Genomic DNA, 143,700 nt, shown 5'->3' on the forward strand with positions numbered 1-143,700 from the left:
TCTCTCTTTTTTTTTTTGGCTTTTTGGGTCACATCTGGCAATGCACAGGGGTTACTCCTGGTCCTGCACTCAGGAATTACCCCTGGTGGTGCTCAGGGGACCATATGAGATGCTGGGAATCGAACCCGGGTCAGCCGCGTGCAAGGCAAACGCCCGTGCTATTGCTCCAGCCCCCACGCTGACCCTTTCACTGCCGACTCGGGAGGGTGCCCCCGAGTCAGCAGCCCGGAGGGGGAGGAAAGGCAGATGGGTTTCAATCCCGATGTGCCCGTGAATATCATGTGGCGTGACTGCAATGCTCACAAGGACACCTGCTAGGTGAGTCTTCGTGTTACCCTAAGCTTAGCTTTGGCCAAGGGTCTCCGTGAGCACCTGCTTAATGATTCAAAGCTCGGCAGCCTGGTCGCCAATTCCCAGCTCTGAGACGGGGCTGGGCGCTTTCTCTCTGAGCCCCAGTGCCTTTTGGGACCTAAGCCCCTCTGGCTGGTAGCCAGTCCGAATCCCCCTTACTAGGAAGTCCTTTGGTCCTGCCCTTCCCCTCCCCCAGGGTAGTTTTCTGGAAACTCGCTCTTCTCTGCCTCCGCCCCTTCCCTTGGAACTCCCATGGCCTGCTCAAACCCAGCGGCTCATTGTGAAATCAGGCACTGCCTCCGTCTTGCCCACAGAACTGCAGATGGAAAATATTAACGGTTCTCGCCACTCAGGACTGACACGGGAGGCTCCTTAGCTGTTAGCTGTCAGGGAGAGGAACACCCGTTTTGCATCTGCGTGAGTAATTGTTTCCTCCGCTATCCAGAGAGACGTGGATTTGTAGCTCAGACACATTTCCAGGAGCAGCTGCTGCAGAAAAGCCACTTGTGGGACCCCTGACTCCTGCCCACTCCTCTGCCCGCACCCCTCCCCCTTGGAACTGGTCAGAAGAGAAGCAGGGACGGGGGAGCACTGGGATGGGAGGATGGGGATGAGGGTCCCAGAACATGCTTGGACCAAGAAGAGGCTGAGCCCGGCGAGTTGGGGGGAGGGCAGCAAAGCTCATGGCCCCTCCTATGCCCCTGAACCCCCAGATCTTCCTCAGTCCCTCCCCACCTGCCCCTGCCACCAACTGCCTCCCCGCTGCTCTCTGGCTTCTGCTGTGCATGCTGAGAGCTCAGCCCTCACGCATGCAGCAACCAGCACATGCAGCAACCAGCCCATGTCTGGGATCCCCAGAGGCCCCCTCAACCTTCCTCAGCTACTCCAAGGCCCCGGCCTGGAGTCTTGACCTTCTGGACCCAGTCCACATCCTCATCTCACCTGGTCTCAGCCTTTCTGGTCCTCAGACATCCCCTCATCCTGCTCTTGGGACCTCCCCTGGCATCTGTCCCTGTCCTGAGTTCACCCAGCACCCCTCTCCAGGGGCCCATCCTGAGCAGGACCTCACCTGGCCCAGGCCCCGGGCCTCAGCTGCTTGTTCGTTACTGATTTGCTCAGTGTACTTACTAGCCGGGATGGAGCGATAGCACAGTGGTAGGGCGTTTGCCTTGCGCGCAGCCTGCCCAGCCTAGCTGGGTTAGATTCCTCCGCCCCTCCTGGAGAGCCTGGCAAGCTACTGAGTATCTCGCCTGTACGGCAAAGCCTGGCAAGCTACCCATGGCGTATTCGATGTGGCAAACACAGTAACAACAAGTCTCAAAATGGAGACGTTACTGGGCCCGCTCGAGCAAATCGACGAACAACAGGAGGACAGTGCTACTTACTAGCCAGGCTGGAGTGATATAGCACAGCGGTAGGGCATTTGCCTTGCGAGTGACCGTCCTGGCCGAGCCAGGTTCGATTCCTCCGCCCCTTTCAGAGAGCCCGGCAAGTTACCAAGCCTGGCAAGCTACCCGTGACATATTCAATATGCCAAATGCAGTAACAATAAGTCTCAAAATGGAGACGTTACTGGGCCCGCTCGAGCAAATCAATGAACAATGATGGGAGGGATAGAGCAGCAGCAACAATATTTTTGTGGGTTTGTTTGGGGGTCACACCCAGCCGTACTCAGGACTCCTGGAGGGGCTGAGGGAACCATCTAGAATTCTTTTATTGATTTTTTTTTTTTTTGCAGCTGTGAATGATCCCGTTTAGTCTTCAGTCCAAACAGCCTCATCAAGCAGAGGACACGAAGGGAGTTTGGCCCCTGGGGACACCCAGAATATCCCAGAGAGGCCACAGGTGACAACCTCAAGGGTGGGGACTGTGGGGTGAGGCTGGGTGCTGCGTGCTAGGTGCCAACTCCTGAGTGCTGAGTGCCTCGGGGGTCAGTCATAGCGCACCTGAGCACCTGCATGCCCTCCCCGGCCAGTGGCCTCCCTCCGGGGCCTTCAGGAGTCGGTCAGGTACAGCCACACCCTCAGCAGAGCTGCCGTTCCCCTCTGCAGTGCTGCTCAAGTGTTGGCCCACACCCTCTCCAGCCCCTCGTGGTGCTTATCCAGCCCAGCCTTGAGGCTGAGGAAGATCTCGTGGAACTTGAACCGCTCCCTCTCGGCCGCGTCCTGTAGCTGCTGCATCCTCAACTTCACCTTCTGCACCTCCAGCATGTTGCTCGTCTGGTACTGACAGCACGTCCTTAGCTTCTTCTGCACCTTCTTACAGTCCTCGATGACCACGCACTCACACAGCTTTGTGTCCTCGTGTTTCTTGCTGATCCCGAGCTAGGCGGCCTCCAGCTTCTCCTTCTTGGCCACCAGCAGCCGCCGAAGCAAGTTCTCCTCTGCCTTCGGCTTCTTCAGGGCCAACTCGGCCATCTCGAGCTGCTACTCCGGGCTCAGGTTCTCCTTGGAGGTCCGGGCTGGCCTGTCCAGGCTGCCCACCAGCTCCTACCCTTCCTCTGATACAGCACCACCTCCAGCTGGTACGAGGGCAGCCCCTCCACCGAGTCCCAGGACACGTCGAACCTGTCTAGAACCTCCTGCCGGGAGGCCTTGAGCTTCTTGGACCAGGTCCTTCATCTGCTCCTTGAAGTTCTTCAGCTTCTCCCTAGAATCAACCCTCTTGGTTTTCAGACTGTTCTGCAGCTCTTTTGAGGATGCCAGCAAGAGCTTCAGCTCAGTCAGGGGCTAGGTTTTCTTCGAAATGTATTTCTTTGTGGGATTTTTTTTTTTTTGGGTCATACCTGGCGATGCTTAGGGTTTACTCCCCCTGCCTTTGCACTCAGGAATGACTCCTGGCGGTGCTCAGGGAACCATATGGGATGCTGGGAGTAGAACCCGGGTCAGCCACATGCAAGGCAAACACCCTACCTGCTATGCTCCAGCCCCCGAAATGTATTTCTTCTGCTCATTGCTCTCCAGCAGTTTTCGGCTGGAATTGACTCAGTGTCTGCTGCAGCACCTGGGTATTATCCAACGGCTGCTGGCACTCTGCTCGTTGGAGGGAACCGAGTCCAGTCACTCCAGCCTCAGCTGCCCACCTGGTGGGCGCTATTCAGCTGACTCCTCTTGTCCGCGGAAGATATATATATATATATATATATTTTAAATTTTTATTAGTGAAATATCATGAGGTACAGTTGTAGACTTACAAATTTTTGTGCTTGGGTTTCAGTTATACAATGATCCAGTACCCATCCCTCCACCAGTGCCCATTCTCCATCATTTACATTGTTTAAAAAAATTTTTGTTAGTGAAATACCATGAGGTACAGTTGTAGACTTACACATTTTTGTGCTTGGGTTTTTATTATACAATGATCGAGTACCTATCCCTCCACCAGTGCCCATTTTCCACCACCACAGGTCCCAGTATCCCTCCCACCCCCTATCCCTCCATCCCACCCTGCCTCTGTGGCAGGGTATTCCCTTTTGTTCTCTCTCTCCTTTTGGGTGTTGTGGTTTCGGGAACTCCATGTGGGTCCCTCAGCAGGCCTCTAGGAAGTGGATGAGGTTGATGAGGCCACTAAGGAACTGGCTGGTCCACTTGGCTTTTGGGTGCGAAATATCCGCTATCTCAAAGTCACTGACCTCACAGATGCATGTGAAGGAGGTCAGGTGTAGGAATAAGTTGCTGACCGGCAGGAAGCCCTCCGTACTCTGTGGGTGCGCCACCTCTGCTCTGGCCGAATCTCACACACCATCTTCCACACTCACATGGAGATGTTGTGTAAGACCTTGGGTTTGGGGGTTTGGATACAGATCTGTCTTTTTTGTTTTGTTTTGTTTTGTTTTTGGGTCACACCCGGCGATGCACAGGAGTTACTCCTGGTTCATGCACTCAGGAATTACTCCTGTCGGTGCTCGGGGGACCGTGTGGGATGCTGGAAATCGAACCTAGGTTGGCTGCATGCAAGGCAAACGCCCTACCTGCTGTGCTATTGCTCCAGCCCCTGGATACAAATCTGTCTTGAGGAGGCTTTGCCCATCAGCTCCTGTTAGGATGTGAATCAGAAACTCATCCACGTTCTATACAGGGAAGAAAAACGTCTTCATCGCCTCGGGCTGGTGCACTCCCCTATCCCTCCTGTCCCCTATGCTAGTCTCTTGGCGCTCCATCTCGCCGCCTTCCTGCCTTCATCTCCCATCTAGAGTTCTGAGATCAAATCTGGTTGACTATTTGCAAAGCAAGTACCCTCCCTACTGGACTAACTCTCTGGCCCCAGAAGCGAGGTTTGAAGGTGCTCTGAGCAGGCATGATGCGTGGCTGCCTTGGCTGAGAAGTCTGTCTTGGAAATGTCGGCTGGTTGGCATGGACTCCTGGAACGGGCTCAGCTCTGGCACAGGTGGGCTTCCCACCCAACCTGTTACACCGGAAGTTGCTTGCCGAAGTTCACATGGCCAAAGAGTAACAGGGTCGAGATTTGGGCTCTGGAGGATCAACTGCCATCCTCTGCTGGCTCTCCATGTGGAAACATGGCAATGGGGAGACATGCTGGTGACTGAGGGGACCAGGAGATAGCTGCATAAACAGTGGTGGTGGCGGTAACGTGTGTAGGGGGAGATGCTTTCAGCACTGGCATGGGCCAACTCCATTGGTGTGAGGGATCTCTAGGCAAGCACAACGGATCATCAGGCATTTTAACTCTGACTCCTGGCTCTGCACCCTGGAATTAGTCCTGGCAGAGCCTGGGGGACCTTGTGGGATGTCAGATCAGCCACCAAGGTAAACGCCCTCCCCACTGTACTATCGCCCCAGCCCTGACGTTCTGCTTTCTATCTGTTCACCAACAGCTTTAGTACTGGGGTGCTGTAGAAGGGCCTGGGCTTTGGAATCAGACTCATTTGGATTTAGGGTGCCCCCTCTGTGCTGAGTCCCGGCTCTGCTCACGCCAGCCTTGGGTTAGATGCCTGTTCTTTGCAAAGACGCAATTTCTGCATCCGTAGATGAAGGCCGCCACTAGACTTCAGGGAATGACCCACTTAAAAAGCCAATTGTCTCCTTCTGATGGGTTAAATGAAAGCACATTTGAAACCACAGCCCCACGAGGGCAACGAAGGAAGCTGCAGACGCAGGTGGAGCCCTACGCATGCGCGTATGCCAGGTTGCCCCCCCCCGGGGGGGGGGGCGTGGGCAAGCACACTTGCGCTTGCGTGAGAGCAACAAGCTAGGAACGGCTGCAACCCGGGAGAGCTTGCCTGTCCAGTGGGGGCTGGTCAGTTCACGTGCCCCTCTTCCACCATTTGGGACTCTGACTTGGCCTATTTCACAGCGGCCTTCGGGTGAGACCTGAATTTAGGAACCCTGAACCACTCCCCAGACTCCCCGTGCTCAGGGCAGAGGGTAGGAACTGAACTCAGCTGGGGTGGGGGTGAGGAGAGGCGTCCCTGGAAGTCTCCTAGTGAAGATCTGAGCCTTGCGTAGGTGGTGTTTCTCTTGCAACATTCAAGGGAAATTCTGAGCACTTTTTTTTCTTTTTGGGTCACACCCGGTAATGCACAGGGGTCACTCCTGGCGCATGCACTCAGGAATTACTCCTGGCGGTGCTTGGGGGACCATATGGGATGCTGGGAATTTGAACCCAGGTGGGCCGCGTGCAAGGGAAACACCCTCCCAGCTGTGCTATCGCTCCAGCCCAATTAGGAGTACTCTTAATACTCATCACTCCGACATTCCCATCTCTCTTCTGCGTGCATGGGACTTCAGGAAAGCCGAGGCAGTCTCTACTAGGTGGTTTTGTTTGTTGGTTTTGGCACCACAGCCAGTGAGGCTCGGGTTACACCTAGCTCTGCACTCGGGAATTACTTTGGCGGTATTTGGGGGACCATATGGGAAGCGGGGGATCAAACCTGGGTCGACGGCATGCAAGGCGAGCGCCCTACGTTCTGTACTAGTGCTCCAGTCTCTCTGCAAGTTTTGCTGAAATTGTGTGTGTAGGTGGGTGGGGAGGGGGCAAGGGTACTGGCGGGAGAGGAGGGGTGGAGGGGAGGAACTAACCTGGCTTCATCGCGCAAGGGGTCTGACAAGTAAAGGAGACACTAGTCAGAGCTAGCCCCTTCCTTTCTTCCTTCCCGCAATGGCTTGCCTGCATCTCCCTTTCTGGGAATGGATTTGGATTTTCCAGTGGATCATTCCCCTTACTTGTCCATGTGGGAGACGCCTTCCTATACCTTGGAAGCAACACCTCATGATTTCCCAGAGCAGGTGAGCTAGTATTCGCTCACTTGGGTCAATGCGGTTGAGTATTTGCGTAGCCTTTTTGTTTTGGCCCCGCCCTCAGGCTTCCCTGGCCACTCTCTGGCCTGGCTCCGCCCTAAGTCCCGCCCAGCGACATCTAGCCACGCCCATGGACTTACAAGCCCCGCCCAGGGCTGCTCTTCCTCAGCACCAGGGCGGCTCTACATGCACCCGAGAAGCCGGGGACAGGGCTGGGGGCCTCCAAGGGCCTTGGAGCCTATCCCACAGTGACTCTGGTCCCAGGACCCTGGCATCGAGGATGAGAAAGGCCGGATTTGGGTGACCGTGATGCTACAGCCGGCCGCACTGCTGCAGATTCCCTGAAGCTCTCCCAAGGATCCCTCGCGTGTGTTCTGCGGCCCTGGACCCCGTGGTGGGAGATGCTATGCGCATGCGCACCTGCATGGCCCGCACATCCCTTGCTGGGTGGGGAGAGAGGCGGGGGTTGATATTGTTGTTCTTTTGGTTTGTTCTTGTTCTTGGTCCAAATTTACAGCACCGGGGATCGAACCTGGGTCTGCTGCATATAAGGCAAGCATCTTGCCCGCCAGACTGTCTTGTCCAGCTCCAGGATGGCTTTTTTTTCTCGCCACTTGAAAGTGGCTTCTGAGTTCAGCCATGTCTTTGTGGCTCCTGGGCACAGGTGCCCTTCCTGTGGGGGCCTCCTCTGTGCGCTTCCCAATGGGAGATGATGTGGGCCCCTCTGGTAGGACAAGGTGGACAGCCGTTCACCCTGCACCAGTGCATGCTAGGAGGACTTCATGGTGGGGCTCTTGCTCCGATGGGCACTGCAGGATGCATAGGAGTTCTCAGCAATCAGACAGGAGTGGGCTAGCCCAAAAGAAGGTTTTGCAAGTGGACCACAAATGTAAAAAGGACTTTGGTTTTCAGGTTTTTATGGCTTCCAGTGGGCAACAATGTAAAAAGGACTTAGGTTTTTCTGGATTTGTCTCATTTTTGTTTTTAAATGCAAACAGGGATGTTGTTTCTCCGTGGGCAGGGAGCAGCCAGGAATCTCACCCCCTGAATGGCTTGGGGGGTGTTTGACTTAAGACCCCATCTCAGAGGCTGATTCCCCATAGGCAGGTCCAGTGGGGGATTTTTGGTTCTTTATGCTCTAATGCCCCAGCGTATCCCAAAGGTGCACAGGTGCAGATCTCCTAAAGGGGGCTCCACACGGCATGCAACTAGGGTAGGACTGGGGGCCGCTGTAGGGAAGGGTGAGAAACATTGTTCTAAAGCACCACAGGTAATAGTGAAAATTACTCAGGGTGGCAACAGCTGCTCATACTCGGGGTTTAGAAACAAAATCTGCCTTCTTCCGCAGGTTTTTTTAAATCCCACACCCCTCCCATCAACCAGCTTTGCTCAGGGCTTACTCCTGACTTGGGGATCACTCCTGGTAGGGCTGTGTGGTGCCAAAAATCAAACTCAGGTCAGCCACATGCAAGACAAGTGTCCTAGCACTCTGGCTCTTAATATTTTGCACCTGCAAACTAGATGAGGGCTAGGCTGGAAACAAAAACCAAAGTAGACAGTACTTTATTAAATCCAATGTTATAAAATTACAGTTTTTAGCTGATGTAACATCTGTTTTGACTGGGGAGTGGGGGAACATTTGGTGGGCCCAGGTGGAAACTCAAGCTCATTATGCTGTCCTAGACAGACCACAGAGGGCCAGCCTGCATCCAGGGAGTACCACTGCGACATGAGACATCAGACACAGATCAAACCTCAGGGACATTTCCTAGCAATCTTCAGCTAGGTTATCCAGAAAAGTGTTAGGTGTGGATACTGAATGTCATTCCCTAGATCAAAATAAAGTGTGCAAAATTTTTTGGTAGAATGATTTTTGTAAGTTTTAAAATGTTCTGGGAAATTGGGGCTGGAGTGAGAGTCCAGTGGGTAAGGCACTTGCCTTACACGTGGCCCATCCAGGATCAAACCTGTAAGGCACGTGCCATGTAAGGCAAGTGCCTAACCTTACATGTGGCCCACCCAGGTTTGATCCTGGCATCCCAGAAGTAATTCCATTCCAGGCAGTGCTCAGGGGACCATATGGGATGCCGGGGATTGAACCCGGGTCGACCAAGTACCAGACAAACGTCCTCCCCGCTGTACTATTGCCCAGACCATAGAAAAAGTTTTTAAAGATGATAGGAAAGGGGGCTGGAGTGGTAGTACAGCGGGTAGGGCATTTGCCTTGCATGCAGCTGACCCTGGTTCGATCCCCGGCATCCCATATGGTCCCCCGAGCACCGCCAGGAGTAATTCCTGAATGCAGAGCCAGGAGGAACTCCTGAGCATCACTGGGTATGCCCCCTCCCCCCCAAAAAAAATCACAAGAAAAGATAAAAAAAAAGATGGTTGGAAGGTGAGAAGATACTGTGTTGGCCAGACTGTGGCTCTTTTCCAGGGTAAATTGGGGAGAGTCAGATCATCTCAGACCCAGACTTAGCCCAGAAATGTTGGTGCCAAGGCACCAGGTCTGGTGCCCCCAGAGCCCTGGCTGGTTAAGGAGCAGCACGCCTGCCCCCTGGCCCTCAGGGAGTCCCGCAGCCCAGAGAAACCGTGTACTTGTGTCAGGTGTTCATCTGCCTCAAGGATCCCAGGGCCTCCATTCCTCACAACATAGCTGCGCTGCCACAGATGTGGCACTGCACCCTGGGAAGAGGTACATCTGGTTACTGAGTCCAGGTGCTGGGAGATACTGGTCCATGGCCAGGCAAGTGCACATGTCCCTGGGGTAGGTGGCATATAATACTCGCCGTGCAGAGTGGGCTGGGGGGGACCTTCCTTGTGCACGGGGCTGAGCCAGCCCCTCTCCTCCAGGCAGACCTCAGGGAGCAGCTGGTTCTGGCCTTGGTGATGGATGACTAGTGACAGTGACTGGCTGGCATGGCTGCAGGAAGACGGTGCTGGTCTCATTCCCTCCTGCCGCACCTGGAGTTTCTCCCACAGCCTCCCACCCTGGGATGGGCTTTCACCAAATCCAAATAAATCATCGTTCTAACCAATGCAGTCTTCGTATTAGTTTTTCCATTTCACAGATGGGAACATTGAGGCTCCCAGGGCTCAGGGATTCCCTAAAGTGATCCCGCAGTGATCAAGCCCCGATCCAGGGAGCTGAGGTTGGGTGGGGCCCTGCCGAGTTTCTGGAGTGCCACAAATCCAAGCAACAGTAGGGGTGTCCAGGGTCCCCCACCTAGACCCCAGAGGCCTCTGTGGACACCCTCGACCTATGAGCCCAGCCCCTCTGCTGGGTCCTGCTGGGACTGATGCGGGTTTCTGGCTGGCTCGCTTGCTGACCGCTGTCCCCTCTGGGTCCCGGGGTGTCCTACAGAACTTCAGGGAGGATGAGCCCATGTGCTCTTCCACTGGGGGGCCTGGTGTGGCCTGTGGGGGCAGAAGGGGCAGGAGGCAGCCTGTCCACCCTGCTGCCCACTTCCCAGAGCCAAGAGTCTCAGCCTAGCTTTGTTCTGCACCCGGGGGCCTTCCCGGGGCCACTGTCTGTGCGGGCCACACCCCACTCCTGTGAATGTGGCTTTGCTCCTTTGTGCCCTTCTCGTTCATCATTCGAGATGTCATCGGGATGTTCATCTTTCACCATGTCCCAAACCTCCTCTGCCTTGGGTCCAGCCCTCCCCGTCTTGCCAGCTGCATGCTGTTGGGGTCTGGAGCAGTTCACGAGTCACCCTCTGAGGGAGCCACCTCTGGACGGGGCTATGGTGCCCAGTGCGTGGTTCCTTTGCCTGAAGTGGGTCCAGTCCGGAGCCTCAGCTTCCCCATCTGCTCCTGGGACATGAGGGAGGATGGGTGGGGGGGCTTCTCCCATGTGGATGTGAAGCTGGACGTGGCGATGCCCTCCCGGGACTGGTGGGTTCGACTCTGTGCTCCTCACTGGCCTGGAGGCAGCTTTGCGTGCTGTGGTCATAGCCCCATAGAGGCCCTGGGGGCTCGGGGCGGATTCGGAGAGCCTCTGCATGGACTCCTGTGTCGGGAAGGAAGTGGCACTGGTGCCTCTGGTGGGGACTTTCCCAGGAAAGTGGGGCAGACCCCCCCAGAATGGGGAGAAGCAGCAGGACCGCACCCCTGGATTTACGCCGCCTCCCCTCAGGGACTGGCCATGAGTCTAGAGAGACAGAAGCCAGGGGAGAGGGAGAAGATGTTGAATTTGTCCAGGTGATGGAAGATGGGGCAGGGGGAGGCAGACAGAACAAGAGAATAATCCACAAAATAAGAGAATAACGCCCACAGGGCCATAGGAGGATGACAGAGATGGAAGCTGGGGGTGCCCAATGCAAGTGTCAGTGGCGTTTGAAAAACCTGAACATGTGACGTGGAAGGCAGAAATCAGGCCTGAAATCTGTAGTTTGGAGGCATAGGGGCATCCCAGGGAGAGTTGTTCTGGGTTCAGCATTTCTCACCTTCCCCAACTGTGGCTCCTTCCAGCCCTGTTTCCTTCCTGTGCTCTCACCTCTGTCCCGATGCACTTTTCTTTTTTTTCTTGCTGGAGCGATAGCATAGCGGGTAGGGCGTTCGCCTTACAAGCGGCCAACATGGCCGACCCGGGTTCGATTCCTCCGCCCCTCTCGGAGAGCCCGGCAAGCTACCGAGAGTATTCGATATGCCAGACACAGTAACAACAAAGTCTCCAATGGAGACGTTACTGGGCCCATTCGAGCAAATTGACGATCAACGGGAGGGCCTTTACCTTACCTTTACCTTTACCTTTTGGGGGGGGGTCACACCTGGAGACACACAGGAGTTACTCCTGGATTTGCACTCAAGAATTACTCCTGGGGGGCTGGAGCGATAGTGTGTAGGGCGTTTGCCTTGCACACGGCCGACCTGGGTTCGATTCCCAGCATCCCATATGGTCCCGTGAGTGCAGAGCCAGGAGTAACCCCTATGCATCGCCAGGTGTGAGCCAAAAACCAAAAAAAAGAATTACTCCTGGCAATGCTCGGAGGACCATGTGGGATGCTGGGAATCGAACCTGGGTCAGCCACGTGCAAGGCAAACGCCCTACCTGCAGTATTACCACTCCAGCCCCACAATGCACTTTTCATCTGTGACCCCCCCTTGGAAGATCCTGGGGTCGTAGGGGCCCATATGCTGAGAAGCCTGCTGTGGAATAAGCCATCCTGAGACCCTTTGGTTGAAGTTCAGGGCTCCAAAGACAAAGGGGTGATCCCGTGAGCACCTCCAGCCCCGCACCCACAGTCTGGGGGTAGAAGGCCCAGAGGACCCAGTGGGATTCAGAGCAGAGCTTGGTGGTCTTGAACACAGTGGCAGGTCCCTCAGGGAAGGAGAACACAGTTGGTTAATATCCAGAAAAACCACCCAGACAGGCAAGAGAAGTTTCACATCAAGGGTACGTGGGCCCAAGAGGTGACTGATCAGGAATGGGAAGGTCATGAGAAACAGGAGCTTGGGTATGTAGGTGCAAAGTTCTGGAAGCTTCTGGATCAGCAGCTTTCTTGATCACAGTTGTGGTCACCTGCTTGTGTTGGTGAGATTAGAAGATCCAAGGATTTCTGCTTTTTGCAGTGGTATGTTGTTTTTGTCTTTAAAGTTGGATGGAGGGTAGGGCACTTGCTTTGTATGCAACCAACCAAGTTCCACCCTCCGGTATCACATATGCTTCCCTGAGCATTGCCAGGCGTATCCCCTGAACATCACTGGGTGTGGCCCCAAAACAACCAAAAATAGATGGAGAAAATTGAGTTGGCCTAGGAAATCAGCCTGCATTTTGGGGGTGGGGGGGTGTGAGGGGCGGGGAGGATTTTGCTCTTTTAAGCACAGGAGAAACATTTTAAATATAAATGTTTGGACATTAGGAACAAGAGCAGAGGGAGGTGGAGACAGTTTAAGTAAGGGTTCAGAAAGTATCATCGAAAGTTCAAGAAACAGAGCTTGAAACATTCGTTTATTATTTATTTTTAGACTTTTTGGATCACACCAGGTGATGCTCAGGGGTTACTCCTGGCGGTGCTTCGTTGGGGGACCACATGGGATGCTGGGGATTGAACCCGGATTGGCTGTGTGCGAGGCAAATGTCCTACCTCCAGTACTATTGCTTCGGCCCCAACTTGGAACGTATTTAAAGGGAAAAGGAATTACTGCTAGAAGAAATAAAATCCTTGGGGCTGGAGCAATAGCACAGTGGGTAGGACGTTTGCCTTGCACGCGGCCAACCCAGGTTTGATTCCCCGCATCCCATATGGTCCCCCAAGCACTGCCAGGAGTGATTCCTGAGTGCAAAGCCAGGAGTAACCCCTGAGCATTGCTGGGTGTGACCCAAAAAGAAAAAGAAAAAAAGAAATAAAATCCTTACTGAAACCAGCCTACTGAAACTGAGTAAGAAAGGGATGTGTCTCCAAAAATGGGGCAATGAAATGAACAGAAACTTTCTCAAAGAAGAAATCCGAATGGCAAAAAAGCACATGAGAAAATGCTCTACATCATTAATCATCTGGGAGATGCAGATCAAAACCACAATGAGATACCATCTCACACCTCAGAGACTGGCCCACATTCAAAAGAGCAAAAGCAACCGATGCTGGCGTGGATGTGGCGAGAAAGGGACACTCCTTCACTGTTGGTGGGAATGTCCACTGGTTCAGCCCTTCTGGAAAACAGTATGGACGATTCTCAAAAAATTAGAAATTGAGCTCCCATTTGACCCAGCAATACCACTCCTGGGAATATATCCCAGAGAGGCAAAAATGTATAGTCGAAGTGACATCTGCACTTGTTTGTTCATTGCAGCCCTCTTTACAATAGCCAGAAACTGGAAGAAACCTGAATGCCCAAGAACAGATGACTGGTTAAAGAAACTTTGGTACATCTACACAATGGAGTACTATGTAGCTCTTAGAAAAGATGAAGTCATGAAATTTACATACAAGTGGTACAACATGGAAAGTATCATGTTAAGTGAAATGAGTCAGTAAGAGAGGGATAGACATAGAAAGATTGCATTCATCTGGGGGATATAAAGGAACAAAGTATGAGATTAATACCCAAGAATAGCTGAGATCAGCACCAGGAGGATTACTCCGTAACTTAGAGGCCAGCCGAGTATCCTAGAGGAAAGGGCAGTTCAGATAGAGAAGGGAGCACCAAATAAAGGGTGTTTGGAGGATCCTCCCAGGAGGGGAGATGCATGTCGAAAGTAGACTATGGACTGAACATGTTTGCCACTCAATGCCTCTTTTGCAGACCACAACACCCAAAAGGAGAGAGAGAACACAGGGGATTGCCCTGCCACAGAGGCAGGGGGGGATGGGGGGGGATGGGGGTGGGGGGATATTATCCATGGTGGTGGAAAATGGGCACTGGTGGAGGGATGGGTATCTGATCATTGTATAATCGAAACCCTAGCACAAAAAATTGTAAATCTACAACTGTAAAAAAAAAAAAAAGAAAGAAACAAAAAAAAATTAAAAAAAAATTTAGTAGCACTCGGATGGGGGAGATGGGGGGTGGGAGGGGTACTGGGATCCGTGGTGGTGGGAAATGGGTACTGGTGGAGGGATGGGCACTTGATCATTGTATAATTGAAAAAAAAAAAGGGATGTGTCAAGAATAGCCGAGATAAATACCAGGAGGTTTACTCCATGGCTTGGAGGCCAGCTTTACACTCTAGGGGTAAAGGCAGCCCAGATGTAGAAGGAAGCACTAAATGGGGGGGGTATTGGGAGCATCCCCGAGGATGGGAGAAGCATGCTGAAAGTAGACTCTAGACCGAACATGATTGCCACTCGATGCCTCTTTTTCAGGCCACAGCACCCAAAGTGGGAGAGAGAACAAAAGGGAGTGCCATGCCACAGAGGCAGGGTAGGATGGGGGGATGAGGGGGTGGGAGGGATACTGGGATCCGTGGTGGTGGGAAATGGGCACTGGTGGAGGGATGGGTACTTGATCATTGAATAACTGAAACCCAAGCACAAAAATTTGTAAGTCTACAATTGTACCTCATGGTGTTTCACTAATAAAACAATTTTTTTTTAAAAGAAAGGGGTGTGTGTGTGGGGGGGGGGTGGTAAACAGAGTATTATTTCATCTTTCGCAGGAGAATTGAAAAATAAAGTTATTATATAAGGTTCAAATTATAATACACACCTTGCATGGGAATATAGTGAAAACATTCATGACCCAACATATATTGAACACCCAAGAGAATTCAGGAAGTTGAATGGTTCTGAATTTCACATACAGAATCCGATTTCTATATAGACATATGATGGCAAAAAAGAAAAACGGAAGTGACAGTTAAAATTCCAGCTGGGAAAGTAGACTACAGACCAAACATGATTGCCACCCAATGCCTCTCTTGCAGACCACAAAACCCAAAGGGAGAGAGAGAGAACAAAAGGGAATGCCCTGCCACAGAGGCAGGGTGGGATGGAGGGGATGAGGGGTGGGTTGGATACTGGGACCCGTGGTGGTGGAAAATGGGCACTGGTGGAGGGATGGAATGGGCACTGGTGGAGGGATTGATCATTGTACAACAGAAACCCAAGCACAAAAATTTGTAAGTCTACAACTGTACCTCATGGTCTTTCACTAATAAAAAAAATAAAAGAAAATAAAAGAAAAAAAAAGATAGATACTCTGACTTAGAACAAGTCCAAAAAATAAATAAATAAATAAAATAAAATCCCAGCTGGTGCTCGGTGGAAGGCACGCAGGCTTGGCAAACAGGATGCCCCAGTTTGATCCCTAATATCGTGCAGTCTCTCGAGAACTGATGGAACAATCCTGAGCACTGAGCCAGGTGTGGCCCCGCCCCCCTCCAATTCCTCCCCCCCCCCCCCCCATACACCACATAGACTAAAACACAGCAAGTGTTTGTTCAGTAAATGGCTAACAACGTCTGTTTGCAGGTTGTTTGGAGCTACGTGAATTGGGCGGTTCAGTTCTGCCTCATTTTCCCACCTGTCCAGTGGGGACAGTGATAGCGAGGGCAGCTATCATGTAGGGATGAGGGAGCTGAATGCTGGTTGGGCTCTCAGCAACTGCACAGGGGATTGGTAAAGTCGACAGGAGCCCTAAATGCTGGGCTTTCCCCAGGACAGGCTCAGGCCTAGAATTCAGGCTTTAAGGAGAGGTGGAAACACACCGGCCACTTGTGGATACGGTCCCAGTGGCATTTCCACGTTCCGGCAAAGGACAGATTAGCCAGGATATACAACTGGCTCATCATTTGGGGAAAACAAACAAACCATCTCGGGGTTAGCTCGCTTCCTCATTGCTCATGAAATATTTTGCTTCCTATTTTCTCACGAAAATAAACTCCAGATGGATCCATGACTAGCATAAAAGAAATGACAAAACACAAGAAGAGAACCCCGAGGAACATGCCTAATGGGAGGGCAGAGAAGCCCTTTCTCAGAAAAGCACAAAACCCGAATCCACAGGGGCAAGGCAATAAACGCGATTGCATCAAAAAGAAAAAAAGAATCGCAGAACCAACTAACCAACTGGGGAATACAAAGCGACTTACCCAGAATTAAGAGCCGGTGTGTCGGGGCTAATGGCTGTTTTCTGCATCTGGAGGCCCCTGACAATGGTCTCCTTGCTTTGTTAAATGCTCCTTATCCTGCGCCTCTGCCAAGTCCTCATCTTCCTTGTCATTTGCCAGTACAGAAATCAATGGACACCAGATCCGGTTGAAGTAAGGCGCCTTCTTAGTATTATTATTGTGTTTTGTTTTTTGGGGGGTGTCACACTTGGCGATGCTCAGGGGTTACTCCTGGCTCTGTACTCAGGAATTACTCCTGGCGATCCTCGAGGGACCCTATGGGATCACACTTGATCACTTGACTTCCCGTTAATCGTCAATTTGCTCGAGCGAGCTCCAGTAACGTCTCCATTTGTCCCTGTCGCGTGCTAGTGTAGCCCAATGGCATCTGTTCGTTCTAGGAACACGAAGAGCCTCAAACCGATCATTCATGGTCTTGATGAAGAAGTCTGACCATCTGGTAGGTGGGCGGCCACACGGTCTTTTGACATCCCGTGGAACCCAGTCGGTAATGGCTCTAGTCCAGCGGTCGTCTCTAAATCTCATTACGTGACCAGCCCATCTGATTTTTGACGCCTTGGCAAACGAGACAGCGTCCCTGATTCTTGACTCCGGATTCTTTCTCTCATTTGAGTGAACCGTGATATTCCAAGCATAGCTCTTTCAATTCCTCTTTGGGAGACCCGAATAGCGTTCTCATCCTGTTTCCGTAGGGCCCAGGTCTCTGAGGTGTATGTTAATGCAGGAAGAACAGTGGAATCAAAGAGATGTGCCGGGAGCCAGAGGTTCTTCGTCCTCTTAGCTATTTCTTCGATGACCCAGTAATTACCCTATGGGATGCCAGGGATCAAATACAGGCTGTCCACATATAAGGCAAACGCCCTCCCTGCTACACTCAGCCTTCCTAGTTTTAGCCCTGATCAGAACCTATTGCTAGGCAAAAGAATCATCAATCACACATGAATCAATCATGCATGAATGAATCTCAGAGGCTGATGGGTCCCTTGAAGTCCCAATGGGGAACCCGGCAAAAATCAGAGAGCCGCTCAGCAGAAACCGAAGTTCCTCCTGAAAGCTGCCTTCTCTGGGTCCATTGCCCCCCAGCCTTTTCTCAAACTTGGGGTTCCTTTCCTCCTCTCACCTGCTCTTTCCTGAGAACGGAGGGCAGGGGGGAATTTCACCTGCGGGTTCCACCTTCCGTCACTCAAATCTTAGGCTTCTCTGCAGTCTTTGTGCTGATACTTTTGTTTGTTGCTTTGGTTTGGGCGGGGGGCCTTCCAGACAGTTCCTGGGGGGCACTCCCAGGGGTGATGAATGGGATTAGCAGTTCAGTGCTGGGGTCAGGCCCTGCAGTGATGGGGATCCCCAATCATGCTGGAGGGGTCACGTTGTATTGGGATCGAACACGTCTTGCATACATCTGGCCCCTGTACTGTCTACCAGGCCTGCTACACTTCTTGGGGAGGCCCTCGACCCTAACATGCACAGCAGTTAGCCACACTGCTGGCGGAGACCAACCTGTTCCAGCCCCGACTGCCCTAGGCCTGATCTCAGCTCTGGGAATTGGGGGTCTGGCCCTGTTCTCAGTCTCCTGAGTCAGACATTCCAGCCATTTCTTCCTTTCTACAGCTGTGGACTGGCCAATTTAGGGCCATCTGGGCCCTCTGAACTAGTGTGCCAGTGTGTGTGTGAGTGTGAGTGTGTGTGTGTGTGTGTGTGTGTGTGTATGTGTGTGGTGTGCCGCCTCTCACATCTGTGTCCTGATCCTACATTACTGCTAAGTTAAAGAGTCCCTGAGGGGCTGGAGCAATAGCACAGCGGGTAGGGTGCTTGCCTTGCCCGTGGCCAACCCGGGTTCGATTCCCAGCATCCCATATGGTCCCCTGAGCACCGCCAGGGGTAATTTCTGAGTGCAGAGGCCGGGAGTAACCCCTGTGCATCGCCAGGTGTGACCCCAAAAGGCGAAAAGGCCGTTAGGGGAAGCTTCAGCCCTGCCCCAGTTCTGTGGGGGCCCTCCCTTCCCTTCCTTTCCTGTCATTGGTGGCTTCGGGGCTACCTAAGCCAACAGTGGCTCTCGGACTCACTCATCCTGACCCTTGGGCTCCGTTCTTGGCCCCTGGCACACACTCTCTCTGCCTGTCACAGGGTAGACCCTTCACAACTGCTGATGTCCTGACGTCCTGGCTGAGCTCAGAACCCCCCTCCACCCCCCACTGCTGTCTCTGTCTGTCTGTCCATCCTCACACAATCCTGCAGGTGATTAATAACGGTCCACCCCCAGCATCTGCCTCCACCACACCCACCTCATAGCCCCTCCCCCATCCCTACCACACCCACTTCTGCTCCCCCTCCCAGTATCCCCAGAAGGTTCTAGAAGCATCTGAGTCTAGCACTAGGAACAGCCCCTGGGCACTTACAGGTGTGGTCAAACATTCTCCATTCGCCCTCCCTCCGCCCCTACACCTGCAAAACAATATTTCCTTTCCAGAAAAAGGTCTAGAATGAAACCCTCACCCTCACAAACACAAGTGGTGGCTAGTCCTTCAGGGATGGGCTCCGGGTCCAGGGGATGGTCACGAGGGTCTTGAGCCCGAGAGGTGGTACTAGGGCTTAAGGCACCTACCTCGCTGCCCTCCATGCAATCGCTGGCACTGTATATAGTCCCCCGGAACACCAGCAGGGGTCGCTCCTGAGCAGTGTCAGGAGCAGACCCCCCTCCCCCTTCCTCTTCCCTCCCATACCCACCCCTCCACGCATGCACACAAGGGAAAAAGGAAAAAGGAAGTCCTTGGGGAGAGAGGACAGGGGTTAAGACACTCGCCTGGTGTGCAGCTGGAGCTCATTTGATCCCCGGCACTGCATATGGTCCCCCTAGCACTGCTAGGAGTGATCCCTGAGCACTGTCGGTATGACCCCAAAACCAAAAAAAAAAAAAAAAACGGGGATCCGGGCGAGAGCAATAGTCCAGCGGGTAGAATGTTTTACCTTGCATGCAGCTGCCTGGGGTTGGGTCCCCAGCATCTCATGGTCCCCCCGGGAACACTGGGAATAATTCCTAAGTGCAGAGCCAGGAGTAACCCGGGAGTGTCGCTGGGTGTGACACAAAAAGCCAAAAAAGAAAAAGGGGAGTAATAGCACAGCTAGGGCGTTTGCCTTGCACGTGGCTGACCTGGGTTCGATTCCTCCACCCCTCTTGGAGAGCCGGGCAAGCTATGGAGAGTATCGTGCCCACAGGGTAGAGCCTGGCGTATTCGATATGACAAAAACAGTAACAACAAGTTTCACAACAGAGACGTTACTGGTGCCCACTCGAGCAAATCGATGAACAGTGGGAGGACAGTGCTACAATGCTACAGTTGCTTTATAGTGGGAGCCACATCTCAGTGTTTGGAGCCCCCCAGGGCTATATCCTGAGGCGCTCAGGGGACCAGGCAAGCCCGGATCTGACTCACGAGAGCTGGGCATGCGCGCTGTCTCCCCAGCCTCCGTTTTATTTTCTAATAAAGAAAGTGTGCTTATGTCTCACTTATGCCATTAAGCTTGAGATTAAGAAACTGGAAATAGCCTTCCTGTCCAAACACCAGCAACCCGCGGGGTCCTGCGCCCGGCACCTTCCTGTGCTTGGGGTCTTGCCCGTTTCCACAGCCGGGACCGGATCTGCCGTATACGTGGTCTTGAGTATACAAATTAGGTTTTCTACATATACAGCTCCCCCTCTGGCACTGATGCTTACAGACTTCTGTTAGAGTCCAGAAAGCTTCAGATAGGTGCTCTTAGACCCTGGACAGAGGCTGGCCGGCTCCTCCCAAGGTCCTTCTCAGGTTCTGGCTCTCCCTGCCTGCCCATTCTGCAGTGTAGGGGTACTCAGGGATGACTCCTGGCTCTGTGCTCAGACATCACTCCTCGTGGGGCTCCGGAGACCACAAATGGTGCCTCGGGTCGAACCCTGGTCAAGTGTCCTACCTGCTGACTCTCGCTCCAGCCCCGCTGAGTCCAAAAGTTTTTATCCCAGCCAGTGGAACCAGCTCCCTACCCTGCATTCAGACTTGGGGACACCTACAGCCCCACCACCCCACACCCCCATGCTCCTGGACTTGCAGGCAAGCTTGGGGGAAAAGTGGGGTGCACCCCAGAATTCAGGCAGCTCCTGGCCACACCAGGATCTCAACTAACACAAAGTGAGGGGCACCATAGGTAGACAGAGATTTATTATCTGGGACACGGGAGGGGCTGGGGAGATGTGCCCCCTCCCCCCGCCGGACTTTACTGGGGGGTGGTTTTCAGACTCCACAGAGCAACCACATTTGTGTCAAGTTTTACCTTTCAACTCCAGGGTGCTGCCACAACCTGAAGCAAACAGCAAACAGCCAAGCTGTTCGACCAATAACTCAGCCAAACTCCAGCTAATTAGCCCTGACTGTGTCACGGTTTTAAGGGAGCCTTTCCGTCCTGTCTGTCATTGGAACCAGTGGTTCTGCGGTTCCCAGAACCTCCTCTCTGGGCTTGGGCTCACTTTTTTTCTGCTTGAATCAGCGAACAGGACCAACACCCCTCAAAGCATCTTATGGTTCCCCCTTATTAAAAGTAAGATAATCGGGGCCAGAGCAACAATAGGACAGCAGGGAGGGTATTTGCCTTACATGCGGCCAACCTGGATTTAATCCCCGGCGTCCCATAGGGTCCCCTGAGCAGCGCCAGGAGTGATTCCTGAGTGCAGAGCCAGGAGTTGGCCCTGATCATCGCCAGATGTGACCCAAAAAGCCCTCCCCCCCAAAATTAAAATGATCTTAGAAACTTTATCTCCCCCTCCCTCCCCAGAGAATGCTGTTACTACTCTCCACTCAATGCAGAACACACTGAGGAGTGAGCAGAACTATGAGTTGACCTGCTGTGTGCCGGACAGACAGACACCCCGTCAGCTGAGTTCTGTCCAAAGCCACGTTGGGGGGGGGGTAGGTTTCATGCACCTCCATGACCACAGGTGGCGTCACAGAGGCGGTGAGGAGGGCTCCCTGCCCTGAGGGTCAGAGGCAGTGCACTGGGGGTCCCGACAGCGTCTTCTCCATGGCTGCACGGTTAAGACTGGGGCACAGAGCTCAGGGCTGTGACCCACCAGCTTTGGAACGAGACGAGGTACAGGGATGTGTGAGTCCCTGTCTCCCCTCCTGGGCTTGGGGGCTCTTTCTTGCAGGGAAGGCTGCTTTCTGTCCAGGCTGCCTTGCTTCCTGCCTCTGGCTTTTGCTTCCCCTGGTAGACTCAGTTTCCCTCTGCAGTCCTGAGTTCCTCCTGGATCCACGTTTCCCGCTGGAGGGACTGTCCGTACAGACGCCCTCTCTGCCTTCTTCCTGCTCCACACAGACCCTCTCGAAGCAGCTGGGCTAGGAAGAAAAGGAAGCCTGCTGCGAAAGAAAATCAAAGATCCATCATTGGGGCTGGAGCGATAGCACAGCGGGTAGGGCGTTTGCCTTGCACGCGGCCAACCCGGGTTCGATTCCCAGCATCCCATATGGTCCCCTGAGCACCGCCAGGAGTAATTCCTGAGTGCATGAGCCAGGAGTAACCCCTGTGCATCACCAGGTGTGACCCAAAAAGCAAAAAAAAAAAAAAAAGACAAGAGACATAGAAGACACACACATATACAGAGAGAGCCAGAGAGCCAGAGGCACATAAAGACAGACACACACACAGAGAGAGAGAGAGAGAGAGAGAGAGAGAGAGAGAGAGAGAGAGAGAGAGAGAGAGAGAGATACAGCCCTGACTGAGATGTGGGCAGCTGCAGGAGGCAGAATGGGGAATGCACCCTCCCCCGCCTTTGCTAATTTGGTTTTATAGGTTTTTTTCCAAACTGCCCACACTAGGGACTTTCTCTGCAAAGGAGTTTGTTGCTAGGGTGTTGCCAAGGAGACCAGTGTGGAAGCTGGTGGCCGTCTTTCATGCTCTCCGCACAGCCTCTGTTCCTGCAGCTTCTCTCAGGGGTCCAACCTGAGCCATTTCCTTCCTTCCAACCTGGGCCATTTCCTTCCTTCCTGCAGCTCCAGGGCTTTCCAGCCTTCATGCTTTGGGGCTATTTTAAGTGGGAGACTAAGTGTTTTCTTTAACCCACTTCTAGGCTTTATGGCTTCAGGAGAGAGAAATGCTTTATCTTCCCGGTTGCAAAGCAAATCACTTTGCATCATAAAGAGCATCCGAGTTCCTGGGGTGATGGGTTCCCAGGGCGGAGGGAGAGAGCAGTATTCTCCACCCACAGGATCTGTACCTGTTTAGGATCTGGAAACCATGTGGTGCCAGGAAGTGGACGTGGGTGGGCCCCGTGCTGGGCATGTGCCTTACTGCCTACTAGATCCTGGAACTAACAGATAGTTTCATAAAGCCTATTCCCCAAAGACATTGGTAGAATGGTAACCACTGAGTGGAAACACTCAAGCCATGGTTCTCTGGGAAGCCTGAACAGCCATTGCACACATATTAAGTAGCAGAATCAACACAATCTCTATCAAAATTCTAGCTGACTTTGGAAAAAATTGGTGAGACGAACCTGAGACATAGAGGGAGACTCAAGGGACCCAGGAAAATGAAAACGGACTTAAATAAAAATCACTTGATCACCCTTGATCACTTGACATCACGTTACTCATCGATTTGCTCGAGCAGGCACCAGTAACATCTCCATTCGTCCCTGTCGCGTGCTAGTGTAGCCCAATGGCGTCTGCTCGTTCTAGGAACATGAAGAGCCTCAAACCAATTGTTCAGGGTCTTGACGAAGAAGTCTGACCATCTCATAGGTGGGCGGCCACACTTCGTGGCCACGCGACACATCATAAGACACTTAATACCCATCTTGCTGGTTTGCAGCACCATGTTTGATAGGGTTCCAATATGGTTTGAACCATGGGAACACCTGCAAGGGCGATTAGAGGCCACCCTAAAGGCCTCTATCCCTCGCGGAGAGCATGGCAAGCTATCTGTGGTGTACTCAATATGCCAAAACCAGTAATCACAATGGGTCTCATTCCCCTGACCCTGAAAGAGCTACCAATACGGCAGCGTTAAGAAGGATGAGAAAGGAGAGGCTGATAAAATCTCAAGGCCGAACTAGGCTGTTAAAACGTAGAAAGACAAAAATGACTATCTAAATTAAAATAAAGGGGAATAAGCCGTACTTCTCAATTTCAAAAGTTACCACAAAAATATAGCTATCAAGTCCTGTGTTATTGACCTAAGTACCTATGTTGACATCAAATGGAAGACAATGAGAATCTATGCATTAACCCTTTTATAGTTTAGATTTTTAATGAGACCCCTAGCACTGTAGCACTGTCCTCCCATTGTTCATCGATTTGCTCAAGCAGACCCAGTAACATCTCCATCGTGAGACTTGTTGTTACTGTGTTTGGCATATGGAATACATCACAGGAAGCTTGCCAGGCTTTGCTGTGCGGGCGAGATACTCTTGGTAGCTTGCCGGGCTCTCCAAGAGGGTGGAGGAGTTGAACCCAGGTCAGCCGGGTCAGCCGAGTGCAAGGCAAACACCCTATCCGCTGTAGTATCGCTCCAGCCCACTAAAAAAATTTAAATGGGAAAGAATAGGCTTTTTTTTTTTTTAAATCTTTTTGGTCTTGGGGTCATGTGATGCTCAGGGCTTACTTCTGGCTCTGTGCTCAGGAATCACAACTGACCATGCTCAGGGGACCATGTGAACAAACCCAGGTTGGCCGCATGCAAGGCAAGTATCTTACCTGCTGTACTATCACTCCATGTCAGTCTTTTCCACAAATGGTGCCGGGAAAACTAGCTGTGCACATATGCCCGACTTCCCACCACACACAGAAACCTCAACACAGCAGCAACCTGGGCCATCGGTGTTTCGACTATTAAAGAAGCCAGTGCAAGAATCTTATGCTTTAAAAGATACATGCAGAGGCTGGGGACATGGAACATAGGCGCACTGGTGGTGGGACTGGTGTTGAAATATTATACGCCAAAAATTCAACTATCAATAACTTGATAAATCCTGGCTCTTTCAATTAAAATAAAAAAAATAAATAAAATATACAACCAGGAGTTGGGAGATAGCCCAGAGGGCTAGAGCATATGCCTGGCGTCCATGTAACACCCCTGGTTTGATTCCCAAGATTATGAGGCCTCTTGGGAACTATCAGGTATAGGCCTCGTGGCTCTCAGCAACACGGTTCCAAAGCAAATTAAAAAAAAAAGTATACAATCAAGTAGAAAACAACATACAGATGGGGAGAAATGCAAATCATTTCTTATAAGGAAGTTTAATGCAGAATAGTTATAAATGAAACTCATAATATGATACACTGTTGCACTGTACTCCCTGTCGTTCATCAATTTGCTTGAGCAGGCCAGTAACGTCTCCATTGTGAGACTTGTTACTATGTTTGGCATATCAAATGCCGCCAAGGGGAGCTTGCCAGGCTTTGCCCTGCCAGGGAGATACTCTCCGTAGCTTGCAGGGCTCTCCGAGAGGGGCAGAGGAATTGAACCCCGGTCGGCCAAGTCAGCTGCGTTAAAGGCAAACTCCCTACCCACTGTGCTATCAGTCCAGTCCTGTAATATGATAATAAAAAAAATAATACAACAAAAAAGTTGGACAAAAGTTTTTTTTTTTGTTTTTTGGTTTTTGGGTCATACCTGGTGATGCACAGGGGTTACTCCTGGCTCTGCACTCAGGAATTACCCCTGGAGCTGCTCAGGGGACCCTATGGGATGCTGGGAATCGAACCCAGGTTGGCCACATGCAAGGCAAACGCCCTACCCACTGTGCTATTGCTCCAGCCCCTGGACAAAAGTTCTTAATAGGCATTTCTCTAAATAAAGTTTGCCAGGGGCCAGAGAGATAGTACAATGGGCAGGGCTCTTGCCTTGCTTGATATCTCATATAGTCCCCTTGAGCATCGCCAGGTGTGGGCCCCCCCCACTCCAGAAAAAGGATTGCCAATAAATGAGAAATGCATATGAAAACTATAGTGAGATGCCACTTTAACCCTACCACTGGCTAGTATATATACACTGCTTGCGAGAATACGGGATCACTTTGTGACAGTCCGCCTGCCGCTCAGGTTAAAAACTATTTCCTGTGAACACATCAATTACACTTCTAGAAGTATAATCTAGAGAAGTGATGAAATAAATATGCCCTCACAAACACATGTATCAGCATTATGTGGAAATAACTCAAACCTCCACGAGCATATAAAATGTAGCTTCTCTGAGCATGTATTGTACTGTTGTAAAAAGTAACAGACTACTGATACATTCTAGTACAGGTCTGGACCCTGCAAACAAGTTGTTACAGAATCCACAAACAAGGTTGTTACAGAATCCACAAAAAGGCTCACATTATATTTAAATATATGGCAAGGCTCTTGCGGTGCACATTGACCAGGGTTCAACTCCTCCACCCCTCTCAGAGAGCCCCGCAAGCTACTGAGACTATCGCACCGGCATGGCAAAGCCTGGCAAGCTAACCATGAGGTATCCGATATGTCAAAAACAGTAACAAGTCTCACGTTACTTGTGCTCGAGCAAATCATGAACAACGGGAGGACAGTGCAGTGCTATGAATATGCAAATATATATATATTTTTTGCTTTTTGGGTCACACCTGGGGAGATGCTCAGGGGTTACTTCTGGCTTTGCACTCAGGAATTACTCCTGGTGGTGCATGGGGGACCATATGGGATGCTGGGGATCGAACCTGGGTCGGCCATGTGCAAGGCAAAGCATGCAAGGCAAACGCCCTACCAGCTGTGCTATCGCTCAGGCCCTGAATATGCAAATCTTTAGAGGCAGAAAGTAGATGTGTGGGTTTGGGGGAAATATGGACTTAAGTGCTAATGAATGTGAAATATACTTTTGGTCTAATAAAAATATTCTAAAATTAATCCTGCTGATTGCCGAACAACCCTGTGAATATACCAAAAGCAATTGAATTGAGACTTAAAAGGAGTGAATCCATGGTATTTTATATTTTATAAACTGTTATATAAGTTACTTTTATAATATTTAAAGAAAATAATCACCCAATTAAATAGCTAGAGGGGATAAAGTATACCAAGACATAAGTGATAAAAATTAAAGATAACAAATATCAATGAGAATTTTTTTAAAAGAAATAAAACAAAAATAACAGAATGAATCAAACAGTTGGTTCTCTGAAAATTAAATAGAAAAAGCCAATTTTACTAAAGGGAGAGAGACAATGAGAAATTATGAGGGTGATTATTATCTGGAGAAAATACTGAAAGTTCTGAAACTTTTGAGTAACTATAAAAATTAAATACAAAACCAAGATGAAGTGAATGGTTTCCTCTGAAATTCTACTTAACGAAAATTAATCCCAGTAGAGAGCTCAAACAATTTTCAGAAAGAATTTAGAAAATTGTAGAAGGGATTTTCTCCCCAAATGCAGCAGGATTGGTGATTGATAAAGAAATTCTATCAAACCAATATTAATGATTATGATAATAAAAGGCATGAGACACGTTATTACATTATTTTTACAAAATAAATATGACTTTTTTTTTTTTGCTTTTTGTGTCACACCTGGCGATGCACAGGGGTTACTCCTGGCTCTGCACTCAGGAGTTACTCCTGGCGGTGCTCAGGGTACCATATGGGATGCTGGGAATCAAAACCGGGTTGGCCATGTGCAAGGCAAACACCCTACCTGCTGTGCTATCTCTCCAGCCCTGTAACTTTTTTTTTTTCTTTTTGAGTCATACCCGTCGATGCACAGGGATTACTCCTAACACTGCTCTGGTAACACTGGTAACGGGATGCTGGGAATTGAACCTGGGTTGGTTGCGTGCAAGGCAAATGCCCTACCCACTGTGCTATTGCTCCAGCCCCAATAAATAGAACTTTGATGGAAAAAATTGACAAAGACTGAGAGAAAAAAAAAAGGCTGGTCAGGAGAGGCTCAAAGATGTAGGGTACAAAATGTTTTACCTGCAAAATTCCCAGATACCACTGGGTCCCTCAAGAACCACTGGGCATGCCCCACCCCAACAGGCCTTTCAGACCAACGCAAAGCTTTAAAGTATTAGCCAAGATATCCATCAACACATTTTAAATCATGACCAAGTGGGTCTTATTCCAGGAATTCAAGAAGGAGTCAGAATTCTAATAATGATGAATTTTATTAGTTTGTGAAAAGTATCCTACAGATATCTCAGATATCAAAAAAGCATGTAACAAAATTCAATACACATCAAGTTAAAAATACAAATGTTAGGATTTGGAAGAGACTTCTTTGATGTGAGAAAATTCACAGACAAACATCTAAGCCCTAGGGCTGGAGTTTACTTACTGGGACACAATTAAGTGTTCCCAATAAAGATCAGGAAGGAAAGAAAGCAGTTCCCTCCGCTTCCTGACCTGAGTACTGGACAAGAGGCAAGAACAGAAGCAGGAACAAGAGAGAGCTTGGATTTCTTTTGGCAGCTGCTACCATTGTACTTTTGGGATGCCCCAAGAATCAAATATGTTACACAGTCAAATTCACCATAAATACTTTTGCACACATGGTCGCAAACAAAGTCCATGTAGAGCAAACAAGAGATCATTTCATTGGCACCCAGAGGTGATTTGGTACAAAGAAAGGGAAAACGCAGGTCGAGCAAAAAGAGAAAGCAGGAACATGCCCAAGAGGTTCATTGAGAAACAAGAAGAATGTGTGGAACCTGCATGGTTAGAATGTTCTGGAAAGCCACTCACAGCTGCACCGTCCAGTTGGAGTACTGGTGCCCAAAGGATGATGCCAGAACCCATCAAGCCTGCGGTGTGGCTGCCATTTACAGGTGAGCTGGGCCTGGGCTCTGTCCAGTGCGTGTCTGCAGCACCCAGCCCTTTCCATTGTGGTGGGCACAGGCTTCGTCAGAGTTGGCATCACAACTGTGGCAGCTGAACCACAAGACTGACCTGCACAGGCTGGGGGCTGCCATTCACTGATGCAGTTTCCTGGAAGCCCTCGAGACCCCAGCCACGTGCAGGGGCCGACGGATCCAGCGGCGGGTGAGGGCTCTCCTCGGCCTGCAATGTGCCGCCTTCACACATCTCAGGTGTGCAGAGAGAGTCCCTCTTCCACTTGCTCTGCAGGTCCTGATTCCAGGGGAGATGCTCAGGGTCACACCTGACCGGTGGCCTCACCCTGAGTCTATACAACAGATGGGATGCACCGGCCTGTGAATCTCAGGGAGACACGCCAGTGCGTGGATAGGTACAGGGCAGCCCCTTGTAGGTGTTCTTCTCTTCTTCCAAAGAGGCCACTGCTGCCCTCTCCCACCTTCCCCAACAATGAGGGCTCTGTCCAGTGCGAGCTCCCACTGACAAACTCTCACTGCATGTGCAGGGCAGGAACTTGGGTTCAAGGATCAAAACCGGGACGGGATCGGGGCGGCATCTAATATGATCCTCTTCCAAGATTCCTGGCAGCCTGACGCCAGCAGCACTGCTCACTGCTCTGTCCCGAGGAAGCAAAGTGACAGCCCAGATGGACTGTCCTGGAAGCATTCCTAGGTGCTGTTTGAGGTCCTGCAGCCAGCCCAGAAGCAGAGGGGTGGCTGGTCTTGAGAAGGAAGCAGGACGGGCAGGAATGTGGGCGGTGGGTGGGGGTGATGCTGGGGAGGGGACTCTGGTGGGGATCACGCAGGGAGGGGGCCTTTTACTGGGGTTGGAATTCCCCATAGCAGGACATCGCAGGGAAGGCCAGTGAGGGAGGAAAAGAAGGTGGATGGGCTGAGGGACAAGGGACAATGGGAAACTTGTCAGATGGGAGGGTGAGGAGGGAGGGGTGAGGAAGGAAGGGTGATGACAGACAGAAGGGTAAGAATTGGAGAGGTGAGAAGGATGAAGATGAAGAGTGAGGATGGAAGGGTGGGTGAGGAAGGAGGGATGAGAATGGAAGGTAAGGAACGAAGAGGAAGGAGGGGTGAGGGTGAGGATAGAAGGGTGAGGTAAATAGAAAAAAGGGTGACAATGGAAGGGTGAGGTTGGAGGGGTGAGGGGTGAGGAAGAAGGTGGCGAGGAAGAAGGGTGATATGAAGAAAGGGCGAGGAAGGAAAGGGGAAGGTGAGGAAGGAGGGGTGAGGAAGGAAGGGTGAAGGAGGGGTGAGGGAGGGGAAGGAAGGGAAAGGAGGGGCAAGGGAGGAGGGGTGAGGAGGGAGAATGAGGAGGAAAAGAGGAAGAAGGGTAAGGAGGATGAAGGAGGAGGAGGAAGGGAGAGGAAGGAGGTGTGAAGAAGGCAGGGGTGAGGAAGGAGGGGGAGGACAGTGTAAGGCCACGGACTCCACTAACCCAGGGTGGGCCCAATAAGCGTCAGAGCAGAGATTCTGAGCACCTGGACTATAAGGGAAAAACAAGAACCCAGCCAGCCTTATCTCCAAAGGAGCAGCTGAGCTGATATTCTGGAATGTTCTTCCCCTTCAACTCTTCCTCCCTGGGAATTTCCTGGTGTGGCTTCTCTCTTAACAGGATCCATCTGGGAGAAGCCCAGTCAGCAAGTCAGGTGAACTGTGTCCCACTTAATCAACATCACAGAGTTCACTACCACCTACAAACACCTGGGAGTGGGGGGAGGTTTGCCTATAAAAGGGGGTGACTCCAACCTCTGTGGCTGGCACCCCGGGGCCTCTGTGGGACCCTGAGCGGGGGGGAAATGTGTGAGGGTAGTGCTCCCCAGTGCGAGTCTCCATCCTGGGGGCTCTAATTCAAGGGGAGCCCGGGGAAGGGCGCCCCTCCTCCCACGTCGCTGGTCTCAGAGTCTGGGGCCCGCTTCTGCGGCTTCCTCATTGGCCTCGCGGTCTGATTCAGGCATCAGGTCCAGCAGCATGTCCTCCGAGCTGGTAAACTGTGGGTGGGGGGGATGGAGGATTTGCAGCCGGAACCCCACCGCTCCCAGCACCTGGGGTGGGGCGTTCTGGAACCCTAGGGGTGCCCTGCCCACTCCCCCGTCCACTTCTCCCCCTTGCCCCACCAGAGCGACCTTTCTGGGCGGAGCCCGCCCCCTGCCCCAGGTAACCCATCTGTCACTTTGCACCTCACTTTGCATTCTGCCCCCTGGGTGCCGCGGGGGAGGGCCCCGACCGCAGCGGCCGGAAGCGGGGTCCCCCCCAGATGCGCGCACTTGCCTTCACGTGGTAGACGATGCTCCAGAAGCTGGAGTCGGAGCCCTTGTACCGGTTTCCGGGGTACAGCTGCCAGAGCAAGGGCAGCCGGTGGGACCCGAGCTGGCTGGGGCGCATGGCGTGGCTCAGGGGCACGTCTTGCTGGCGCATGAGCACTCGGAAGCCTCTCTCCACCTGGGGAGAAGACCAGGAACCCCTGGGCTGTGAGCTCCCCCGGGATCCGAGGCGCAAACCCACCCAGGTGCCCTGCGATGCCAGGAGGGGGCAGGCTTTTCCGGGTCTGGCTGGGCCTGGGAGACACCCCTACAGGAAAATGGGGGTTCCCTTTTTTCTTGGGAAGAGTGGTGGTCTTCCAGATGATGCTCAGGAACCTCCAGGGCCACACCAAGCAATGTTCCGGGGGTCACAAGGTGCCAGGGATTGACCCAGGGTCAGCCGCAGCTGCATGCAAGGCAAGGGCCTTTTGGGGGCGGGGGGGGGGGGGATAGGGTGGTGGTCAGACTTATGCCTGGGAGGGCTCAGAGGACCCTATGTGATGCTGGGGACCAATCCCAGGTTAGCTCCCTGCAATGCAAGAACCCTACCACTGTTCTATCTCTCCGGCCACCAAGGGTCCAACTGGTCGTGCCAAAATTTCCAATTGCTTGGGCCTTGAACCTCCTTTTGGTAGGGGATTTCGGGGACCATATGCAATGGGCATAGTTGAACCCGGTGACCCGTGCAAGGCAAACGCTGGTCCTATCCTATCTCTCCGACCCCCCGACGGTTCTGTTCAAAATCCTGATCGATCTAAAGCTAAGGAAACTGGTGTGTGAATCGCTGGCTTTAAGCCCTGTATGATTCTCATTGTATGGGCAGGACCGCAGCCCAGGAAATCTGTTCCATCGAGGCTGGGCGCCACCCGTGAGCCAACACTCCTTGTTCTAAACACCCTCCTCGGACTTGGTCTTCACGGTCTGCCTTCAAGTGCTTCCATCTGTGGACAGCTCCGGTCCTGGGCAGATGCTGCCCTCGGCCTCTCCCAGCGACCGCCCTGGCAACTCTGCAGCTGCCCCCTGAAGGACCTTGCCCGGCCTGAAGCCCACCTGACGCTAGAGGTTGGCTGGGGTGGGTGATGCCCACTGCCCACCGACCCGGCCCCCTCCAAAGCGGCTGTACCTTGATGACTGTGGGCAGCCAGGTGCGCTGTCTCTCGTCCAGATACACAGCCCTATCCCAGATCCACAGGTGGTCAGGGTGCACGGTCGTGGGCTCGCCCATGTCGCCTGCGGTGTCCCAGGGTAAAGGCAGGACGTCTGGGGAGCCACCGGTCGATGGTGGGATGCGGGGCGGCCGTGCTTTATAAGGGGGAGGACGCGCAGGCGCCCCCCAGAGGCGGGGTGGGAGGAAGGCAGCTGGGGGGGCGGGGCGGGCTTGGCGGAAGAGGCGCAGCGGCAAGCGGGTGGGCGTGGCGCGGGCTGGAAGGGGCGTGACGCCAGGTAGTGGGCGTGGCACGGGCCAAGAAGGGCGTGGCTTAAAGCAGGTGGGCGGAGCGCTGGCTGGGGGGCGGGCACGGGCTGGGAGGGGCGTGGCGCCAAGTAGTGGGCGAGGCGCGGGCCGGGAGGGGGCGTGTCTTCAAGCAGGTGGGCGGGGCGCTGGCTGGGAGGGGCGGGCGCGGTCTGGGAGGGGCGGGGCGCGGGCTGGAAGGGGCGTGACTCCAAGCAGGGGGGCGGGGCGCGGGCCGGGAGGGGCGGGGTGCACTGCTGCCCGGGACACAGCCCTGTTTCGCACCCACACCTTGGCAGCAATCAGGGGTGCAGACCAGTCTTGCAGATTCAGATCTTCTTCGAGACCCCCCCCCCCCACCCAGCTTACAGCTGAAGGAGACAGCTGGGAGGTCGGTGAGTCTGGGTCTGGGCCCGTGACCCTTCTGCTGAGCCGGCAGCTGCTCGTTGCTGGCCAAGATGCCCTCCTAGGCTCTGAACCCCTGCGGCTCCACACCCAGAATCAGCTGAACCCCGAGTGGGTCCGGGCCGGGATGCCTCGGTTTCAGCCTGTTAGTTTGGGTCAGAACCAGATTTCCTTGGCATAGGGCAACTCTTCAAGCTGTCCCCTTACCCCTCCCCCCCAAAAAAAAACATGCATTGTCCAGGGCTTTGATGATGCTGTGGTCTTCTAATAGCTGTTGGGAAATACGGTGGTGAAGAAACTTGACTCTGAAGTCATTAATGAAACATCATTCAGAACCAACACTCAAAACCTCTTCCTACCACACTATTCCGGAATCTGCCGTCTTCCAGACTGGGTACACAATTTAATATTTTTTCCCTTTACTTCGTGGGGGTCCTCTCTGTTCTTTCTTCCCTCTGTCCCTCTCTTTTTGTTTCCTTCCTCCCCCTCCCTTCTTCTCTTCTCTCCCTCTCTTTCCCTCGTAACCATCATAACCTTTCCTTGAACCTAAGAGGGACAGATTTGCAAAGCCTCGGGATTATAGGATCAAACTGTCTCGCTGTAAATTACAGCAAAAGGAGGAAAACAGTTTCACTTCAGTTTGCACCAGCGCGTGCCCATTAAGGCAATTAAGAAAATTGAAGACAATGAGAAGCATGTAAAATGCTCTCTGGTCTCATTGCTCAAGCATCACCCCTGCTAACAAGTCATCGCCCTTCCGACCCTCTGCTGCTGTCCTGACTAGGCATTCAGAAAATCACTCGCTTTCCTTTGAAATGTCACCCCAATTCAGAGGTGCCCCGGACCTGGTTGTGGGCCAGCATGGTAGGTGTCTGCTCCTCTGCCCTTCCTTTCTCCGCAGGGAGCAAGCTTTGGTGGTTTGCACAGTTACAGCACCCAAGGCAAAGGCCAAGTGGAGGGAGGAAGAGGGGCCTAGCACCCCTGTTTCCCAGTATAGTCCCGTATGCTCTCAGTGTTTAGTATCCGGGCTGCAGCTTTCCAGTTTTCCATATGATTTCTCTGCATGCAATTCTTTTTTTTTTTTGGGTCACACCCAGCGATGCACAGGGGTTACTCCTGGCTCTGCACTCAGGAATTACTCGTGGCAGTGCTTGGGGGAAGCATATCCCATGTTGGGAATTGAACCCGGGTCGGCTGTGTGCAAGGCAAATGCCCTACCCACTGTACTATCGCTCCGCTCCACTCTGCATGCGATTCTCGGTTCCAAACCTGGATAACACTGAAAGGAGGGTAAGGTCAGGGGGATGTGCTTTATTGGGGGAGTTTCAGTTCCAACCATGCACTTAGGGGCCCAGAGATAGCAAAGTGGGTACGGCTCTTGCCTTGTAGGGGGACTAACCAGGGTTCTATCCCCAGCACTGTCTGTCGTCCCCTGAGCCCCACCAGGAGTAATTCCTGAGCCCAGTTAGGTGTGGCCCAACAATAACAAAAGTGACATCCAGTGTAAAGGGTGCCATTGAGGCAGCCTTGTATGGTAAGGACAGGGGCTACCTGGCCACTGGCCTAAGTTCATTGATGGTCTTTTTTTTTTTTTTTAACCAGTGGAAAAAGCTTTCAGGGCTGGAGCGATAGCACAGCGGGTAGGGCGTTCGCCTTACAAGCGGCCAACATGGCCGACCTGAGTTCGATTCCTCCGCCCCTCTTGGAGAGCCCGGCAAGCTACCGAGAGTATTCGATATGCCAGACACAGTAACAACAAAGTCTCCAATGGAGACGTTACTGGGCCCGCTCGAGCAAATCGACGATCAACGGGAGGGCCTTTACCTTTACCTTTACCTTTTTATTTTATTTAAAAAATTTTTTATTAGTGAAACACCATGAGGTACAGTTGTAGATTTATGAATTTTTGTGCTTGGGTTTCAATTGTACAATGACCAAACACCCATCCCTCCACCAGTGCCCATTTTCCACCACCATGGATCCTAGTATCCCTCCCACCCCCCATCCCCCCGTCCCACCCTGCCTCTGTGGCAGGGTATTCCCTTTTGTTCTCTCTCTCCTTTTGGGTGTTGTGGTTTTAACACCCAAAGAGTGGCCAAGATTAGTACTAGGAGTTTAGCTCCATGGCTTGGAGGCCAGCCACACACTCTAGGGGAAAAGGGAGGTCAGAGAAAGGAGCACCAAATAAAGCGTGTTGGGAGGATCCTCCCAGGATGGGAGAAACATGCTGAAAGTAGACTATAGACCAAACATGATTGCCACTCAATGCCTCTTTTTTTTTTTTTTTGAGTAAAACAGATTTTACCTGGAGGTTTTTGGAAAGGGGAAGGAGGAAGAGAAAGTGAGAAAGACTAATGCACTCAAGAGAGAACCTAGGCTTCTCTAAAGGTGAAGAGAGCCCCTACACACACCCTGGCATTAGGTAGGCAAGTACGCATCTTAAGAGGGAAGACTCGGGTAACACGTGCTGTGCCACGAGGGTACAAGCTGCACCTGCGCTCGTTGATGGTCTCGAGACCTCGCATGCCACCAGGTGTGCCAAATTTACTCACTCTCTGCCTGTTCATAGGCCACAAAGGAAGAGATGATAGGGCAAGACTCAGCCTCGGTGTTGTCTGTGCTCCCAAATGTTCCAGAAGTCTCTTTGTCCTGATAGCAGTGCACGTGTTTTCTGGACAGCACTTGGGTGCCAGGGGGCAGGGTACGCTAAACTTCAGAGAGGATGATCAGGAAGGAGGGTTGATGGGTGCCTCGACCCCCCAATTCCTCCAGATTTCCCCATGATGTAGTTGATGTTTCTGTGTCATGGTGTTCTGGGTGATATTTTCTTCTGTGGAAATCATGTCTTGGAGTCCCAGAGATGGGGCAATGGGGGAGGCTCTTGCCTTGCATGTAGCTGATCAGGGTTTGATCTCTGACACCACATAGGGTCCCCTGAAGCAGGAATGACCCCTGAAACAGAGCCAGGAGTAAGCACTAAGCATTGTCGGTGTAGCCACTGTCACTCACTGTCACTGTCCTCCCGTTGTTCATCGATTTGCTCGAGAAGACCTGGTAATGTCTCCATTGTGACAATTGTTACTATTTTTGGCATATCGAATATGTCACGGGGAGCTTGCCAGGCTTTGCCGTGTGGGCGAGATACTCTCGTTAGGTTGCCGGGCTCTCCTAGAGAGAGGGGCAGAGGAATCGAACCTGGGTTGGCCTGGTTGGCCTTGTGCAAGGCAAATGCTTTACCCGCTGTGCTATCGCCTCAGCCCTCGGTGTAACCAGAAACAAAAAAAGAGAAAAGAAAAAAAATGAAGGAAAAAGGAAAGAAGAGGGGCCGGAGTGAGAGTACAATGGGTAAGGTACTTGCCTTGCATGCAACCAACCCAGGTTCAATCCCCACCATCCCATATGGTCCCCAAGCACCACCAGTATACATTCCTGAGCACAGAGCCAGTAAGACTGACCTCTGCCAGGTGTGGCCCCCAAACCAAAAAAAAAAAAAAAAAGAGCCCTAGAAGAGATACCATTTTCTCTAGTGATTAGTGGGGATACAAGTTAAAGATAAGAAAATCTTCTTCCTTGAATAATATCACTAAGAGTTTCTCCCTCCCCTGGCCACAATGAATAGGTCACCCCCCCCCCCCCCAACCTGCCTCCTACAGACACACCATAATCCTTCTCTTAAAGGCACAGCTGTCACCCCTGTGGGGCGGCTTAACCTCAGCTGCCTCCCTTGGGTGCTGTTTTTCTCGGGCCTGATCATTCCCGGGTGGGAAGGCTGAAGACCTCCTGTCGTGTCTGCTGCATGAGCACCCGAGAACCCGAGGGGGTCTGTGGCGATGCTTTCTGGCATAAAGGAGTGCCTTGGATTTGCGCTTGGCCTGGCTAAACTCTCAGAGTCATTTTAGTGGCTGGTTTGTCTGCAGTGGATAGTCCTCCCTCCCCCCTCTTATTTTTCAATCTCTTTACTGATTCCCAGCAAGACCAGTGAGTCCAACAACGAGATGGAATTATTTAGAGACAAACAGCAGGAGAGAGGGCAGAGGGAAAGTGCATTCAGGGTGAGACTAACACGTCCAAAGCTAATAACTTGCTTTAACTCCCTGCAGGGCCCCTGCCCTTTAATTCTCTTTCCCACGTTACCTCCTCCCTCTCCTCCCTTCCTTCTAGGTCTCACCGATTTCTGGTGCTTGTTAAAATGCCTTCAGTAACAGAGGTGAATGGTGGCAGACTCCAGTCCTATTCCTGTCTTTAAAAAGGAGGATCCATAGCACAGTGGGTAGGGTGCTTGCGTGCGATCGACCTGGGTTCGGTTCCCAGCATCCCATATGGTCCCCCGAGCACTGCCAGGGGTAATTCCTGAGTGCAGAGCCAGGAGTAACCCCTGTGCATCACCAGGTATGACCCAAAAAGCAAAAAAATAAATAAAAATAAAAAGGAGGATCCCCCAGGGATTGGAGGCCAGCCACACATGCTAGGGGAAAAGGGAGTTCAGATAGAGAAGGGAGCACCAAATAAAGGGTGTTGGGAGAATCCTCCCAGGATGGGAGATGCATGCTGAAAGTAGACTACAGACCGAACATGATTGCTATTCAATGCCTCTTTTGCAAACCACAACACCCAAAAGGAGAGAGAGAGAACAAAAGGGAATGCCCTGCCACAGAGGCAGGGTGGAATGGGGGCGATGGGGGGTGGGATACTGGGACCTGTGGTGGTGGAGAATGGGCACTGGTGGAGGGATGGGTACTTGATCATTGTATAACTGAAACCCAAGCACAAAAATTTGTAAGTCTACAACTGTACCTCATGGTGTTTCACTAATAAAAATTAAAAAAAAATAAAAAGGATCCCTTGGATGCTTGTGATGGGTATTCAGATGTCAAATGTATTGCTGTACACAAAATGGAATAAACGCAGGCCATTTCCATAAAATTTTATGTTTCCCTGGTTGGTAGGCGTGGTGTCAGCCAAAAGTGTGGGGAGTTGAACTTTCTTCGGCGAAAGGAGTGAGAGCGTGCAGGAGGTAAGGAACTTGTCTTGCATGAGGTCGAAGAGGTCTCCGCCAGGGTCTGAAGCCCCCGGGGGTCCTGTATGGTCCCCTGAGCACCATCAGGGGTCACTCCTGAGCACTTCTGGGTGTAGCCCAATTCCCATCCCCCCCCCCCCCCCCCCATGACTCCCAAGAAGAAAAAGGCAGATAAGGAACTGCATGTGTTTGTAGACCTGGGTCTCTGGAACTGTATGGGGGCAGTTGTATCTGTTTCTTTTCGCTTCCTCTGGGGCTGGGATGTGGCTTTGTGATAGAGGCTGCATGGTTGATTTCTGATGCTGCCAAAGTGAAACAAAACCACATGTTTTGTCTGGAACAGAGACAACAAGTATTACCACTTCCTGCCTGGGGACTCCTCCTCCTGAAGAGGGGAAACCCTCTCTTGCTAGCATCTTTACATACCAAGGGGATGGGGCGCTGTGTCCCCAGATCCTGGGTGACCCTTAGTTTCTCTAAGGTAGTTCAAGGTTTGGAAGTTTTGTTTGTTTGAGCTCTAAAATGTTTCTCATGGGTTACTTTTTCAAAATTACTGGAATTCCTAGAACGAACGGATGCCATTGGGCTACACTAGCACGCGACAGGGACAAATGGAGATGTTACTGGCGCCTGCTCGAGCAAATCGACGATTAACGCGAAGTCAAGTGATCAAGTGATCACTTCTTCAAAAGTTGTCCTTTTCTTGTTCTCTGGCTTTTCTTCTTTTATAAGTTTTATGAAATTGGTTCATCTTATGAATACATGCACCCCCCCTTGATGTCTTATATTACTTTTGTTCTTTTCTGTCTTACAGATGTCTTACGTCCTGAGAGACAACCTTAGCTGGATTTTTCAGTTCAATAATGTGCTCTTTACTGGAATTCATTATGTGACTTAGCTTGCCTATTGAGTTTTGCACTCAGGGAATTATATTTTTATTTCCACAATATTTTGGTGAGTGACAGATGAGCCAGAAACACCATTAGGGGGATATCAGGAGAAAATAGAAGATTTCTTGTGACTTCGGGGAAGGAATGTTGCTATTTGTTTTTTAAATGGTGACTTAAGATCCAAAAATTGTAAAATATCAAAGATAAGTTTTTAAATGAGCTTAGCAAAAGATAATAAAGAAAGAAAAATGCCCCATCTCTCTGCCACTGATCTGTGCATGCCTCTCTGTTTCCTCAAATTCCAGATACTTTTCTAAATTTAAATTTTATTTTTATAAAGTGGTTCACAAAAATTGATTACACTCAATATTCCAATACCAGTCCCACCACCATTACACTGCCCCTCCACCATATTTCAAATTATTCCAGCCTGAGATCCCCTAAGCCTGTCCCCAAAGTGGGACCTGAGTAATTTGTTTTGTATTGCTTGTTATGTAGAATCCGCTAAAGATGAACCAAAAAAGTTTCCTTAGAAGAAAGTATATGACGATTGTTGTATCACCTTGGAGCCATTAAGCCCTTGTATAGAGTATGAGATGTCGTGTGGCCGTGAATGTGGCTGCGCACTCCAGGAATTCTAGGATTTTTAATCGGGTGTTGTAAGACGTTACTGGTGCCTGCTTGAGCAAATCGATGAACAATGGGAGGACAGTGACAGATATAGCTAGAATTAAATTGTTAACTAGATGGTGACTTTGGGGTCTGGAGGAATCTCTGCTGCGTGTTTCTCTCTTCCTCTTCTGAGATTTATTTGTGAGTCTCTGGACCATGGCCGTTAATGAGCTTATATGGAAGTTTGCAGATGTGACTGCCAGGCTTTCAAAGCACAGGGAGATGTGGAAAGGTTGCCCACTCCTGACTCTGCGTGAGCCTGGAGATTTCAGTCACAAGTCCCGCATATCTGGGTTTTTCAGCAGATTCACTCACAGATAAGATTTGTCCGAGCCTGTGACAAATTCCAGATACTTTAGAAAGGTATTCTGAAAATGGACGCAGAGTTTTTGAAGGGGAAGAGTGGAAGTATGAAAAGGAATTCGGTCGAAGGAAAAAGAACAGGACAGACAGCCTGATTACAGGAAAGGACGAGCAGGGAGAGGAGAAATGTGCCCAGCAGGAGAGCCCATCCCTGGAGCGCCAGTGCCATAGGAACCGGAGTGTAGCAGGTCGGGCACTTGCCTGGCACACAGCAGACCTGGGCTTGATCCCCGGCACCACAGGTAATCTCTCAAGTCCTCCAGGAGTGATCCTTGAGCACTGCCTGGTGTGACCCAAAAACAAACCCATGATCACGACCATCCTGTTGTTCGTCGATTGCCTCGAGCAGGCCCCAGTAATGTCTCCTTCGTCGTAGCCCTGAGATTATATTCAAGGCTCTTTAGGAGAATGAGACCCATCATTGTTACTGATATTTGGCATTTTGGGTACGCCATGGGGAGTTTGCCAGACTCTGCCGTGTGGGCAGGTTATATTCGGTAGCCTGCCAGTTTGTCCAAAGTAGGAATGAGATAATAAGATGTTGTGCAGCAAAAAGGCCTAATTGGGAAGGGGGTGTAGGTCATGTTTCACAGGTATCAGGTCCTGGGTTGGGCCCTTGGCATCCCCTGTCCCCACCCAGGATAAATAAACGGATTGACTTTCTTATGAAACCCCTCATTTATTTCATTTATTTTTTTCTTCTTTTTCTTTTTCTTTTTTTATTTTTTAATGAATCACCATGAGGTACAGTGACAGACTTACAAACTTTTGTGCTTACGTTTCAGTCATTTGATCAACCCATCCCCCCACCAGTGCCCCATTCTCCACCACCAATGTTCCCAGCATCCTCCCCCCACCCCCACCCCACATCCCCTCCCCCACCACCTCTGTGGCAGGCACATTCTCTTTTACTTTCTCTCTTTTAGGGTGTTGTAGTCTGCAATGTCTATAGTCTACTTTCAGCACACATCTCCCATCCCGAGTGGGTCCTCCAAGCATCCTTGAAACCCCCCCACTTTAAACTTGGGGTCTGAGCAAAGTACAGTGATGTGGCCAATATGGGTTCTATCCCGATACCACATAGGGTTCCCCAAGCCTACCAGGAGTGATCCCTGAGCACAGAGCCAGGAGTCAGCCAGGAGTGTGGTCCCCCCAACCCCACAAACAAAAACGAAAACATGAAATTTGGGATTAACTTTCAACAGAAGGTTGAAAAGGCTTGTTATAAACAGAGCATGGAAATATCTCCCTTGCTGGAGCAGGATGAAGTAGGTAGTTGGAACCATTCTGCTGAGAGAGGAAATTCTGAACAGAGCGTGTCTCACAGAGCTCCCGGGAACTCACCCCAAGCCGCCGAGAAAGACCTGACTCAGAGCCCTCCCGAGGCAGGGGGCCTCACCCTCCAATTTTTCCTTTAAGGACTTTTTTAGAGAAAAGTGCACTTTACAGATATTTAGTTATCTTTCTCGTATCTTTTTTGCCCTCACATTTTTTTTTAAACAGAGCAGAGAATGTTCTGGAAGGACACCACTGTTTCTGGCAGAGACCCCAACAACTGCCGTGGTGAAAGCCTTGAGACATAAATCTTCGCTCACAGGCCACCACAGACTCTAATCACACTCTCACTTCTGGGCTTTGGGAGCTCCCAGAGAGAATGTTCTAGAGAGGAGAGCACTTGCTATAGAGCACCTGTGGGACCAACAGTGCCAGTCACTTCCACTTCCTTTGTCTCCTCATATTCTACTATGCTCTGCCTTGACAAGCATGTGTTGGGAGAAACCCTGGAGTTCATCCAGACTTTACTTTCCATTTCTGACAGTGCCAGAAGTTGAACCCAGGACTTCCCACCTGCGGTTCATGTGCTGTACCACTACGCTGCAGCTCAGCCCCCGTCTGCTCTCTGTGAAGTGCTCGGAGGAGCATCGCCAGTTTGTGTGGGCAAATCCACTATGCTCTCTGAAGGCTGGCTTGTGCTGTGCTATTATTTTTTGTGACGTTTTCGATATGCCAAACACAGTAACAACTAGTCTCACAATGGAGACGTTACTGGGCCCGCTCGAGCAAATTGATGAACAAGAGGAGGATAGTGCTATTATTATTATTATTATTATTATTAGTTTTAGGGCCAAACCCAGCAGTGATCAGGGCTTACTCCTGGCTCTGCAGAACTCAGGGGTCACTCCTGGAGGGGCTCAGGGGGCCTTATGGGGTGCAGAGAAATTGCACCTGGGTCTTTCGCATGCAAGGAAGTGTCCTCCCCACAGTACTGTCCTCAGCCCCTTATGTTGTGCTCGTTTTTCTTACTGGAAGCCACGCAGCTCAGAGCTCCTTCAGAGAAGACCACGCCCTGCTCATCTCCCTCAGGACTTGCTGGGCAAGACGCAGCCCTGACACACATGTGGAGCCAAGCTCCTGTGGTTGTCAACACTGAGAAGTGCTGTGACCTAAAAAGACACGCCAGACTTCCAACACTTATGACACATGTGTGCACACACATACGTGGTAAAGGAGCATCACCAGTCTGTATGGGCAAATCCACTCTGCTCTCTGAAGGCCGGCTTGTGCTGTGCTATTATTATTTTTATTATACCAGTTTTATTATACCCCAACCCCTAGATACCAGTTTCTCTTGTGGCATTTGATCAAGACTTATATTTAATTTTTTTTTTTTTGGCTTTTTGAGTCACACCTAGCGATGCTTAGGGGTTACTCCTGGCTCTGAACTCAGGAATCACTCCTGGTGATGCTCAGGGGACCATATGGGATGCCGGGGATTGAACCCAGGTTGGCTGTGTGCAAGGCAAATACCCTCCCCGCTGCGCTATCGCTCCGGCCCCTCTTGTATTTAATAGTTGCCAACAAAGTCCGGAGTGTCTCAGATCTCTCTCTCTCTCTGTGAGAGAGAGAGAGAGAGAGAGAGAGAGAGAGAGATGTGTGAGCTACAGGCTCCGTGTGGGGTCCCTTTAAGAACAGAAACACTAGCTGAACTCTGTGGGCAGGGAACCCTCCAAAATGAGAGAGAGAGAAAGAGAACGAGAACGCATCTGATCTCCTGTTTCTGGGAATCTTCTTCGGGATCAAGGCAAGGAGGCAGTCACAGGCTCCTAAAAGAATGGTGTTAGCATCTGTTTAATAAAGAACCTGGGACCAGCTGGTATTTCTGCCCAGCAAACCACCATGGGATCAAGCAGGGAAAAAGGGGAAACTGCTTTCCTGGAGATGGGAAAGGACCCATTCCAGAGGCGTTTTCTTAGTTAAATTGAGAGGCCATAGCTGAAATGTACATCTCAAAGGAGGGTACTCTGTGCTCTCTCTCTCTTTCTCTTTCTCCCTCTCCCTCTCTCCCCTCCCCTCCCTTCCCCCCCCCCCCCCCCACACACACTTAGTGAGGCTAAGAGGACCTTCGTATCCACACTACCAACCCAGGAGCTCCTGCAGACTTCACCAGCCTCACCACCTCGGACACTCACCTCTTGCATGAGGCCGAGGGGAGCTGAGGGCAGGCCAGCTGTGTCCAGAGGCGGGAAGGGGAAGATGTGGAATTATACGCGAAACTTCGTTTCTATGCAATGTATGACTTTCCTCGGGATGGGACCCAGGAAATTTCTAAAATTCAGCAACCAAAGAATCCTCTATGATTTGTTTTCTGACAACTAAAGGGTTTTCTCTCCTTTATGAGAATACCCCCGAAAAAGTGGCATTTGCAGGAGGGAGAATGCATTTACTCCAGAATATGACACCCCGCCTTGGAGTTTAGAAATAGTCAACTGGAGCGATAGCACAGCGGGTAGGGCGTTCACAAGCGGCCAACATGGCCGACCCGAGTTCGATTCCTCCGCCCCTCTCGGAGAGCCCGGCAAGCCACCGAGAGTATTCGATATGCCAGACACAGTGACAACAAAGTCTCCAATGGAGACGTTACTGGGCCCGCTCGAGCAAATCGACGATCAACGGGAGGGAAAAAAAATGAGCCTCATGGTGTTTCACTAAGAAAAATTAAATAAATAAGTTTATGATGCTAAGGTAAAGGCCCTCCTGTTGATCGTCGATTTGCTCGAGCGGGCCCAGTAACGTCTCCATTGGAGACTTTGTTGTTACTGTGTCTGGCATATCAAATACTCTCGGTAGCTTGCCGGGCTCTCCGAGAGGGGCGGAGGAATCGAACTCGGGTCGGCCATGTTGGCCGCGTGGGCTGGAGCGATAGCACAGCGGGTAGGGCGTCTGCCTTGCACGCAGCCAACATGGCCGACCCGAGTTCGATTCCTCCGCCCCTCTCGGAGAGCCCGGCAAGCTACCGAGAGTATTCGATATGCCAGACACAGTAACAACAAAGTCTCCAATGGAGACGTTACTGGGCCCGCTCGAGCAAATCGATGATCAACGGGAGGGCCTTTACTTTTACTTTACTTTATGATGCTAAGAGCACAGTTGTAGACTTACAAATTTTTGTGCTTGGGTTTCAATGATACAATAGCATCATAAACTTTATACCTTCTCTCCACGGATGCGGCATGCCAGCTGGATGTCCTTGGGCATGATGGTGACGCGCTTGGCGTGGATGGCGCAGAGGTTGGTGTCCTCAAAGAGCCCCACCAGGTAGGCCTTGCACACCTCCTGCAGCGCCATGACAGCTGAGCTCTGGGAGCGCAGGTTGGTCTTGAAGTCCTGTGTGATCTCTCGCACCAGCCGCTGGAACAGCAGCTTCCGGGTAAGCAGCTCGGTGGACTTTTGGTAGTGACGGGTCTCGCACAGAGCCACGGTGCCAGGCCGGTAGCAGTGCGGCTTCTTCACGCTGCCCAAGGCTGGTGCGCTCTTGCCTCGGTGGCCAGCTGCTTGCGGGGTGCCTTCCCGCCCATTGTCTTGCAGGCCGTCTGCTTAGTACGAGGTAAAGGGACTGACCAAATTGATCTAGAATGTTCCCAAGGGATCCTAACCCCCAGGCCAATGTCCTTCCTCCCCTTGATCCCACACTTCCCTTCCCTGCCTTGTCAGCTCTGTCTACTTACCAGCACGTCCTTTCTTTCCTGAGCTCTCTCTTCCCTCTTCCATTCTGTGGTCTAATCTTGCATGATGCTACCACACAGGCAAAGCTCCATCACGAACACCTGTCTCGAAGCTTCTCCTGGCTCACTAAGCTCTTTCTCCCCTCCTGGTTTATGTTAGTGCCCAAGATCTCATCACTGGATTCATCCAAACATGACTATGATCTGTTAAAACTAAGCAAACTCCTCAGGGCAGTAACCGTGACGATGAGAATCCAAGTATACATTTCTGAAAGATTGGTGATGGTCCTTGCTGTTTTTCCTTGATTCTGATCTTCAGCCCTCTCCTGCTCGCGTTTTCTCTCCCCAGATTTCTGGGAGCTTCTGGAGAAGATCATAGCATCTTTTGGATTTATCATTGGATCACCCTCACAGCCGTCTTGCTGGGGTATGATACTACGCTAGATTGAGGGTTTCTTTCTTGATCCTTTCCAACCCCTGGAAAATGGGCTTTCTTAGGCATAATCTTGTTTTCTTGTACCATGAGCACCAAGGAGAACCCAGCATGCAGAGGGGATAATGCTGATTTCAAGCAAATCTTCTACAGGTATTGGGAAATATGCAGGGATTGAGAAGTACTCAATCCTTTGGGTGCACTCAAAGATTGAGAAGTACTCAATCGTTCTGTTGGGATTTACTCAGGGATTGGGACTACTCAGGAATTGGGAAGTACTCAATACTTTTTAGGGATTAGGAAGTATGCAGGGAGGGAAGTCCTCAACCCTTCTATCGGGACATACTCGGGGACTCAGAAGTACTCAGGGATTGGGAAGTACTGAGTCCTTCTATAGGGAAGTTCTCATTCTCAAGGCTGCTCTTTGAGGGTCCTGGACTGGTGATGGGGCATGGGGGCAATATGGGAGGTGATGGTTCCACCCTCAGTTTTCTTTCTTAAATCATATGAAATTCATGTGAAATAATGTCTCTTTATCAAAGAGCTCAAACCAGAGAACCAATTAAGTGAATATGCCATGATTCTAATGGACTGAAAGAAGATAAGCGGTTGGCAGAACCCTACACCAACAGACACAATCCTTAGTGCCACACCAAGTGTGCAACTCCTGGCCCCAGCACTCAGGCTTGTGATCCCACAACAAAGTAAAATCACTTAACTTCCCGTTAGTCGTCGATTTGCTCGAGCGGGCGCCAGTAACGTCTCCATTTGTCCCTGTCGCGTGCTAGTGTAGCCCAATGGCATCTGTTCGCTCCGGAAACATGAAGGGCCTCAAACCGATCGTTCATGATCTTGACGAAGAAGTCTGACCATCTGGTAGGTGGGCGGCCACGCGGTCTTTTGACATCCTGTGGAATTCAGTCTGTAACAGCTCTAGTCCAGCGGTCGTCTTTAAATCTCATTACGTGACCAGCCCATCTGATTTTCGACACCTTGGCAACAACAAAGTAACACACACAATAATGGGCAGGGAAGAGAGCAAAAGAAAGAACAGAATGACTGTTTAGGGGTTGGGGGGACCACACTCCAGGCTGACTCCTGGCTTTGTGCTCAGGGATCACTCCTGGTAGGCTTGGGGGACCCTATGGGTTATCAAGATAGAACCCAAACATGCAAGCACATCCTGTCCATCAGACTTGACTTTCTGGGGGAGCCACACATGGCATTGCTCAGGGATTACTCCTGCTAGGCTCAGGGGATCATATAGAGTGCCAGGGATCAAACCCGAGGTGACTGTGTGCCAGGCAAGTGCCCTACCCACTGCGCTGTCTCTCTGGCCCCAGACTGTACTTTCTACATGGGTGCATTTGACTGCGTGGTGGGAGCTGATTCGGGGGTTAGGCCCGTCTTATGAAGGTCTGAATCCTGTTTGTGCTTTTTGCTTCTCGCTGTATCACCACGATCAAGGGAAGCCTGATTCTGAATCCTATTTCTGTTTGTCGCAATACCACCCAGCTATATCTCTGCACTGCATGGAGTTCACAGGGGAGACCATTCCTCAGGCCAGGGATGAGCCTGTACCAATGGAACCTCAAGCATGGGTCATGTGCAACTCAAATATTGGTTTTGGGCCACACCCAGGTGTGCTCAGCACTTCCTCCTGGCACAGTGCAAGGCCAGTCCCTTGCATGTTATTACTATATCTTAGGCTAAATAAATGTCGTTTTCTTATTCCTCCAAGTGCATGTCTTGTCTCTTCCCTTGGCCAGGCTATTGCCTGTAAATCTACTTTATTTTTGTTTGGTTTTTGGTCTTTGTGTTTTCAAGGACGCTCCTGGCTCTGTGCTCCAGGGTCACTCCCGGCTCTGCCCAGGGGACCATATACGCGTATACGCGGCAGCTGTGACAGCGTGTTTGTGTGTTTGTCCATGGTCCCGGGCTCTTCGATATTTCTATGAACAAAAATATTGAATTCTAAAGATGCTCAGACTCAGAGTTGGAAAGATAAAAGTGTTTATTGGAAAGTAGCAAAGAAGCTCCCTGGTTATGAAGATGCTGAGTAAAGACTGTGTTAAGCCTGACTCCTCCTGTGTTTTTTTTTTTTTAAATAGGAAAACTGGGTCTATGTGTATCTTGTCAAAGTGTGAGAGGATTCCCATTTGTTTTCTCTAGATGGCTTGTTCATTTAGGGCTCATTTGGGTGACAGATCCAATGCTTAGCATCTGACTTCCCCGTGTATGCTAATGAGGTCTGTCATCTGCCCAGTGTGGCCTGTTACTCCTTGTGAGTTTAAGGCTCGGGGCAGAGTTTAAGGTCTTGGGAAACCAGGAACTTCTTCAGTTTCAGAGCTCAGAAATTTTCAGGAATGTTTAAAGTGTAGGATGGAGATGGTTCAAAAATAAAACTTCCGGCAGCAGCTGGAAGGGAGAAACTGAGGCTTCTTTCAGTGCACAGATCCAGCCCAGCCGGGGACCATGAGGGATGCTGAAGATCGAACCCGGGTTGGCCGCATGCAAGGCAAATGCCCTCCCTGCTGTGCTATTGCTTGGCCCCAAGGTATTAGTTTTATGTCTGAACCTCAGCCCCCGACGCTAACTCCATTTTTTTTTGGGGGGGGTTCACACCTGGTGATGCACAGGGGTTACTCCTGGCTCTACACTCAGGAGTTACTCCTGGCGGTGCTCAGGGGACCCTATGGAATGCTGGGGATCGAACCCGGGTCGGCCGCGTGCAAGACAAACGCCCTACCCGCTGTGCTATCTCTCCAGCCCCACTAACTCCATTTTAAGAGAATAGATAAAGATTGATTAATCTCTCTAATTTGTTCCTCTAGACTCTCTCTGGTCCTGAGTAACCTTATGTTGTGTATGTAAGACAGGAAAGGTTAGCTGTTAATGAAGGAGCTCTTATTTATTTATTTTTAAATTGGATTTCAGTCATACAGTATTCCAACGCCCATCCCTCCACCAGTATACATTTCCCAGCACCGGTGTCCCCAGGTTCCCTCCCATCACTCCCTCACCCCTTGCCTGCCTCTTTGGCAGGTGCTTTTCTTTCTCCCTCTCCCTCTCAACTCTCATTCTCTCCCTCCTCCCACCTTTTGGGCATTGTAGTTTGCAATATTGATACCAAGAGTTTTTGTTTTGGGGCCACACTGTCGATGCTCGGGCTGGAGCGATAGCACAGTGGTAGGGCATTTGCCTTGCACTCGGCCGATGTGGCCAACCCGAGTTCGATTCCTCCGCCCCTCTCGGAGAGCCCGGCAAGCTATTGAGAGTATCTCGCCCGCATGGCAAGCTCCCCGTGAGGTATTCAATATGCCAAACACAGTAACAAGAAGTCTCACAATGGATATGTTACTGGGCCTGCTCGAGCAAAACGGCGAACAACGGGAGGACAGTGCTACAGTGCTACTGTCGATGCTCAGGGCTTACTCCTGGCTCTGCACTCAGGGATTACCCCTGCTGGGATCCTGGAACCAGAGGGAGTGCTGGTGAACCAGAGGGAGTGCTGGTGCGTACAAGCTAAATAGTCTACCAGCTGGAACTCTTTAAGAAGGTACTCTATCTTAAAGACCATTCAGTTTATGAAGGATCCAAGATATGGAAGGTGGGTGGGCACTAGGCTTGGGAAAGTCTGTTGTTCTATAAACAGGCTGTGAGCACCAACAGTATTCCCTGAATCTAAAGTTAAGCCTGCAAATGAGGGGCTGGAGCAATAGCACAGCAGGTAGGGCGTTTGTCTTGCATGTGGCCAACCCAGGTTCAATTCCCAGCATCCCATATGGTCTCCTGAGCACTGCCAGGAGTAATTCCTGAGTGCAGAGCCAGGAGGAACTCCTGTGCAATGCCGGGTGTGACCCAAAAAGAAAAAAAAAAACCTGCAAATGAAAACACACAGTTCAGGAGGCAAGTCAGGGCAGCTGCAAACCCTAAGTTCCTAGCCACAGTTCTCGCTGGAAGGACATAGCAGAGACAGGATGGAGATATTCATGAGCTTTGGTAGAGGTTTTGAGAAACTAAACCAAAAGAAAGGATTTAATAAGTCAGAAGCTACTAAAAGAAAACACATTCTACTGAGCAATACACAAAATACCAAGAGCGCAGCATTAGTGTCACACACACACACACACACACACACACACACACACACACATCCACGCCTTTCATCACATTAACAGACTGGCAAAAAAGCAAAACTGTAAGACTTCAATAGATACAGAAAAGGCATCTGAGAGAGTCTAACATTTATTCCTGATCAATGCTGCCAAGAAACTAGGAATAAAAAGGAAAACCCCATTTTGAAATGGGCAGGCTTTGAAAATCTATACCCAACAGAGCTGGCAATAAAATAGCGAGCGCTTCCTCTCTGAGAGAAGTTACAATGCAGCAAAGATGCTCCCTCCCACCAATTTGACTCAGAATTCTATTAGAAATTTCAGGCAATGCAACACATTTATCAGCAAAAGGGAAAGACATCCAGGTTGGAAAGGAAAAGAGAAAATTGTTTTAGTTACAGATGCCTTGATTGTCTTTTATAGAACGAGTCTATAAAAATGTTAACTAGAGTCATATGAAATTGTAGCAATGTTGAAGAATACAGCATCAATACAAAAACAGTGTACTAAAAATACCAGCATTCAGAAAAAATTAAATGCCATGTCATATACCATACAAAATATGAAAAGACTATGGAGAAATTTGGCAGTGCATGGATAAGAAGAACTTGTGTGCAGTTGATACTCCAAACCATGGCTGGGAAAAATGAAAGGAGGAGATAAATCAAGTGTTACTAGGTCACAAGACTATTTGCTGAGGTGCCGATTTCCCAAAAACAATCTATAGATTCATGTCATCTCGAAAGGAATTATAGAAGACCTTGTTTTAAAATTCATGTGCCGATCCTAAATTCATATGGAAATATTAAGCACTTATAAAGACAGATAACTCTGAAAAAGAACAACGTTGAAGGAGTTATTCAGATACTTCTTTCCAAGGTTCATCCTCACAGTATCCCAGCATTGCCACAGCGTGATATCAGCGTGTGGAGAGACAAATAGGTCCTCTGATGAGAACAGTGCCCAGAAACATATATATATGTATATATATACATATATATACATATATATACATATATACATATATATATATGGATGTGGTCCACTAATTTCTGAAAAAGTTTCAAAAGTGATTGAATGGTGAAAGAATGTCCTTTTCAAAAAAGGTGCTGGAAAATTGAATAATCATATCTTAAAATTTCAATTAATGCTTCACACTGTGTGTAATATTGACAAATGTCTATGATAAATCCTAAAACCATTCAAAAGACACCTATAAAAAATTGGAAACAAACTCTGTTGGTGGGAAAGTGAACTGTGATTTACTACTTGTAAGAATGTGGTCTGGTTCAAACCCTATGGGATTTCTCCAAAAAAGTAAGAATAAAGCCACAATATTACCCAGAAATATTCAGACACAAAAACATTCAAAAGGACATATGCAACCCTGGGTACAATTGTCAGGCTATGGAGTCAACCTAGGTGTCCAAAGACAGATGAGCGAATGATGAAGGCCTAGTGTAAATACACAGTGGAATACTATGCAGCTGAAAGGAAGGATGAAACCATGCAATTTGCTACAACCCAGATGAGATGGAAGACATCATGTAAAGTGAGATAATTCAGGACCAATGCTGGATGATCTCACTTATCTTGTGCTATATAGCATAACCCAATGAGGCAATACAAGGTATACGAGGCGGGCAAACACTTGACCCTAGATTATAGAAACTGAAAGGCTAGAGAAGAAAAGGAAAGATGGACCGGGTCGTAAGAAGAGGCAACTGAGAGCTAAAGGGGCAGAGGGCAGCGGCCTTGGGCCCATCTGTGTGGAGGTGAGGAGAGGGATATCTACACCACAAGACCTGGAAGCACAGACACAAATTGCCACAATCAAACTGAAAAATGTGCCTATAAGAAGTCAGGCTGTGGTGGGGAGGCACTCGGGGACACTGGTGAGGGAAGTTGGTCCTGGCGTGGGATTGGTAACACAACATTGTTTGCCTGAAACACTATTATGGACATCTCGGTGAATCACAGTGCCTCAATTACTAGGGGACACTGGTGAGGGAAGTTGGCCCTGGCGTGGGATTGGTGACACAACATTGTTTGCCTGAAACACTATTATGGACATCTCGGTGAATCACAGTGCCTCAATTAAAAAAAAAATTAAATACAAGCTCCAAAAATTCTCACAGAACATGCAGGAGAAATGCTTTGTGAGTTTGCATCAGTGACTACAGGGGACCCTAACCTGAGTCTGCGGTAGATCCTCTTCCGAACTCTGCGTCGGACACACTGACGTGTTGTTCATTTGGGGATATTTGCTGTCCACTGAAAACCCGCGACTTTTTCCACCGTAGACTGCCTGAAAAATCAACCAAAAAAAATGTAAAGATTAAAGATTTTATCCCTTAAGATAACTAGAGGATGAACAATTTTACCCCAGAGAATTTGAAAATTATAATGAAATAAATTGCTGAAAGCTTATAATTGCAAAAGTAGACATCAGGAAAAATTGGAAACTTGTGTGGGGAGGCTGGCTAAGTTTCCCAGTGGGCTGGAGTGCGGGCTTTGCATGCAGGGGCCTGGGGCTTTGTGCCCAGCATCACACGGTCCCTTGAGCATACCAGGAGTGACCGTCTCCCCAGACACTGAGTGGGAAGTAGCCCTGAACATTCCCAGGGTTTGACCCCCAAGCCTCCCAAAAGGAAAAAAATAAAGTCCATTTGGTTATTAAAATACAGATATAAAAGACATAAAGTGGTACCCAAAAACCCAACAAAACTGGTACTTTCTTATTTCTGTCACTATTTGTTATTTTAAAAAAATAGGGAGGGGCTGGAGCAATAGTGCATCAGGTAAGACATTTTCCTTGTATTGTATGTGGCTGAACCCACACTCTGTATGGTCCCCTGAGCACTGCCAGGGATGATTCCTGAGTACTCTCCAGTATGGCCCCCAAACCGAATAAATCCTAAGAGCCAGATTGTGTTTTCTAGGTAAATTTCATAAGCTCTGGAAGAACAGATAATCTGAATAAATTGTTCCAGAAAATGAAAAAGGAAGCTGAGTGCCTACATTGCCTTTTTTGTTTGTTTGCTTTTTAAACTATGTTGCCAAGGATTGAACCCAAGTCTCTTCCATGAAAGGTATTAACTTTACCTTTGAACCTCAGCCCCAGATGCTAACCTCATTTTTATTTATTTATTTAGTTTTATGTAGGAGTATTGCTACTTATTCAGCCACTGAATTTATTTTTTTATTTTATTTTTTAAAAATTTTTATTAGTGAAACACCATGAGGTACGGTTGTAGACTTACAAATTTTTGTGCTTGGGTTTTAGTTATACAATGATCGAGTACCCATCCCTCCACCAGTGCCCATTCTCCACCACCACTGGTCCCAGTATCCCTCCCACCTCCCCTTCCCCCCATCGCACCCTGCCTCTGTGGCAGGGCATTCCCTTTTGTTCTCTCTCTCCTTTTGGATGCGGTGGTTTGCAAAAGAGAAATTGAGTGGCAATCATGTTCAGTCCATAGTCTACTTTCAACATGTATCTCCCCTCCTGGGAGGATCCTCCCAACACCCTTTATTTGGTGCTCCCTTCTCTATCTGAGCTGCCCTTTCCCCTAGAGTGCCTGGCTGACCTCTAAGCCATGGAGTAATCCTCCTGGTACTGATCTCGGCTATTCTTGGGTATTAATCTCCTATTTTGATACTTTATGTCCCCCAGATGAATGCAGTCTTTTTATGTCTATCCCACTCATTTCGCTTAGCATGATACTTTCCATGTGGTACCACTTGTATGTAAAATTAATGACTTCATCTTTTCTTCAATAAATAATATTGGAGTCAATGAGATTCTGATATTAGGTAGGAATTTTACCTTTGATGGTTGCCTGATACACATAGATTTGAGATGGATCAGTTTAATTGTGGAAGTGAAACTGATGAATATTTCAGAGGAAGCACTAGATTAATAGGAACATTTGCACATTGCTGGTACGAGCACCTTGGAAAACCATTTGGAGACTTTGATTAAGGAAGACGCATGCATGTCCTATTAGCCAGCAACTCAGGCATACACCGAGCAGAAGTGAGCACTCACTGCAGAGAATAAACGCACACAGCAGATGTTTACAGAGCAAGTGCAGGAAAGCGAGCAGGTATGTCCACGCCACAGGAAGAACACAGGGTTACAAGCCATATTCATGGGCTAGACGGCAAAGGCACGATGCATTTGAGAAGGAGAAACAAAATTGCTGGCTGAATGGCCAACGGATGTATGAAAATGAGTTCAGCTCCATGACAGAGGAAGGAGATGCAAATTCAAGCCAGCATTAGACATTGCAATACATTTGAAATCTAGAAAACGTCATGTGTGGTTAAGATTGTTAGCAATGGGGGGCTGGAGAGATAGCAAAGCGGGTAGGGCATTTGCCTTGCACGCGGCCAACCCGGGTTCGATTCCCAGCATCCCATATGGTCCCCTGAGCAGCGCCAGGGGTAATTCCTGAGTGCAGAGCCAGGAGTAACCCCTGTGCATTGCCGGGTGTGACCCAAAAAGCAAAAAAAAAAAATTAAAGATTGTTAACAATAAACTGTATCTCCACACCCTGATGGGAAAAGTGGATTCATTCAATTCACTTTGCGTCATAATTTCTACTAGCGTGGAAAACATCTATTCCCTATAATCTGACATTTCCATTCCGGACCCAACGGAGATGCCTATCAGAGGATTTGTGCTCGAAGGTTCTCTGAAGTCCTCTTCTAAACTGGCTCAGACCAGACTTTCCTCAAACCACAACCAGGGGTGGAATGAGATCATCCCACAGTGCTCTCCTGGGCACTGGAAAACAAACTGAAGCCCAGCAAGGTGGAAGAGGTGCCAGCATAAAACTGGAGGCGAACCAGCCCTTGGTGAACAAAGGAAGTCAGTCTTAGAGAGGCAGAGACTGTACAACTCCATCAATGGCGGCATTTCTGCAAGTACAAAGAGGCAAAGCAAAATCCCCTGTGTTAGAAGGTGGGGTGGGGGGAACCATGGGAAGGGTAGAAGGGAGAATAATTGAAGAACAAAGGTAGAAGGTAGGAGCGGGGTGACTGGTCTGACTATCATCCTTTGGGCTTCAGCGAGGATGTTGATAAAAATACGTACACTGATTACCTACTGGGGCTAGAGCAATAGCACAGCGGTAGGGCGTTTGCCTTGCACGCAGCCAACATGGCCGACCCGAGTTCGATTCTTCCGTCCCTCTCGGAGAGCCCGGCAAGCTACCAAGAGTATCTCGCCCGCACAGCAGAGCCTGGCAAGCTCCCCGTGACGTATTCAATATGCCAGACACAGTAACAAGAAGTCTCACGATGGAGACATTACTGGGCCCGCTCGAGCAAATCGATGAACAACGGGAGGACCGTGGACCGTGGATTACCTACTGAGGAAGTGGGGATTATCACCCCCCATTTTCTTTTTATTTCTTTTTTATTTTTTAATGAATCACCATGAGCTACAGTTACAGACTTACAAACTTTCGTGAGTACATTTCAGTCATACAATGATTGAGTACCCATCCCTCCACCAGTGCCCGTTCTCTACCACCAATGTTCCCAGTATCCCTCCCACCACCCCTACCCCATCCCCCCACTCCCCCTCTGTGGCAGGCACATTCCCTCTTACTCTCTCCTTTTGAGTGTTACGGTTTGCAATACAGGTAGTAAGCGGCCATCATGTTGGGTTCATAGTCTACTTTCAGCATGCATCTCCATCCGAGTGAGCCCTCCAAGCATCCTTCACTTAGTGGTCCCTGCTGTATCCCAGCTACCTTTCCCCCCAGCAAGTGAGGCCGGCTTCCAAGCCGGCACCCCCATTTTATCTCTTTTATAATTAAAAACAATTAAACACCTTGAAAAACCTCCCTCTCGAGCCAGGCCCTGAGTCCTGGGCCACTCCTGGTGGTATCTGGAACTGCGGAGGGGAGGGTCTGCGTTTGGGTGCAGCGCTGAGATGCTTTTCAGGCTGGTGGCATCGGGAGCCTCCAGGGCTGGGGATGGCAGTCTGGGGGATTGAACGTGGGACCTCGTGCATGGAGGACACGGCACTGCAGCCCGTGGCCTCTCTCTGGCCCCAAAACTCAGAGAAAGAAGCCGGCTGCCAAGGTCAGGCGCTGGTTAGCGTCACGGTCACTGGCAGAACTTAGATCTAGCAGCTTTTCTTTTCTCTCTCTCTTTTTTTTTTTTACTTTATTTAAACATCTTGATGTCAATGTCATCTGTTCATTCTAGGAACATGCAGAGCCTCAAACCGATCATTCAGGGTCTTGACGAAAAAGTCTGACCATCTTGTAGGTGGGCATCCACGTGATCTTTTGACATCCCGTGGAATCCAGTCAGTAATGGCTCTAGTCCAGCGGTTGTCTGTAAACCTCATTACGTGTCCAGCCCATCTGATTTTTGATGCCTTGGCAAATGGGACAGCGTCCCTGATTCTTGAGCGTTGACGGAGATCGGAACTCCGGATTCTCTCTATTCTATCTCTCATTCTATCTCTCTATCTCTACGCTAGCACGGAACAGGGATGAATGGAGACGTTACTGGCACCCGCTCGAGTAAATCGATGAATAACGGGGTTTCAAGTGATCAAGTGATTCATAATACAGCTGTTTCAGGCATTTAGTATTCCAACACCAATCCCACCCCCATTACCTTGAATCTTCCCTCCACTACCCCATCCTGCCCCTTAGGCAGACGCTAGTTTATTGAGCTTGTACAACTGAGCCTGAGGTGGTTTGTGGGTGTGACTCCCCCATACCTAACGTTTGGCCTTTTAATTTCTCAGGAAACTTGGTCCCAAGTTGTTGGGGTCTGGCCAGAGGCACAGCGACAATTTTGGGGTATCAGGAAGCCTGAAGGTACCATCAGGCTGCTGATGCACTCGCCCCACAGGTACAGGTTGACCTGCTGGGTAGCGCCATACCCACTGATTTATCAGCTTTTCGAGGTGGGTTTGGACCACCCCAGCAGGAAGGGATCCCAGATCCCCCTCTGAAGCGAACCCACTGACACATTCTCGTTCTTACCCTGGACGTCTGAGTGTCTCTTAGGAAATTGTCATCTTTTCAGGCATTTGCTGGACTGTTTGGCTTCTGGAATTTCCTTATTCTCCTCAGGGCCAGACGGCAGCCCCCAGCATCCTGCTCTTGGGACAGTCTGTGGGGTCACCCCATGCACCTGCAGCACGACCTTCAGGGTGGAGAGAGAGGGAGTCATGGTGGAGACACTCCGGGACTCAGGAATATCCGTCCTTAAGAGGTGGCTGGGCCCAATGTCAGGTAGGGGGGTCTCACTGCAATATGGGGGGTGCCACTGGGGAGTGGTCATCCCCAGGCCGTGCAGGGGGCTGGCCGGGTCCCTTCCCTGCGTGGCTGTCACACTCCTCTGTCTGCCTGTAAAGCAGAGGCCCCCAGGGCCCCTGTGCTCAATTCTGCCCCCTCTGAAGAGCTGTCCCTGAGCAGAACTCGGAGCCCCGGACACGCTCCCCTGCGGAAGAAAAGGGAAGTACACGCAGCTGTGTATACCTGCCAGGGAAGCCTGTGCTGCCCACTCAGTCCAATGCCATCACTCCCCTGCAGTTCTGCACCCCAGCGATAGAGGGCGTGCTTCCCACCTGGACGCCCACGCTGGAGCTGAGCCTTGCACACTTCAGCTGGCGGGTGGATGAGTTAGTACCGTGGGCGTGGGCTGAGCTTAGGATGGAACCAAGCATCAGTGGCCCAGGATTGACTGAAGAGGCCCGTAATTCTTTTTTTTTTAAATTTTTTTTAGTGAAACACCGTGAGGTATAGTTGTAGACTTACAATTTTTTGTGCTTGGGTTTCAATTATACAATGATCGAGTACCCATCCCTCCACCAGTGCCCATTCTCCACCACCACGGGTTCCAGTATCCCTCCCACCCCCTATCCCCCCCATCCCAACCTGCCTCTGTGGCAGGGCATTCCTTTTTGTTCTCTCTCTCTCCTTTTGGGTGCTGTGGTTTGCAAGAGAGGCATTTGAGTGGCAATCATGTTCGGTCTAAAATCTACTCTCAGCATGCATCTCCCATCCTGGGAGGATCCTCCCAACACCCTTTATTTGGTGCTCCCTTCTCTATCTGAGCTCCCTTTTCCCCTAGCACGTGTGGCTGGCCTCCAAGTCATGGAGCAAAATTCCCGGTACTAATCTTGTGGCCTGTAATTCTTGATTTAAAAGAACTTGGGTGCTCCCTAGCTCGAAGGGCTGGAGCACATGTTTTGTGCATGACAGTCCCCGAGATCAATCCCTGACGCTGTGTAGCACCCCAGAACTGTTGATGTGGCCTGGGTTGCAGGTTCATTGTCCCGCCAGTGAAGTGGTACAGCAAAAGTTCTCTAAAAAGATGCCGAGCTTAAGTCCCCCTTTCAGAGGTCTGCAGGCTGAGACACTCCTTGCTAAGATAATTGTCCCGGAGGTTCTAGAAACCTCCCCATTGCTCCATCCTGCCCCTTCCCAAGTTTCTTGGCACCCCTGCCTTATCGGTTTGGCCCAGAAAGAGACTCATTTTATGCCTTTATCCCCCAAATTTTTAGAATTGGAGGGCTGGAGCAATAGTACAGACATAAACTGCAATAATCAAATTGAAAAATGTGGAGAGGGCGTTTGTCTTGCATGCAGTTGACCTGGGTTTGGTCCTCAGCATCCCATATGGTCCTAAGCATCGCCAGGAGTAATTCCTGAGTGCAGAGACAGGAGTAAGCCCTGAGCATCACCAAGTGTGACCCTCCTCCAAACTGCTCCCCCCTCAATTCCTAGAATTGATCACACTCTTCTCTTTTCAGGATAGGTAAAATTATTTCATGTATACTTCACTATGACTGGAGCAATAGCACAGCGGCTAGAGCGTTTGCCTTGCACGCGGCCAACCCAGCCGACCGGAGTTCGATTCCTCTGCCCCTCTCGGAGAGTCCGGCAAGCTACTGAGAGTATCTCACCCACACAGCAAAGCCTGGCAAGCTACCCAGAACATATTCGATATGCCAGATGCCAAACACAGTAACAACAAGTCTCACAATGGAGACGTTACTGGGCCCGCTTGAGCAAATCGATGAACAACGGGAGGACAGTGCAGTGCAGGATATTTCACTATCTTTACATGATTGGCCGAAAGTATTTCATAGTTGATCCAAATTATTTTATGTATTTCTTATTCCATTTGGGTTAGAGCGATAGCATAGTGGTAGGGCGTTTGCCTTGCACGTGGCCAACATGACCGACCTGAGTTCGATTCCTCCGCCCCTCTCGGAGAGCCTGGCAAGCTACCGAGAGTATCTCACCCGAACAACAGAGCCTGGCAAGCTCCCCATGACGTATTCGATATGCCAAACACAGTAACAACAAAGTCTCCAATGGAGACGTTACTGGGCCCACTCGAGCAAATCGATGAACAACGGGAGGACAGTGACAGTGACTTATTCCATTTATGTGACTGACTTAGAATACTTTTTTGTATGATTTGCCTTCTCCCCCAAATCGGGCACATGTGGGTGTTACTTACTCCCCTCCCCAACTAGCTGTAGAAAGCAGAAGCTTCCCACCTTAAATAGCCCAGAAATATGCCATAAAAAGTGTCCCCTGAGAATGCTGGACAGCCCCCGTTCCTGGTCAGTCTGAACAACGCGCACTCTCAGTAACTGATGTCACCCTGCCTCAGCTCTGCCTTACCTTCACTCTCCTGGTAAACGGTTACCATCACAGCTCAGGCCCAGTGGGTCTGGGTTCAGACACCACCTCCTCACCCCTGCAGGCAGGTCTGCGCGTTGGAGCATTCAGCCCTCTGGGCTGAGTGTCATCTGGTGCCCCTGAACACTGCTGGGGAACCTCCACCTTTCACAACAGATAAAAGAGGTTAGGAAAATCCAGATGCAGGGACAAAGTTTTGCCTAATGCTCTCTGGCAAACAAGCTGTCTTGGACCCTGCCGACAGAGTTGGCGGGTCCATCCCCCCCAAAGCGATGCATCTTGGTTATTCTGCTTCCCTCCTGAATGCTGTTCTAGAAACAGTATTTCCTCTGGAATGGCAGGAGGCAGGTTCCTAGTTGATACCCCCACCCCTACCACCCCACCACCCCACTGCCTTGCTCCTGTGATTAACGTTTGTTTTCACTGTATCACTGTCATCCTGTTGTTCATCGATTTCCTCGAGCAGGCACCAGTCATGTCTCCTTCATCCTAGCCCTAAGATTTTAGAAAGTGCCACATTCGAGGCTCTTTCAGGGTCAGGAGAATGAGACCCATCATTGTTACTGGATTTTGGCGTACTGAATACACCACAGGGAGCTTGCCAGACTCTGCCGTGTGGGCAGGATACTTTTGGTAGCCTGCCAGGTTCTCCAGAGTAAGAACTAGATAATAAACGTTTGTTTTAACTTTGGTTAATCTGTCTCTGTCTCTATTTCTCTGTCTGTCTGTCTGTCTGTCTGTCTGTCTGTCTATCTGTCTCTGCCTCTCTCTCTAGCTCCAGTTTAATCATTTTCCAGCCTATAGACTTAGAAGTTTGGATGATGAGCTTCATTCTAGACAAATCTTACTGAACTGAATCTCTCCTGGAAGTGGCACCATGGCCACATGCAGGACCCAGGGAGCAGACAACTTTCCAACAAAAGAGAACCCATTCCTTTGCCAGGGCCTCATTACTGGGGCCACGATCACCTCAGTGGGTCAGGACCCCCTCCTTTAAAACACATCACTGCTAAAGGAGAGATGGGGAGGAAGCGGGCACCCCCCTGCCTCTTACAAAGGAGGAAACTGGGATGAGGGGAGAGAGTTTCGCAGCCAGGACTCATGATCCCCAAGGACAGTCTGTCCACGTGCGTGTCTGACCAAGGGCAGCCTAGTCTCTTGCCTGGTCAGTGTTTCAAGCACAGGCAGGTGGACCCAGGGGGACCCAGGGACTGTCTTTAGTTCTCTCTCTTCCATTAGGGAGGAGGTCCTGATGTTACAGAGCTGAACTTTCATTCCAACAGCCACAGTTCTGCACAGTCTCACCTTGACCATGGGCTTCTCTGATCTGAGCCTGAGTCTCACCAGATGTGAAATGGGGAGACTGGTGGTACCTGAGACCCATGTTTGTTTGTTTGTTTGTTTTTCTTTTTGCATCACACCCAGCAATGCACAGGGGTTACTTTCGGCTCATGCACTCAGGAATTACTCCTGGCGGTACTCAGGGGACCATATGGGATGCTGGGAATCGAATTGGGGTCAACCACATGCAAGGCAAACACCCTACCCGCTGTGCTATGGCTCCAGCCCTGAGACCCAGGTTATGGATATTGGAAAATGTTGCGTGGTGGCAAGCAGAGGCCAGGCCATTCTCCTTCCTGCAATCTTGGTGTCATGACCTGTGCTATTGCTCCAGCCCCCAACTCTTGATGATTTTTGGTCAAATAGACTTCAATTCAATGCAAGTTCCCAAGAATTCGGTGTTGGGGATCACCCGAGTCACCCCAGAAATGGCTGGAGGCCCCCCAGGGCACCACCTTGTGATGCTCAGGGGCTCAGGTGGTGCCGGGAACTGAGTCAGGAAGGAAGTCGGTGAAGAACAGTGAAGATGAGGTAGAAAGACAAAGATGCTGGAGAGATGGGGTGAGAGTGAAGGGGAAGTGGGTGTCGAGCCACCTGGGATAAGATGGTTCAAGAAAAGTGGAGGACAGGGGCCAGAGTGATAGTACAGCCCGTAGGGCGTTTGTTTGGCTTGCACGTGGCCAATCTGGGTTCAATCCCCAGCATCCATTATGGTCCCCCGAGCACTGCCAGTAGTGATTCCTGATTGCAGAGCCAGGAGTAACTCCTGTGCTTCGCCAGGTGTGACTCCCAAAACGAAACAAAACAAACAACGTGGAGGACAAAGAGGGATCGATTTAGGGAGTGAGGAGAGAGGAAATGGAATGGGACAGACAAGAAGCTGGAAATAGACACATGAGGTTTTTTTTTTTTTTCTTTTTGGGTCACACCTGGCAATGCACAGGGGTTACTCCTGGCTCTGCACTGAGGAATTACTCCTGGCGGTGCTCGGGGGACCATATGGGATGCTGGGAATTGAACCCAGGTCGGCCGCATGCAAGGCAAATACCCTACCTGCTGTGCTATCTCTCCAGCCCCTAGGCACATGAGAGTTTTGCATTTTTTCAGGGGTCAGTGCTTGGGGGAACAGTAGGTGCCAGTGCCAGGGATCTAGCCAGGGGGCACTGCACACAAGGCCAGTGCTGCAATCCCATTCTCTTAGTCCCCATCCGAGGTGTTGATGTTCAGGAGAGACTGTGAGGTGTTGCAGACCTGATCAGTGGGGCAGGTGTCTTGCCCTGCTCAACTGGCAGAGGAGCAGAGAGGGAGGAATTTTTGCCACCTCCCTGGCAAAGAGATTTTCCAGCTGCACCTGCTGTAGCGGCAGAGTGGGTGGGAGGCTGGGATGTCTCCGGAGCATGGATTTGGCACTCGACCACCAAGTCAGAGCTGGGCATGAGGGCTTGAGTGCCGAGACAGACGAAAATGGCGAGATGGAGGAGGAAGAGTGCAAGGAGGGGCTGGAGCGATAGCAGCGGGGAGAGCGTTTGCTTTGCATGCAGCCGACCCGGGTTCGATTCCCAGCATCTCATATGGTCCCCTGAGCACCGCCAGGAGTAACCCCTGTGCATTGCTGGGTGTGATCCAAAAAGCAAAAAAAAAAAAAAGAAAAAAGAAAAACCCAAAAAAACAAACAAAAAACCCAAAACCCACAACTTTTATTTCAGCCTAAGCTGCAGCCGCCACACTCATATCCCCCCAGCCACCACCACGCCAATAACCCAACTCCTCCACCTCATGGCCAAACTCTGCAGAGACGCCAAGCTGTTGAAAATTCCAGGTACACACACAGTCTTCAGCCTGAGAACTCTGGGGTCTTCTGAGTGGGGGTGGGCAGCCTCTCCCCTCCCCCCTCCTCAAACTTCTGGAAGCCCCCGCAGTCACACTCACACCCCACAATTGCCACCTTGTAGACTCAGGACCCAGTTACATATCCTGGCTGAAAATGCAACCACGTGACACCTCCAAATTCTGCAATAGTGACATCCCAGTAGGAACACTGCAACTTAGACGGGAATGTAACATAGAAGCCAACGAAGCTCAATACACAAAAACAGTAACACCGAAGGCCCAACTAGCAACAACAGCTTAGTAAATCCTCAAAGACTTAATGATCCCATGGTGAGATATGGTGATTTTCACAAATTATCTTACACTGAAGTCACTGTCACTGTCACTGTCCTCCCATTGTTCATCGATTTGCTCCAGCGGGCCCAGTAACGTCTCCATTGGAGACTTAGTTGTTATTGTGTTTGGCATATCGAATACGTCATGGGGAGCTTGCCAGGCTCTGCCATGTGGGCGAGATACTCTCGGTAGCTTGCCGGGCTCTCCAAGAGGGGTGGAGGAATCGAACTCAGGTCAGCCATGTTGGCCGCTTGCAAGGCAAATGCCCTACCCGCTGTGCTATCGCTCCAGCCCTTCACTGAAGTATTTTTGGATAATCCCATTAGGCATTTAGTTGTAATAAGCAATATAAAATAAATTACTTTGGCCTGCTGAGGGGGCAGGTTTGGGGGATGGTTGGGAAAATGGGGACGATGGTAGAGGGAAGGTGACAGTGGTGGTGGGATTGGGGTTGGAATATTAAATGGCTGGAACAAATCATCATGAAAAACTTTATAAACCATGATGTTTAAATAAAGGGGAAAAACATTAAAAACGGGTTTATTTGAAAGTTCTGAGGAAGGGGGTTGGGGAAAAGAGAGAGAAAGGGAGGAGAAAGACAGTATAACGTATTCAAGAAAGAATGAGGGCTTCTCCAGAGAGAGAGTGTGTGTGAGAGAGAAGAGAAGAGAGATAAGAGAGAGTGCTTCAGTACACCTCCCAGCATTAATTATTATTATTTTTTTCCATTTTTTGTAATTTTATTTATTGAATCACCGTGAGAGCAGTTACAAAGCTTTCGGGTTTAAGTCTCAGTCATACAATGAAACACCTGTCCCTTCACCAGTGCCCATTCTCCACCACCAAAAACCCCAGTATACCCCCATCCCACACCCTCCCCCTACCTGTGGGGCAAATGATTTCCACATTACTCTCTCTATTTTGATTACATTCAATATTTCGACCCACCAGACCCACCATTATTACTTAGGATTTTACCCCAACACTCAGATCTGCCGAAAAGGCTACAGTAGACAGTTTGTTTTCTATTGTCCCAGCATTAATTAAATGCCAAAAGTCCACATCCCAACAGGGGAGATGCAGGCGTCACATGCACGGACTGGCAACACACACGCGTGTTTCTCCTTCGTTCAATCGGTTTCTGTCGGGTTCCTCCCGACTGGCCCGCCGGGGGCTTGCTACCTAGTAGAGTCCCTTGCTAGGGTGGTGGCCAAGGGGGTGGAGTTGGGAGGAGTTGGGGGGCCTCTTGGACATTCCCTCCCTGGCCTCTGCTCCTACTGGAGCTTCCCTCAGAGGGGGCGTCTCTGGACCCGCAGTGCCATCAAGTAAAGGTCTTACCAGGCCCGAGTCCCTGCATCCCCAGTTGGGTCCTGGAAGCCTTAGGGCTGTTGGTTTTCTCTCAGTAAGGCCTTGTCCTGGGTAGCGGGGCTTTCTCATATCTGCCTGTTTCAGTGCCACAGAGGACACCTGACCTGGGTGCTGTGCCAGCTCTGCGGGATTCAGGTGGCCGCACCTGTGTCCCCACTAGACTGGCTTCTCCTTCCATCCTTCTCCCCTTTGGAAAATTCCACCCACACAGGAGGTACTCAGGGCAGGTTGGTCTCCTCTGCGCCCTGCCTGGCTCCTGGCTCTCAGTGACTCTTTGCTCTGGGCTGCAGACTGCAGCTGGTCTGACATTTTTTACTCTTGTGGAGTGATAACACAGTGGTAGGGCGTTTGCCTTGCATGCAACCAGCCCGGCTGAGCTGGGTTCAATTCCTCCGCCCGTCTCGGAGAGCCCGGTAAGCTACTGAGAGTATCTCGCCCACACGGCAAAGCCTGGCAAGCTCCCTGTGACATATTCAATATGCCAAATACAGTAACAGCAAAGTCTCAAAAATGGATACGTACTGCGCCCGCTCAAGCAAATCGATGGGCAGCGGGAGGGCAGTGACAGTGACAGTCCACTGCCCGAGACACTAGAAGATGACCGAAAGGGGGACCCCAGGCACAGCAAGTGCTGATCGACTGGGTCTGGTGGTCTTGTAGGAAGGCCCCATAGGAGCCAAGCACTGTGGCATGCGCGATTCAGGCTCTTCCTGACACCTGTTCTCTTACCGACCGGGGACTAGCCCTGAGCAAGGCTTCGTAGCAGGTGAAGGTGCCATCGATGGCATGAAGAGGCTGAGAAACAGTCACCAAGTCCCTGGGACACTGCGTCTTCTCTGGCTTTCTGTGTCTCCATCTCTGAAGGGGGATCAGTTATTTGGGGACTGAAGTTGTACTCTCTGGAGCTGGGCTGTGGGCCCAGGGTTGTCGCTGTTGCTTTCTGGAATTTTCTACAGCCTTGGTTTCCCTGAGGAGGCATTAGGGATGTCACAGCCCCTCTCCAGGGCAAACTGGACCTTGTCTCCCTGCCTCTGGCATCCGCAGTGGATTCCGGCTCCGACAGGGGCCCCGTGGATGCAGGAATTCTCTGAAACGGCTCCTTCACACAGTGTATATGGGAGCCCCAGAAGCGAAGGGGAGATTTTCTTTTTTTCATTTATTTTAATATATATAATTTTTAGATTTTTAATAGTGAAACACCATGAGGTACAGTTATAGACTTACAAACTTTCATGCTTGGGTTTCAGTTATACAATGATTGAGTACCCATCCCTCCACCAGTGCCCATTCTCCACCACCACTGACCCCAGTATCCCTCCCACCCCCCATCTCCCCCATCCCACTCTGTCTCTGTGGCAGGGCATTCAAAGAAGAGATTTTCATCTCTGGACACTTAATGCCCTGCAGAGATGGCGACTGGGGTCCTTCCTGGCCCTCACCGAGCCCCCAGGGTTGCCAGGAAGAAGGTGTTTCCAAGCACCTGTCCCCAGAGAACCTTCTGAGGGCCAGAGAGTCCTGACACAGCATTGGTTCCTACCACAGAGCAAAGGCGCTTCTGAGGAGGGACCAAACACAGACCAAGGTGGCGGGGGGCTCATTCCGTTCTTTCCTCCACACTCTTCTGTCCAGTATCTTCATCCTCGGGCATCCAGGGTGATTGCTGCCTTTCCGGAGCCCCCTGGCCGACTGACCCCCGCCCACCTCAGGAAGAACAGGGCTTCCAGGCAACCTGGTCCAGAAAGAAAATATCAGCTTAATGCGTCTCATCCATCACCCCCTCCAACGGAAAAGATGAGTTATTGCGCTTGGCCCGGGGTCCTTTCAGTCCCTGGCAGAGAACAATCAGGACTTCTGGAGTCTGATGAAAGGAAGCTGAGCATGGGGTCGGGACTGGGAGGAGGGATTTCCGCCTGGCTCCATCTGGGGGACTCTTGGGGGGCGCTGAGAAAGGCCCGTTTGCAACAGACTCAGCCAGCAGCTTGCAGACGGCAGCGACCCAGGCCGGGAATCATCCGACAGTTGATGAGAAATCGCACCCCGGACAAATCCGTCCTGCACACAGTGCTGCTCATAGCACTCTCTGCCGTCACAGGAAGATGCCCACGAGAGGCAATTTTTTGAGTAATTATGACAGGCATGAGGAGAAATCCCCTGAGCCCCAACCCCTGGCTTGCTTTCCTGTCATAACTGTGCCCAGCTGTGACTAAGGGTGTCCCTTTCCTCTTGGCCCACACCCACTCTGCGAACCAGAAGGGTGAAGGGTTTCTCGAACAGCTGCCCTGCCAGGCAAGCGCTCCTGCTCGACTTCCGCTTTGCTCATTTGACTCTTGGCCTTGTGCTCAGAGATCAGATTCATGCTCCCTGTTTCTGTAAGGAGGCCATGGAAGCTCAGCGAGACTCAGACACTTGCCTAAGCCACACAGCTTCCCAGGGGTGGGCCCCGATGTTGACTTGGTTCAAAGGGGTTGCAGTTACTCATCTAGGGAATATAAAGTAACAGAATGGGAGTCAAACACCCAAGAATAGTTGAGATAAGTACCAAGAGGTCTGCTCCAGGGCTTGGAAGCCAGCAGCACACGTTGGGGGAAAAGGCAGCTGAGATAGAGACGGGAACACCAAGTAAAGGATGTTTGGAGGACTTGCTTGGGATACGAGATGCGTGCTGAAAGTAGACTATAGACTGAACATGATGGCCACTCAATACCTCTGTTGCAAACTACGAGACCCTGAAGGAAAGAGTGAGCAAAAGGGAATGCCTTGCCACAGAGGTGGGGTGGGATGAGGGGTGGGTGGAGTGTGGGGGTGGGAGGGATACTGGGATCATTGGTGGTAGAGAATGGGCACTGGTGAAGGGATGGGTACTCGATCATTGTATAACTGAAACCCAAGCACAAAAATTTGTAAGTCTACAACTGTACCTCGTGGTGTTTCACTAATAAAAAAAACTGTAGCACTGTCCTCTCATTGTTCATCGGTAAAAAAATAAATAAATAAGAAAAAAATAATTTGATAGGTAATAGGCTTCTAAGGTCTCTCAGCTTCAACACTTGTTCCCCCTCTTCCATTTATTTTCAGCAGAGCAGCAAGAATTACTCAGTTAAAATAAAAGTTACTCCTTCACTCAAAAACAAACAAAATCCAAAGGGATTGCCGTCTCTGCCAAGCGTGGGGGAAGCTTGAGGAGTAAGATGAGAACTGGTACTCACTCTCCTGCCAGTTGGGCAGACAGGTTGGCACAGCGTTGGCGAACTTGCACCCGGAGCTCAGAGAAGGGAGTGGGCACCCGGCATTTGTTCCAAGGTTACGTGCGTAAGAAAGCGAGGAAGAGGCAATGAGACAGAAGACACTGATGAAAATTGGCTCTGAAAATTGAACTATCCAACATGAAAAAAATTCAGAGAGGGGCTGGAGCGATAGCACAGCGGGTAGGGCGTTTGCCTTGCACGCAGCCAACATGGCCGATACAGGTTCGATTCCCAGCATCCCATATGGTCCCCCGAGCACCGCCAGGAGTGATTCCTGAGTGCATGAGCCAGGAGTAACCCCTGAGCATCGCCGGGTGTGACCCAAAAAGCAAAAAAAAAAAAAAAAAATTTTCAGAGAATTTGCTTTTCTTGCTTTTTTTTTCTTGCATTCTTTCTCTCTTCCTTTCTTTCTCCCTCCCTCCCTCCCTCCCTCCCTCCCTCCCTTCCTTCCTTCCTTCCTTCCTTCCTTTCTTCCTTCCTCTCTCTCCTTCCTTCCTTCCTTCCTTCCTCTCTCTCCTTCCTTCCTTCCTTCCTTCCTTCCTTCCTTCCTTCCTTCCTTCCTTCCTTCCTTCCTTTCTTTCGCTTCATTTTTGGCTTACACACAGCAATGCTTAGGGTTTATTCCTGGCTCTGCACTCAGGAATCACTCTGGGAGGAGCCCAGAGGACCATATAAGATGCCAAGGATTGACCCTGGGTCAGCCATGCACAAGGCATGCTGTAACCCTGTCCTCTCTCTCCATCCCTCTGGGCTAATTCTTTTTTTTTTTAAAACTTTGTTAGGATATAATTTATTTACAGTGGCTTTTCAAACCAGTTTTTAAGGGTATCACTTTATGCGTTTTGCCCACGGCAACTAGCCAGGCAATCCCCAGGAATAATTATTAGTTGGAGAAAATGTCAAGTGCTTTGAACAGCCCTTTATGCCTTTTAGAAAATTTCAAGGACTCAGTCTTGATTCCCTGGGACTTACTACATTTCACTAATTTTGTATGAAATTAGATTTCTGATGAGGGGCGGGAGAAATTACAGACCCCCTGCAACCAGCCAGCACGACTCCGAAACTGAAGCCAGGTAGGAGGGGCAGCCCAGCACTGAGTTCTTAAAAGCCTGAGTGAGAAATTTCCACCCAGGGCACAATTTCAAGGCCCTGAATCCAAAAAGCCCCCCCGCCCTCCCACCCAGGGCTGGTTGTTACCCACACCGGGCTGGTGCCCCTCCGCCCCCCAATTCTCCTTACATTCACATAACACTTCACAGTCCAGAAATGCTTTCACAGCTGTTTCACAGTTGGCAAAGTGCTATCACATCCATGAATTGATTTCATCTCTTCCGGTTTGCCCTGAGGCTGAGCGGGCCCTCCAGTGAATTTACTCACAGTCGGACATGAAAATATTTCTCTCTGATTGGCTGCATCTCTCTCGCCAAGCGGGGAGCTCTTAATGGGGAGGTGGGCTGGTCCCACAGTCACAGGGCTGGGAGTCGGAGGCGTCCATCGGGCAGCCGGCTCGCCTTGCTGCCATCCCATCAGGGTGTCAGGCGCTGACGCGTGGGGCATTGGCGCCAACTGTCGTTTGGAACTCCAGAATCGTGAATTTGCTGCTCTGGCTGGCAGACGAGGGCATGAGGGTGTGCAGAAATGGTGCGGGGGGGTGGGGGTGGGGGAAGAAGGTGGGATCTCAAGGGACAGTCTCTTGCTGAAGTCTAAGCGTGGGGATAAGGAAGATGGGGCGGGAGGGAGGGAGCATTTCACTGCCTTCTGCACCTTGAGGGGGACACTCTGCTGACTTGGGGCGCACGGGCAGCTAGATGAGAGGACAATGGTGCCTGTTCCCCAGGGACAATGCCCTGCTATCCTGGGCCCCCTGGAAGTCAGATTCCTGCAACGAGTCTTTCTGGAACAGGATGGTTTGGAGTTAAAGGCCGTGTCGCATAAGCAAACGGCAGCCAGCTAAGCCCTTGAACCTCCTTCTGATCACCTGTCCCTTTGGTACAGATGCCCCCTGCCCCCAGCCACCAGGAGGGGCTGAGGTTATCATCAGGGAGGACTCAGGGCTCTGCATTCCCCTCTGTGCCCACCCAGAGCTGCCTCCGCCTTCCTCCAGCCAGCACCTCTACAGAACTGCACCTGACCCGAAGTCGTGCTCTCAACACCCCCCTTGAGTGCTCATCTGGGCGTGGGGGCAGCAGTTATTAGCCCTGTACGCTGAGATGGAGGTGCTCCATCTGCTCCTTCCGGTCAGTGACACCTTGCCCTGGGCTCCCAGGGTCCCCAGGGCTGCTGGGGTCCCTAGAGGGTCCAGGCTGGCACAGGGGCAGTCCTGGGGGACTGAGAAGGTCCTCTGGTCCTTTCCCCAATGAAGAAGCACCCTGGGAATGACCCCGGACAGCATAGTTTGGGGGGTATCACGCAGCTGTAGTTTCTGCGGAGAAACTCCCCTTTGCGTGCTCGGAGCAACTGCATCCTGCAGCACTGCCTTTCTCTGTCCCTCTGTCTGTCTGTTTGTCTGTCTGTCTGTCTGTCTCTTTCTCAGCACACACTCCTTGGGTTCTCTCCCCTCCCCGGATCACATAGGGTGGCACCCAGGCACAGGCTAAAGGCAGGCGGGCCACTGAGGCCCAGACAGGGGCATGCGTAGGCAGGGCTGGGACACACAGCTAGTGACAAGGTACTGAGCACAGGGCTCTCACCTGTGGCCAGAGAGTAGGAAAACCAGGACTAGACAGACAGGAACTGCTGGAGTAGAGCTGGGAGGATGAACACAGGGATCTTGCGCACGGGGAGTGACTGTACTATTCTGGCCCCCGGCTCTTGCAAGGTTTAAAAATCAGCATGCCTGGGGCTGGAGTGATAGCACAGCGGGTAGGGCGTTTGCCTTGCACACGGGTTCGATCCCCAGCATCCCATAAGGTCCCCTGAGCACCGCCAGAGGTAATTCCTGAGTGCAGAGCCAGGAGTAACCCAAAAAGAAAAAAAGAAAAAAAAATCAGCATGCCCACACATAAGCTCAGGTACACAGGTGAGCACACACGTAGGCCAGGGCAGCCCATAGAGGAAGGTGAGAACTAGGGCTTGTGTGGTCTTAAGGGGTCTGGCAGCCTCCTCCCCAGTAAGGCCTGTTACACACCATCTCCTTTGAGGACTCACCTCGACCCCCACCCCACAATCCCATCACCAGAAAAAGTATCCCTCGAGCCCTTGTTTGCCAAGGCGTCGAAAATTAGATGGGCTGAACACGTAATGAGATTTGGAGAGTCCGCTGGACTAGCGCCGTTACCGACTGGATTTCACGAGATGTCAAAAGACCGCGTGGCTGCCCACCCACAAGATGGTCAGACTTCTTCGTCAAGACCCTGAACGAAGTTCGAGTTTGAACCTGAACGAGGTTTGAGGCTCTTCGTGTTCCTAGAACAAACAGATGCCATTGGGCTACACTGGCACGCGACAGGGACGAATGGAGACGTTACTGGTGCCCACTCAAGCAAATCGATGAGTAACGGGAAGTCAAGTGATCAAGTGAGCCCCTTCCCTGCACAATGCCATCAGGAACTGAAGCTCCCCAAGCAGGGTCACCCCTCTGTGCGGCCTCCACCCAGAAACAGTCTTCCTGCGTTTCCATCAGGTCACCTGGTGCCCGAAGGCCCATGGCCCCCTCCCCTCCTCCCTGAGCCCTTGTGAGCAGGACTTTCCCTCTTGATTGAAGTCGGCACAAAACGTCCCTCCAGCCACGTTGTGGTTTGCCTGCATACCCCGTGATGCTCAGGAGTCTCCCGGCAGAGCTGGGGAACGATGTGGTGGCCGAGATTAAACCTGGCGGCAGGGCGGAGAGCCCTTGGCAGACTCACGTCGAGGCACTGTCTGCCAGGGCCGTTCAGCCTCTCTCTTGTTTTTCTTTTCCTTCTTTTTTGGTTTTTGGGCCACACCCAGCAGTACTCAGGGCTGACTCCCGGCTCTGTGCTCAGGGATCACTCCTGGAGGTACTCAGGGGACCCTAGGGGGTGCTGGGGACTGAACCCAGGTCAAGGCCTGCTTCCTGCTCTATTATCTCTCTGGCCTCCCTGAGCCTGTCTTATCCTGGAATTTAACCTGGACTAGAAGGATTGTGCCACAGAAACACCACACAGCCAGGGCCTGGCGTCTCCCTGCCCTGACTGCCGTCTGTCATTTCTCCTCTGTCATCTGTCCACTGCAGCCCTGTGGGTCCCTGCAACGCATGCCACGGACAGGCCAGGGACCCCGCGCAGCTCAGAACCTGGTGGGGAGCAGGTGTTCTACTTCCCATCCCCGCTGTTTCCAGGAAACGCTCCGGCACATCTCTCTGTGCAGGAAGCTCAGCCGTCAGGGCACCAAGGGGTGAGGGGGAGGGCCCACCCCCACGTCTGCTTTCCACGGCGTCCATAGTGACCTTTCCACGTGCAGGTTGGACCTTGCCCTTCTCTGCTCCAAAGCCCTCACCCCTTGGGACCTGCTGAAGCTTCATCATGGTAACTGTCACACACCCCAACTTCGCCACCAGCACAGGCATGAGCGGTTCCTGGCAGGTTGCCTCCTGGTCCCTGGGTGGGACACTCCTTTCCTGTCCCTATACATGGCCCCTCCAGGCTCCACCTGCCCCTCCCGGGAGATGCTGCCTGATTGCCCACATGGAATGAAGCCTGCCGTGCTCAGGCATCCACCTGGTTCTTCCGGGCATTGCTAATTTTCACCGCATCCTTCCTGCCTCCCCCCCTTCCTCTCCGCTCCTTCCTCCCTAAGGCAAGGGCTGATATGCAGCTCCAAGAGTCTTTTATTTCATTATTATCTTTTAAAAATGAATCACCATGAGGTACAGTTGTCACTGTCACTGTCTTCCTGTTGTTCATCGATTTGCTCGAGTGGGCCCAGTAATGTCTCCATTGGAGACTTTGTTGTTACTGTGTTTGGCATATCGAATACATCACGGGTAGCTTGCCAGGCTCTGCCGTGCGGGCGAGATACTCTCGATAGCTTGCTAGGCTCTCTGAGAGGGGCGGAGGAATCGAACTCAGGTCGGCCATGTTGGCTGCGTGCAAGGCAAACGCCCTACCGCTGTGCTATCGCTCCAGCTCAGTGGCGCAATCGGTTAGCACGCGGTACTTATAAGACAGTACGCTTGTGAGCCATGCCGAGGTTGAGGTACAGTTACACACTTACAAACTTTTAATTTAATTTAATTTTGGGGTCACACCCGGCGATGCTCAGGGGTTATTCCTGGCTCATGCACTCAGGAATTACTCTTGGCGGTGCTAAGGGGACCATATGGGATGCTGGGAATCGAACCTGTGTTGGCCATGTTGGCTGCATGCAAGGCAAATGCCCTACCTGCTGTGCTATCGCTCCAGCCCCCCAAACTTCTAATTTTAATTAAAAGCTATTTATTAAAAAATATTTTATCCCAATTCTGATTCCATATCATGGGGTGATATTCAGAACAATAACTGGCCAGCTCAATAACTGACTTCATGATCTCATTAGCACATTCTGTCAGGTCAGATCCGACCCCTTTCAATTCTTCACAAATGCAAACATGATTGGCATATTTCATATGAAAGTATTTTATAAATGTATAAAAGTTTCTCTTCCTAGATCAGTTAAGACTCAAAATAGGAGACCAACACCCAAGATTGGCCGAGATAAGTACCAGGAGGTTCACTCCATGGCTTGGAGGCCAGCCGCACATGCTAGGGGAAAAGGCAGCACAGATAGAGAAGGGAGCACCAAATAAAGGTGTTGGGGGGATCCTCCCAGGATGGGGGATACATGCTGAAAGTGAACTATAGACTGAACATGATTGCACTCAATGCAAACCACAGCACCCAAAAGGGAGTGCCCTGCCACAGAGGCAGGGTGGGATGGGGGGGGGATGGGGGTGGGAGGGATACTTGGATCAGTGGTGGTGGAAAATGGGCACTGGTGGAGGGATGGGTACTCAATCATTGTATAATAGAAACCCAAGCACAAAAATTTGTAAGTCTATAAAGAAACAAAATGGGAGACTAACACCCAGGAGTGGCCGAGATTAGTACCAGGAATTTTGCTCCATGACTTGGAGGCCAGCCACACGTGCTAGGGGAAAAGGAAGCTCAGGTAGAGAAGAGAGCACCAAATGAAGGGTGTTGGAAGGATCCTCCCTGGGTGGGAGAAGCATGCTGAAAGTAGACTATAGACCAAACATGATTGCCATTCAATGCCTCTCTTGCAAAACACAGGACCCAAAAGAAGAGAGAGAGAACAAGGGGGAATGCCCTGACACAGAGGCAGGTGGGATGGGGGGGATGGGGGTGGGAGGGATGCTGGGACCCGTGGTGGTGGAGGATGGGCACTGGTGGAGGGATGGGTACTCGATCATTGTATAACTGAAACCCAAGCACAAAAATTTGTAAGTCTATAACTGTACCTCATGGTGTTTCACTAATAAATAAAATTTAAAAAATTTGTAAGTCTACAACTGTACCTCATGGTGTTTCACTAATAAAAATTTTAAAAAAAGATTCAGTTAAGTGATAAAAAGGTAAAGGTAAAGGCCCTCCCGTTGATCGTCTATTTGCTTGAGCGGGCCCAGTAACGTCTCCATTGGAGACTTTGTTGTTACTGTGTTCGGCATATCGAATACGTCATGGGGAGCTTGCCAGGCTCTGCCGTGTGGGCGAGATACTCTCGGTAGCTTGCCAGGCTCTCCGAGAGGGGCAGAGGAATTGAACTCGGGTCGGCCATGTTGGCCGCTTGTAAGGCGAACGCCCTACCCGCTGTGCTAAGTGATACTGGCTTAAAAGATCACTGAAGCAATGCTCTGAATTTTCATTCGCAAAATTCAAGGGAAACATAATTTTTCTGTTTGTTTGCTTTGAAACTATATTTGGGGGAGGGGGCGGTGTTGGGTCACACCTGGCAGTGCTCAGGGAGACAGACTTTCAAACTTTTGTGATTACATTTCAGTCATACAATGTTCAAGTACCCATCCCTCCATCAGTGCCCATTCTCCACCACCAATGTTCCCAGTATTCCTCCCACAACCCCCACCCCTTCCCACACCCTGCCTCTATGGCAGGAACATCCCCTCTTACTCTCTTGTGTAAACTCACACAAGAGGGGGCACAGCACACACAGCGGCGGTGGCTCTATCTCTCCCGCCGCCCACATTCGGTAGTCTCACCCTTCTCCCACCCCGGAGAGGTCGATGGCGATGGTCAGGCGGAGGAAGGAACGAGGGCCAGGCTGGTAGGTATTAGTCGTAGTTTATTCTGATTCTCTCTTCATCTGTCTCTGCTCCTGTCTCTCTTTGTCTCTGCCCCCCCATGCCCAATCTACAGTCTCATTATATCTCTCTCCAAGAGGAATTGGGGAAACAATTACACATAGGTGCGGTCACAATCAATAGGGGTAGAAATCAATAGGTGTAGAAATCTTAGCCTCAGGGAAGACGCTCCTAGGACAGATCCTTCCTCAGCAGGAGGACCCACCCTAGAACATAATCCCATGGGCGTGCCTCTCCTCTCCTTGTCCGACAAGCATATAAGAATATAATATAAATCATTTTGTATGGATACATTAAGAAATATCTTAAACTTATAGAATTGCTCTCCTAGGGCCATCTCGATCTCAGACTACGGTGCTCAGGTCAGATAGTCTTTCCCACCCTTAGCAGGATCCTAGTCTTGTCGTTACCTTTGGATCATGACAGCATTTGTCTATGATCAAACTCTTAACTTATAGTTAAGAATCGTGGCACTTTGGCCTGGCCCATTTCGCTGCCAGGGTAGCTCACCACTTGCCCTGGGTCCATTCAGTCCCTCGTCAGGACCCTGCTTTTGGGGTGTTAGGAACTAAGGGCAACTGAGGCTTAAGTCGAGAAAGCAGATGCCCGGGAGTGAATAATATTCAAGGCCAATCAAATCCTAAGTTACAAAGCATAATGTTAACGGTCTTCCTGTATCTATACAAAAAGGATATTACCTTAAAGTAAACTGTTCATAAGGCATAAGGAGAGGAGAAAGGCAATATTTCACTCATACATATAAAAGCATAGATTTCTGGGAAACTGACCTTACAAATTAACAGAGTCTGATTAAGGGGAAAGCTGATTAATTAACTGGGTGGGAAGGAGAGCATAGGGAAGACTGTTTACAGATAAATACAATGGAAGTGGAAGTGCTTCAGGAGCACTGTGATGGGTGTAACCAGATTGATGGGTGTAACCAGATTAATGGGTGTAACCAGATAAACCTAAGCTTCTTGTAGAAGGACAAAGCAATGTTACCCAACAGTCTCTCTCCTTTTAGGTGTTATAGTTTGCAATATGGGTACTAAGCGGCCGTCATGTTTGGTCCATAATCTGCTTTCAGCACACATCCCAAGCGAGCCCTCCAAGCATCACTCACTTCGTGGTCCCTTCTCTATCTCAGCTGCCTTTTCCCCCAGCACATGAGACTGGCTTCCAAGCCGTGGAGCGTGGAGTGATACTCCTGACCCTTATCTCTGCTGTCCTGAGGTGTTAATCTCCTATTATGTTACTTTATATTCTCCAATAGTCTTTGTACTTGAGAAACCATGGAAATTCCAGAAGATGCTATTGTTCAGGCAGTGGAACACATGAGAAGAAAAGCAGACAAAACCCTTTGTCCATGACCGTTTTTGTTGTTGGGATTGAAGTAGGGACTTAAACACACAAGGCAAGTGTCTCCAACTGCGCCTCCTCTTGGACCCTTCCTGTTCATGGTCCTACACAAGTGAGCTCAGAAGCAGAATTTCCACCCAGAGCAAGCCCCACCCCTGGGAAGACCGCTGCTTGCCTGGGATGCTCTTGATGAATGCAAGTACTGAATGGCACTCCCTACAGCAATGGGTGTAGTACTGGGGTAACCCTACAGCCTCCAAATACTTGCTGTCTTGCTGCTCTAACTCCGGGAACTCAGCTGTAACAAGTGGAGAGTGTGAAACGACGAAGCCATTCAGCAGGACGTTACCCAAAGCTTGATCGCATGAACCCTTCAAAGTCTACAGGGATGCCTTGTCTGTTGGCACCATGGAGCAGAGTGCCCTCTGTCGGTCATTCTCGGCATTGCCAGAGCCTTATTTCCAGTACTCTCTCTCTCTCTCTCTCTCTCTCTCTCTCTCTCTCTCTCACACACACACACACACACACACACCATAGAGAGGGGGAGAGAGAGACAGAGAGACAGAGAGACAGAGAGAGAGAGAGAGAGAGAGAGAGAGAGAGAGAGAGAGAGAGACTCATGAGTCAAGCCAAGCAATTCAGAACCTGGAGTGGAGGGTAGGAGACCCCAGAGTTAATAGCACAAAATATCCAAAAATGACAACAATAATTACTGGATGTTTTGCATAATAACTACACCCACGAGGTTGGTAGAATCATCAGGAGTCTATGCGGCATCCAGGGGTCGACAGGACGTAGATATTATTCGCATTTTTTGGGGGGAAGGTTTTGGGGCCACACCTGGTGATGCTCAGGGGTTGCACCTGGCTCTGTACTCAGGAATTACTCCTGGCAGTGTTTGGGGGAATATATGGGATGCAGAGGATCGAACCCAGGTCAGCCGTGTGCAAAGCTAACACCCTCCCCACTGTACTATCACTCTGACCTCCTTATTCACATTTTGAAGTGTCAGGCGTTCCAGTCTCCTGGCTGACACCTGAGCCCCTTCCCCAAACACAGCATCAGCTGGTTTCCCCAGCGTGGTTCAGTACAAAGTGTCAGTTCTGGGGCACCAGTTTCACCCGCATCCTGTCAGATGGGCATGAGAACTGCAGTTCAACAGATGCATCCCACCCCCAGGGCTCAGAGAGGGCCTGAATGGGGAACCCCCTCCCCTAGCCATCAAGAGAGAGGCCATCCAGAGTGAGCAGGTAAGAAGGGTCAGAGTGAGAGTAGAGCAGGGAGGGCTGGCCTTGCACTCACCCGGCCAGCTTCGATTCCAGCATCTTATTTGGTCTCCTGAGCACTGCCAGAAGTGAACCCTGAATGCAGAGCCAGGAGTAACCGCTGAGCGTTGCTGGGAGTCATCCCTGAATGCAGAGCCAGGAGCGAGCCCTGAGCACCATCGGGTATGACCCAAAAACCAGAAACAAACAACCAGAGAGAGCAAGTAGGAACAAGGGCTTTGCTGCTTCCCTGCAGTGCCGGATCCTACCTCAGTTTCTCCATCTCCTGCACATTCGTTGCGGGCTGCCAAGGGACTGTTTCCAGAGCTGGCTCGTGAGGCAGTTCACAGCTCGCCTGTTGACTGTTGATGTTGCTAGACTTTTGTTTTTCTTTTTGGGTCACACCCAGCGATGCACAGGAGTTACTCCTGGCTCTGCACTCAGGAGTTACTCCTGGCTAGTGCTCAGGGGACCATATGGGATGCTGGGGATCGAACCCGGGTTGGCCGCGTGCAAGGCAAACACCTTACCCGCTGTGCCATTGCTCCAGCCCCCGTTGTTGCTAGACTTTTAGAGGAACATTCTCCCCCTCGCCCTTACTACTGCTTGTGTCTCTAAGTCAGGGACCCTCCACTGAGGTGTTCATCTAGTCTGTCCACCCTGGCCCTGCCCCCTGTTCATGCCTCCAGGAGGAGGAGGCTGTGTGTGGACTCAGACCCTTGGGGTACCTCTGGTAGCTCAGTGCTCCCACAGAAGCGATATTTTGTTTATTTATTTAATTTTTTTCTATTTTAATGTAGGAGTATTGCTATTTATTCAGTCATTGATTAGGCTGATTGAATTGGGCATGAACTCCACAGAAGCACAGCCGACTTCTTGCCTCAACTGAACCAGACTGCCACGCCCTCTTTATGGACTCTAAGTTTGGGTGAGGAAGAAGAGAGTTCTGTACCCTTGAGCCTCCCCTCTCCCATCATGACACAGTGGGACCCTCTTTATGCAATCTCTCATGCTGCTTTGACCATTTCTAACATTCTGAGATCTTGGGAGCAGCCAAAGGAGAACATCTGTGACCACTGGACGATGCCCCGAAGCCTGGCCATGCACTTCGAGGGACCCAGCCTGGGATCCCCCCATCCAGGTTGTCACCCCCCCCCCCACTAGGTGGGCCTGGGGGCCAGTAGGAGTTCTGCTCCCAAAAGGCAGCTGGTCCAGGTGGAGACGCTACGGACCGGATGTAGTAACCCCAGTATCACTCCCTCATGAGAATCAGGCCCTTGGGGTGCGGGGTGCTGATGAGAGGTGAATGGGGTGGGGACAAGCAGGCAGTGATGTCCCTGGGGCCAGCCCTGCAGCACAGATCACCTTGGGCAGGTCAGCCTGCAAGAACAAAAGGAAGCCCGAGTCTCATTGCTATGCTGGCCACATACCTCTCTGTCCCTCAGCACAAAGTCCCTGTAGAGACAGTGGACTGGCTCTGCGGTGGATCTGACGGTGCTTGATGCCAACCTCCACCCCTTCCGGCGGCTAGCCTGGCTTCTTAAGCTCTGATCCAGAGCACAGCCAGTGGGACATTGCCAGGACTCCAGGCTGTGATTTTGCTGTTCTGTCTCTGGTGCCTTTTCTTGTGCTTGCCTGGGAAAATTCAGATTAAATTACCAGAGCTCATTGCAAGTATTTCCTCTGAAAACCTTCACCCCCACCTCCTTTGTCTGGGATTCTCTGCTCTGCCTTAGACAGGAAAGGGAAACTTTTTGGTCTTCTAAGACCATTAGGATATATATAGCATCAATTGTGGGCCACACAATATGGGCGGGCAGGAATCAGTGTCATGCACAAGGACCAGATTGTATGATCACACAGGCCTGATAGGACACGTAGATCAGCCGTTCCCCGCTCCCAGAGATAGTTTCTTCTTGGTAGATGAAATTAAAACTCTAAAACCAAATATCTCTAGAATGTTTTTTTTTTTTTTTGGTCTGGCACTGTGCTTTTAGGAAATATAGGATTGTTTCGATGGGACAGGTAAATTCCAACTGCTTTTCCATTGCCCTTAAGGCATTGCCTTGGGCCCCTTCATTCCTGGTCCTGACCCTGAAGGCATTTTCGTTTGCCGGGACTGTTGGAGAGTTCCGGAGAGTCAGTTTTGGGAAGGAGTGTGTTCCAAGAGGTCGCTGTTTAGCAGTTGGGTCTCTCTAAAGGAACAGAACCAACAGAAGCAAAATGTAGAAAGATACTTATTATAAAGGAGACAAGTTCCATGATTCTGGGGACTGGTACGTCTCAAGCCTGCAAACTACAGACTCGGAAGAACTGGTGTCATGATTCCCCTCTGGTTCCAGCAGGTCCAAGATACAGGAGGAACCACAATTTCAGTATGAGTTCAAAAAGTAGTAAAAAACCATGGTCCCTCGCCATAGCCTTGCCGCCGGATCCCACGCTAGGCAGTTTCATTCAGGGCAACCCAGAGGGGAGTGGGTGAGTTCCCCTCCCTGCCCCAAGGACCCAGCCCCAGCAGCTGAAAACCTCCAGAACCACGCAGCTGCATTTGCAGCTGTGCGATGTGTCATACTTCACACCACTAATATGCCAAGAGTAGTGCACCACGTTTGATGGGGGTTAAAGTAAAAGGCACCAATCTTAGAGGAAAAAAAAATATATATATATAAATATTCACTTTTTGGGTCACACCCAGCGATGCACAGGGGTTACTTCTGGCTCTGTACTCAGGAGTTACTCCTGGCGGTACTCAGGGGACCATATGGGATGCTGGGAATCGAACCCTGGTCGGCTGCATGTAAGGCAAACGCCCTACCTGCTGTGCTATCTCTCCAGCCCCGGGAAATATATTTTTACAGAGATATATATATACACACACACACACACACACACATATGTATGTATATATACACACATGGGCTGGAGCGATAGCACAGCAGGTAGGGCGTTTGCCTTGCATGCAAACCACGCGGCCGACCCAAGTTTGATTCCTCTGCCCCTCTCAGAGAGCCCGGCAAGCTACCGAGAGTTCCTCACCCGCATGGCACAGCCTGGCAAGCTCCCCGTGACGTATTTGATATGCCAAACACAGTAACAAGTCTCACAGTGTTACTGGGCCCACTCGAGCAAATGAATGAATAACGGGAGGACAGTGCTATAGTGCTACAGTGCTCCTCCAAGGAAACTTTTGGGATCAATTTCAGTGGTTTTTCATAACAAACAATACAAAATAAAATAACAACCAAGGTCCCGACTTGAAGGAAGTCAGATAAGAGAACTCTCCTTTCTTACAAGGATTTGTGCAGCCCCTTTGTGCTAATGAGGACTTTCAGCTAACTGGGCAAGGCCCACCAAAAGCAGGGAAGGAAATCTGCTTTATTCAAGTGACCAAAAGCTCATCTCCTCCAGAGACATCCTCCTATAGCACCCAGAATCCTGTCTCACCAAGTGTTGGGCCACCACCCAGCCCAGTCAAATGGACACCTGAACATAAACAGCACCTCCCTCAAGATCTCCTGGTTATTGATCAAACAGGAACTAAGTAGCATTGGGAAATTGGGAAACTGCAGGTGTCACTGAGGTTGGGAATTTCAGATGGTCCTGGGTCATCCGTGTGGTCTCAGTGGAATCATACCCATCCCTGAAAACAGAGCCCTTCCTCTGGCTAAAGACACAGGGGCATGGCAGGAGGGGACATCAGAGAGGCATCGGAGGGACATCAGGATTCCAAGTCTGATTTCAAGGATTCCAAGACTTTGCTAGCCTGCTACTGTCTCTCAAACGCAGAAAACCATGTGTCAAGGCCAGAGATGCTTCAGCAGAGAGAGCGTCCTTGCTGGTCAGCTGGGGGGGCAGTCAGCAAGAAAATGGGGGACATTCTTACAGTTCTAGCCCAGCCTTGGGATTCTGACCTACAGGACCTGTGAGATAATAAACATGAGTGGCCCCGAGAGTCTTCGTTGGTCATAGGAGGAAAACATGCTGGGGAACTCTGGATGCACCAGCGACCACTCCCCCCACCCCCCGCCAACACACACACACACACACACACACACACACACACACACACACAGAGCCAGGGGCTCGGTTGCTCCCATGTCTACTGGTGCGTTCAGAGGCAAAGCATGTCTGGCACATGCAGCCTGGCTCACCTGGTAGAGAAGAGGGCTTGGATCCAGTCTGGCTGTGGGTGTGGCTCAGAGGGGACATGGTGTCAGGAGGGCGGGGCCAAACCGTTGCTTTCTTCAGACAGAGATGTGGAACAGGATACAGTCCGTTATTTGTAGACACGCACCCAGGTCCCGGCATTTCTTTTGGAGAAAAGGAAACTGACTCATCTCTGCTTCTCTTTCCAGAGATGAGACATATCTGTGGTTGGCAGACGTTGGCATAAGGAGACCCCAGCTTTGGATCATGGGGCAGAAGGGTCCTGATGTGATCTCACAGTTCAGGGGCACTGACATGAGACCCCCCAGGTAATGTGAGCGCAGAGTAGAGGGGTCTTCGGAGGGGAAAGAGCAAACCAGGAGCCTGGAACCCCTGAAGCTCTGCCACGTCTTTGCTTGAGCCCCGAGTCTCAGTTCCCTTTTCTGGTTTCCTCTGGGGTGTAACAATATTGATATGAAGGTTTCTAATGTAAACACTTAGGGGGCTCTATCTGGTACCCATTAGATATTAACAAATAATATCATGATCACGATCACGACCATTCTGTTGTTCGTCGATTGCCTCGAGCAGGCCCCAGTAACGTTTCCTTTGTCGTAGCCCTGAGATTTTTAAAAATGTGCCACATTCGAGGCTCTTTCAGGGTTAGGAGAATGAGACCCATCATTGTTACTGGTATTTGGCATATTGGGTACGCCACGGGGAGTTTGCCAGAATCTGCTGTGTGGGCAGGTTACATTCAGTAGCCTGCCAGTTTGTCCAAAGTAAGGATGAGATAATATGATGCCGAGCGGCCGTGAATGTGGCTGCACGCTTCCGGGTAGCTGGGTTTTATAGTCTCTGGGTCTTGACCGTTGATGGGATTACACGGCACCAGGGGGCCAGTTGGTGGGTGTGACCCCTGCCTACTGGAATATGGAGGATCTGGGTGGAGGATGCTCAGCCCCGATCCAAGCAGGCTTGGAGATCTCAGCCCCGGGACCCGCAAGCTAAAGACCTCCAGAACAAATAATATATGCTTTAAAATTTAGTCGTGCTTTTATAAAACTGAGGGCCTCCCAGTGGTCAGGGGCCCAAGAGGCCGTTTCTAGGGATCCTCAGTCCAGTCTATGGGTTTGCCGTCTTAGCCAGGTGATGTGCTGCTGCTTGGGTGAGTGGTGGACAGTGCTGGGAAACGCCAGGGCTATAGCTGTGAGTGTGTGGGGGTCACTCAGTGCTGAGGCTTCAAATTGGGCCTTTCACACATGAGGCATGCATTCTGCCCCTTGGAGTTGGCGATTCTGCCCACAGAATTTTGTGTTTGCTTGTTTGTTTCCTTGGGGGCCACACTCAGCGATGCTCAGGGGTGACTCCTGGCTCTGCATTCAGGAATCACTCCTGGTGGTGCTGGGGGACTGTGTGTGATGCTGGGGCTCAAACCTGGGTTGGTTACGTGCAAGGCCAACGACCTATCTACCGTGCTATCGATGCTACCATGCTAGGCCTGAGAGATGAGAGATGCTTCACATGTGGGAGCACTAAGTTCGATTCCTCATACCACATGGGTCCCCGAGCATTTCCAAGAGTGATCCCTGAGCACAGTTCTTGGAGTAGCCCTCACTCCACGTTTGCTGCAGTTAAGTGTGACTGAAGGTGGCAAACACACATGTTTGCAGGGGATTGATCTAGTGCTGGGGACCAGGGACCCCAGATGGCAGAGCCTCCAGGACATAACTTGACGCCTATGGTATGATGCCAAGGTTCGAACTGGCCTCAGGCTTGAACAAGACCAAGCTTGATGGGCCACAAGCCTCTCTGACCCTCTGTCTCAGAATTTCACATGGAGTTAGAATTAGGTCATTGGATTTTGTGTTTGTTTTGCTTTTACGAACAAAACAAAACACACATGGATTTGATCATTAGTACTGAAAAAGGAAAAAAAACAAAAAGAAAGAAAAACATCTCCAGATTTTTCTCCCTATCACTTCTCAAAGCTAAATTACTTGAAAAGGCTCTAGAGAGCGTCCAGCCCAGTGGCTTTTTTACAAAAGTGTTAACTGCAGAGAAATCCTTTCGTCCTGTTCACACACAAAGCATTCCCACAGGCTCTGGGGAGAAGGGCTCAGCACACTGGGGGAAGGAAGGGAAGAAGGGAAGGAGGAGTAAAGGAAGGAAAGAAGAAACTTAGGAAGGAAGGAAGGAAGGAAGGAAGGAAGGAAGGAAGGAAGGAAGGAGGGAGGGAGGGAAGGAAGAAAGAAAGAGAAAAAAGAGAGGGAGGGGAAAAGAAAGAAAGAAAGAAAGAAAGAAAGAAAGAAAGAAAGAAAAAGAAAGGAAAGAAAGGGGAAAAAGAAAGAAGGAAAGAAAGAGAGGAGGAGGAGGGAAGAAGGGAGGAAGAGGAAAAGAAAGAAATAAAGAAAGAAGGAAGGAAGGAAGGAAAGAAAGAAAGAAAGAAAGAAAGAGAGAGAGAGGTGGGGAGAAAGGAAGAAGAGAGGGAGAGGGAAAGCAAGAAAGGAAGGAAGGAAGGAAGAAAGAAAGAAAGAAAAGAAAAAGAAAGGAAGGAAGGAAGGAAGAGGGAGGGGAAAATAAAGAAAGAAGGAAAGAAAAAAAGAAAAGAGATGGGGAGGAAGGAAGAACGTAGGGAGAGGAAAAGAAAGAGAAAGAAGGAAAGAAAGAAAGAAAGAAAGAAAGAGGGAGAGAGGGAGGGGGAAAGAAAGAAAGAAAGGAAGGAAGGAAGGAAGGAAGGAAGGAAGGAAGGAAGAAAGGAAGAGAGGGAGGGGAAAAGAAAGAAGGAAAGAAAGAGAGAGGGGCAGGAGGGAAGAAGGGAGGGAGAGGAAAAGAAAGAAAGGAAGGAAGGAAGGAAGGAAGAAAGAACGAAAGAAAGAAAGGAAGGAAGGAAGAAAGAAAGAAAGAAAGAAAGAAAGAAAGAAAGAAAGAAAGAAAAGACCAGTTCTGAGTGCAAGTGCTATGAGCAGAATCAGACCCTGAGACCAATGTGCTATCCAGCCCCTCCCCCAACCCGTGTCCCTGAGGAAACAAGCGTGGTTGGGCCCAAATCATCTCCCTTCCCACTGTACCTTCTCTTCTCTTTATTCGCTGGCAGATGCGAAAGTGTAGAGGAGGCCCAATATCCCTCAGCATATGTCAGTCTTAATAAGTGCGTTCTTCCTGGATTCATTAATCTTCTCTTCGGGAGTGAACGTGGGTATTTCTGCTGCCTCCTGGGATAGCCGAGACGCCAAGAGAACCAGCCCATGGACGGCGTGTTCCTTCATCTTTCTAAATGGCCTGTCATCAGGAGCGCCATCTGTTATGGTTTATTGACTCGATTTTCTAAGAAGATTTTATTAAACACGCGTCACCAATGACAAACCTTGGGCCCATTCTTGGTATTCCATGAGGATGGTTGGAAATGTCACTTTAAATGGATTCTTCCCTTTGTTAAAAAATCAAGAAAACAAGAGGGGTACTTGACAGAGTAGTCAACCATACAGCTAGCAATACATAAATAGGATAAATGCGAAATGAAAAACATCGTGGATGTATGCAAGCCTTTCATCTGAGTTCAACCTTTTGCAAAAGCTACAGTAGTTATGGATCTGAGCTGGCACCTAACTTTGTCTCCATTGCTTGGTCTGGGGAGGTAAGTGACCCCGAGCAGAGGAAGGACTCTCCTCCTGAGATACACACCTCAGGAACAAGACACACACACACACACACACACACACACACACACACACACACACACAGAGCCAGCTCCCCTCAGACTGTAGATCAATATGTCCTTGAGACAGCTTGTTTCAGAACTGATGCTTAAAATTCTATATCCACAGTGGTGAAATTGTAGTCCTTTCTGTAGCAAAACGAAAATGTTGTAGGAGTAGAAGGAATGGAGGAGGGTGATTAAAGTTCTTGACCTCTGCAATCAAAGCTTTAGTCTTGGTCAGGTTAGTGACATCTTTGAATCTCACCTTTGTGCCTTATAGAATGGGGATGATAAAGTGCACCAGTCATGTGAATCGCAAGCACAAAAGTTTGTAAGTCTATAACTGTACCCCACGGTGATTCACTAATTTTGCTCGAGGCCCTCCCGTTGATCATCGATTTGCTCGAACGGGCCCAGTAACATCTCCATTGGAGACTTTGTTGTTACTGTGTTTGGCATATAAAATTAAAAACAAAAAAACCCCCTAAATCAGGCTTTGATCACTTAATCACTTAACTTCCCATTAGTCGGCGATTTGCTCGAGCGGGCGCCAGTAACGTCTCCATTTGTCCCTGTCGCATGCTAGTGTAGCCCGATGGCATCTGTTCGCTCTGGGAACATGAAGAGCCTCAAACCGATCGTTCATGATCTTGATGAAGAGGTCTGACCATCTGGTAGCTGCGCGGCCAAGTGGTCTTTTGACATCCCGTGGAATCCAGTTGATAACAGCTCTAATCCAGCGGTCGTCTTTAAATCTCATTACGTGACCAGCCCATCTGATTTTTGACACCTTGGCAAATGAGACAGCGTCCCTGATTCTTGATCGTCGACGGATGTCGGAACTCCCGATTCTTTCTCTCATTTGAGTGAAACGTGATATTCCAAGCATAGCTCTTTCAATTCTTCTTTGGGAGACCTGAATAGCGTTCTCATCCAAAATCTTCAGTGCCACCCTCGAGAACATCATGCGACGACTGGAATGGGAAGGAATGGGAGTGAAGATAGATGGTCGGCAACTACACCACCTCCACTTTGCTGATGACATTGTTTTAATAACACCAAACATCAGCCAAGTGGCACAAATACTGGCCGACTTTGACCGTGAGGGTGGAAAGGTCGGACTACAGTTGAATCTTATGAAGACAATGTTTATGAGAAACAGCCTCGTTCCTGATGCTCCATTCGCTCTCAACGGAATGACCATCTCCGAATGCAACAGCTATGTGTACCTAGGTCGAGAAGTCAACAAGACAAATGACCTGGCACCCGAGCTGCGCAGGAGGAAGAGAGCGGCTTGGAACGCCTTCAAGAGCGTCAAAGAAATAGCTAAGAGGACAAATAAATCAGGCTTTACTTTTATACAAACCACAACACCCAATAGGAGAGAGAGAACAAAACGGAATGCCCTGCCACAGCGGCAGGGTGGGATGGAGGGTATGGGGATTGGGAGGGATACTTCGGTCCGTGGTGGTGGGAAATGGTCACTGGTGGAGGGATGGGTATTCAAAATAAATAAATAAATTAATAAAAAAATTTAAAAACCCTAAATATATTATAATACTGGCATGCAACCCAGCCAAAAAGAAAAAAAAGAAAAAAAAAGAAACTTGACCGTGACAGTTTTTTAAAACTGTATCTTACAGTGATTCAATTAAAAAAATGATTTAAAAAAACCTGTAAAAAATACACCAGTTATGGAACTCTCATGAGAATTAAGTGGGTAAACAGGACTTTTTTCTTTTCTCTTCTTTTTTTTTTTTTTGGCTTTTTGGCTTTTTGGGTCACACCCTGTGATGCACAGGGGTTTCTCCTGGCTTTGCACTCAGGAATTACGGAATTACTCCTGGCAGTGCTCAGGGGACCATATGGGATGCTGGGGCTCGAACCCGAGTTGGCCACATGCAAGGCAAATGCCCTACCCGCTGTGCTATCACTCCAGCCCTAAACAGGATTCTTGCAATAGTACATGGTATTGTCATGGAAATTCCCTCCAAAAGGGAGTAAAAAACCAAGCAGCATCTTTGAAAAGAGGGAAAACACGTTTAATTATGCTGACAGACCCAGGGGAGCTCCCGCTCCAAAGTCTGGGTCCTGGACAAAGATGGGGGCTCTGTTTTATAGAATATCTGGTAGAGGGATAAGGCATCTTCAGGAAGTCACTCAGAGGATAAAAGTAGAATTTTTCAAGCATGATCCTTTGCAAAGTAGGGTCTGGCCCACCTCAAGGACATTGGTGTGTTTGAAGACATTTCCAGTTTACCAAGCTTACAAAGTGACTATGCCCATCTCAAGGACACCCCAAATGTCCTATCCTATCACCCAAACTCAACCGTCGCCTTGGCAGCAGCCTGGTCTCTCAGCTTGCTTGAAGTGAGTCTGTCTGAAATGTGGGCAGGGGTCTATTTTCCTCACCAGTATTTATTATTATTCTGAACCTGTTTTTTAACAAATTTTATTTTCATAAAGTTGTTCACAATGATGGATTACATTCAATATTTTGACACCAAGCCCACCACCGTTACACCTTCCCACCACCATTATTTCCAAGTTTCCCACCATCACTCAAGCCTGCCCCACAGGCAGATGCTAGATAATCTGTTTTGTATTGCTTGTTATGAATAGCATGAGATGCCATGCGGCCACAAAAGTGGCGGCGCACTCCTGAAGTTTTACAATTTTGAATAACTGGAGTTCGGAGGCATCTCTGCAGCGAGGTACTCAGTCCTGAGATTCATTTGTGAGTCTTTGGATCACGGCTGTTAATGTGCTTAAATGACAGCCGGAAGCGTGAACTTGGTTTTTTAGTTTTGCTTTGGGGCCAACCTTACAGTACTCAGAAGCTATATGAGACTCAGTGCCTTGGGGCCACTCCCTGGTGGGACTTGGGACACAATGCAGTGGCAGGGACTGAACCCCGGGCTCTGCATGCAAAGCATGTCTTCTAACTACTGAGATCTCTCCTGGCCCCTGAATGTGGTTTTATATATTCTCAGCATGTCACCAGAGGAACTGGCTTCTTAGCGCTAGTCAACAGTAAATTCCTATTTCTTAACCCATCAAAGGCTCTATTTTGTTAAATCTGAAAAAAGCTTATATTCCCTTGCCACCTAAGAGCAATGCCCTGTGGGTGAATTTCTTTTTATGTTTAAGATTGAAGGCTGAAAGCTATTTCTAAAGGAGAGGAACAGGCCAATTCCCTTCATCAAACAGTTGCTGGCCGTCTCCTCTGTTCTGTTAGCGTTGAGAACTGGAGAGACAGAAGCAGATGTAGTCCCTGCCCTCCAGGGTCCCCCAAATTGTGGTAAAGGCAGAAATTTGTAAGTGAGCCTACTGCAGGCTTAAAGACAAACTTTGCGAAGGGCAAAGAAAACAATGCAAAGGGTTCTTATAGAATGAGAATTACTCAGACAAGGACACATGCAAAGATCTCTTTGGAAGGTAGGTTTGTTTGAGGTTCTATTTTTATTTATCTCTGGTTTTTGGGAACCACCACGCCATACTCAGGGTTTACTTTAGGCTCTGAGCTCAGGGATCATTCCCAGTAGGGCTCGGGGGACTTTATGGGATGCTATGGATCAAACCTGGGTTGGTCATGTGCATGGCAAATGCCCTACCTGCTGTATTGTCACTCCAGCTTCTGGTTCAGGTTTTTTTTTTAATTTTAATTTTTTTGCTCTTTTGGGTCACAACCAGCAATGCTCAAGTGCTATTCCTGGATTTTCACTCAGGCATTACTCCTGCTGGTGCTTGGGGGACCATATGGAATGCTGGGGATCAAACCCAGGTCGCCATATGCAAAACAAATGCCCTCCCCACCGTACTATCGCTCCAGCTCCTGTTTCAGGTTTTAGAAAGTGGAATTCTTCAACAAAATGACATTAGAGGCAGTTTCTTACCTAGCCCCCAGTGATACCTACCTTCTGATATTCCTGGCCTGGATAAATCTGTTTGTTTGTTTGTTTGTGGGCAGCACCTGGCAATGCTCAAATATTCCTGGTTCTGTATTCAGGAACCACTACAGACAGTGCTTGGGAGACCTATGGAGTCCCAGGGATTGAACCTAGGTCAACCATGTGCAAGGCAAATGTTTGCTATGCTCTTGTTTCAGTCCTTGACCTGGGTAATAGCATAGTGATTGGTCACTATGCTTGACCACTGAGTAATTTGCTTCTAATGAATAGAAGTCACTTCCATGATTAGTTCACAGAAGAATTGTGCTTGTTTACATAGCATGGAGGTAGGAGTATCAATTTCCAAGGTATGGGTAGGAATTTACTACACCTTCACTGTCACCCAGTGCCCAGACTCTTCACCACTGTCCCTATGTCTCCTCTGGGTCAATTTGAAAAGATTTTGGCTTCCATCTTGCCAGTTACTTTCGATGATCATTTTGTGGCCTTCCAAGTGGTACTCAGGAGGTGTGGGAGATCCACTGGTGATTCTCAGTCAATAGCATCAGTGTTTCAATGCAAGGGCCCGAGAATGCTACTCAGGCCCTAACATGCCAGGGAGATTCAGGCCACCCCAGTGTGTTCAGGGGGGCCTTCAGGATGGCACACAGCATCTGACTGCACTCAGCAGATTTTGTGGTGCTGAGAATTGAACTTGGATTGAATCCAATATCTATGCTATCTCCTGGCCCTTTCGATGATGATTTTAATGAATCTGTGGTCATATACATGTGGTGAGAAGTTGGGCGACAACCTCAGATTAAAAGTAAGTGAGAATCCAAGCCCACAGACTAAAGGAAGAGGATCCTATTAGCAGACCAGCAAAGGTTGGGGGGTAATTCCTTTCTCAACCAAACCTTTGATGAGACCCCAGCCAAAGCCAACTCCTTCATTCCAGTCTTGTGAAAAATCCTGAATAGAGGTTTCCACTGGTTTTGGCATATCAAATACACAACGGATAGCTTGCGAGGCTCTGCCGTGCGGGCGGAATACTCTCGGTAGCTTGCCAGGCTCTCCGAGAGGGATAGAGGCTTTTGGGGCTCTTCGTGTTCCTAGAATGAACAGACGCCATTGGGCTACACTAGCACGTGACAGGGACAAATGAAGATGTTACTGGTGCCCGCTCGAGCAAGTCGACGATTAACGGGAAGTCAAGTGATGAAGTGATCAAGAGGTTTCCACTTTCTGTGCTGATTCTTGAATCACAGAAGCAAAGGGAGTGAAGGTGCATCGTCTTAAGCAACTCACTGAGAGATTTGTGATGTTGCAAAGGATAACAAATACAAGTGTCCATCTGGAAAAGACATTACAACAATTGAACATCCCAAACAGTGGTCCAGGAAGCTATTGTCTCATCCATCACTTACCTTATGGGATTGTCTTGACAAGAAGGTGAGGCTAAGGTAATTCACATTTCCCGAGCGAAGGATTTGGAGAATCATATTCAGACTCATTTGGTTAGATCATCAACATCTCTGAGAGCTCTAGCAGGAACAGGGGTTAGAATGACAGGTTGTAGCTAAAGTGGGAAGAATTCTTGGTGCCAGCTAAGATCTGCAACTACCCCGGCAGGAGGAAGTCATCGAGGGTCCCAAAGCAAGGGAAGTCACTTTCTGAGATTCCTACTACGGAATCTAGTGCAGTGTGCCGGACACATGGGAAGGGAGAAGATTTGTACACAGCTGCACAATCCTTATGAGAAAGAAAGAGGGCGTGAACTCTGACCAAAGAAACAAACCAAGAATCTCCATGAACAGCCCAAATAGAAATGTCATCTGTGCCGGAAGTTCTCTGCAGTCAGGGAACTCCATCTGAGATGTCTTTGCCAGCCAACCCATTTTCTATGCCATACATGGTGACAAGCTCATATTGGAACAGAAAATAATCACAGGCTTGGCTTTGTGAAATGAAAGAAAATACACTCAAGATGAAGGAAGGAGGTTTGGATGACATTTTTTTCCCCCAGAAAAAGACCAATTTATAAATCTTGAGAGAATGTTGGAGTTCCTGTGTTCTGCCTCCTTTACCTCCTAATGTCCTGCTTTTCAGCTTAGGGATCACAGCTCCCTAAGGCCCTTGGAAGTAGGCTTGAAGGATGTTCCAATATTAATATTTCAAACACACCCACCTATCCCTTCAGTGACTCGCAATAAAGCAACATAAGCTGGGAAGGATGGAAATCTCAGACGAGCTGTATGGCGGTTCTGAGAAGCAAATTGGAATTCCTGGATGGGTCTGTACACTTTTAATGAACAAAAATGAGAAAACCAACTAATGGCCTCTTTGAAATGGGGGGTTTTGCCTCAGCAGCACCCTCATGTGATGGTCTATAATTCTAGCTGCAGTTTGGGTCAGGATTTCTCAAGGAACCGCTTTTTTTCAGCAGCAAGATGTCTTTAGTAGCTTCTGCCTTTGAGAGCTGTTACTTGGGATTAAAAGACATAATGTATGCAAAGTTCCTGGAACGCTATACACATAGTAGCTATTTTTAAAAAGCATTGCCTACAACATCAAACATTCAGGCAATGGGCCAGGCATACAGAGAGCTGTCCGTGGTTCTGAAAGACCATTCAGCGATAGCACAGCGCGTAGGGCGTTGGTCTTGCGCGCGGCCGACCCATATTCGATTCCCAGCATCCCATATCGTTCCCCGAGCACCGCCGGAAGTAATTACTGAGTGCAGAGTCAGGAGTAACCCCTGTGCATCACCGGGTGTGACCCAAAAAGCAAAAAAAAATGCCCTGAAAGGCTATTCAGAATCTTTTTCCCTTCTCTTCATGCCTGGGGCGCTGGTTCAAATCTCTTAAGTGTTTGTGTGTGTGTGTGTGTACTATTTCTTCAACCTTGCAGTCATGTTTCCTTATGACTTTACTCCACCTTACTGAGATTCTCCCTCCATCAATTTTTGATGTCATTTCTGAAAGCACAGATCTAGTTTTCTCTCCCACAGTCAAGGCTCAAATACTGGCATATACTTTATTTTTATTTAATAGGAAAGGGTTTGCATTACTCCCAGCTGTTCTCAGGGCTTCCTCCTGGCTCTGAGATCAGGGATCACTCATAATAGAGCTCCAGGGACCATGTGTGGTGCAAGGAATCAAACTAGGGTCAGCCTTGTGCAAGGCAAGCATCCTATCTGCTGCAGTACCTCTTGAGATCCTGATAGAACACATGAAAACGGATTGCCTCCCTTTCTCCTCACTTCCTACTCCACTCTCACAGTGCCTCTTCATCTGTTATTCCACTCAACCTCTTGCCACCCGTTTCCAGCCCCCCACACTTTGATACCTTCATGCCTTTCCCCAGGATCTTTCCTCCTCCGCTTAGAACATCCTCCCTCATTTGCAGACGTCCACCTCCCACTCATCCTCAAATGTCATCTCAAATTCAACTCTCTGTTGCCCATTCCCTCCACCCTTGAGACTGATTCATCTCTCGGAAGCTTGGATAATCCTATTTCTATGGTGGCATTTATCTTTTCACTCTTTTTTTCTCTTGCTGGGAGCCCTTTGATGGCCATAAAGGAGGTGTTATCCTTTCATCCTGAGCACAAGATGGGTATTTATAATCAATGAACAAGTGAGTGAAGTTACCCTTTCCCTGACCAATTCCACCTCTGTCTAGTAAAGCGCAAAACATTCTTCAAGGATTCCTTCAGGTGCTTTGTCTTCTCTTTGAGGACTCACTGTTGCATTTAAGCTTAAAGCTAATCATACACCCGCTTATTTCATGTCTTCTTAACTTTCAACCATTGTTCACTTACACATATCACGTTTTCTATAAATGGGTGTAAAAGAAGAAGGAATTGTGTCCAGCCAACTTCGAATAAACAGTGATGGAGAACTGACTGCTGTCACTTTAAGGGGAGGAAGTTGATTCTCCTAAGGGGAATTAATTTACCCAAGAGGAGAAATGGTTGTCCCAAGTCAAGTCACACGCAGCAGGTGACAGAGCTTGGATGATGTCTACAGGCTCCTTCTCCCTACCTTCATCAGCTTGGCAGGACACAGAATTGATGCTTCAGTTGAGCAAATTGTATTGCTTCAAGGTGCTTTTATTGTTATTATTAACTGCAATGTAAAAATGATCGATGTCAACAGAGCCGATGACTTGGCTCATGGATAGCCAAGTTTCCTGCTATAGGAATTTAACACTCGAAATCAGTGTAGGCGGTAAACTTTGAGAGGAACTGTGATTCGTGAAAGAGACTCAGGTAGACACAGAGAATGTGGCAGTGTAGAAAAGGCCACGGGATGTATTTGTACCAGGTGATCCACATTCAGGTGTATGACTGGGCATGAGGATTTCACACCCTCTCTGTGTGACACGTGTGAAATTGTGTTACCCAATGTTTCTCCTCTGAGTGAGTGTTGCCTCCTGGCACAAAATGGATGCCTGATCTGCTGCCTCCCCCACACTCACATTATGGGCAACCTCCTGGTATCAACAGTACGGCCTCAGTTCTGGGAAATGTCCCGGCTTGTAAATGTTTATCTAGAGCACACCCTTGGTTTAGCACATCCTCTGTGGTTATGTCTAAGCCTGATGTGGCAGCCACTACCTTGAGACACACGTAAAGGTTACGAGGGCCGGGGGGCTATCAGCCGACTGTCAGTGCGTGACTCATCCCACCCCCCCTGCTTGCCTCTTCCCCTTTCCTGCCTGACTTGGAGGGGGGATAAATACCTGTGCTGTGAGACAATAAAGAGAGATCCTTCACCATCTCCTGCATCACGGAGCCCTGTGTGTCTCGAGTGTTGCTTTCACCCTGATGGCCTTCCCCTGGCTCGGCCCCACAGAGCCGGACGCGGCAAGTGAGGACATTTAGGTAGATGCTAAGAAAGCACAGAAGTTGAGCAATGATTACAGGGACAGGGTGCTGTGCAAAAGAAACTTTTGTTGTTTGTTTGTGGGCCACACCCAGTGGATCTCAGAGTTTACTCCTGGTCTAGTGCTCAGGAATCACGCCTGGTGGTGCTCAAGGGACCATATGAGATGCCAGGGATAGAACCCACCATGCAAGACAAATGCCCTACCTGCCGTGTTATCTTTCTGGTCCCATCAAAAGTAATTTTTTAAAAATGTAGGAGTACTGCTATTTATTCAGCCACTGATTAGCTGATTGATTTGGGCATGAACTTCACATTACTTTTTTTTTTCATAGTTTTATTTATTTATTTTTCTTCTTATATTTATTTATTGAATCACTGTGGGAAAAGTTACTAAGCTTTCAGGTTTAAGTCTCAGTCATACAATGATCAAACACCTCTCCTTTCACTAGTACTCATTTTTCACCACCAAGAACCCCAATATACCCCCCCTCCCATCCCTCCCAATGCCTGTGAGGCAGATGATTTCCACTCAACTCTTCTCTATATTGATTACATTCATTATTTCAACAAAGATGCACCATTATTGTTTAAAATTTCACCCCCAACAATCAGAATTGCTGAAAAGGCATTGTGAAATACTTTGTTTTCTACAGCTGGTTACGAGAATCATATAATGATTTTGGATTTCTGCAAAGAGCCAGATAATTATGAGAAAACCTCACAGCCTTTCCCCTGACAGACTACATACAAAGTCATCAATTTCCTTTTTGGGTCCCGATATAATATATATGTGGACTCGTTCTCCTCCATCATGAGCCTGGCACCCAACCCCACTATTCTACCATCTTTTTTGGTTTGTTGTGTTTTGGGGCCACACCTGGTGAAGCTCAAGACTAACTACCACCTCTGTGCTCAGGAAATACCTCTGGAGGTGCTCAGGGGACCACATGGGATGCCAGGGATTGAACCTAGGTCGACTGCATGCAAGGCCAACACCCTACCACTGGGTCATCTCGCTAGCCCCCATTCTACCTACCTTCTTGAGTCAGATCCTTCATGGCTCCTCCTACTCTGACTGCCCGCCACCCTTCTGCCTGGGGTGTGAGAGACATCATCATCTCCAGCCTGGCCTCCTGCAGTGCTTGTCTCCCAGACTCACCTCTTAACAGGATGTCACACTCTCAGGCATCATCCAGGAAGGGGCCCAAATGAGATTCTCATCAGCGGTGGAGAGGTGCAATGTCTTTCCAACAAGAAGGGCCGATGCTGGCATGCACAGTCCCAGATTTAGTAGACAGGCTCTCCTCAGGGTTTTGGAATCAAGTCTGGTACCTGTGTTACAGCCGAGTGTGTAGGGCTGGAGAGACTAGAGGGTTTCAGGTGTTTGCCTTGCGTGTGACCAACCTGGGTTAATTTCCAGCATTACATATGGTGCTCAGAGTAGTACTTGGAATAACCCCTAAGGGCAGAGCCAGGAATGAACCTTGAGCACCACTGGGTGTTGTCCAAAAGGTAGAAAAAGGACCGAACATGGTGGCCTCTCAGTATCTGTATTGCAAACCATAATGCCCAAAAGTAGAGAGAGGGAAAGTAGGAAGGAAATTGCCACAGAGGCAAGAGATGGGGTGGGGTGGGGGTGGCGGGAGGGATACTGAAGACATTGGTGGTGGAAAATGTACACTGGTGGAGGAATTGGGTGTTCGATCATTGCATGACTGAAACTCAATCATGCAAGCTTTGTAACTGTATATCAAGATGATTTAAAAAAAAAAACCTGAAACAAATATAAAACAAAACAGAAGTGGGGCTCTCTAATTGTCCAAATAACTCTCCACGTGGGTCTAACAAAGAGCTAGGATTAAGAATCTCTGGCCCTCGGAAGCAGAGTGATAGCACAGAGGGGAGAGCATTTGCTTTTTGTTTTGTTTTTGCATTTTGGGTCACACCAAGCGATGCTCAGGGTTTACTCCTGGCTCTTCACTCAGGAATTACTCCTGGCGGTGCTCGGGGGACCATATGGGATGCTGGGATTTGAACTCGGGTCGGCTGCGTGCAAGGCAAACGCCCTACCTGCTGTGCTATCGCTCCAGCCCCAAGAGAGCATTTGCTTTGTATGTGGCTGACCTGGGTTTAATCCCTAACATCTCATATGGCTCCCTGAGCACCTCTAGGAATGATTCCTGAGTGCAGAGCCAGGAGTAAATCCTCAGCACAGTCTGGTGTACCCCACCCTCCCACCCTCAAGCCCCATAACAATCTCTGACCAGGATTGGATAGATAGTACAGCGGGTAAGGCTCTTGCTTTGCCTGCAGCTGACCTGGGGTTGATTCCTGGCATCCCCTTTGGTCCCTTGAGCACTGCTGGGAGTGACTTCTGAGTGCAGAGGCAGGAGTTGTCCCTGAGCACTGCTGGGTGTGGCCTAAAACCAACCACCAAGCTCTGACCACGAGGATTTTCCTGTCAGCCAAACCTGCAGCTTCCCACAGCAGTTAACCCTCCCAGGGACCCCAGGTGAGTTTCCTTCTCCCCAGTCGAAGAGGCTGTGTTCTCTGCGGCTCCATGCTTCACCCCTTCTCCACACCCCAGACCGGGGCTCCTGTGCTATAATGCTTGCAGAGGGGAGGAGAGATGAGAAGGAAGAGGGGCCCCGGGCATCCAGGCTTGCTGGTGCAGGGATCTGCTTGCAGAAGTTTCCAGTTTATTTCCATTGTCCCCCTAGTCCCACCCCCGCCAGGGCCTTGATGAATTCTGGGGAGGAAACCGTTTGGCATCGCTGCAGCCAAGCGCTCTGCTACTTGAGTGCGGCGATGGATAGAGAGTGACAGCACCTTATCAGTCACAGCTTCTGGCTGCTGTCACGGCTCTGCTCTCTGCCCACACTGAGGCCGGAGCTCCCCGGCTTGCAGGCGGCAAGTGGCACTTCTGCTGGAGAGGTGACCTCTCCAAATGTCAGACTGCCAGTCGAGGCTGTCAGCTTTTATGGCCCGGGAGATTAATCAGAGGGAAACAATCAAGTACCCAGACCTGGTACCTCTCTCCGAGCTTAGGTGGGTGCTGACAAAATGCCCGGGAGCCAGCAGTCTCGCCGAGTGCCTGGGGACTTGCCCCAGCCATGGGCCCGCCTTCTTCTTCTTCTTCTTTTTTTTAAAAAATTTTTTATTAGTGAAATAGCATGAGGTACAGTTGTAGACTTACAAATTTTTGTGCTTGGGTTTCAATTATACAATCATCAAATACTCATCCCTCCACCAGTGCCCATTTCCCACCACCACGAATCCCAGTATCCCTCCCCCCCATCCCCCCCATCCCACCCTGCCTCTGTGGCAGGGCATTCCCTTTTGTTCTCTCTCTCTCTCTCTCTCTCTCTCTCTCTCTCTCTCTCTCTCTCTCCTATTGGGTGTTGTGGTTTGCAAAAGAGGCAATAGGTGACAATCATGTTCGGTCTATAGTCTACTTTCAGCATGCTTCTCCCATCCTGGGAGGATCCTCCCAACACCCTTTATTTGGTGCTCCCTTCTCTATCTGATCTGGTGGACCCACCTCCTACAGGGCACTTCACATGTGTGATGATAAGCACGGCACCAGAGCAGACCAGGGCCTCATGACAGACAAGAAATTGAGACAAGGATGGCTGGGGCGGGGATGGGGGCCAGGGCAGTGCGATCCAGAACACGCCACTTCCATTAACTTTCTAGTGTTTTTTTTTGTTTGTTTGTTTTGTTTTGTTTTGTTTTTCCTTTGGGTCACACCCAGCAATGCTCAGGGGTTACTCCCAGCCCTGCACTCAGGTATTACTCCTGAGGGTGCTCAGGGAAGATGCCAAGGATCGAACCCGGGTGGGCTGTATGCAAATCACATGCCCTGCCCACTGTACTATCACTCTGGCCCCCGATTCACCTTCTAGAGAGAACCTTGCCAGACCCAAGAAAAAGACACTGGCCAGGGTGAGCTCACCACTTCCAAGACCTTTGCTAGAACAGATGGGATGTCCCCCACCCCCCACCCCCACCCCATCCCCCTGCACAGAAGAACATTATATTGGGGGTCAAGATCTGTGGTGAATTGGCGTGTTGATGCAGCCCCAGACCTGGCGAGGCTCTGGATTCAGTCCAACCTCCTTGGCCCCACAAGGGCACCCCACCCTGCCCCCGCCCGTCCAATCTGTGCCTGCTCAGACTCAGCCTTGCTCTTGCCACGGTTTCCTGCAGCCAGGCAGCAGCTGATCAGAGCAGAAGTGATGGTCAAGCTAGCCTGGGTTTGAGATCGGAGGAAACGGTGAGCAGATGACTGCACAGTCAGTGATTATATAACCAGCCACTCTCTGGCCGGGCACTTCCCGACTCCCTGCCCCCTTGCTCCATGCCAGGCCCGCAGCTGCCCTCAGTCATGCCAACTCTCCAGCCCACAGCTGCTCCCCCCCTTTCTGTTCCTGGGAAACTCCAAGAAGTTCCAGGAAAAAAAATCTCTGCATCAGTGGTTGTGGGGAAGTGGTTGCGGCCGTGCTCTCGCGTGACCAAGCAGTGCGGAGCTCACGCAGAGGAACTTCTCACCGGGGTCCGAGATGCTGGGCTCCTGCCCCTCTCCTCTCCTAGAGGTGCTGTGAAAGCTGGCAGTGCCCAGGGAGCATTTTCTGCCTGGCTGAAGAGTAGCAGCCAGGGACAGAGCCAGGCCTTCTTGCTCCTGATTATGGATTCATCCTTAAGAGGGTGTGGGTGGGGCGCAGAGGCTCCTGTCTCTACCCCAAGAACTGTTCCTGTCTTAGGAAGAGGAGCAAAGCTTGAACATCCCTGGAGTCAGGAGTCCTGGAGTCTGGTATCTTAGCATTCACTGCAAGCCACTAGGAGGAAGTGTCTCAGCGAACTTTCCCTTTGGGGAGTCTGCAAGTGCCCCCTAGGTAGACCCCTGGAAGGGAGAGTTTCTTTGCATATTTCTATATCTTCGAGGTTAAAAGAGGAGGGCCAGGGTACTGTGCAGCTCTTTGGGATGAAAGACAGACAGACAGACAGACAGACAGACAATGTGAAAAGGTAGATGGATTTACTCACTGTACCTTTGGGCAGGAGAGAGCAGAGGACCTTAGGACCCAGTGGGTGCAGGTGCTGGTCTCTCTTGATTGACAGCAGACTCTTGAGGTCAGCCACGCCCTGTCTCCAGCCAGACACCTAAAAAAAGAAGCTGGACTGGCCAGCTCTGAGAGGGAGGAGCTGACAGACCAGGGAAGCTGCCCAACACCCCAAAGCTGACTCAAGGGAACAGGACCCCACAGCTCAGCATCCTGGGCTTGTTTCTGAGTTCAGGAGACTGTCGGGGAGGCTGCGAGGCTGGCACACGGGACTGGGGGCCCTGATGATATTGCCAGGGCAGAAGCAGGGGGTTGGGGTGTCAGGCTCCCCACAGGGCCGTGCAAGCCAGGCCTGACTTCTGCTCTCCAGTGACCATGGACACAAGCTCACACATGGACTCCCTAGCCCTGCCGATGATGGCCACACTCTCTTTCCAACAGTCTTCAGTCGGATGACTTATTATTACTATTGTTTGTTTGTGCCTACACCCTTTGGTGCTCAGGCTAACCCCTGGCTCTGTGCTCAGGAATCATTCCTGACTGATTGAGGGGACGCTAGCTGGTGCCTGGGACAAAACAGGATCAGGCCAGATGCAAGGCAGGCAACTTACCCGCTCCACTCCCTCTCCAGGCTCACGGCTCGTTGGAGCAAGAAGTCACATCTGGTGGTGCTCTGGGCGGCCCTGTGAAAGAAGGATGCAGATGCACCAGCCTGGGAGCATCTTCCTAGCCCTGCGGGGTTGGATGTTCCTGGTAGGCCAGAGACCTTCCAACCAATGCATCTCCTCACTTGGCACTTTCTCAAATGGGGTGCCTGGGGCCCCGAGTTCCTGCAGGAGGTGAATGGGATATTCTGAAGAAAGGCCGTCTCAACCACACAGATGTGAAGACTCCTCTGGAACAGAAGCAGGCCAAGAACACGCAGGCAGGGATGCTGAGTCTGGCTCCCAGTTGCCCTTACTAGTGGACGTGGCACTCTCTGGAACAGTCAGAGCAGAGGCCTGAGGTCCACATTAGCTGAACCCTTGGGCTCGTTGGTGGCTCAGCCCCAGGGGCGGGCAGAAGCACATTCATTGCGTCAAAATGGGGTTTTGAGGGGCTGGAGTCATAGCACAGTGGGGAGGGCATTTGCCTTGCGTGTAGTCAACCCGGGTTGGACTCCCAACGTCCCATATGGTCCCTTGAGCACCGCCAGGAGTAATTCCTGAGTGTAGAGGCAGGAGTAACCCCTGAGCATCGCCAGATGTGACCCAAAAAGCAAAAAAAAAAAATTGGGATTTTGATAGTTAATGGGCTGGAGCAATAGCACAGCGCGTAGGGCGTTTGCCTTGCACACAGCCAACATGGCCGACCTGAGTTCGATTCCTCCGCCCCTCTCGGAGAGCCCGGCAAGCTACCGAGAGTATGTCGCCTGCACAGCAGAGCCTGGCAAGCTCCCCGTGATGTATTCAATATGCCAAACACAGTAACAACAAGTCTCACGGAGACGTTACTGGGCCCGCTCGAGCAAATTGATGAACAACGGGAGGATCATGATTTTGATAGTTAACAAAGCTTTCAAAGGGGATAAATGAATTGGAACTACACAGTACAAAATCACCAAGGCCTCTGGGGGGGGCGAAAGCACAGGGGTCCCCGTGTTTAGACACAGACCCCACTCAACCCCTTTGCTTTCTATGCTGCTGAAGTGGAGACCGAAGGAGGAGTTGGTCCCAGATGTGGCTCCGCCCTGCAAACACACACGGACCCTCTACATCCTTCATGGGCTTCTCTCCACCTCCCACCAGAGCCAGCCAGCCCCCAAGTCACAGGCTTCAGGGAGCTGAGGAGAGAGTGACATTCTTGGAGGTTTTCTTGGAATTTTATTTATTTCTTTATATTTCTTTCTTTATTTGTTTCCTTTTTGGGTCACACCCGGCGATGCACAGGGCTTAACTCCTGGCTCTGCACTCAGGAATTACTCCTGGCAGTGCCCAGAGGACCATATGGGATGCTGGGAATCGTACCCGGGTCAGCCGGCCACGTGCAAGGCAAACGACCTACCCGCCTTGCTATCACTCCAGCCCCGATTTTCTTGGAACGTTAATGGGACCCACACAGGCAGCTGAAGCAGAGGAACCTTGGGGGGTGGAGGGGCAGCTACAAAGCCTTTAAATAGCAGCTGGGCTGAAGCGACTCCTCCAGCGCTAGACTTTGGCTGCGGAGAGCCGTCACTGAGGATAGCCGGAAAATCGGTCAGTGGACCGGAAGGACATTAAAGAGGAATCAGAGCATGCATGGTACGGGTTTCATGGAAGCAGAGGCTGAGTCAGGCCATCCAGGCATGGTGCCTGGGGTACTGGTCTTAGGAAAAACCACTCAGTCAGGGAAGGGTACGGGTCAGCAAGGCAGGTAAGCAAGGGTGTGACCTCTGTGACAGCCGACTATGTCTGGGTCCAGAGGGGCCTCAGAACTGTACTTTGTGTCCCTAAACTGTCCCCAGCAAGATACCAGTCTGAGCATTTACACCCCCTATCTGCCCACATCCCAGGAGTCAGAGAGCTGGGATACAATCTTCTCCCAGCTGAAGGTGGGGTAGCAGAGAAGGGTGTGTCCATAATGACCAATCAGAGCAGGTGGGGGCTGCAGGCATGGCAGAATCCAGGGGGATCTGTGGACACAGAGAATCCACTGCGGCGACCTCCCCCCAGAGGAGGAAACGGGGATAAGGAATAAATGGGGATAAAGGAATCCAGAGGTACCACATTGCTTGGAGCCCGAGTGTAGGGCCTTGCTGTTGCCTGTCTGCATTTTAATTCCCGATCCTTGAAGCCAGGGGCACCCTCTGGTGTTTGTCCCTCTTCAGCAGAGCCAGGGGTGCGGGAGCTCAGGGTGTGATGGGAGACTCAGCTCTTGCAAGCTGGCGCCATATTGATTTTCCCAGGACCTTGACATTGTCGCATCTGTAGTATAGATGCTAATGAATTGCTTTCCCTTTATGCTCCTGCCTGGGGGTGACTTTCTGACTGTGAAAGGGGTGATTTTCAAAAGCAAGCAGGCAGCAAATAACCTCTCTGCTACGCTTCTCTGAGAGAGAGATAAAAGCCTTCGCCAATGAATGCGGCTGTTGGAATCATAGAAGTTAGAGTTGGAAGGGGGCCCTCAGAGAACATCTGGGTGGGGGGTGGGCAGGAAGGCACCCCTTTTCAACACCACCAATTAGGAACTGCACATCTTCCTCTTCTGCCTCCTCTTTTGGGCTGTTCTACTTGCAGTGGTTATAACATTGAGAGTTCCTTCTCGTCGTTTCATTAATCAGACATGTGCGGGCAATAAAATAACATCCAGGACTTCCCAGGATATCACTGATAGTCCATCAGAGCCTCTAATCCACGCGAGAGGCCATCAACTACATCCCGCATCAATATTGCTCTGTCCCAAAGCAAGGAACTCATTCTGTACGTGACTCTGTGGGGCCCAATCTTGGCCACACGGAGATTTCCCAGGACGAAATTTGAAAATATTGAAACAGCTCTCAGATCTCAACTCCAACCTTCACACCTCTCTGGGATTCTGGGAACGCCCAGCTGGAAATCTGTGAACATTTTCATAGCACAGATGGGAAAACAGAGACCCAGAGTGAGGAAGTGATTTTTTCCCCCCCAAGACCAAACAGCGAGAAGAGAGAGAACTGAAAGATGGGTATTTCCTGGCGACTCATGGATACCCCATTTTGAAAATGGGGGTGACGAGACCATACTGACACTTTGCACCCCTCAGAGTCCCCGTTAGGTGTAAGTGATTGCCTTTCCCGAGTCCATCCTTTTGAAGGATCTCTGAGCAGCAGGAAGATGTAAAAATGTCATTTGGAACCTGGAAATGTTTAGGACTTAGTGTCTGTAAAAGAGAAGAAGGATATTTTCCAGCTGCTCTAGAAAGTGACCCCAAAGAACCAACCAACAATCATTATCCATTTTAATAAGCATCAGAACAAGGACACTGATGTGACATATGGGATGTCATTGGTGCTCTTCAAGATGGGCCCACTCTGCTGTAATCTTTCCCCAAGATATGATCCACAGCTGTTTGGCCTGTGTCCCCTCATCATATCAATGAGACAAAACCTGTTCATGTCCAACAAGACCAGTCAATCAGAAGGGTTGTTAGGACAGGACAGCCTCAGACGGGCAAAGGACAATGAAGATAGTAAAGTTTCCACTCAGGTCTCCACTGTCTGCTTGTTCCGGGAGGAATGTTTGGGCCCCTGAGCTATAAAACAGATGGCTGTCACAGGTCCAGGATTAGCCCTCAGACCAGGATATTGCATGAAGCCCGGAGCGGGCACTTAAGGAAATTGTGACCTTCAAATCTGCTGTAATGGCCGACTTGGGCCTATATAAGTAACCCCTATACCTTGGGTCGGGGTCTGGCCTTTCACACGGGACTTGGGCGTCGCTGTGTGCGTGTGCACGACCCTGGCTAGCCAGCTCAATTAATTGCCTGCTTGCTGTTTGCATTCCTGTGTGGTCTTTGTCTGTGGTTGAAGATCAAGAGCAGTGCCCTAACAGGGTGAATTCTGAGTGGTTCTTTTCCTCCAGAAGGGGTGACATCATTGTCACTCTCCCCTCATCCGGCATCACATCAGCTCAGTCCATTTACCCAAATGCCACATGCGTGGATGAATGGTCTTTCCACAGGAGCTAAGACCGCTAGGAAGACGTGGGGTCATTTGAAGGATGGCACTTAATTGCTTCCTCTGGGCCTTTCCTGTCACTCCTGAAATTCCACAAGCTGGGTTCCATTCCGCTTCATTCATTGTGAGCCAAGTTGGAAGGGATCCAAGAGGGTAGACATAGACATCTCCATTGTACAAGTGGGGATGTGTGTCTCACCTGTGCTCACAGTGAGTGACAGTCAGAACCAGGACCAGAATGGGCCCTTCCTGGAGGGCTGAGATGCTCACACACTGTAATCTCCCCAGGGGGATGGAAGCAGAGTGAGTTTGATCTGATTGCTGGGGGAGACAGACACTCAACCAAATTCTCATTCTCTGCCAGGCCCCACCCTGGACAGTGATGACAGGATAAAAGCTTCGAGTCTAAGAACAGAGTGAGCCAACTAGCAAATATGGAAGCCAATAATGCCGGACATTTAGAAATCCTGTAAAAAAATATTAAACATCTGGACTTAAAGGGAAAGCGGTCATTGAAGAAGAGGGGGATGGAGTGGGAGTAGGAGAGAGAGAGAGAGAGAGAGAGAGAGAGAGAGAGAGAGAGAGAGAGAGAGAGGAGTACAGCAAGTAAGTTCTTGCATACAGCCAACGTGGTTGGATCTTCAGCTCTACATAAGGTCCCCTGAGCACTGCCAGGGTGAACCCTGAGCACAGGGCCAGGAGTTAGCCCTGAGCACAGTCAGATATGGCCCCAAAGCGAAATATTTAAAAAAAATTACTTCCTCACTCTGGGTCTCAGCTTTCCCATCTGTTCCATGAAACTTTCACAGATTTCCAACTGGGCATTCCGAGAATCCAAGAGATATGTGAAGGTTGGAGTTTAGATCTGAGAGCTTTTTCAATATTTTGAAATTTCATCCTGGGAAATTTCCATGTGGCCAAGATTGGGGCCCACAGAGTCACGTACAGAATGAGTTCCTTGCTTTGGGACAGAGCGATATTGATGCGGGATCTACTGATAGCCTCTCGAGTGGATTAGAAGCTCTGACAGAAGGAGCGGAAACAGGAAAGAGGCAATGTAGGCCCTCTCCCACAAAAAGGAAGAAGAAGAAGAGGGGAGCCCAGCCAGGCAAGACTTTCCTGTAGAAATGACATTTGAGCAGAGACAAAGGAGGGAGATATGCTACATGCACAGTACTGCAGGCAGATTGGCAAGTAGGTGCAAAGATCCTGGGGTGAAAATTCATTCTACATGTCATGGACCCGGATGGTTGTGATAAAGCTCTTAGATCCCACTGGGAGTTGGTTGAAGCCACTAGATTGGTGCCATGAACGGTCTCACAGGCCACTCAGGCTGCTGGGTGGGGTTTGCATCTAAGGCATCCATCCGTGAAGAGACACGAGCCAGAGCTCCGCAGGGAGCGGATTTTGAGTGTTGAACGAACAGTCTGGCTCACGGATCAGATGAGGGGGTGAAGGCAGGAAGGTCTCCCATGGCTGAGTCTGGGGTTACTCATGCCAGAGATGAGGAATGTTTTGGCGGGAGAAGGGATAGAACGGAGAATTCTGTGTTGGATGAGTCAAGTTTGAGAAACCTAGCAAGGAAGCAAGGAGTGGAAACAGGAAGTAGGCAATGTTGCTGAATTTAGAAGAGGTTGAGCTAAGTACTAAGTTTAGATCCGGGAGTAAGAGTCGAAACTCCGGGTATAGCCAACTTTGGCCTGCAGGGCAAATGCAGGCGCTGCTTCTGCAAGGACCCACCCTCCCTTCTCCCTCCGACCCCTGGTCCTTTCACACATTAATCATCTCCCACTCTTTTGCATGCAGACCCCAGGAGTGAGGCAGAGACTTCTTTAGGCCCCAAGCCCTAATACAGTTACCATCAGGCCCATTCTGGAAAGTTGCCACCCCCTGGTCTGGTTGGTGTTTAAAGTCATGGAAATGAGAGCAGAGAGAAGAGCAAGAACAAAGGGCCATGCCGGAGCATCACGGCGCACAGAGGATCGGAGGCGCAGGTACCTGGGAGAAGAGCAGAAGTACCAGAGGGAGAAGTGGGAGAGGGGGTGCCGGGAAGGGCTGGAAGTGCCAGATGCTGCAGATATGCAGAGCCATGACATCAAAGTCTGCCCGCTTTGACTTAAAACAGTGACTTCAAAAGGGAGAAGGAGTCACTCTGCTCCTCCGCTAACATGCCAACGCCATGCACATACATCCACACACGTGTGCCTGTGTATCTACACAAACATCGCATGCACACACGCACATGTGCACACACATAGAGCTCCACTACAATGCAAGAGATCATATGACATTCCATAATGATGTACATGTATACATTCAATTTCATGTATTATTAAATTTATTGGGCTAGAGCAACAGCACAGAGGTAGGGCGTTTGCCTTGCACACAGCCAACCCCGCCAACCTGGGTTTGATTCCTCCTCCCCTCTTGGAGAGCCCAACAAGCTACTGAGAGTATCTCGCTGGCACAGCAAAGCCTGGCAAGCTACTTGTGATGTATTCGATATGCCAAACACAGTAACAACAAGTCTCACAATGGAGACGTTACTGGGCCCGCTCGAGCAAATCGATGAACGATGGGAGGACAGTGACAGTCATAATGGATAACGTGACGTAGACATAAGTATCTTTATATTTTAGCTTACAATTTACTATGGCCCATTACAATGGGTTGGTGCATCTAACAAACAACAGCCAGCCAGCTGGTGACCCGGAGAGCAGATGGCATAGTTCCCCTCCAAGCCCGAGTCTGCCGGCAGCAGAAAACCAGACCGAGGCAGTTAGCCTGGGCTTCCCTCTCGCCCTTGGGAGAATCAGCTTTTTGTGTCTCTGCTGGCCTGCAACTAACTGGGCATAGCCCCTCACTATTCCCTGGAGACAGACAGAGAGACAGACAGACAGACAGACAGACAGACAGACAGACAGACACACACACACACACACACACACACACGCCCCTAGGGATCACTTAATCACTTAACTTCCTGTTAGTCGTCGATTTGCTCGAGCGGGCGCCAGTAATGTCTCCATTTGTCCCTGTTGCATGCTAGTGTAGCCCAATGGCATCTGTTCGCTCTGGGAACATGAAGAGCCTCAAACCGATCGTTCATGATCTTGATGAAGAAGTCTGACCATCTGGTAAGTGGGTGGCCACGCGGTCTTTTGACATCCCATGGAATCCAGTCGGTAACAGCTCTCGTCCAGCGGTTGTCTTTAAATCTCATTACGTGACCAGCCCATCTGATTTTTGACGCCTTGGCAAACGAGACAGCGTCCCTGATTCTTGATTGTCGACGGATGTCGGAACTCCGGATTCTTTCTCTCATTTGAGTGAAACATGGTATTCCAAGCATAGCTCTTTCAATTCTTCTTTGAGAGACCCGAATAGCATTCTCATCCTGTTTATGTAGGGCCCAGGTCTCTGAGGCATATGTTAATGCAGGAAGAACAATGGAATCAAAGAGATGTGCCCGGAGCCGGAGGTTCTTCGGAGGTTCTTCGTCCTCTTAGTTATTTCTTTGACATTCTTGAAGGCGTTCCAAGCCACTCTCTTCTTCCTGCGCAGCTCGGGTGCCAGGTCATTTCTCATGTTGACCTCTCGACCTAGGTACACATAGCTGTTGCATTCGGACATGGTCGTTCCGTTGAGAGTGAATGGGGCGTCAGGAACAAGGCTGTTTCTCATAAACATTGTCTTCGTAAGATTCAGCTGTAGTCCTACCTTTCCACACTCACGGTCAAAGTCGGCCAGCATTTGTGCTGCTTGGCTGATGTTTGGTGTTATTAAAACAATGTCATCAGTAAAGCGGAGGTGGTGTAATTGCTGACCATCTATCTTCACTCCCATTCCTTCCCATTCCAGTCGTCGCATGATGTTCTCGAGGGTGGCACTGAAGAGTTTCGGTGAAATGGTATCACCCTGCCGAACCCCTCTCCTGACATCAACGATCACTTCTTTGTAGAATGGTGAGATCCTGGTAGTGAATCCGCAATACAGCTCACGGAGGATCTTGATGTATTGGGCTTGAATGCCCTGATTGGCTAGGGCTTCAATGACCGCTTCTGTCTCAACAGAATCAAAGGCCTTCTTTAAATCAATGAATGTTAAACAGAGCGGCATCTTGAACTCCCGAGAAACCTCAATGAGCTTGGTTATCATGTGGATATGGTCGATGGTGCTGAATCCTTTGCAGAACCCGGCTTGCTCGCATGGTTGTCCTTCATCTAGTGTTCTGCCAATCCTATTTAGGATGACTCGAGTGAACAACTTGTAGATGACAGACAATAGGCAGATCGGGCAATAGTTGCCAATGTCATGGATGTCTCCCTTCTTGAACAGTAGTACGGTCCTGCTGGTTTTCCATTGGGACGGAACCTTGCATTCAGACAGGTAACGTGTGAAGAGCCGAGCCAGTGTATTGATGAGTACTGACGGCAGGTTCTTCAGGTGTTCAGGTCTGACCTTGTCTGGGCCGGGTGCTGTTCGTTTCTTTACTGATAAAATGGCGTGTCGGATTTCGGAAGGGAGAACATTGGGAACGACATATCCATCCTGTGGAATTTGGTATGTCGACAAGTGGGCATGGCTATCGAAGAGATTTGAGTAGAAGTCATGGATAATCTCCATTGCCGTTCTGGGGATGTGATAGATCCATCAGGACGTCAGAGGGCAGTCATCTTGGTCTTGTAGTTGGTGAAGGACAGGCAGGCGTTACGAATACTTTTCCCAGCTTCTGCCACATCTACCAGCACTTCTGCTCTTCTCTCTTTGAGGTCTTCCTTGATCGCATCTCTGCACTGCTTTGCGAGCTCAGACGTTGGCTTGCGGTTGCCTGAGGCATGCGCCAAACCATGTTGGCGAATAAGCTCAAGAGTTTTCAAAGACAGGCTTTTTTTTGGTGTCTATCTCTCTCTTGGCATTCCTCGCACAATCATGGAGGTGCTGAACCAGTCAATCGTATTCCTCGTCAATGTTGTCAACAATGGCATCTTCCCATGTTGCCGCAATAGTGCCAAAGAGCTCCCAGTTGGTGGTCGTTCTGGGAGTTCTCTTTTTATACTTTGCAGCCCTTTCTCCCCACTCTGTGAAGTAGAATTTTGCACGAAGGAGACGGTGGTCCGATCCCGTTTGGAATTTTGGGACAACAGCGACATCGGTCAGGCAAAACCGTCGATTGAATATGATGTGGTCCATTTCGTTGTGGAATCGTGCACTGGGAGACTCCCATGTCCAACGTTTAGATTCTGCCTTCTGGAACTGTGAGTTACCATGGATGGTCTTGGTCGACATGATGAACTCAGAGAGTCTCTCACCCTGTTCGTTCCATTCTAGGCCATGGGTCCCAATGTGAAGTTCTTCAGCTGATCTTGGTCCTATCTCGGCATTAAAATCACCCACAATGATCTTGTAGAAGGTGTGGTCTTTATAGAACTTCTCCAGCTCCATGTAGAACTTCTCGATTTCTCTTTCATCATAATGAGATGTTGGTGCGTAGACAATGAAGATAGAAACTGCCAGCAGTGAGCCACATCTATTCAAATGTAAACGTCTGATTCGGGTTGTTAGGCATTTGAATGAATCAATGCTCATGGCCAAGTTTGTGTTGACAAGGACACCGATGCCTCCAACACCTCTTTTATCGCATGTTCTGAGGAACAATTCTTCTCCAGTGTCAAAAACGGCATGGTGGGATTCGTGCCTTCTTGTCTCAGTCAGACCAATGATGTCGTACTTGATCATTCACGCTTGTATCATCAGGTCCTCGATGGATGCATCTGATGCTAGCGTACGTGCATTGAAAGTACAGATGATCATTTTTGTCTTCCTTCGTTGTGGCAGCCTAGTTCGGCCTTGAGATTTTATCGGCCTCTCCTTTCTCATCCTTCTCAGTGCTGCCATGTCGGTGAAACCTTCAGGGTCAGGTGAATGAGACCAGTTGTAGTTACTGGTTTTGACATATTGAATACACAACAGATAGCTTGCCAGGCTCTTCCGTGCGGGCGGAATACTCTCGGTAGCTTGCCAGTCTTTCCAAGAGGGATAGAGGCTTTTGGGGCGACCTCTAATCGCCCTCGTATGTGTTACCATATTTGAACCCTATAAAATATGGTACGACAATTCTGGAAAATGGGTATTTAGTGTTTTATGACGTGTCCGGAAAGCATCCTGGAGTGTGGTGGCGGCTGGGTAGTGGAGGTAGTACACAGATTCATTTAGAAACCGCTTTACAGACACACCCAGACTCATGTTTGACCCAGCAACTGTGTTCCTGGTGATGTCGGCACATGAAATGAACCAACAGGCAGGGTGCAGCTAAAGCTGAGATTTTGGGAGCGGAAAACTCATTGGTGCTGATCCCCGGGCTCTAGAATGAGCTGGACTCTACTCCTGCGGGCTGGGTTCGGGAGAGGCAATAAGTACGCAGGTGGAGGAAGGAGGCCCAGCTTTCAGTAGGGGAGGCTGAAATCTGTCATCCCCTGCCTCACGTGAAGGCCCGTGCAGCCCAACTGAATATATGGTGGACGAGGAAATGTGGCCCATGGCAGCGGAACCCCGAGGCACCAAGGCGGGTGAGTGAGACGCAGGGAAGGGAGTGTGTCCGTGCCGGGGACAGAGGCAGCACAGAGGCCAGCAACAGCCCCCCCGCAAGCCTGACTCTCTGGCCTCTCACCTGCCCGTTTGGCCTCCAGAATGTGGAACTGCGTTATGGCAGCCATTGCTAGCTCTGACCGACTGCAAGGAGCAGATCCTTTCAGATGACTCCAGGAAGTCCCCTTAGATCCAGGAGCTGTGGGGACGGGATGAAAAGAATGGGGTCTCCCTCTCTCTCTTTTTTTTTAAGTTTATTTATTGAATCACTGTGGGAAAAGTCACAAAGCTTTCAGGTTTAAGTCTCAGTTGTGCAATCATCAAACACATTTCCCTTCACCAGTACTTATTTTTCACCACCAAGAACCCCAATGTACCCCCCACCCCTCCCAATGCCTGTGAGGCAGATGAATTCTAGTTAACACTATATCTACTTGATTAGATTCATTGTTTCAACAAAAGATGCACCATTATTATTTAGAGTTTACACCCCAAAATCAGACCTGCTGAAAAGGCATTGTGAAATAATTTGTTTTCTACAGCTGGTTACAAGAACCAAATGATATCTGATTTTAGATTTCTGATATTTTACTTATTAAGCCTGGAAGTACTTCTGCCGACAGTCAGATACTTATAAGATTGGTTTCTGTGGCTCTGGAGCCATGGCTGTGCCGGAGAGCCGCTTGTGGAGAATAACTCGTGACCTCGGTAGGGCGTGAAGGATGAGCCGGGAAAACCCCCCTTTCCATGAGGTTTCAGTTGCCCCGTCACCACCGGTTCATACCTGGCTTTCCAAAAGGCTCCGAGGTGGCCGCCATCTTGCTGTCCAGGGGGGAAAAGGCAGAAGGGAGCAACACCCTTTCCCTCCCAGGCAGGCAAGGTGCCATGTATTAACGCATAGTCCATTCACTTTTCTGCCGCAAGCTGCTGGGCTCTGCATTAAGTAGGATGCGGTCTCTTTATGTCCCACAGATTTGCAACCCTAGAGCAGCTACAGGGCCACAAGGTCCAGAGGAGCTGTTGGGAGAGAGGTGATAGCGGTTCCATGGGTCTGTGCACATGCTTATGTGTGGTGGGTCCATGTTCATGCTTGTGTGTGCACATGTGCATGTGTGTGCTGTGTGCACATGCGTGTGTGAATGTTTGCAGTCATAGGACTGTGCGTTGCGGAGCAGAGGCGTGGGGTCAGTGGAACTCAGCGTCGGTTTGTGGGCAGCTGGGAGTTGGGCTGTGGAGTAGCACAGGGGTACTGGCAAGACTAGCCTAGGGTCACATGGTGGACAGGCCTTTCCAGGGGTCCCAGCTTCTTCAGGCTGAGGCAGAGAAGCGGAGTGGAGGCAGGTGGAGGAGAGGATGGGCCGACAGATTAGGTTGGAAATGACAGTGAGGCTAGCGCAGGACGTGAGAGCCACGGGGGCCAGCTGGGAACAGTGACGGGGGAGCTGGGGTCCATGGGAAGAGGCCTGAGTTCAGGGGTGCTCCCTGGGAATGAGTGGGGCAGGGCAGACAGACCGAGGTCATGATATCTGCTGGGCGATTTCTGGGCCCTGAACACCCCAGTCCTTCATGTCCAAAAAGCAAAAAAAAAGTTGCCACCTTTCTCCACTGCATCCTGACTCCAAGGCCCTTTGGCCAGGACAGACAGCCGCCCCACACGGGTCTGGTGTCCTTAGCATGACCAGGCATGATGCAGCCCTGCAGAGGGTCTCCTGGCTTCTGGAAGTCAGAGAATGCAAGGGGGCCTCTGGGTCGGGGCAAAGCCCTCGTGGGCTCATGGTGCCACAAAGCAGTTCCAAGGATGGGAGGTGTGTGAGGTGCACGCACCATCATTTCATCAGACACAGCAAGGGATGAAGATGCCTTTTTTTTTTTTTTTTGCTTTTTGGGTCATACCTGGCGATGCACAGGGGTTACCCCTGGCTCTGCACCCACGAATTACTCCTGGCGGTGCTGAAGGGACCATATGGGATGCTGGGAATCGAACCCAGGTTGGCCGCGTGCAAGGCAAACGCCCTACCCGCTGTGCTATTATTCCAGCCCCAAGATGCCATTTCTGAGGGGAGCAGCTCTCTGCAGCCCCCCAACCCTTCTTTTTTCAGGGGCATACCCAGCGATGCTCAGGGGTTAGTCCTGGCCCTGCACTCAGATTTTCCTTCTGGTGGTGCTCAGGGGACCATATGGGATGCCGGAGATCGAACCTGGGATGGCCACTTGTGAGGCAGACGCTCTCCCCACTGGGTTATCTGGCCCCTGCCCCTGCCCCTTCGGAGAAGAAGCGGACAATCCGGCAGGAGCTTTTCCCCCTCTGGTGGCTGCCGATGTCCCAAGAGTGGGCGGGCATCTGCATGGGAAACTTGCAGTGTGGCACAAGACCCCGGGGAGGGCAGCCTGGGCGTGCCCCTGGGGTGGTCCCCCCAGCTTGGCGTGGGTGTCATGAGCATTGCTTGAAATCTGCTTGCCTGGCGAGGGGCACTGCCCGGCTTCCTCATCTTCACACCCAGGCCGCCAAGTGTCTCGGGGGGCATCTTCCCTGGCATCCTCTCTCCTGGGGCTCCTTAGCGCCCTTCATTCCCCCAGGGACTTTCCACCTTGAATTCAGCCCCAGATCCAACGCTGGTCCTCATCTCCACCCTCTCTCTCTGCTAGGGAGTTTTCTGTTCCATCAAAGTAGAGTTGAGCTGGGAAGACTCCATACTCTGCACCCGCTGGGATCCTGGTGCCCCAGAGACCCATTCCTCTGAGCTGGCGCCTCACTGCGGATGCCTTCAGGGAAATGGGTTCCGGTGCAGTTACAGGGATTCGTGTCCTGGTCTCTGCAGTCACTGTGCCCAGCCCGGAAGGGATTCACTGGGCCTCAGGTAGGCAGCCCCGTGCTGAAGGAGGAGCCCATGTATTAGGGAGATGGGAAGTAAGTCTGGGACCAAGAGTGGGAGACCAGAAGGGGCAGGGACACCCCTCTTTGGAAAATCTGCTGCCCTGCCCTGCTCCTTTTCCCTTTGTTCTTTTCCTTTTGGGCCACGCTAAGGGCTTAGTGCTGGTTCTGCTTGGAGATCACTCCTGGCAGTGCTGGGGGGGGGGGGGGCTATGTGGCACTGGGGAATCAAACCAGAGTCACCCCGTGTCTTCTTAAGCTCGGGACCATGGCAGGATTCTCCTCAGACCAGGCAGGGCTGGATTCCCGGTGCCCTATTCCCTCACTATTGTGTCTGTAACCCTGAGAGCACGTAGGGTGAGTCTGGCGGGTGCCCAGAGCCCCTGTCCTGCCTCCCGCCTCTCTCCATGCTGAGCTCTTTGCCTCCCCCCATCCCCTTAAATCTTTCTCATCTCCGCCTCACAGGGTCTCCCTGAGGTTCTCTGGAAGCGCCTCCTCCGGTGCATCCTCTCTTCTCTGCCAGGCAGAATCGTTGCCCTTTGGGTTTTCATGCACCCGCTCCTCTCCCTTCCGCCGGAAGGAATGATGGAGCCACTGAGGACCGGCTGGGTTTGCAGCACTTGGCAGGATGAAGGGGGATGGATGGAGGTGAAGGAGGGGAGCAGGCTGTCTGTGAAGGGGCATGAGTCAGTGCCAGCTCTGACCCCTGGACAACACTGTGCTCTCTTTCTCCTTCTCCCTCTTCCTTCCTCTCTCTCTCCCTCCCTCTCTCCCTCTTCCTCTCCCTCCCTCCCTTCCCCCCTCCCTCCCTTCCTCCCTCCTTCCCTCCTTCCCTCCCTTCCCTCCTTCCCTCCCTCCCTTCCCTCTCCCTTCTTCTCTCTCTCTTCCTCTCTCTCCCTCTATCTCCCTCCTTCTATCTCCCTCCCTCCAACACTGTTCTCTCCCTCTCCCTCTTTCTCCTTCTCCCTCTTCCTTCCTCTCTCTCCCTCCCTCTCTCCCTTTTCCGCCTCCCTCCCTCCCTCCCTCCCTCCCTCCCTCCCTCCCTCCCTCTCTTTACTCTCCCTTCCTCTCTCCCTTCCTCTCTCCCTCTCCCTTTCCCCTCTCTTTCTCTCTCTCCCTCCCTCTTTCTCCCTCTATCTCCCTCCTTCTATCTCCATCCCTCCCTTTCTCTCTCTCTCTCTCTCTCTCTCTCTCTCTCTCTCTCTCTCTCTCTCTCCCCTGATGCTTCCCTGCTTCCCTCCATACACTAGATGTTTAGTTGGCTTGTGCTCTGTATATTCTGAGTCTACATGAACAGGTGTATTTATATCCATGTTTGTATATTTTGGATTATGCTCGCTTTTTTGAATTTATGTTTTATCCTCTCCTTCCAACTATGTCCTAATCCCATTCTTCCCACACATACAGCAGAGCGAGGGAAATGTCTGCAGAAGCTCCAGAAGGAAAATGTGGCCTTCCAGGATGTTTTCTCCTGGCATGGATCTTTCAGAGGCAGAATCACTTGAACTAGAGGGCCTGTTTCTTCACCTTGCAGGGGAATTTTGAGGCGATTCTTGGGGAGTCTCTGCACTAGGAGACAGACTGAGCAGCAAAGGGGGGGGCTCCCAGGGACTCCAGAGGGTGCTGATAGCAGGTCCGGTGGAGACGAGGATCCGGGCTTCCTCCCAGGGCACCAGTTCTCTTGCCCAGTGGGGCCTGACCCTTCCTCTTCAGACAGGCCAAGATGTGTCGGGCCTCGACCACTCCTCTGGGTCAGAACTGGGGCGGGAGGAGTGGGCGGAAGGAGCTCTGGGCCCTCCTTGGCAAGGGCACCTTTTTCGCTCACACTCTGGGGTCACAAGGGGGGGCCTGGCACAGCCAAGGGCAGGCTTTGCCTCTGCACACCCCGTGGTCCCAACCCCTGGAGGCGTGAGTCCCGGCTGCTTGTCCCTGCGGGTCTGAGCGTGCCCTGCAGGTGCTGGAAGCCCTTCCCGTTGCTGTGTGGGCGGCCTCTGAGCCAGCTTGAGGTTCCTTCCTTGGTCCTTTTCCCAGGGAAGCAGGCACACGCGCGCCCATTCATCACAGTCAGCTCGGGCTGGCAGCAGCTGAACTTCGGAGGCAGGTAAACTCCATCTGATCCACAGCCGGTGCGTCCCTGCCGTGGATCTGGCTGCTCGCCTCCTCTGTGCCCTGGCTGGTTGTCAAGAGCCAGGAGCCCAGTGCTCTCTCTCCTCCCACCTTCCTTCCTGATGGAGCTCACCCCAGCAGGCATCTGGGGAGCATGGTGAATGCCCCACTGAAGGGACCAGGAGAGCTGGGGGAGGTGGAGGAGGTGGAGGAGAGGAGGGGCCCAAGGCTTCCCCTCTGAACCAGAGCTGGGACTGGGCCATAGCCGGTGAACTGAGGGTCAACCAGGGACAAGTCATGCAGACTGGATCCTAAAGCCCGCAGCAACGGAGAGAGCACGTGTGTCCCCTGAGACTGAGGTTAGACCGGATCGATGGGGGATAGATGAGAAACACTAGTTTGATGATAGGGTGATAAATAGATCATTGCAGGGGGGCTGAGAGGTGGATAGGTATGTCAACAGATGAGAGACAGAAGATCATAGACCAGTATATAGTGATAGATGAGGAGATGATGGAAATGTGTGTTCAACTAGAAGGAGGCTACAGACAGCTAGATGCCAGGTAGATAATTTGGCGGCTAGATCAATAGACAGATGGATAGATAGATGAGTTATGATGAATATAGATGATGGATGGAAGGGTAGATAGATAATGGGTGGATTGATAGAGATTGATGTTTGATCGATGGTTGATAGTGGATAGATACAGATAATAGATGAATGGAGGGATAGGTAGTCGGTAGATGATTGATGATGGATAAATTGATGAATAGAGAGGTATATCTAACTAGGTGGGTGGAGAGAGGAATAGGTGGCTGCTGATGACAGATTTAGTACAAAGAACCGACTCGTGTGATTCTAGGGGATTTCAAGACCCCAGGTGTGCCAGCCTGGGACCCAGGAGAGGTGTGAGGGCCAGGAAGAGCCCATGTTTCTGAGAGCAGGAGAAACAGACGCCCACCTGCAGGTTGACAGGAGGCTCCCGGCCAACTCAAACCCTTTAGTTAGCTATATGCTTAATGGTCAGGGTTTTAATGGTTGCCTCTAAGATCAGGACCAAGGTAAGGATGCTTACTCCTGCCAGTGCTGCTCAATTCAGTGCTGAGACTTCTAGACATTTGTTGTGATTCAGCAACAAAGAAAACCAAAACCCACATAGCTAAGGAAAGAAAAATAAAACTGCTCACCTTTGTAGATGGAATAGTTTTCTACATAGAAAATCCCACCAAAAATCCTAGAATCAATAACCCAGTTTGTGCAGGATGGAAGATACAGAAAAACCAATTGCATATTGTATAGTAGCAATGACCCGGAAATTAAAACTATGATAGCATTTAATAAAGTATAAAGACCTGCTCAGGACTTGTGTGCCTAAAACTATAAAGCACTAATGATGGAAATTAAATGCATACATAAAGAGATATACTATATTCATGGATTGAAACACAATATAGGGAGATCGTAATTCTTCCCAAACAGCTTGGGAAGAATTGCAGTTTGATGTAATTCCTAATAAAATCTCCACATGACTTTTTTTTCTGGGGAGACTGCACCCAACTATGCTCAGGGATTACTCCTGGATCTGTGTTCAGGGATAACTCTTTGGCAGTGCTCAGGGACCACGGGTGGTGCCAGGGATTAAACCTGGGTCAGTTGAGTGCAAGGCAATTGCCCTACCCTCTGTACTATCTCCCCACAGGACTTTTTGAACGATAGATAATATTTACAAATAATTAACGGTTCTGAAAAAATGTCTATTCAATTAAAAGACAATATAGAGTTACTATAATCAAGACTGTGTATTAGTAGTAGGATATGTAGCTGCAGAATAAATGAAACAGAATACAGAAACCAGAAATAGAACCACATGAATATTCTCCACTGATTTGTGGAAGTGCAAAGCCTCATTGGAGGAATGGTGACCTTTCTACAAATGGTGCTGGGGTAATTGGGCATCCACAGGCAAATGTGTGGGTCTTACTCTGGCTCGCATTTTATACAAAAATTAACTCTAAATAAATTATGAAAACCAGCAGGAAAACCAGCAGGACTGTACTACAGTACAAGAAGGGAGACATCCACAACATTGGCAACTATTGCCCGATCTGCCTGTTGTCTGTTGTCTACAAGCTGAATAGGACTGAGTCATCCTGAATAGGATTGGCTGAACACTAGATGAAAGACAACCATGTGAGCAAGCCGGGTTCTGCAAAGGATTCAGCACGATCAACCATATCCACACAATAACCAAGCTCATTGAGGTTTCTCGGGAGTTCAAGATGCCGCTCTGTCTAACGTTCATTGATTTAAAGAAGGCCTTTGATTCTGTTGAGACGGAAGTGGTCATTGAAGCCCTAGCCAAACAGGGCGTTCAAACTCAATACATTAGGATCCTCCGTGATCTGTATTATGGATTCACTACCAGGATCTCACCATTCTACAAGGAAGTGATCATTTAGGTCAAGAGAGGGGTTTGGCAGGGTGGTACCATTTCACCAAAACTCTTCAGTGCCACCCTCGAGAATGTCATGCGACAACTGGAATGGGAAGGAATGGGAGTGAAGATAGATGATCGGCAACTACATCACCTCCACTTCGCTGATGACATCGTTCTAATAACACCAAACATTAGCCAAGCGACACAAATGCTGGTCGACTTCAACTATGACTGTGGAAAGGTCGGACTACAGCTGAATCTCATGAAGACAATGTTTATGAGAAACGGTCTCATTCCTGACGTTCCATTTGCTCTCAAAGGAAGGAACAACTCTGAATGCAACAGTTATGTGTACCTACGTTGAGAAGTCAACATGATGAATGACCTGGCACCTGAGTTGCGCAGGAGGAAGAGAGCGGCTTGGAATGCCTTCAAGAGCGTCGAAGAAATAGCTAAGAGGACAAAGAACCTCCGGCTCCAAGTACATCTCTTCGATTCCACTGTTCTTCCTGCATTAACATACACCTCAGAGATCTGGGCCCTACGAAAACAGGATGAGAACGTTATTCGGGTCTCCCAAAGAGGAATCAAAAGAGCTATGCTTGGAGTATCACACTTCACTCAAATGAGAGAAAGAATCTGGAGTTCCGACCTCCATCTACAGTCAAGAATCAGGGACGCTGTCTCGTTTGCCAAGGCATCAAAAATCACATGGGCTGGACATGTAATGAGATTTGGAGACGACCGCTAGACTAGAGCTGTTACCGCATGGATTCCACGGGAGGTCAAAAGACCGCATGGCCGCCCACCTACAGATGGTCAGACTTCTTCGTCAAGACCCTGAACAATTGGTTTGAAGCTCTTTGTGTTCCTAGAACGAACAGACACCACTGGGCTACACTAGCACGCAACACGGATGAATGGAGACGTTACTGGCCACCGCTCAAGCAAATGGATGAATAACAGGATGTCAAGTGATCAAGTCACCAGGAGAATGCAAATGAAATGCAAGATGAACTGTCACTATATGCCTTTCAGACTGGTTAAAATGAAGATGTTGGAGAGGATGCAGATGATCTGGTCATTTAAACATTGTTCATAGGAATATGAAACGATCATCATAGTTTAATATTGTTCATTTCTTTAAAAACTAAGCATCTCACTGCCATATTAGAAAGTAATAGAACTTCTGGGCTTTCATCTCAATATACAGAATTAGGGATTGTACTGACACAGAAACCTTTCTATGTGTGTTTATAGCCACTTTGTTCATGATAGCAAAAACTGGAGGCAGTCTCTATATGGCCCCCAGTGGACGAACGGTGAGAAGATGGCTGGACTTTCAACTGTGGAATAATACATAGAGATAAGAAAAAAGAAACCCACCCACCCCATATATACATAGAACTGTAGCACTGTCCTCCCGTTGTTCTTCGATTTGCTTGAGTGGGCACCAGTAACATCTTCATTGTGAGACTTGTTACTGTTTTTAGCATATGGAATACGCCATGGGGAGCTTGCCAGGCTCTGCCGTGTGGGCAGGATACTCTCAGTAGCTTACCGGGCTCTCCGAGAGGGATGGAAGAATTGAACCCAGGTAGACTGCGTCCAAGGCAAACGCCCTACCCACTATCGCTACAACTGAAGGTAAAGCAAACAAATCCACCTACTTTTAAAACCTTAATTCAAGGACAAGAGCAATAGTACAGCAGGCAGGGCAGTTGTCTTGCACGTGGCCAACCGGGGTTCAATCTCTGGGTTCGATCACTCCCCAGGGAGTGATATATATATAAAGATGCGACTGCGTGCTTCCGGAAGCTGGGTTTTATAGTCTCTGGGTCTTGGCCCTTGATGGGATTACACAGCGCCAGGGGGCCAGTTGGTGGGTGTGACCCCTGCCTACTGGAATGTGGAGGATCTGGGTGGAGGATGCTCAACCCCGATCCGAGCAGGCTTGGAGATCTCAGCCCCGGGACCCGCATGACTTTGTTCCTCTGCCGGTGCCTTCGTGCTTGTGAAGCGTGGTCTCAGCATGACATCTTATTATCTCTCTCTTACTTTGGACAAATTGGCAGGGTACCAAATGTAACCTGCCCACACAGCAGAGTCTGGCAAACTCCCCGTGGCGTACCCAATATGCCAAATACCAGTAACAATGATGGGTCTCATTCTCCTAACCCTGAAAGAGCCTTGAATATGGCACTTTTTAAAAAAAATTCTTAGGGCTAGGATGAAGGAGACGTTACTGGAGCCTGCTCGAGGCAATCGATGAACAACAGGATGGTCGTGATCGTGATATATATATATATATATATATATATATATATATATACATATATATATATGCAAACTACAAACACACATATATCTGTGTGTGTGTGTGTGTGTACTCAAACAGTACCCCAGTTGGATCTGCAGTGCATGAAGTTGAGAGAAAAAAGTCAATCCATAAGTTTGTGGGCTGCATGGTCATGTCAGAATGTCTCTGAGGTAGGAGGAGGAAGACCTGCACACCGTTCTTACATTCCACTTGGTTTCTGGCATCTTTGTGTAAATTTACAACTATCTTTCCCTAAATTTAAAGACTAATCTATCAGGCCAAGGCATAGAGCATATCAGTACCGCACTTGCCTTGCTTCTGTGAGGTCCTGGGTTTGATCTCTGGCACCACAAAAAACAAAGTATCTCTCCAACTCCACTGTCCACAGTGGTGTCGTCAGCTACGTGAGACTGCTAAGCATTGGGAAGCTGTTTAGTTTCTAACGGAAAACTGTTGAAAGTAAAAACTAGGCATGGACCTTAAAGACAGTATTGACAACATGTCTTTTTTTTTTTTTTTGGCCTTTTGGGTCACATCCGGCGATGCACAGGGGTTACTCCTGGCTCTGCACTCAGGAATCACTCCTGGCGGTGCTCAGAGGACCATATGGGATGCTGGGAATCAAACCCGGGTCGGCCGCATGCAAGGCAAATGCCCTACCAACTGTGCTATTGCTCCAGCCCTATTAACAACATGTCTCAGTGATCATTTCCATATCGGATGTATGTTGAAATGACAGTAGAGTTTGGATACATTGAGTTAAAAAAGATCTGTCTTTGAAATTAGTTTTCTTCTTACTTTTTTATGTAGATAGTTTAAAACTAAAAATTATTTGTGGGAAGCACGTTGTAGACCTATCAGAGAGCATTGTCTTAGAGCTCACTGTAGGCTGGAGAGACAGTACAGGGGGCCTGACATGCAGCTGAACAGGCACCCAGGATGCTCCCCCAGGCACTGTCAGGTGTGATCCCATAGTGCAGAGCAAGAAGTGAGCCCCCAGCACTGCTGAGTGTGGTCCCCAAACAAACAAAAGCTGTCACTTTGGAGATCTTTGCACAGAGATGAACTATTCCAGTCTTTGAAATAGCTACACAGTTTTCAATTGTATAGAGATACCTGAGAATCACCAGACTCTAACAGTAGAAATGGACGAATTGTTTCCAGCCCATGGAAATTTCAAACAGAACCTTCAAATAGTTACTCTTGCATAAACATCTACACATTCTGTTATGCAGGTTTTTCTCTTCTGTGATAATAACAAAAAGTCTGTATGGTTACAGTATTATTTCAAAACGTAAATATTTGGGGCCAGAGAGATAGTAGAGCCAGAGGGTATTTTCTTTGCACATAGCCAACCTGGGTTTGAGTCCCAACACCTCCGTATGGTCCCCCAAGCCTGCCAGGAGTGATCCCAGAATCAGGAGTCATCCCTGAGTACCACCAGGAGTGCCCTCACTCTGCCCAGAAGTAAATCACTGTCGCTGTCCTCCCATTGTTCATCGATTTGCTCAAGCAGGCCCAGTAATGTCTCCATTGGAGACTTTGTTGTTACTGTGTTTGGCATATCAAATTTGTCATAGGTAGCTTGCCAGGCTCTGCCGTGCGGGTGTGATACTCTCAGTAACTTGCCGGGCTCTCCGAGAGGGGCGGAGGAATCGAACTCGGGTTGGCCATGTTGACCGCGTGCAAGGCAAATGCCCTACCGCTGTGCTATCGCTCCAGCCCACCGGAAGTAAATATTTGATGTAAAATATTTCACTTTGGTAGAAGTGCAGTTTTTCTCTGGAGGGGAATTAAAAGCCTCTCATAGTTGGCTGAAAAATTCCTTTTAGGTAGAGGAATTCTACTAGCACTATGGAGGAGGGTTTCTCAGCCTCTCTGATGGCATTTCCCTGAGCTTCTTTCCTTTGGTCCACCAACGAGACTGTCCTAGCATCATCATGTGAACTCTTACGCCTAAAGCTTTGCCCCGACCCAGAATCCAGACATGGGTGACTCAACGAAGAGGCGCCTTTATGACCCAGAGCTCTGAGCTGTCTTAATTTCCCACCTGGAGAAATTGAGTCCCCCTTTCTCCAGGCGACGCAGATCCCGTGGCTTGCTTGGTGCCGAGAGCCTATTTTCTGGCTGTTCTTCTATTCAAGCACCCAGAGGGAGCTCAATGCCACCGTAGGGAAGGATATGCAAAGACAAAACATTATTTTCTGATGTGGGTGCTTCCAAGGGTCCGGGGAGGGGAGCACCCCCACCCCCATCCCCACAGCCTAGCCTCTCTGAGCCTCTGGTTGTCCAGAGGTCATGGGGGTAGGGGACACCCAGACCTGCTTACTCAGACGGGACTGCCCCTGGCTTCACAACCTGCAGAGGGAGAAAAGCTCCGCATAAGCATCTCCCACTGCCTTCCTGTTGTGCTCAGGAAGTGGCCCTGGGGGAGCCCAGTGCAATAAACCACCTTCGCAAAAGCCCGCCCCGCCAGAGGACATGCTGACTCGGGCTTCCCAGGATCGCAGCAACCAGACACTCCAGGAAGGGAAGCTGAGCACGCTAATTAAAGGGCCCCTTCTGAGCCTGCAGTTTCGGGGACGTGACCCCTGCCTGCTACCTGCAAGCTTCCCCATCATCCTTCGTCATCGTTGCTTGTAGCTGCCATCCATGAGCGAGCATCAATGGTGCTTGGTGGACACAGAGTCAAATCTCAGGTGTGCATTTCCTAGGTGCCTCCCCGAGTTACTTAACCTGCTCCAGCCTCCGTTCCCTGGTCTCTACCCAGAAGATAATAATTCTACCTACTCGAGATGTGGCCAGGGACTGAATCATGTCCCCCTTGACCCCCAAACTCCGACAAAGGAGCTCTTACCCCAATAGATGGTATTCGGAGATGGGACCTTTGGGAGAGAATCAGAGTTCAAAGAGGACCAGAGCCACAGGAACAGCGGCGGGGAGGGTGTTTGTTTTCCAGCTGTCAACCTGGGCTCTCTCCCGGGCATCCCATATAGTCCCCTGAGCCCGCCCAGGGTGAGCCCTGAGTGCAGAGCCTGGAGTAAGTCCTGAGTACCACTGGGTGTGACCCCCACCCAAACAACAAGAGGGCATGTGGGTGGGGCCCCCAGAGTGAAATTAGTGCCCTAATAAGTCTCAGATGAGCTGACGAAAAACACACTCCAATCCCCGTCATTTGAGCAGACAGCTAGAGGCGGGGCAGCAAACCCAGCAAAAAGCCTTGTCCTTAGCCTGGACTTGGCCTTCCTTTCAGCTTCCAGAACCAATGAATGAGTCTCAGCTGTTTCCCACCTCCATCTAAGGCGTTTCATTGTAATAGTCTCCCCAGATGGAAGGGACAAAGGGATATTAGTAGTTTCACTGGACATTAAATGGTAGCTCTTAAAGAAGTTCCAGCTTTGACCTGAGCGCATCCACAATTATAGTAGGGATAGGAGCCGGTTAGCAGGTATGACGCATATCTTGTCTGGACGGAGCCTTCTAGTAGTTACAAAGACAGTAGCAGAGTTAATGGTCTTGGGAGGCAGACAGACTTCCAAACAAACACAAATGCACCTTTTCTTCCATACTGAGACAGTGCATGCTTCTTGGTTTTTGTATTGAATGACCATGAGTTACACAGTTGTTCCTGATTGGGCTTCAGTCATACGATGTTCCATCACCGGTCCCTTCAGCAGTGTACATTTCCATCACCAATTTCCCATTTCCCTCCCCCAGCATCTCTCTCTCTCTCTCTCTCTCTCTCTCTCTCTCTCTCTCTCTCTCTCTCTCTCTCTCCTTCTGAGCATCATAGGTTGCAATACTGATACTGAAAGGATATCGTGTTTGCCCCTTTACCTACTTTCAGCACAGTTCTTGTCCAGAGTGATCATCATATCTAACTGTCATTGTCACAGTGGTCCTTTCTCTAATCTACCGGCCCAGGTCTCGGAACCAGGCAACTATACCACCTAGTAAATCGCCTACATGCCTAACGCTCACAATAACCATTCACTACCCGGTAGTCCATCTGTTGTGTGCAGGGGGAGGGGTCTGGCCTAGGCTGGGCTCTGCAGGGTGGTTCTTCACACTCTTGCCTCTGGGCGGCGGGCCATGGCTCTGTTCTCTGAGGACACCCTCCTCTTCCAAGACCACAGGCCCAGCATGTCCACTTCGCAGCACTGGTGGAAGTACAAGAGAATCAGCACTTGGCAGAGTGACTCAGAAGTCACTTTGGACGCCCCCGGCACCCATAGGGGCGTCCAGAGCAAAAGCAAGATAGGCGTTTGCTCTTCATCTCTCTGAGCTCCACCTGACCTCCCAGGAGTGGTCCCTGGACTCCCATTCCTGTGCTCCTGAGAGGGTCTTAGGAGCAGACTCAGAGCTGAGCCTCATGCTCACAGTTCCAGCAGCTCTGGTGGGGGCAGTACCTGGGCCTCCTGGTCATCAGAGTTCCAACTCCAGCTTCTGGAAGCAAGTGGCCAGGTCAGACCACTGGGTCACTAATGAAGGATAGAGGTGAGAAATCCAAATCCGCGTGCTTGGGCAGAAAGGTCTCATCCACCTGTAAGCAGCCCCCGTCAGCACTACTGGACACCTCCAGCGTGAGGCCAGTGGCAGAGACTCATGGACGAAAGACTCTGTTCCCTACCCTGGGAGCTCTATCCATAGGCATCACCCAAGTCACCCATGGGTCTCGTCTGTCCCCAGGATGAGACGCAGCTTGTCCAGTTGAGCCCTGCAGATGATGGTTCCAACAGGGTCCCGGGTCACACAGGCGGCTGCTCCGTTCAGCTGAGCTGAGCCAGTCCCGGCCTCCCCACCAGTAAGACAAGAGCAAGCCGGCGGTCCAGCATCCGGCTGGTTACTTGAGTCCCTTCATTGCATCTCTTGCCCTCCAGGATTCCTGCCAGTGAATGTGGCACTTGGGGAAGGGAGGGAAGTGAGTCAGCTCTTAGGAACTCAGGGTTTCTTAGGACTCTTGGAGTGGGGACAGCAAGCCAGGTGCTCTGCAGAGCAACCCACCCAGCTCACCGGGCTGTTGATGGAGAGAGATCTCGGGACCAGGAGGGCAGAGGCAGAAGAGAGAATGTTCCTCATCAGGGCGGCCTGTGTGACCTTGACCGAGTTCCCGAATCCTTCAGCCTCAGTTTTCTCATCTCCAAAGGGTGGAGATGGGCCTCCTTGTGTGCTGTAAGGACGAAAACCAGAGCCACTGTGTGGGGTGGACCCTTAATGGCCTTCTATCCTCCCTCTCACCCAGGATGGGGTGGGGGACGCTCAGCTCCGACACCCTCCTGTCCCTTCCTCCTCCTGTGCCCGGGCTGTGACCCTACTCCTCCTGCTCGCCCTCCCTTCCCCCTCCTCCGCAGGCTCTGGCTCTGGCACCTTCATCTTGTAAATGCTGCAATGAAAGCCCTAATGGCCCAGGGCTCCCTGGAGAGGAAGCATTCACCAAATAAGAAAATGTGTATTAAGGCCAGCCAGGAGCTCTCATCACTCAACCACATCATCTACATTTAGCAAACGCGCTTGGCCGCAGCATCTCCCAGCTTCCACAGGGCCCTGGGCTGGAGCACCGCAGGGGCGGAGGGCCACCTGACCAGAGGCAGCGGGGAGCCACCCTGCCCCCCAGGATGTGGGTCTCCATCTGGGAAACAGGGACCCCCATCTCCACTCGGCTGGGTTGATGCCAAGCTCTAGCGACTTACTTGGCAAAGGCTGAAGTTTATCTCGATCAAAGCACTCCGTGTCCTTCCTACCAGATCCTGGGGGGTCAAGGAAGTGGGCGAGGTAGGGGGGCTGCTCCTGGGGTCATGGAAAAGGTGGCACCCCAGGAGACTGAGATGTGGTCCACCCCCCTGGTCTGCAGCTTCTGGGCTGGGACTGAGCTTCCTGGAGGTCTAGCTCTTCGCCCCTCAGGGGCAAGGTATACCCCTATTTCCATCTATTCTTCAGCAAAGACCCCCCCCAGGGCCTCCGGGGGTATCACATCACCACTGAAGGCCATTGCCTCCCCTTAGTTCCTGCTCTGATCCCCCACCTCCCATCACCTCTGTTTCAAGCCACTTCTGTGCTTTGCATTTGTGACCCCCGTGGGACTGAGAGCGCCAGGGAATACAGTTAGCTGCAGTCCGCTGCATCTGGGGTCTTCTCTAATGACACCAGGGGTCATCAACAGAGGATGTGGACGTTGTTGATAGGAAATGTGCACTGGTGGAGGAATGGGTGTTCAATCATCGAATGACTAAAACTCCAACATGAAAGCTTTGTAACTGTGTCTCATGGTGATTCAATCATCATCATCATCATCATCATCATCATCATCATCATCATCATCACTGTATTACTGTATCACTGTCATCCTGTTGTTCATCGATTTCCTCGAGCAGGTACCGGTAACGTCTCCATTCGTCCTAGCCCTGAGATTTTAGCAAGTGCCACATTGGAGGCTCTTTCAGGGTCAGGGGAATGAGACCCATCATTGTTACTGGGTTTAGGCATATCGAATACGCCATGGAGAACTTGCCAGACTCTGCCGTGTGGGCAGGATACTTGCAGTAGCCTGCCGGGTTCTCCGAGAACGAGAAAACGAGAACTAGAAAATAAGTTCGAACTGATAATAATAATAATAATAATAATAATAATTGTCACTGTCACTGTCACTGTCACTGTCACTGTTGCTGTTCATCGATTTGCTCAAGCGGGCCCAGTAACATTGTGAGACTTGTTACTGTGATTGGCATATTGAATATGCTATGGGTAGTTTGCCAGGCTTTGTCATGCAGGTGAGATACTCTTGGTAGCTTGCCGGGTTCTTCGAGAGGGGCGAAGGAATCAAACTCAGGTCGGCCTGGCCAGCTGCGTGCAAGGCAAATGCCCTACCACTGTGCTATTGCTCCAGCCCATAATAATAATTAATAATAATATTAATAATAAAAACAGAGGATGTGGCAGCTGCCTCCCAGGAGGGGAGTGTGGGGGTCTCCTGGGCACCTCCCTCTCTCCCCAGAGGCTGCGTTTTGCCCTATGGCAGAGAGGAGAGAGTAACACTCCCAGCGCCGACCCCTGGCAACTTCTTAATTCTCCAGCCCTAAATTCTCCGGGAAACCTTCAGGATTTCTGGTTCAAGGCCTGCAGGGCTCTAGGGGAAGCCCCCTGTTTGTGAGGGTTCTACCTTGGGAAACAGCAGCGTCGGCAGAGGGAAAAACAAGTGGCCATGTGGGCACACTCAGCGCCACCCCAGCCAGTCAGCCAGTTCTCTGCCTCTAAGCATCCCTGAGGGGCTGGTGGTACAGGCTGACCCCTGTCCCCCATCATGGGGACCTGAGCTCTGACCGTCCAGTCCACCGAGACGCAGTCTTCACATCTGTCACCAGCTCAGAAGTGTCTGGGAGTGAAGTGAGGGCTGGACTCTTCCACGAACACTGGTAGAAACCGTCGGCACATCTAGGTGAACCGCAAGGCACCGGTGTAATGTCTTTCCCTTTAGCACGGCTGCCCGCTCCTCACACAGGCTCCTGCTCCATGCCCAGAGCCAGCAGGACCTAGCCAGTGGGAGTTGTTGGTGTTTAGAGCGTGAGAGGTAGGAAAGGACCCTCTCAGTCCATCTTCCCATACCAGTTGTATCCAGCTCTTCCCAACGCCAGGGCGTGGTTAAACTTCACGGGTTCTCAATCATGAACAACTTTGTAACTGTATCTCATTGTGATTCAATAAAATAAATAAATAAAGCTTATCGATTTGCTCTAGTGGGCCCAGTAATGTCTCCATTGTGACTAATTGTTACTGTGTTTGGCATATTGAATATATCACGAGTAGCTTGCCAGGCTTTGCCATATGGGCGAGATACTCTCAGTAGCTTGCCGGGCTCTCCGAGAGGGGCGGAGGAATCGAACCCGGGCCGACCAAGTTGGCAGCGTGTAAGGCAAATGCCCTACCCGCTGTGCTATCGCTCCAGCCCAAAGAAGCTAAAGATGCCAAGGAGGACAAAAAAAAAGTTTTCATGGGTCCTGATTGATCTGGCCTTCTTTCCTCTGAACCAATCACTGTAGCCAGAAGGACATGTGCTGCTCTGATTGGTCAGTGAAGCCGATCAGATCCAGGAAAGGAAATTGGGGTTTAAGAGTAGAAAGAGGTGTTTAGCCAGGACAGCAGAGGATTCGGACACCAAAAACAAGGAAAAGGATGCTGTCAGATACAAGGGGGCCCTGTCACTCAGTAACTGAGGTAACTGTCCCCAAGGCGGCTGGCATGGAGAGGGGCCATATGAGGACCCTTTAGGTTGGATGTTCTAGGCCTCCTGGATGTCCTTTCACAGAGAGCAGAAGCTCTGGTTTGTCATTTTCCACAGGCATCAGGGTCCCTTTTGACTTTCAAGTTCATGTTCCCTCCATCAACCCCCCACAGTTCAGTCAACAGCTCAGTGTTTCCCTTAAACCTGCCACCTTAGTGGCGGGGAGGTCACTGACTCTGAATCTGAGTCACTTTGGGGAGCATTCACTTCAAGTGAAGGATGTATCGCACCTGCTCGCCCGCAGGACTTATGATTTGGGGATTCCAAAGGTGTGTCACGGCTCCCTTGGGTGCTGAAGTTGGTCCCCCCACACCTGAGATCGTTTTCTTATGGGCAAGACTGAATAGTGGGGTGTTATGTTGCATCAGCTCTGAGATTCCCCGAGTTGGTGGGGCTCCCAACTTGGGCAGGAGGAAGCTCACATTTAACTCACAGCTGCCTAGCGCTGGGCCCACAGGCCATCCTCTTCCTATCTGTTATGGTCTTTTTATCTACCAGAGAGAGGGAGAAAGGTGCTTCATCTCCCCTACACAGCTACAGAAACTGAGAAAGCTGTCTACACAGCCTGCTTCCGGGTTATAGAGCCAACCCCAAACGCCATTTGCCGGGTGGAGGCGCTGGGAACCCTCTCCCTGAGATCTCTCTCCCCTGCCCTCCCTCTTGCCCCAGTACACCGCCCTCCCGGGAAGTTGCTAAGCAGGTGTGATTTTTCACCTCGCATCTTTACATCTCAGCTCCAGCTGCTCTGAGTGACAGTCACCTTGGTGGCTTTCCCATTTTCCACCATAAAAGAAGCGTTATATGGTCTCATCATGTGTGTTTTCCAGCTGTGTCTCTCTCAGTGACACGAATCCAGTTCCTGGGCAGTTCTGAGAGCTGAAAATAACCAGTGCAAGTGCTGTAAGGAAATTGAGTCATCAGGTAATGACTGTCTCCTTGACTTTTTTTTTTTAAGAAAAAAAATTTGCTGCTAGTTGATCTCTTGAGATTTATTTATGGGTCTCTGGAACAAGACCGGTAGATGAGCTTTTATGGCACCCCAAGTGGTTCATGGGCATGGTTACAGGGACTTCCGGAAGTACAGGGAGGTGGGTGTTGCCTCGACCTTTCTATACCTGCGGGTGGCGGCTGGAGGGAGACAGTCTTCATTATCACACACAAGACATGGAAAGCACTTGAATGTTGACTGAGGAAGAGATCCAGGGCATGTCAAACTGCCCTTCTCTGCATTATTACACAGTCTAGTCAGGGCTGTGTCCACACAACTGGATGTCAGAGCAGGGGTGACCAGAGCTGGAGGGAGAAAGGACAGCTTTGCAATCAACAATGCTCCAGAGTCAGAGTCATAATCCTCATACTCCCACTGACCCCCATATCTGGCATGTCAGACATAAGAAAGAAAGACAGAAAAGCCACCATGGGCTCCTAACTCATGTTTAGTAGAAGTCAACCTCTAGAGCATTCTAGTCTTTTCTGGACTAGAATTAGTGAAAAATCATTAAGCTATGCTTTTTTCTTGCCAGAATAACTAATGGAACATTTTCAAGAGTTGGAATAATGGAAAATAAACATGGGCTTACCTCCTACACCCAACTTTCTCTTTTGGCCTAAAATGAGTGTAGTTGCTTTCTCTGCTAAGAGAATTTAAGTGACTCCAATTCTGTCACAGCTGATGGGACCAAGCATGACATGGTCAAGGATGATTGCTCCCTTGTGGTCTGAGTGGAATCAGTTACACCCTCATGCTTCTATGCCTTGATTGAGTCTGAGGGATCAGATGTGGTAGTGATTCAATCTGGAAGAGATCTGAAAGACTGTTGCTGGAGTTGGAAGTCTGGCCAACCAGACACAGGGGGAGCAGGAATCATGAGCGATGGAAGGTGATTCTGTGGAGAGGAGAGATGAGGAGGCAGCTTGCAAGAGAAGCCATGATGGTCGACCAGGATGCCCAAGACAGCAAGAGTTGTATTCCTGTAGCTCTGTTCGTAAATGCAGGAGGGACTCTTGGTGAGGCCAAATCACTGTTTCACCTCAGAACCAAGCACTCTGCCTACTCCATACATCAGAAGAAGGTAGACAGTGGCAAAGACCAAAGTTTAGTATGGCTCATCAGAGTTCTCTTTTCAGCTACACCTTGACTTTGGACTTCTGTGTTCATTCGAGCCAAGTTCAGTCTTAGTAAAAATCCTACCAGGTCCATTTATAGAAACTCCCCATCCTTGGCAGTGATCACCCTGGCCTTCAGCAAGAGTCCTGTGAGGTGGGATCAGTAAGAATCCCCTTACTCAAATTTTAAAAAAAAAGAATCCCCTTACTCTCGTTTCCTCTTGGCCATACTCCTTCCACTGTCTCCTCATGCTGCTGGCTAGTTGCCAATGCCATCTTGTCCTTACTGGTCTATATCTCCTGCTGCAGTTCTCCTGGTTGTAGCAGTATTGAACAAAGCATTCCTGACTGGTTTTACAAGTATCTTCACGATCTTGAACAGCAACAGAGAAGAGATGCCTCTAGAATGAGAACTCGACTCTGCCCCCAAGTCACTCTGTGTAGCAGGGAAGCAGACACCAGAGTTCAAGCAAGGAGGCTGAGAGAGGAAGGAGGCAGGCAGGAGGGCTCCCTGTTGAGCCAGCCCAGGGGGGTCCAGGGTGAAAGGGCATCTTGAAACTTCCAGTGAACAACTGCAGGTGGGGCTCTGAAGCCACCTGGAAAATTTTCATCCCGTTGGAATTTCTAGAACTTGCACAGAAGCTTCTGCCTGGGAACAAGTTGCACAGAAGCTCCTTCTTCCTCTTTCCATCCCACCCCATCCCCCAAGGCGAATTGCCCTATAAGATGCCCATGCAGTCCCAAGTCAGGTGTGATTTCACTGGTCTCTTTAGAGGCCCTTGAACCTTGCCCAGGAACACCCCCAATAAACCTGCTTTGGTTTTCCTTGATTCTCAGCATCGGTCTCTTTACTTCTCCTCGAATCTTTCACCCACCCCCAACCCCACAGGAAGTCGGGGGAGGGTCAGGATTCAAGCTTATGGATGTTGAAGAGTGGGGAAGAAACGAAGGATGAACTCCAAGCTCTTCCCTTCCTGGTGTTCCCTATTTCACATTCCACTGGCAAGCATGCACCCCTACTTAGGAGGGTAAACCGTCTGACTCTCAGAGCCCCTATACGGCCCCCCACCCCCTACCCCATGATGGTCACATCTGCCTGCCAGATCATCTTCCAATGGGCTGTTGATCAGTCTGTCTTCTCTGCCTTCACCAGCATCAACTCCAAACAACCATAACACAGGGGGGTGTTGTCAAGGCCAAAGTGGTGCCCGTGTGGGGAGACCCTGCTGGCCACTGCACTCAGAGAGCACTTGATTGTCACTGAAACACGGGTCCATCTTTCCAGAAATAGCCCGGTCATTTCACAATGGCTTTGGACATGCCCTTCTGAGACTGTAGAAAAGTGACAAAGATAGTTCAGAGAATCCCTTGATACCTTGATACACCCTGTCCAATTTCCCTCATTATTAGTCTTCTCAGTAAAGTGTGATGCATTTATCACAATGAGTCAGTCTTGGCCCTTTGTGGCCACCCCATTGTTCATTTCTTTGATTGTCCCAAATGTGTGGGTTTTTTTTCTTTTTTGGGTCACACCCAGTGATGTTCAGGAGTTCCCCCTGACTGTGCACTCAGGAACTACCCCTGGGAGAGCTTGGGGGACCATATGGGATTGAACTCAGGTTGGCCGCATGCAAGAAAAGCACCCTACATGCTGTCCTATGGTTTTGGCTTCAGTTTTATTTCTGTCCCCATCCTTTGGGGGAAAACAGGGTTGCCAGGTATCTCTGTAGTATGTCTCTTGTCTCTTTATATGTCCCCATACATGGAGGCACTAAGTGCAGGAGTTTACTTGTATATGTCAGTGTCCCTGGAACAATCATTTTTGCCGGGACCTGGGCAGAGTGGCAAGACAATGAGATGGGAACAGAACTTCATCTTCCCAGAGCTATGCCTCAGGCCAGGGCATCACCTGGACAGTTGACCCTCTGGGTACAATTTTTGAAGATTAATCTACTGATATTAAAAAAGGGAGCTGGGCTCAGGTATGACTAATGAAGCCAGGACAGCTCTCCAACCTCTGCACTTCTGCAAATTAGATGTTTTTCCTCCCCCAAATTATTACCAGTCCTTGTAAGGTGAGGGCAATTTAATAGCTGAACTCCACACGGCAGGGGCCATGCCATGCTCCGGGCAACTGTTTGCAAAGGACTTGGAACTTGTTTCTGGAATAGTAATAAAGGTGTCCTCTACACCTCGGGCCTCCTCAATTAAAGTGTTTTCAGGTAGGTGGCTTTGGGGAACAGAGGCACTGAGGCCACGTTCAAGGATGAACCTGCCAAATGCTTTATTGTCACATAACAACCCCCTATGCCTGTCCCTCACTCCAGTTAGTGGCACTCATGTTGGCTTGAAAGGTGAGGCTAGGCATTCTGGAATATCCACAATGGGGCAGAAGCGATTTCCCAATGAGACCAGCAGCAGAGGGGGAGTCACACGCTTCACCCAGGGAGATGCAGGCTGGAAGTACCACAGGTGAGACCCGGGCAAGGTAGGACAGGTAGGGTTAATCCAGGGTGATTGTGTCCTGGTCAAGTTTGGGGTTGGGGGAAAGAACATAGACCTTCATAACTGGGGGTCAGTACTCAATCTCAGGGCTACCTCATGTTGGTACGTCCAGGGACAAGTATGAACTATGTCCCATGGGCCTCAGGGTCTACATCTGTAATGCAGGGAAGAAAGTCTATTGTCCTTTCTGCGCTGCCGTAACAAGGAGAGGTGTTGTTGGTCAAACTCTCAGCTCAGAGCACAAATGCTCTGTGAAGCTCAGCTCTGGTCTGAGGGCAGTGCCTGGAAGTTGTTCTAGAAGTTTGGCTGATGACTGTGGGGAGGTCCGACAGTGCAAAGCAAAGCTGGGTTACTTTGCTAATTCACTTGACTCATCCACTCAGCCATTTAATCTATTTTTGAGGGATTGCACTTGACTGGGGGCAGTTTACTCAGGAATGACGATCAATGAGCTCAGGAACCCATATGGGTCCTGGGGATAGAACCTGGGTCAGTTGCATGCACCTTACCCGATGTGCTATCTCTCTGGCCCAATTTATTTTATTTTATGTTTTTGCTTTTTTTTTGGGGGGGGGTAGGGTTCACATCTGGTGATGCACAGGAGTTACTCCTGCCTTTGCACTCAGGATTGACTCCTGCTCAAGGGACCATATGGGATGCTGGGAATTGAACCTGGGTTGGCTGTGTACAAGGCACATGCCCTACCCGCTGTGCTATCATTCCAGCTCCCCCATTTTTTTTTTTTTTTTGTGGCTGACCTGATAGCACAGCGGTAGGGCGTTTGCCTTGCACGCAGCCAACATGGCCGACCCGAGTCTGATTTCTCCGCCCCTCTCGCAAAGCCCAGCAAGCCACCGAGAGTATCTCGCCCGCACGGCAGAGCCTGGCAAGCTACCCGTGATGTATTCGTATGCCAAACACAGTAACAACAAAGTCTCCAATGGAGATGTTACTGGGCCCACTCGAGCAAATCGATGAACAACGGGAGGACCGTGACCGTAACCGTGGCTGACCCAATACTGTGTGAGCTGAATCATATCCTTGGACAAAATAAATATAACATGGGACCAGTAACTAGTTTTTCCTAATTCTATTCTGCTGAGAAATATTTGGAGGGTTCAGTTCTGGGATTCATACATGGGGTTTCATACCCGCGGGTCATTACATGGGAAGCATGAACTCTGACAATGAGCTAATCCCAGCCCCAACGGTACTTTTATTAATTGTAAGTATGGGATTCCAGCGAATGCTTTTTTTTCATCTATTGCTAGAAATATGCATTTTCTCATTTAATATACACCTTGTACCCTGTTTTTATTTATTCATTTAATTAGATCTGAGTCATAAATCATTTAATTCTTGGAAAGGGGTGGGTCACACTTGGTGAAACTTAGTATTTACTCTTGGCTCTGTGCTCAGGGATAAATCATTCCTGGAGGAGCTCAGGGGCCCATATGTGGTTCCAGGGATCAAACCCCAGTCGGTTGCATGCTACAGAAGTACCATATCTTCTGGATATTTCTCTTGCCCCGTAACGTACACTTTGAAAGCCAAATCCATAGATAGAGAGTTGTTGGGTTAAAGGGATAAAAAATATTTAGACATTTTGCTAAGTCACCCTTTAGAAAGGTTTGGCTGATTTATAGTGTAATCTCCATGATAGCAGATAAGCATGCCAGCTCAACACAACTTCAGTAACCACATTCATTACTCCCGTCTCATCGCTGAAACACCAGGTATGTGTCCATTTGGATCCTCCAGGAAGCAATGATCAAGATGGATTAGATATGCAAAATGACATTGGGGGACACAGGCTGGGGCTGCATAAAGTGACTAGTTTCATCAGATGTTGATTCCAAGTTGATTCCCTGAAGGGAAGGTGTGGAAAAGATTGGATAGGTAGCGTCTAAGACTGCAAGACAGTTGGAGAAATTTCCAGCAAGGCTTTGGAGTCAAATGAGGGCTCAGCAAAAAAGCCAAATACAGTCACACCAGTTTTTTCAAGAAGGGAAAAGTTTTATTGCAGACCAGAGTGCAAGGAAGGCAGAAACCCTTGCTCAGAACTACCCGCTGGTTCAGAGAATCTTTATACAGGTAGAAGGAGGGGGTTGAAACATATATTTCTTTCTTAAGTTGCCATTTAAAAAAATTTAAACACCTTGTTACGAAGGTGTTCTTAATAGAGTTGTTTTGGGCATTCAGTGTTCCAACACCAGTCCCTCCACCAGTGTGGCTCTCCCTGCACCCATGTCCCCAGCTGACTACCCACCGCCCAAGTCTGGCCCCTTAGCAGGCACAAAATAATTTATATTGCTTGTTATAACAACGGCAGGGTCTCCTGCCCCTGCGCCTGGCTGTCCTCACCAGGGCCTCTTGGAGGGGGGCGGATTGAGTTTACCTCCCCGCCCCAAGCAGAACCTCGGCAGCCGAAGACCTCCAGAACCAGCCACAGCCATGCTGAGACCACTCTCCACACGTCCGGACAAGCCTCATGCATGAAGGAACCAGCAGAGGAACCCAGGCATGCGGAACCCGGGGCTGAGATCTCCAAGCCTGCTAGGAGTGGGACTGGGCCTTCTCCACCCAGATCCCCCATCTTCCGGTAGGTAGGCGTTACACCCACCAGCTGCGGCTGGCGCCAGGTGGTCCCATCAAAGACTAAGACCAGAGACTATAAAACCCAGCTCCTGGAAGCGCGCGGCCGCATCGCAACATCTTATTATCTCGTTTTTACTTTGGAGAACCCGGCAGGCTACCGAAAGTATCCTGCCCACACGGCAGAGTCTGTCAAACTTCCCGTGTTGTACTCAATATGCCAAATACCACTAACTATTTTGGGTCTCATTCTCCTAACCCTGAAAGAGCATTGAATATGACTCTTTTAAAATCTCAGGTCTGGGAAGAAGGAGATGTTACTGGCGCCTGCTCGAGGCAATTGACAAACAACAGGATGATCGTGAGCGTTATAACAACATGGCAAATGAAACGATCAGAATATAGATCAATAAAAATCAATCTGTGTGGGGCAGAGCGATAATATGGCGGGTTGGGCATTTGTCTTGTGGCTAACCTGGGTTTGATCCACAGCACCACTTATGGTACCCCAAGTATGCCAGAACTAATTCTTTTTTATTTTTATTTTTATTATTAGTGAGACATCATGAGGTACAGTTGTAGACTTACAAATTTTTGTGCTTGGGTTTCAATTATACAATGATCAAATACCCATCCCTCCACCAGTGCCCATTTCCCACCACCACGGATCCCAGTATCCCTCCCACCCCCCCATCCCCCCCATCCCACCCTACCTCTGTGGCAGGGCATTCCCTTTTGCAGAACTAATTCTTGAGAACAGAGCCAAGAATAAATTCTGAGCACCATTGGTTGTGGCCCCCAAGCTAAAAAAAAAATCCAATTTCAATTTGTGATTTGTTGAATCTTAGAGCATTGGTACTTCAGTCATTATTGGAGAAATTTAGTGAGTTAGTTGGTGCTGGTTGAACCTTTTGTGTTGTTTTTGCTCATTGATTGAGCTTGATGGGCTTCTTGCCTCTTTCATTGTCTCCTCTGTTTCTTGAGAAGCAGCTGGTGGGTTTCCTCAAAACAAGCTGGGGATCTTGGGGAAAATAATAGGAAGTGGTTCAGGGATAAATAAATGGAGGCTGGAACAGGGTCAGATAATCTACTTTCTGCAAGTTTCCTAAAACAAAAAGCAGGTTTGACTCCCCAGGGTGTTTGGATAGTAGAGGAAAGAAGTATTTGAGTGAGTTTCTGTTTTGTTCTTTCCTGAAAAACAGCTGTAACTTAGTATCTGCTTCTTCAAAGCAGTTCCTGCAAAACAGGATGGGAAAGGGGGTTTTATTTAATCCACTTTACACCTGTGGGGTGTCTCTGTCCTCAAGTGGAAACCACCTTAGCGGCATTTCCTGTGTGTAGGGAGGGTTTGCATTGGCTTCCTGGTGATGAGCCTGACCACTCAGTGATGACCTAGGAGCAGCCCAGGAAGAGTGACCTGGGAATTAAACGAGGTGCTGAAATCAGAGCTTGGTTAGGGAGTGTAGCCATCCATCAAATTCTAGAAGATTCCACTGCAGTTTTAGGAAGAAGCTTGCTTCTTGGTAATTTGTTGGGCTCAATAGATTATAGTATCACGATCACGACCATCCTGTTATTAGTCGATTGCCTTGAGCAGGCCCCAGTAATGTCTCAGTCTCATTCACAGTAACGTCTCATTCGTCCTAGCCCTGAGGATATTCGAGGCTCTTTCAGAGTTAGGAGAATGAGACCCATCATTGTTACTGGTATTTGGCATATTGGGTACGCCACGGGGAGTTTGCCAGACTGCCATGTGGGCAGGTTACATTTGGTAGCCTACCAGTTTGTCCAAAGTAGGAATGAGATAATAAGATGTCGCGCGGCTGCTACGCTTCTGGGGTCTGGGTTTTATAGTCTCTGAGTCTTGGCCCTTGATGGGATTACACGGCGCCAGGGGGCCAGTTGGTGGGTGTGACCCCTGCCTACTGGTATTTGGAGGATCTGGGTGGAGGATGCTCAGCTCCGATCCAAGTAGGCCTGGAGATCTCAGTCCCGGGACCCGCAAGCCTTTGTTCCTCTGCCAGTACCTTCATGTGTGCAGAGAGTGGTCTCAGCATGGTGGTGGCTGGTTCTGGAGATCTTCGGCTGCTGGAGCCCGGGTCGGGGCGGGGAGGGAAACTCAACCCGTTCCCCTCCAAGGGGCCCCGGCGAGGACAGCCAGGCGCGGGGGCAGGAGACTCTGCCAGATTATAGTATAAATATTTCAAATACCTGCTTCTACTTTATCATAGGTACTATGACCTAGTAGGAGATAGAGGTAGATTTTCAAAAAGGAAGGAAATCCTAAATATTTAGATGGGAAAATAATGTTTCAGAACTTGATATTTTCCATTTCTCCTTCTCATCCCTTTTTTTTTTTATTTCCTAGGAAGTCTTTTGTTCACCTTTTGTACAATTAAAAAAATCTCCACTTGTACGTATGGATTTGCCATATGGACTCAACTGAATTGAAGGGACACTTTTCAGGCACAGTGGTGAAGGGAGGGGCAAGTTTTGTGATTCCATTAGATCCAGAAAAATTCAGGCTATGTGAAACTTCAGAACCAGCAGAGAAATTGAAAGAGTGAAGGAAAAAAACGGTCAAAGTTGGAGACTTAAGGCGAGAGGAAATTTGCGAGCCAAGTTGATGAAAGGATGCTTGGATTTCTCCCCCACTTTCCAGCAGAGGAGCCAAAAGGAAAGTGTGGAAAGGGATAGAACTTTGGTATGAATTATGAAGTGTTGATGGAGTTGGGCTTATGTTTTAAAGACATATGGGTGTGTCTTTTAGAATCACGTGCAGAACTAGTTACACCAGAAATGAGGCAAAGTCTGGGATCTGTTTCAGAGTGACCCAAGATTCGAATGATGTGGCCAGAGGTACAAATGAAGTGGGATTAACTGCATTTGCTGAAACAACTGGGCCCCTAAGGGACTCAGGATGTATGAGTGGAGAAAGAACCTCATATGTGCCGTGACAGTCTCGAGCTTAGCAGTCCTGCCTAAGTTTCTGCTTTTCCCCCAAAGCATAGGTTTCAAATTCCCTAAAACTGTCCTTGGCCAAAGAGGAAATCCCCTATATGTCACTCACCAGTTATATGATTACTGTATCACTGTCATCCTGTTGATCATTGATTTGCTCGAGCGGGTGCCAGTAACGTCCTTATTCGTCCTAACCCTGAGGTGTTTTTTTTTTCCTTTTTGGGGCACACCTGGCTCTGCACTCAGGAATTGCTCCTGGTGGTGCTCAGGGGACCATATGGGATGCTGAGAATTGAACCTGGGTCGGCCATGTGCAAGGCAAACGCCCTACCTGCTGAACTCCAGAGCCACCAGCTCTGAGATTTTAGTAACCTCTCCTTACTTGTCCTTCCCAATGCTGCCGTATTGAGGGCTCTTTCAGGGTCAGGGGAATGAGACCCATTATTGTTACTGTTTTTGGCATGTTGAATATGTCATGTGTAGCTTTCCAGGCTCTGCCATGTGGGCGGGATACTCTCGGTAGCTTGCAGGGCTCTCCGAGAGGGATGGAGGTATTTTGGGGCAATCGCTAATCGATTTTAGAGGTGTTCCCAGTCTACTGAATGCGAGCTTTTGGTCGGCTGGCTTGTTGTAAAGATCTGCACGCTGACAAGCACACACCTGCCTGCGTCTTCTGGGCATCATCTGGGACATCTGCGGTCTCAGGTTGATCTCCTTGAGGTCAATGGAGTGTGCCTGGTGCAGCTAGCAGAGCAAAACTCCATCACGGAGGGGTGGACAGTGCTCGGGCAGGTGGGTGGCAGGGGTCTTGGCCCCCATTCTGGCTCCAGGCTGTAGCAGACAAGATGGTGGCAGTGCTCTGGAGGTTGATCAAGTCATATGATAGGTAGAATATCTCTGGGCACAGCAGAAGAGCATGACCAATTAACTTACAGACTTGTGATTGCTTTGTTTCAATTCTTGGTAAAAATGCCAACTGTAACCAACAACTGTGCCAACTCTGCTTATGAAACCACAGGCGGATATAATGTTCCCTGGAACTAGGGTCGGGGTCCTTGTCAAGATTCCACTGCGTGGGATGAGGCTTGGACCCTAACTCGAGCTAGCAATAAAGGTTCCTTTGCTTTTGCATTCTCAGGTGTGGAATTGGTCTCTCTGTGGACAGGAAATCCCAAACCCGGGGTATAACATAAGCTAATCTTATTTCTTGATTTATCTTTTATTTTTCTTTGTCAATTTCAAATCTATAGTGCTCAACTAGGGGGCATCAGCCAGTAGTGTTTTTTCCTTTTTTACTTGTTTTGTGTCATATAATTGCCCTGAAATCACCTTCTGTTTTGCTGCATGTAGCAGAACTTTTTATTTTTCATGACTGAATAATATTCCATTGTATAAATGTCCCATGTCTTCTTTAGTCACTTATTTATGGGCACTCTGATTGCTTTTGGGCTGGAGCGATAGCACAGCGGGTAGGGCGTTTGCCTTACAAGCGGCCAACATGGCCAACCCGAGTTCGATTCCTCCGCCCCTCTCGGAGAGCCTGGCAAGCTACCGAGAGTATTCGATATGCCAGACACAGTAACAACAAAGTCTCCAATGGAGACGTTACTGGGCCCCCTCGAGCAAATCGACGATCAACGGGAGGGCCTTTACCTTTACCTTTACCTGTTTGCTTTTATATCTTAGCTACTATAATACCTCCAAAATAACTATTGGCATAAACAACACCTCTTGCTGACATTAATGTTTTCATGTTCTTTGAGATGCAGCAGTGGGGTGGCTGAATAGTAGGGTAGCTCAATCTATAGCTTCTTTTTTTTTTTTTTTTGGCTTTTTGGGTCACACCTGGAAATGCACAGGAGTTAATCCTGGCTCATGCGCTCAGGATTTGGGGACCATATGTGATGCTGGGAATCAAACCTGGGATGGCTGCGTGCAAGGCAAACGCCCTACCCACTGTGCTATTGCTCTAGTCCCTATCTTTAGCTTCTTAGGGAGCTGCTACACTGTTTACAAAAACAGTTGCACCAATTTTCATTCCTAACAGTAGTAACAGTTCCTTTATTTCCACACCCTCTTCACCACTTGTTTTGATGTAAGCCCTTTTTGACAGGGGTGAGTTGGAATCTCATTAAGGCCTCAATATTGCTTTCTCTGATGACCAATGATGAGAATTTTTATATGCATAGGGGCCAGCTGTATGCCCTTTTGGGTATCACTGTGTGTCTCTGTGTGTAAATATGGGTGTTTCTAGAATATAAAGTTTACGATTATAATTTAGACCTTTATGTAAATCAGTGCATCTTCCCTTCCAGTATAATTTCCTTCCTCCTCAGAATGCGTGTGTGTAGCATTTCATTCTTATAAACATGAGTCATATTACAAAGATTACAGGAGGAAAATGAGGCTGCGAGACTTATTTACCAGTTACCAGTGTTTGACTGGTGACATATTGCAGGACCAGCTCCCAAAACGCAGAGTCGCACCTTCTCTCCCATGGGTCTCTCTGCTCCTTCTGCTGCTCTCACCACTAGCGTGCGCTTCCTGCATCAAACACAGAGAACGTCGCGAATCCCAAGCTCATGGTTTGAGAATTCCTAAGACATGACTTGGATTTAACTCTTGCTTTTGGTTTATCTGCATTAGGTTCATTCAAATCTTCTGAAAAACAAAACAAAACAAAACAAAAACATGGATATTTGAAAACAATGAGTTTACCCTCAATGTCAATAACATGTAGCACTGTAGCACTGTCCTCCTGTTGTTCATCAATTTGCTCAAGCAGGCACCAGTAATGTCTCCATTGTGAGACTTATTACGGTTTCGGCATATCGAATACTCCACAGGGAGCTTGCCAGTCCCTGCCGTGCGGGCGGGATACTCTCGGTAGCTTGCCGGGCTCTCTGAGAGGGAAGGAGGAATCGAACCTGGGTCGGTCGTGTGCAAGGCCAGTGCCCTGATATCTCTCCAGTCCATCAATAACATGTAATTAAGAAAAATCATTCATTATTTTTGACTTATGAACGAAAACATATAACAGATCTCTTTAAAACGTTGACTACATTGGGCTGGAGCGATAGCACAGTGGGTAGGGCGTTTGCCTTGTGCGCAGCCAGCCCAGCCAAGCCGGGTTCGATTCCTCCACCCCTCTCGGAGAGTCTGGCAAGCTACCGAGAGTAACTCGCCTGCACAGCAAAGCCTGGCAAGCTACCCATGACGTATTCAATATGCCAAACACAGTAACAACAAGTCTCAAAATGGAGATGTTACTGGGCCCACTCGAGCAAAATTGATGAACAATGGGAGGACAGTGTTTGTTTTACAATAGAATTTTCTTTTGTTTATGAGTTCAGAACTTAAAAACGGCTGAAGTCCTCATTGATTTTTCTCCCTATCATTTTTTTAGTAATTAGTTGAACAGAGACTGGGCAGGTGAAAGGAAGATGTCACGCATTGACCTATGCTTGGGTCCATGAGAGAGAGTCAAGTGCATACTTTGATGTGTGACAGAAGTTAATCTGGTAGAGAGAAGCACACAGTAACTTGAGAAGGAAGAAGTCCTCCTTCTCTAGAGAACTGGCCATAGTTCTCAAAAACTCCTTCACTCTCCTGCACCGTTCTTGAACACAAAGCTTTGAAAAAAAATACACATTTTTTGGGGCCAGAAACATAGTACAGGGATTAAGGCACTCACCTTGCATGTGGCTGACCCCAGTTTGACCCCTAGTACTGCATACAGCCTTCAGGAGTGATCTCTGAGCACAGAGTCAGGAGTAAGACTTGAGAACTGTCAGATGTAGCCCCAAAATAGTAACAACAAAAATTGCAGCACAAGAATGAATGCTAGTATTCTCCGACTTAGAGATCTCAATCTGGCATGTGTACTCTTAGCTTTTTTTCCTTCTGGAGAAGCTTGTGTTATCTCTTGAATACCCCTCTCCCTCACACTTCCTCACTCTCTTTGTTCATATTTCTCAAAGTAAATATCTATAAATAAAATAATTTTGCTTCGCTGCTTACCTACTTCTGATTCTTTTCTGCAAAGGAAGGCAACCTTCCTGGATAACCTGGGAAAAGCTTAGGACTGACTTTCCTTTTTCTTCCAAAGACAGTTCTTTGCTCCATCCGAAGTTCGTGCTCCCTGAGAACCAGGTGGTTGCGACCAACTTTCCAAGCTGTGCAGATTAAATGGACTTTGGGCAAAACTTGGTGACAGCTGGTGGGATGCTAGTGTCCACATGGTGTAGGTTCTCACAGCAGAGCTGACCAGTCCTAACCCAGCCATGGACTTTTCTGGGTCACTGAGGCAGGTTCACAGGTAAGTGGAAGTTATATACCAATCTCTTCTGGTCTACTTAATATTGAATTGGCAAAGAAAATTTCATCCACATACTGTTGGGCTGGGCTGGAGCGATAGCACAGTGGGTAACATGGCCGACCCAGGTTCGATTCCTCCGCCCCTCTTGGAGAGCCTGGAAAGCTACTGAGAGTATCTCGCCCACGCAGCAAAGTCTGGCAAGCTACCCGTGATGTATTTGATATGCCAGACACAGTAACAAGTATCACAATAGAGACGTTACTGAGCCCGCTCGAACAAATCGATGAACAACGGGAGGACAGTGACAGTTACTGTTGGGCCAACGAAAGGGTTAGAAATTTGTTCCTGGAACTTATGGGCACCTCCCTGTGTTGACTAACTCTGAGCTAACTCTAAGTCCTTGCTAGACCCTAGAATTTGCAGGTGACAATTGGTGCAGACTCCCTGATAAGGGACATGGAAGTCAATGTATGACTGAAGTCAAATCTTGTTCCACTAGCACCTCATCAGGATGGGGGACAATGCCTTGTCTGACTCCAGATTGCAACTAATCCTGACACATTGAATGTAGTTTGAAGGATATAAATGTGATTGCTGTTTTTTTTTCCTTTCTTTCTTTCTGCTTTTTGGGTCACATCTGGCGATGGACAGGAGTTACTCCTGGCTCTGCACTCAGGAATTACTCCTGGAGATGCTCAGGGGACCATATGGGATGCTGGGAATCGAACCCAGGTCGGTTGTGTGCAAGGCAAATGCCCTACTTGCTGTACAATCACTCCAGCCCCCATGTGATTGCTATCTTTGCGTCACTTATCTTGTTTTAGAGGCTCTGACCCACCCATTGCAGTGAGTTTGGAATAAATGTCCTGTTCCTCTTTCCTATTTTTCGGTCTCTGAGGCTCTCACTGAGTCCAGGCGAACTTACGTGTAAAAGAAGCTCTGTTTTCTTGAGGCTCTCCTGCTTCATGTAAGTTATCAGAAGCAAAAAGTTCTACCTCCACCCCCAACCCCCAGTTCTTCTCATCTTTTCTCACTGGATTAGGGGTGCTGACCATCATCATGCAGGAAGTCACATGAGAAGGTACCTCCCAGGATTCTGAAACCCTCCCTCCCGCTAATGGGGGCAGTCCACAGGCACAGTAAGATACAACCGCATCACAATATAAGGAGACAATGACTGTTCTACTTGGCAGGCAGAGTTCGTCCATTGTGTTAGAATTTCTTCCAATCCCTGCCAACTGGGCTTGGTGGAAAATGTCTGATTCCATAGAGTGGCCTGGAAGGCTCAAGATACGCTTGTCCCCCGCTTTCTCAGCCTCCTGGGTCATTTATTTGTTCCACACCACCCACTCCTACCTCTGTGAGACCCCACCCCACTGGTGTACCTGCCTACACCTGTCTTCATCCTTGTTGCTTTGCCACAGCTTCTCCCTCTGCCAGAATCTCCATCCTCTCCCGACCGCTCCTTTCTCCCACCCTCCAGCCCGGCTGTGCCCCCCAGTTTCCATCCGAACCCTAATCCCACCATGAGGGATTTGGAGGTGAGGCTTTCAGGAAAGCAATAGTCTTACCAGGTTGGAACTCTCCTAGGGAATGGGTAGGGGAGAGGAGTTTCCAAGAAGAGGCTACAGTATTCCTTTGCTCTCTCAGCCCCCGTGAAGATGCCATAGTTCAGCTCTTTTTGGCTCAGGAGAGATGGGCACCTTGGCCCAACCAAGCCCAGCGCTGCTGGCCCCTGAGGTAAGTCTCCAGCCTCCTGACCTGGGTGAAAAGTACATCTGTAGTGTTGATATTGTTGCCTACTTCTAGTATGTGCCCTCACAACAGCCCACCCGTACTGGGAC

At 49.9% G+C, this 143,700-nt stretch overlaps 1 protein-coding gene and 2 pseudogenes across 1 annotated transcript; all 3 read right to left on the reverse strand.

Annotated features, from left to right (window-relative positions):
- Positions 1-2,408: 2,408 nt before the first annotated feature.
- Positions 2,409-28,242, reverse strand: LOC130017578 (kinetochore protein Nuf2-like; annotated as a pseudogene).
- Positions 28,243-29,941: 1,699 nt separating this feature from the next.
- LOC130017584 (T-cell leukemia/lymphoma protein 1A-like) lies at positions 29,942-31,571 on the reverse strand. Its single transcript, XM_056108281.1, has 3 exons — positions 31,470-31,571; positions 30,315-30,485; positions 29,942-30,034 (listed from the first exon to the last, which is right to left on the reverse strand). Exons 1-3 carry the CDS (start codon positions 31,569-31,571, stop codon positions 29,942-29,944), a joined length of 366 nt encoding a protein of 121 aa, XP_055964256.1.
- Positions 31,572-43,628: 12,057 nt separating this feature from the next.
- On the reverse strand, positions 43,629-109,488 carry LOC130017586 (uncharacterized; annotated as a pseudogene).
- Positions 109,489-143,700: the final 34,212 nt, after the last annotated feature.

This window comes from Sorex fumeus, unplaced genomic scaffold (assembly GCF_029834395.1).
Source record: "Sorex fumeus unplaced genomic scaffold, SorFum_2.1 ptg000201l, whole genome shotgun sequence".
NCBI classification, from domain to species: Eukaryota; Metazoa; Chordata; class Mammalia; order Eulipotyphla; family Soricidae; genus Sorex; species Sorex fumeus.

What these genes read in the sequence shown, in the direction of transcription:
- LOC130017584 (XM_056108281.1), bottom strand. Translation starts at nt 31,571, where the DNA reads ATGGGCGAGCCCACGACCGTGCACCCTGACCACCTGTGGATCTGGGAT. An exon ending in GGCTGCCCACAGTCATCAAG is followed by an intron (nt 30,486 to 31,469) that starts GTACAGCCGCTT and finishes TCTTCTCCCCAG; the next exon opens with GTGGAGAGAGGCTTCCGAGT. An exon ending in GCATCGTCTACCACGTGAAG is followed by an intron (nt 30,035 to 30,314) that starts GCAAGTGCGCGC and finishes CCCCACCCACAG; the next exon opens with TTTACCAGCTCGGAGGACAT.